The sequence below is a fragment of the Ranitomeya variabilis genome, chromosome 4, assembly GCF_051348905.1.
Source record: "Ranitomeya variabilis isolate aRanVar5 chromosome 4, aRanVar5.hap1, whole genome shotgun sequence".
NCBI lineage: Eukaryota > Metazoa > Chordata > Amphibia > Anura > Dendrobatidae > Ranitomeya > Ranitomeya variabilis.
This window is the reverse complement of record NC_135235.1, coordinates 480915888-481060066: the sequence shown is the minus strand read 5'-3', so window position 1 is coordinate 481060066 and position 144179 is coordinate 480915888. Positions and strand designations below refer to the sequence as shown.

The 144179-nt window shown below is 44.5% G+C and overlaps 1 protein-coding gene across 3 annotated transcripts; it reads right to left on the bottom strand.

Moving 5' to 3' along the window:
* Window positions 1–24699: 24699 nt before the first annotated feature.
* Window positions 24700–128161, bottom strand: MTCL2 (microtubule crosslinking factor 2). Of its 3 annotated transcripts, none has more exons than XM_077251865.1 (15): window positions 127497–128161; window positions 103677–103901; window positions 96610–96768; window positions 80995–81048; window positions 72667–73905; window positions 62882–63013; window positions 57962–58087; window positions 57223–57453; window positions 51457–51546; window positions 50990–51142; window positions 41173–41418; window positions 35305–35364; window positions 26807–26877; window positions 25173–26610; window positions 24700–24994 (listed from the first exon to the last, which is right to left on the bottom strand). In XM_077251865.1, exons 1-15 carry the CDS (start codon window positions 127968–127970, stop codon window positions 24848–24850), a joined length of 4845 nt encoding a protein of 1614 aa, XP_077107980.1. In that variant the 5' UTR covers window positions 127971–128161; the 3' UTR covers window positions 24700–24847. The 3 variants fall into 3 exon arrangements, with proteins under 3 accessions (XP_077107980.1, XP_077107978.1, XP_077107979.1); XM_077251863.1 differs by having other exon boundaries at window positions 62882–63010; window positions 127497–128118; XM_077251864.1 differs by having other exon boundaries at window positions 24728–24944; window positions 127497–128136.
* Between the last annotated feature and the right edge of the window lie 16018 nt (window positions 128162–144179).

The following is a 144179-nucleotide window of genomic DNA, read 5'->3' as shown; positions in this document are numbered from 1 at the left end:
TACAGCCCCCATAGAATATAATACAACCCCCATAGAATGTAATAGAGCCCACCATAGAATATAATACAGCCCCCATAGAATGTAATACAGCCCCCCATAGAATGTAATACAGCCCCCCATAGAATATAATACAACCCCCCATAGAATGTAACACAGCGACCCCCATAGAATGTAATACAGCCCCCATAGAATATAATACAGCCCCCCATAGAATATAATACAACCCCCCATAGAATGTAATACAGCCTCCCCATAGAATGTAATGTAGCGCCCCCCCCCCAATAGCCCCACAATCCAGTTATCACTCATTGATATATTAAAAAAAACCATATAATCCTCACCTCTCCTCGTGCCCCGCGCTGCTCCTGGCTCCAGTTTCAGCGGCCGCAGTCTACCCGGTACACAGCAGGTACGCGATGATATGACGCCATCGCGCAGCCGCAGTGTCAGAGGCAGAGCTCTCTCCTCCATTATTGCATTCAACTGTACCTGACGCCGGTATAGTTAAATGCGGCGGTGCTGGTGGGGGGGTGAGTCGGAGCTGGCGCCGCAGATAGCGGCACAGCGTGCACGGATCCAGCGGCCCACTACTGGCACCTGCTCTTCTGGCATTTGCCAGAAGTGCCTGATGGCCATTCCGGCCCTGGGCACAGACCACAATAGCCCATAGGCTTGATAGCAAAATGGGATCAAATCTGTTTCGCTACTGATTCTTGGGTCATAGTGAAAAATTGTACTTCTTCTTGGACCATCACACCAATTAATCAGATTATTTACATATTACCATTAAATCGTTTTTTTATGAGTTTATGTATTTTTGTAAAAATATTTGCAATTGAATATCATTAAAAAAAAATTTTCTATCACATCTCTGTTACAGTTGCTACTCTTGGCCTAATTTCATATGCTGGATCCTTCTCTCTCTCAACCTCATCCATTGGGGAACAGACTTGATGCCCCCATACAAATCAAATTGTTTACTGATTCAGTAGATGAGTTCACCCACAGTTAGTCTATTCATTGGGGCCGTAACACTGTCGAGCAGGGGTAGGAAACATCCAACCTTGATAACTTATTTTGGTCTTCATGCATATTCCCAGTGGTCTGCGTTGCTCAACTACATCTGCACAGTGGGCACACGCACACAGCAATCAGTTTTGACGGCCACCGCAGCACACAACACTGAATTAAGTCTGACATTGACCAGTGCCAGGATGTTCTTTTGGGGAGGATATAGTCTTCTGCTCCCCTGTCCCGCTCCTGCCATTGTAGCTCTGCTGCCACAGCTAATCTGAGCTGTATCAGCTCATGCAGGTGTTGGGCAGGCTGTAAATTGGGTGAATTAGTCAAATGGGGCCTATGTGATGTGTACAGCAAAGTATCAATGTATACTTTGTGATATTTACAGCAGTCTTAGTGCATCCTATGGGATATATAGAGCAGGGTCTCAGTGTATCCTATGCAGGGCCGCCATCAGCTCATTATTATTATTATTATTATTTATTTATATAGCACCATTGATTCCATGATGCTGTACATGAGAAGGAAGGGGTTACATACAAATTGCAGATATCACTTACAGTAAGCAAACTAACAATGACTGATACAGAGGGGAGAGGACCCTTACATTCTACAGGATGGTGGGGAAGGAAACAATAGGTTGAGGGTTGCAGCAGCTCCGGTGTTGGTGAGGCGGTAGCTCCAGTAGTGTTGAGGAGGCAGCGGGGTCAGTGCAGGCTGTAGGCTTTCCTGAAGAGGTGGGTTTTCAGGTTCCGTCTGAAGGATCCGAATGTGGTTGATAGTCGGACGTGTTGGGGCAAAGAATTCCAGAGGATGGAGGATATTTGGGAGAAGTCTTGGAGGCGGTTGGGTGAGGAGTGAATAAGTGTGGAGGAGAGAAGGTCTTGGGAGGACCGGAGATTACGTGAGGGAAGATATCGGGAGATTAGTTCAGAGATATATGGAGGAGACAGGTTATGGATGGCTTTGTAGGACAGTATTAGTAATTTGAACTGGATACGCTGGGGAATGGGAGCCAGTGAAGAGATTTGCAGAGGGGAGAAGCGGAGGAGTAGCGAGGAGAGAGATTAATTAGTCGGGCAGCAGAGTTAAGGATGGACTGGAGAGGTGCAAGGGTGTTAGCAGGGAGGCCACAAAAAAGGATGTTGCAGTAGTCGAGGCGTGAGATGATGAGGGCATGCACAAGCATTACTGCCCTTTTTGCTGTATGGGGCCCAGTGAACAGAAGTAAAGATCGGGTGCTTCTGCTCAACGGGTCCCAGGATATTCTGTGCCAGTTGGCCGCCACCGGCGGCATACATCTCGACGCAGGGATGCATGGAGCACGGCCGTAATGGCTTTGCAGCACCATGGGAGTCCCCCCACTTTCTCTGTGACGCACTGCCATGTAAGAGTGCCAGGATGGCAGTCCAGAAGTGGAGAGGATCATATGAGAGGTAAGTAAATAAAACTTAAAAAAAATAGAATATTAAATTGAATTAAATAGTTTGGAGGACAGCAAGCGATGAATTGGGAGTGAAGGGGGGAGCAAATTCTAAATTGGGAGTGGGGAGGCAGCAAATGAATAGGGAATGGGTGTGGGGAGAGGTATTGATGAATTTGGAGTGGGGAAAGCAAATGCTGAATTGGGAATGGGGGTGTGGGAAGAGCAAATGCTGAATTGGGAGTGCAGGGGTGGGGAGAGCAAATGCTGAATTGGGAGTGAGGGGGTGGGGAGAGCAAATGCTGAATTGGGAGGGGGATGGGGAGAGTAAATGCTGAATTGGAAAGGGGGAGAGCAAATGTTGAATTGGGAGGAGTGGTGGGAAAGCAAATGCTAAATTGGGAGTGGGTGTGGTGAGAGGTATTGGTGAAATGGAAGTGGGGAGAGTAAATTATGTATTGGGAGTGGGGGGTGGGGAGAGCAAATGATGTATTGGGAGTGGGGGGAGAGCAAATGCTAAATTGGGAGTGGGGTGAGCAAATCCTGAATTGGGAGGGGGGTGGGGAGAGCAGATGCCGAATTGGGAGTGGGTGTGGGGAGAGGTATTGATGAATTGGGAGTGGGGGGAGCAAATGATGTATTGGGAGGGGTGGTGGTGAGAACAAATGATTAATTTGGAGGGGGTCGGGAGATCAAATGCTGAATTGTGAGGGGGAGCAAATGATGAATTGGGAGTGGGGAGAGCAAGTGATGAATTATTAGAGCAAATGATGAATTGGGAGTGGGGGGAGAGCAAATGGCGAAATGGGAGGGGGAGGTGGGGAGAGCAAATGATGAATTGATTGTGGGGGATGGTGGAGAGCAAATGATGAATTGAGGGTGGGTACGGCAAATGATGAATTGAAGGTGGTGGGGGACAGCTAATGATAATGAGTTGAGGGTGGGGTGATAGTAAATGATGATAAATTGAGGGTTGGGAAGAAAATGATAAATTGAGGGTGGAGGATAAATGATGAATTGGGGTGGGTAGAGTAAATGATGATAAATAGAGGGTGGGAGAGAGAGGACATGACTTAAGTAATTGGGGCAGAGGGGTGCATGTAAATATAATGAATCGGGGGAGTGGTAGGTACAGAGTGGGGGCGTCGATGATGATGGAGTGTGACTGGTATTGAATTGGGGGAAAGTGTACAGGTGCTAGTTAATTTATATATTTATTGGTTAGGGAAAGTGGTTATATGTAGTTAGTGGGGGCACAGTGGTGGATTACAATTTATATTTGGAATGGTGGATTGTATAATAACTAATTATATATTAATGGTGGGTGCACGTCTGTATTCAGCTGTGAAGTGTAGAAGTTGGGGAATGTGCTCTGGATAACTGGTATTTTATGTAGAGATGAGTCCTGGCTGAAAGAAGATGAAGGACTTCAACTACAGATGTCACCGGTGAGTCAGTGTGTTATCTTTACACTGACACTATACACAGGGACGGTATTAAGGCAAAGTGGGGCCCTAGGCAAAAGTTTAAAATGGGGCCCCAAATGCTCACATATTGCACATCACACAGAAGCATTTCTGTTGCATTTCCTTGCGCTAAGTTCAGGCCGCTAAACGAGTGTGATCGACAATATTGAAGTCATTTGCTTGTTTCCCAGCCTCTTTATACCAACTGAGAAAGAATGATGGGAACAGAACAATCACTATTAGATCAATCTATCTCCATACAGTTTCATGTTATAAGCAACACATCTACAGTTTACACCGGCGATGTGCTGCTGAGAACAATAATTTTTGTTCCGACAAACAATCCAATCACTCGATGAATATGCAGCATTTTGCTTGTTTAGTATAATACACCCCATAGTCCACCACATAGTAAAATGTGCACCACAGTCCTCCATATTGTAAAATGCGCACCCATAGTCCTCCATATAATATAATGTGTCAACCCCATAGTCCTTCATACAGTATGATACACTCCCCATAGTCATCCATATAGTATAATATACTCCCTATAGTCCTGCATATATTAAAATACACTCCTCAGTGTATAGACTGTTAGAATTTGTATTATGGCAAGAAAAAAGCAGCTAAATAAAGAAAAACGAGTGGCCATCATTACTTTAAGAAATGAAGGTCAGTCAGTCCAAAAAATTGGGAAAACTTTGAAAATGTCCCCAAGTGCAGTGGCAAAAACCATCAAGCGCTACACAGATTGCCTTAAGTACTTTGTCTCCCAGCTATTGGCGGTGACATTTCCTTAAGTGCATGACCTACGCGCACTCCCGGCAGAACTGTGCACTTTGCACAGGTCCTGGAAGGAAGAAACTGCAGTGGTGACTGGTACGGCACGGCCTTAGTGGCGAGTACTTCTTCGTCGCTGTCGGGAGGAGGAAGGGGCATTGGTTAGGAATGCTGGTGCTGACCTTGCAATACATATACAGTACAGACGAAAAGTTTGGACACACCTTCTCATTTAAAGATTTTTCTGTATTTTCATGACTACGAAAATTGTACATTCACACTGAAGGCATTAAAACTATGAATTAACACATGTGGAATTATATACTTAACAAAAAAGTGTGAAACAACTGAAATTATGTCTTATATTCCAGGTTCTTCAAATCAAATAGACACAGAGATAACACCCAGGTACTGTGTAAAAAGAATACTCAATATTTAATTTCCAATTCTATATAATCCAGTCCTAGTAGCAATCCCGGAGTCACCACATGTGTCAAAAGGTATAGTGAAACCACTAATGAGAACAGAAGCAGCATGCACCAAGCATGAACCAAACCAGTGAAAAAATGACAGGGAATATTTTATATAAGTATATATATATATAAGTATATATATCTTTTATTCCATAGCAATAGAAAAAACATTAAAATACACATGAATAAAATCATATAGGTATGTATATGTATATCTTATATGTGCACATATCAAGAAAAAAAATATATATAGTGCAATATATAATTGCAACAGGCAGGTCAAATTCAATTACGTACTAGATACCCCAGTAGGCAAAGCAAATGTCAAATAGAAAAGTAAAGACCATATGTTGCATATAATATAAAATCCAAACCAAAAGGGATGTGTGTAAAATAATCTCATACAGAGTGACTAGATAATCAAAAATACAGTGGGGCAAAAAAGTATTTAGTCAGTCAGCAATAGTGCAAGTTCCACCACTTAAAAAGATGAGAGGCGTCTGTAATTTACATCATAGGTAGACCTCAACTATGGGAGACAAACTGAGACAAAAAAATCCAGAAAATCACATTGTCTGTTTTTTTATCATTTTATTTGCATATTATGGTGGAAAATAAGTATTTGGTCAGAAACAAACAATCAAGATTTCTGGCTCTCACAGACCTGTAACTTCTTCTTTAAGAGTCTCCTCTTTCCTCCACTCATTACCTGTAGTAATGGCACCTGTTTAAACTTGTTATCAGTATAAAAAGACATCTGTGCACACCCTCAAACAGTCTGACTCCAAACTCCACTATGGTGAAGACCAAAGAGCTGTCAAAGGACACCAGAAACAAAATTGTAGCCCTGCACCAGGCTGGGAAGACTGAATCTGCAATAGCCAACCAGCTTGGAGTGAAGAAATCAACAGTGGGAGCAATAATTAGAAAACGGAAGACATTCAAGACCACTGATAATCTCCCTCGATCTGGGGCTCCACGCAAAATCCCACCCCGTGGGGTCAGAATGATCACAAGAACGGTGAGCAAAAATCCCAGAACCACGCGGGGGGACCTAGTGAATGAACTGCAGAGAGCTGGGACCAATGTAACAAGGCCTACCATAAGTAACACTACGCCACCATGGACTCAGATCCTGCAGTGCCAGACGTGTCCCACTGCTTAAGCCAGTACATGTCCGGGCCCGTCTGAAGTTTGCTAGAGAGCATTTGGATGATCCAGAGGAGTTTTGGGAGAATGTCCTATGGTCTGATGAAACCAAACTGGAACTGTTTGGTAGAAACACAACTTGTCGTGTTTGGAGGAAAAAGAATACTGAGTTGCATCCATCAAACACCATACCTACTGTAAAGCATGGTGGTGGAAACATCATGCTTTGGGGCTGTTTCTCTGCAAAGGGGGCAGGACGACTGATCCGGGTACATGAAAGAATGAATGGGGCCATGTATTGTGAGATTTTGAGTGCAAACCTCCTTCCATCAGCAAGGGCATTGAAGATGAAACGTGGCTGGGTCTTTCAACATGACAATGATCCAAAGCACACTGCCAGGGCAACGAAGGAGTGGCTTCGTAAGAAGCATTTCAAGGTCCTGGAGTGGCCTAGCCAGTCTCCAGATCTCAACCCTATAGAAAACCTTTGGAGGGAGTTGAAAGTCCGTGTTGCCAAGCGAAAAGCCAAAAACATCACTGCTCTAGAGGAGATCTGCATGGAGGAATGTGCCAACATACCAACAACAGTGTGTGGCAACCTTGTGAAGACTTACAGAAAACGTTTGACCTCTGTCATTGCCAACAAAGGATATATTACAAAGTATTGAGATGAAATTTTGTTTCTGACCAAATACTTATTTTCCACCATAATATGCAAATAAAATGATAAAAAAACAGACAATGTGATTTTCTGGATTATTTTTTCTCAGTTTGTCTCCCATAGTTGAGGTCTACCTATGATGTAAATTACAGACGCCTCTCATCTTTTTAAGTGGTGGAACTTGCACTATTGCTGACTGACTAAATACTTTTTTGCCCCACTGTATATGGTAAGGATAAGCGTGCAAAAGTGCAAAAAAGTGCTATGTGCTGAATTTAACTGCCATTAAAAGTGCATACCGTGCATGTTGCACATAGACTAAACAAAGCAAAAACGTGCTATATGCACATATGATCCAGTGCCACTTACTTATGAAAATAGGGGGAGTATTCCAGGACCGCCAATTGTTTGATAATGTGCACATTTTTTCACTGGTTTGGTTCATGCTTGGTGCATGCTGCTTCAGGTTCTTCAAAGTAGCCACCTTTTGCTTTGATGACTGCTTTGCACACTCTTGGCATTCTCGATGAGCTTCAAGAGGTAGTCACCGGGAATGGTTCTCACTTCACAGATGTGCCCTGTCAGGTTTAATAAGTGGGATTTCTTGCCTTATAAATGGGGTTGGGACCATCAGTTGTGTTGTGCAGAAGTCTGATGGATACACAGCTGACAGTCCTACTGAATACGGTTAGAATTTGTATTATGGCAAAAAAAAGCAGCTAAGAAAAACGAGTGGCCATCATTACTTTAAGAAATGAAGGTCAGTCAGTCCGAAAAATTGGGCAAACTTTGAACGAGTCTCCAAGTGCAGTGGCAAAAAACATCAAGCGCTACAAAGAAACTGGCTCACATGAGGACCGCCCCAGGAAAGGAAGACCACCTCTGCTTCTGAGGATGTTTAACCGAGTCACCAGCCTCAGAAATCGCAGGTTAACAGCAGCTCAGATTAGAGACCAGGTCAATGCCACACAGAGTTCTAGCAGCAGACACATCTCTACAACAACTGCTAAGAGGGGACTTTGTGCAGCAGGCCTTCATGGTAAAATAGCTGCTAGGAAACCACTGCTAAGGACAGACAACAAGCAGAAGAGACTTGTTTGGGCTAAAGAACACAAGGAATGGACATTAGACCAGTGGAAATCTGTGCTTTGGCCTGATGAGTCCAAATTTGAGATCTTTGGTTCCAACCACTGTGTCTTTGTGCGACGCAGAAAAGGTGAACGGATGGACTCTACATGCCTGGTTCCCACCATGAAGCATGGAGGTGTGATGGTGTGGGGGTGCTTTGCTGGTGACACTGTTGGGGATTTATTCAAAATTTAAGGCATACTGAACCAGCATGGCTACAACAGCATCTTGCAGCGGCATGCTATTCCATCCAGTTTGCGTTTAGTTGGACCATCATTTATTTTTCAACAGGACAATGACCCCAAACACACCTCCAGGCTGTGTAAGGGCTATTTGACCAAGAAGGGGAGTGATGGGGTGCTACGCTAGATGACCTGGCCTCCACAGTCACCAGACCTGAACCCAATCAAGATGGTTTGGGGTGAGCTGGACCGCAGAGTGAAGGTAAAAGGGCCAACAAGTGCTAAGCATCTCTGGGAACTCCTTCAAGATTGTTGGAAGACCATTCCTGGTGACTACCTTTTGAAGCTCATCAAGAGAATGCCAAGAGTGTGCAAAGCAGTCATCAAAGCAAAAGGTGGCTACTTTGAAGAACCTAGAATATATTTTCAGTGGTTTCACACTTTTTTGTTAAGTATATAATTCCACATGTGTTAATTCATAGTTTTGATGCCTTCAGTGTGAATGTACAATTTTCATAGTCATGAAAATACAGAAAAATCTTTAAATGAGAAGGAACAAGAAAATCCGCACTTGCAGCTGGTAAAATCAGAGACATGGGGTATGGCTAGAACATACTGTGTAAAACAGCCAGTACTCAGGACACGGGTGCTCTTAGAAAACACTGTAGTCCACAATATTGTACGAAAAAAATAGAAAAGAGCACTCACCGTCCGAAGAATAATTCAGTCTTTATTGTGGCATAAAAGATTAGCTAGGTCTCACAGGAGAACGGAGGTGTCACCAGACGACGGCCGTTTCGCGCTTATGCGCTTCTTCTATTGTACTTTAAATGAGAAGGTGTGTCCAAACTTTTGGTCTGTACTGTATATACAAATATAATAGATTTTTTGCATACATGAGCTAGCGTGCAATATACATGCACGTCCTTGCAGGTCTTCCTCTTCTTGTAATCTAAAATTCGAGGATAGCATGCCTCCTAAATTCCAAGTCACCTTTACTTCCTCAACTATTTACTCCCAGTTGATAACAATTAGGTCCAAGATTGCAGATCCTCTTGTTCTCTCTTCTACCTTTTGAAAGATAAAATTGTCAGCGAGAGAAGATAAAAATTTTCTGGAGTCATTTCTTTTGCCTGAGTAAGATTCCCAACAAATATCTGGATACCGTATTTTCCAGCGTATAAGACGACTTTTTAACCCCTGAAAATCTTCTTAAAAGGCGGGGGTCGTCTTATACGCCGGGTGTCGTCGGGGGACGAGATCTGAATCTGAGCATGCGCCGCCCCCAGCGGCCATTTTCCCGGAGGCCCCCGCATCGCAGCAATGGAGCTGCCGGTGCCACCGGGCTTTGAGGAGATGCCGGAGGAGCCCCGACTCTGCACTAAGATACGCCGCCACCGCCCCACAGCAGAGGCCCGGCGCTGCACGAAGAGGAGCCGCCCCACAGCACAGCACCCACGTGGCACAAAGAGGAGCAGCTGCCGCTACGCCCCAGCACAGAGACCCCACGCTGCTACAATGAGGTAATAGGGGGATACTCCACTCACACTTTCCTGTGAGACGCCCCCTCTCTTCGTCATCGAGACCACTCCCCCCAAAAAGGCACATTATTCACCGGCCCTATAAGACGACACATGGCATATAAGAAGACCCCCGACTTTTAAGAAGATTTTATATTTTAACTGGAAAAGTTGGGGGGTCGTCTTATACGCCCAATCGTCTTATACGCTGGAAAATACGGTAATTAAAATCTCCCATGATCACTATGTTGTACTTTTTTTTTGAGAATAAAGACATCTGATTTAAAAAGAGTACATCCATATTTTTAGTCTGTCTAGGTGGCCTACAGTAAACACCTACAATAATGTCCTTTATGCAGGGTGAAAACTAAACATCAAGATGGAGACTAAAGGTCCAAAACTGCAGTGTGGGACAACCAGGTAGGCGGTGCAGTTCCAGAAGACAAAAACAGAAGTACTTCTTTAATTGCATGACCTTTGGCAACAATTGCACATTTTTTTTAGCCATCTGTCAGTTTCTCGCAGCTGTCTGACGGTAGTTTTTCCACTTCTTTTGGGCTCTTGAATGTTTGCTGGATTCCTTTTTCTGAAAGTAGGTTTTAACTATTTCCAAAGATTTTCAATTAAATTGCGATCAGAACTATTTCTGGCTAGTTTAAACCTAGTTCATTTTTTTCTCTTGCCCATTATTGCTTTGGGTCAATACCCTGTTTTCTTACATGTGGAAGCACATTACTCTCTAAAATGTTCAGATAATGTTCCGATTTTAATGTTGCTGTAACACAGCCAAGTCCCCAAGTTCTATGGAAGGCCGCAAAGCAGCCCCACAATATTATGGATCCTTCACCATGTTTCACTTTAGGCATGGGGCCCTTTTCGTTTCAGCCTTTATTTCGTTCTAAAGTAAAACATTGCCAAAAAGCTCTACTTTGGTTTTATTTGCTCACAGAACTGCTTCCCAGAAAGACTGTGGCTTTTCGGTGTAAAATTTGTTAAGTTTAGTTTGTGAGGTGTAATACAGGTTAAAACACTCAACACTCAATTTTCAACAGTTCAGACTTAAGCACATTAGATATTGTACCAGTTTTATTTTTTCACGCTCTCAATTTTTATACTTTGTTCTCTAATTTTTCCTCTTTCCACTACATCCTTGAAAATTTTTGACTGTTCTATGAGTAGCAAAATTCTTGACATTTCAAACTGTTGAGTGATATGACGTCTTTGGTGATAGTCTGGTACCATTTAGACTGATTGTGATTGGTAATAACAGCATTTCTAGTCTGTGCAAACAGCTTTCTTGTCTTTGCATTGTGAAAAAAGGTGCAAGGAATAAAAGTGCCATTTTTTTTACATTAATCTAACAATCTTAGGCTAATGGCACATGAGCACTGACATGATGGGGATGAGCAAGTCTAGTTTCCCAGGTTAATTTGATTTTGTCCTTTGTTTCGAGCTAAATAGAAGGCGCTAATAATCGTACCCAGGCATTATTTTCAATTATGTATCTTTTTTTGCTGCCAAGTTTTAATTTTATTTTTTTCTGTACCAAATATGAGTTTATATACTGTATATATTCAATTTCTCTAAACACTGTCAAGAGTGATTTTATGATGTACAAAAAGGGTTGTTCACTTCTAGATAACCCCTTAACAGTTCCAAAGTGCAGTTTAAAATAAAAAATAGTATACTTACCCCACTGACCGGCACAACTCCCCCAATCATAAAGCAGTGTTACCTGTTGTTTTGTTTGACTCTACCATTGATGTAAATCAGAGCACTGCAATCGGAGGAACGTTGCTGCTCTGGGAGGTATGTATACTGTTTATTTCTTGCTCTACAGTGGAACTGTTAATAAGAGATTATCCTTTAATATTTGATGGATCCGCGAATGTTGACCCTAAAATTCTAACTCACAATATTTGACTCACAACTTTATAACAAATTAATTGACATTGATCGCAGGAGTCCCTTGAAAGTAGCGGACATCTTCAATTATGGCAGTGTACGTTTTTAAGGCATATGGGTTGGGTTTATCCAAATATTGTATGTATATATGCTATATGGAAAAAAGTATTGGGACACTTACACATTACACCTATAGGAGCTGGTGTGCCGCTCCATTCTAAATCCAAAGGCATTAATATGGATTAGATCTCCTCTTTGCAGCTATAACAGCATCCAGACTTCTTGGAAGGTTTTCTACAACATTTTGAAGTACTTCTCGAAATTTTTAACCATTTATACAAAAGAGCATTTGTGAGGTCTGACACGGCTGTTGGACAAGACGGTCGGTCTGGTTAACAATCACCTTTCTAGATCATCCCAAAGGCGTTTAACGGAGTTGAGGTCAGGGCTATTTGGTGTGGAAAACTTGACTGGTCCACAACCATGCCTTGATGGACCTTAATTTGTGCCCTCAGCACAGTCACGCTGCAGTAGAAATTGGCTTTCCATAAACTGTTCCCATAAAGTTAGAATATAATTGTTCAAAATGTCTTGGTATGCTGAAGCTTTAAGATTTCCCTACACTGGATGTAAGGGGCATAGGCCAAGGGCCCAAAACAGCCCTGTAGCATTAGCCCCCCTCCATATAAAGAATATTACAAAGCAGGCAGGTAAGGTTAAGTGTCCACCAGACTAGCAGAGAAACGCATCACGTCACAGAACAATTTTCAACTACTCTGGAGTCCAATGGCAGAGTGCTATACACAACTCCACCAGATGCTTGGTGATGTAAGGCTTGCGTGCAGCTCCACAGCTATGCAAATCCACGACAAGATGTTCTCTGTGGAGTTTGTTTTACAAATATTAATGCCAAAAGCGATTTGAAACCTTGCCATTTAGAAAGCAGTGTCAACTTATATGTGCTATGAGCCTCAGCACTTGGCCACTCTGCTTTTTAACTTTACATGGCCTGTCACTTAGTGGATGTAGTTCCTAAAACGCTTTTTCAATATTACAGCTCACAATTGATCATGGAATATTTAGGACAGAAATTTCACAGACGGACTTGTACTATCATAGTTTGCCACCATTGCAACAATGCTCAAATTCATTGAGCTTTTCAGAATGGAATGAGCCAATGCAGACTGCATGGCTAGAAGCTGGACTTCATACTACTGTAGCAATGAGTGAATGTAGAACACATTCAATGAATAAAAATTGTGTCCCAATACTTTGGTGCAAATAGGGTCACTTTTTTTAAAATGGTAGGTCTCTCTGTTGAAAGCTAGCCACTGTGGATACAAGCGGCTCCCTGGTGGGAGACTATTTTCAAATCTTAATTCATCTTCTATCATTTGGATGTGCTAATGAACTCTAAAACAAGCGCCTTATTTATAGGCACACTGACTGCCTTTTGACATGCTGGTATATGTGCGTCACTGAACTGCAACCCAAATGTTCTTTCATTGTGGACCATCAATAAAGCCTGCTGATGAACCTTGAACATTGAATCACGTCAAGGACTGGATTGGCAGCAATATTGGGTTTACACATATGGTTTGTGAGTGATTCCCCTACTGGTGCTAGAGATAGGCTTCATTGTTGGTACTGCTGGGCATCTAAAGCAGTTACTTTAAATGTTTATCCTACATGGAGCATCTTACTCTGTTATACATTTCATGCGATTTAGGAATTTACTTTTTTTTAATGTGATTAATGCGTTTTGTGCCAGATATACAGTACAGACCAAAAGTTTGGACACACCTTCTCATTTAAAGATTTTTCTGTATTTTCATGACTATGAAAAATGTATATTCACACTGAAGGCATCAAAACTATGAATTAACACATGTGGAATTATATACTTAACAAAAAAGAGTGAAACAACTGAAATTATGTCTTATATTCTAAGTTCTTCAAAGTAGCCACCTTTTGCTTTGATGACAGCTTTGCACACTCTTGGCATTCTCGATGAGCTTAAAGAGGTAGTCACCGGGAATGGTTTTCACTTCACAGGTGTGCCGTCAGGTTTAATAAGTGGGATTTCTTGCCTAATAAATGGGGTTGGGACCATCAGTTGTGTTGTGCAAAAGTCTGGTGGATACACAGCCGATAGTCCTACTGAATAGACTGTTAGAATTTGTATTATGGCAAAAAAAAAGCAGCTAAGTTAAGTAAAACGAGTGGCCATCATTACTTTAAGAAATGAAGGTCAGTCAGTCCGAAAAATTGGGCAAACTTTGAATGTGTCTCCAAGTGCAGTGGCAAACACCATCAAGCGCTACAAAGACTGGCTCACATGAGGACCGCCCCAGGAAAGGAAAACCAAGAATCACCTCTGCTTCTGAGGATGTTTATCCGAGTCACCAGCTTCAGAAATCGCAGGTTAACAGCAGCTCAGATTAGAGACCAAGTCAATGCCACACAGAGTTCTAGCAGCAGACACATCTCTACAACAACTGTTTGGCTGGAGTCACACTACAGCAAGATACATGCGAGTCTTGCAGGTTAAATCCAAGCTCTGGCACCGGCACTCCAGAGTGGAGCATGCAGCTCCATGTATTGCTATGCAGCCACACGCTCCGCTCTGGAGTGCCGGTGCCAGAGCTTGGATTTAACGTGCGAGACTCGGCCGTATCTCGCTGTGTGTGATCCGGCCTTAAGAGGAGACTTTGTGCAGCAGGCCTTCAGGGTAAAATAGCTGCTAGGAAACCACTGCTAAGGACAGGCAACAAGCAGAAGAGACTTGTTTGGGCTAAAGAACACAAGGAATGGACATTAGACCAGTGGAAATCTGTGCTTTGGTCTGATGAGTCCAAATTTGAGATCTTTGGTTCCAACCACCGTGTCTTTGTGCGACGCAGAAAAGGTGAACGGATGGACTCTACATGCCTGGTTCCCACCGTGAAGCATGGAGGAGGAGGTGTGATGGTGTGGGAGTGCTTTGCTGGTGTCACTGTTGGGGATTTATTCAAAATTGAAGGCATACTGAACCAGCATGGCTACCACAGCATCTTGCAGCGGCATGCTATTCTATCCAGTTTGCGTTTAGTTGGACCATCATTTATTTTTCAACAGGACAATGACCCCAAACACACCTCCAGGCTGTGTAAGGGCTATTTGACCAAGGAGAGTGATGGGGTGATACGCCAGATGACCTGGCCTTCACTGACACCAGACCTAAACCCAATCGAGATGGTTTGGGGTGAGCTGGAACGCACAGTGAAGGCAAAAGGGCCATCAAGTGCTAAGCATCTCTGGGAACTCCTTCAAGATTGTTGGAAGACCATTTCCGGTGACTACCTCTTGAAGCTCATCAAGAGAATGCCAAGAGTGTGCAAAGCAGTCATCAAAGCAAAAGGTGGCTACTTTGAAGAACCTAGAATATAAGACATAATTTCAGTTGTTTCATACTTTTTTGTTAAGTATATAATTCCACATGTGTTAATTCATAGTTTTGATGCCTTCAGTGTGAATGTACAACTTTCATAGTCATGAAAATACAGAAAAATCTTTAAATGAGAAGGTGTGTCCAAACTCTTGGTCTGTACTGTATATATATTGCAAGGTCAGCACCAGCATTCCTAACCAATGCCCCTTCCTCCTCCCGACAGCAATGCAGAAGTACTCACCGCTAAGGCCGTGCTGTTCCAGTCCCCACTGCAGTTTCTTCCTTACAGGACCTGTGCAAAGTACACAGTTCTGCCGGGAGTGCGCGTAGGGCATGCACTTAAAATGTCACCAGCCAATAACTGGGAGACAAAGTACTTAAGGCAACCTGACCTGTGGGGAGGCACCTGAGCAACGTTAGGGTTTAGTGTGCACACTTCTTACTTAGTTATAAGGTCCCTGTATCTGTCCTGACCAAACCTGACCTTGAACCCGTTCTCCCTTTACCAAATCCTGTTCAGTCTTGTCCACATCTGTGCCTCGTTCCCTCCTGCACAGCCTTTACCCGAGTCTGTCCTGTGTTCCTGAACCTGCCCTGCCTGTTCCGGTATCAGTCTTGTCAAACGAGCCGTACAGCATCCACCCATTCTTTGAATCAGTTCCTGCCCGGTCTGACTTTCCAAGTTCATCCCTTCCCCTTTGGGGTCAGATGTTGTGGCTCCGGAGTCTGTCCTGGAATGGTACTTGGCTCTAGTGAAGAGTCAGGTGGTCGCTTAGTTATACCCCTCCAGGCTCTCGCAGGTCCATCCCACAGTGGTTCCACAACCATCAGCATTTACCCTTTACTCTCCAACTGCTTCTTGTTAGTCTAGTATTCCAACTTTCTAGCAATCTTCATTTGATTTGCCACTCCCAAGTATCTCGCTGACCAAACAAAAAGAAAAAAAAAACAAAAAAACACCCCACAAATTAGATTTCAATAGTTTAATTTATGGACATGTGATAGTTAGTCGACACCGTTACAAAGACACAATTGCAATGAAAAGGCATGAAATATAGTAAATTTAAAAAGGGTATGTCATGAGACAATTCTATTAAAACAAAAAAAAAAAAGTAAGCTAACAGTGGAGCATGGGGCGGACATTTAACTTTCATTACTGGCTTCATTTTTATCATATTGTTTATCTAAACAGGCAAACAATTTGTACGAAATTCCGTCTCTTTTATAACAAATATGAGTGGACAAAACCTTTGAAATCTTCGAATTTAAAAGGTTATAAGACTGATCTAAGTTGTACTAATTTTAACACAGAATTAGAAACATTTACAAAAACACTTTACATTAAAAATTCTGAAAAGTCATTGGTATAAAGTAGAGAAAAAAATGGTTTAAAAAGTTGACAATTTTTAAAAAATGTTGAAAATTGATGACAAATTTTCTAAGAAAGCCGTACAAATATTTACATCCTAAATGTTACCTGTCCAATCTATTGGTGTCTGATTTCATGCCTAAATAGTAGGTATGTGGGTACAAAATACATCCACATATACTCACTATTTAACTCACTTTCCTACCCCAAACATTGCACTTTATGCTATTTCAAGTTAAAAGTCTAATTAAAAATTATGTATCCTATAAAAAAAACTAAATAAAAAAACACAAAGAAATAAAATAAATAAATATTATATACATGGTGCATTTCAAAAATAGGTAAAAATAAAACAAATGGTTTATAAAATAGTGTACAAAAATGATGGAAACATTTAGTTACATGTTAAGTGCAAGTGAAGCTACAGAAATGTGACACTAGCCATTGCTCTGCAGAGCCATCTCCTATGACCGCCCATATGACCCCTTATAATTATGCTGGCTAAGACGATGTTGATCAATCTGTATTTCCAACATGCAAATAAAATACAATAAAAAAAATTCTAGAATTTTTTTTCTCATCGCTTCATTCATATTACCATTTTCAAATTAGAGATGTGGAAATACTCTATCTCTCCATTGAAGGGGTTGTCCCTTACACTGATCTCTTCAAGACGTTTCCAAGCTTATGATATTAATGACAAACTCATCAATATCAAATCCGTGAGGGTCTGAAACCTGGCACCCTCATAGATCAGCTGTTGCCTGCTGTGGTGGCACATGTAAACAATGAAGCTTTTTTTGCACTGTGTAGTGGCGGTTGCTGAAATGTCATAAGCCTGGACAGGCTCCCTAATTGAGGGATCCCACTTTATGACATCGATGTGACCCAATAGCTGTGTGTTAATTCAGGGTTTGCAAGGATTTTTAAAGTAAAACCGGCTTTTGATAATTTTAGGGAAAAAAAAAACTGGCAAAAAAATGCCAATTACTCAGGATATTTTAGATATTTAAATCAAATATAGTTGTGTGAAAAAGGTCTATAAAAAATAAAAATGGTGTTACAGAGGAAAAGAAAACATAACAAAAAACTAATATGCCAGCCTGTTCCTCTCCTTGACGAAACACAAGACTATCTACCCCTTTGGTCTGGTCATGTCTAACATGTCATTCTTAATGGGGTGCGTGCTAGAATCATTACAGGCTATTTGCAAGGATTAACAAAAGCAATGAATGGTATATTTTGGTTTTCTAGGTTTTAAAAAGACATATCCTATACAAAACATGTGCCATGTGATGTGAATCATGTAATATATAACCATTTCTATTCTAAGTGTGATGTGGCAGGATCAACAATCGAGAAATTCACGATCTACAGTGTAGAATATATCATTAATATATGGGTCTACAATATAAGGTGTACTTTGATACAAGTGTGAGTCCTGCGTGCTTCTATGTATGAAATGGACAAAAACACAGGTATAAAGTCAACAATATATATTATTTACATTCCCCAAAATGAGTCACTTGCAAGTCACTCAAAGCTGGCCAACACCTAATGAAATATTGGATTTTTGGATAGGGGCATGAATAAAGGACTAGAGCTAAACTTAAGACTGTTATTTTTAAAATGGGCATTACTATTTTAATTAGGTCTAAAATTCTGTGCGGTTTAATCTTTTAATGTCTCAATTGGTTTATAGATTCTCCATTAGGACGGTTTCACACATCCTTGAAACACAGAGAGCTCAGGTCAGGAAACCCATTTGTTGGGTCAAGTCTTAAAACCTGTGCACAGTCCATGTTTCACAGAAGTATGAGGCTAGACTTAGTCGTAGCTCTAAATCTCCTGTATAGCCAAACTCATGGCTACATGCAGCCACCACTAGTGGAAAAAGGCTAGGAGCTTAAAGGAGTTTTCTAGTATAGAATGACATGTCTGAAGTCACTCTGATTGTGTGATTGCAGACTTGGGATTTTTCCCAGCACATGCACGGTGAGGATTGGCCGGCATCTGCGTCAGGAACGTCTGTCAAGTATGCAATATGGGCAGAACCCGTCCAGTGGGAGCAGCTTCACTCAGGCCGTGCCCACTAGACGGCTTCTGGCCACAAGTATTGCATGCTTTGAACGCCATTTGTGGCATAGACATCGGCAAATCCTCGCAGCACATAGTGCGTGAGCTAGGAGGGTTCACATGTGTGCAGTCACACATAGTGACTGCAGATTTGCCATTCTGGACCAGACAATCTCTTTAATATTCATCATTTTATTATGGTGTCTATTAGACAACAGTAAGCATATACAATTCCATCTCATGGTGGCTCTAGGCAGACAGAAATCTAACTTTGTCTGAGGCGGAATCTGAAACCTACAGGAGATGAAAACAAAACTCCAACCACTATAGCAATATAAGAAAAAAAATAATTGGCCTAGAATTTTATATCGTAAAAGAACCTGGCGTTAAAAGGTAAACCCTCACTTTTGCGTAGAATATTACTGTATAAAAGGCAGATTTAGAGTAGTCATTCTGGAGCGGTGAAAAAAGTTTTACTGGGCACTGAAGACATTAGGGGTTGTCCTTCTATGTGTTTAAGAGTCCAAATTTCTTTACAAGGTATCCCAGTGGGCAACTGTAGAAAACTACCGTATTTTTCGGACTATAAGACGCACCGGACTATAAGGCGCACCCAGGTTTTAGAGGTGGAAAATAGGGAAAAAAATATTTGAAGCAAAAAAAATGTGGTAAAATATTTAATAACATAAATAACATACTATTATGTGGTGTTATTATATATAATAGTATGTTATTATGTTGGAAGCTGCGGGACCAGTGTGGTGTCTGTGAAGTACGATATGAAGACGCTGGAGGGTGAGTATAAGGGCTCATTTCCACATGCGAGGCACACGTCCGTATCTCGCATGTGGAAACCAAGCTCTGGCGCCGGCACTTTGGAGCGGAGCTGTGCAGCTCCATGTGTTCCTATGCGGCCGCACGCTCCGCTCTGGAGTGCCGGCTCCACAGCTTGGTTTCCACATGCGAGATACGGACGTGTGCCTCGCATGTGGAAATGAGCCCTAAGAATGGGTGCACAGGGCTTATAGTGAAAGCACCACTCCAGCACTGCAAAATAACACTGGAGTGCTGCTTTAAAATCCCATGGGAGAACTATAACTCCCAGCATGTCCTGCAGATCCTATGACATGCTGGGAGTTATAGTTCACCAAAGGAGTGGCAGAGTGCTTTATTGTGTTTTGTAAAGACTGACCTCTTAATTGTGGCAGTCAGCCACACTGTTGTGAGGTAAAAGCTGGAGCATCCCATGGCTGCACACACAGAGCCCTCTTTCTTGTTGCTGCCTTTCCACAGCGCAGGACATAAGAGGAAGCTGCAGATTCTAGGTGGGGAGTCTGAAGGACCTGTGATGATGTCAGAAGAGGGAGGGCTCTGAGCTGCCATGTGATGCTCCAGCCCGGCTACTTCTGACATCACACAGGTCCTCCCTGTGCACCAGACAGCTCAGCGTCCAGCACAGGCAGGTAGACAGCGATCTCATGGCCCCTGCTGCTGCTGCCTCCTCTTCCCCCGGACACACAGATTCTCCCCGGAATCAGTGCTGGGGAAACTGTGTGTCGCTGCTTAAGTGCAGTATTCATTTGCTGCTCCCGGCTCACCGCTCAGCTGATCGGTGGGCGGGGAGCAGCTAATAAATACTCACTGCACTTAATCAGCGGGGCCATGTGCTTTCCCCAGCAGCTGATTCCGGCAGCGGGGACATCCTGAAGTGAGATAACAGTGCGATCCCACTCGCTGCTGCCCCCCTCCCCACATGCTATATCCGTACTATAAGACGCACCCACACTTTCCTCCCATATTTGGAGGAAAAAAAGTGCGTCTTATAGTCCGAAAAATACGGTAATTCTAGGTGAATACAGGCTAGATTTACAAATGATTAAAGAGAAGTTAGAGTTTGCATTTTTTTTGTGAGGAGGGAGTAAATTGTTGTCAGAACCCAACCTAAAATCTTACTATTTTTGAGCACTCTATGGAAGAAAATCAAGTAGCTACTATTTTATAAAGTCATTCAGCACTCTCAGCATGTAACAATATGTTCACACAGAGATTTTTGGAGCGGATCCCCTCCAAAATCCTCCTTAAAAAACACTTAGAAAACTCATAAAAACAGCAAAGTGGATTTGCTATGGAAATGGATAGAACATTTTCCAAGTGATTTTTACTTCCTGAAGAAGTTTTGAAAAATGGCTGGTGGGAAAAACAAAGTGCAGAAGGCGATCTTAATGGCATCTGCTCTAACCTAGGCCCTGTCAAATGAAAAAGCTGAAAAGGAGGCTTTTTTGGCCTCCATGTCTGTACAGGTGAAGCACACTGAAGCCTCACGCCAATACTGTGGCAATTTACAGTAAACCTTGCATTCCTTCTGACTGTCCTGCCAGTTGGCAAACTATTTTCCCATAGCTACATTTTAAAAGCCCCCCTATATTGCATGAAACCACTTACTGATTTCAATTCAGGAAAATAATACATGAGACTATTTACATGGTCATGGATTATTAAGCACCAGGTGACAGGGAATGTAAGGGACTCTTTTCAGCCTCCGCTTAGAAAAATGAAAAATAATTTTTTATTATTGTACTGGGAAAATGTACATATTCCCGATCTAACAAATATTTTGCTTATTGCTGTTTTGCGTATTAAAGTGTCCTTATCGCTCATTAAGCTGTACAATTTACACATTTACAAAGAAAACCTACTGGCCACATTTATCATAATTATCAAAAAGAAAACCTCAGCAACCAATCACAGCACATTTTTTTTATTTTACCAGTGCGGTTACAAAAATAAAAGCTGAGCCCCGATTGGTTGATATGTGCAACAGTTTTCTTGCAAACAGTTTTGATAAATGAGGCCTGATGTCATGTAAATTAAAATTAAAGGAGGCCATGTATTAAAGGGTTTGTACGAGATTAAAAAAACAAACAAACAGGTCTGCATTATTGTCCATGCATGGTGTATGGTAATGTAGCTTAGTTCTATTCAAGTGAATCTCATACAAAGAGACGTTAACCTTACACCCAAAGTTGACCTTATTTTTCCCTAAATTGTGATTACCGGTACTATAGTCGTGAGATTTAAGGAAAGGGGGACATTGAACTACAAACCGCCAGATAAAAGGTTGTAGAGGATATGCGGCTTATCCTTGGACTCGGCTGTACAGATTCATTATAATTACATCAATAGGGTTCTTAAAGGAACACAACAGATAAGACAGATTCAGTGCGCTATGCCCAGTACAGGGCTTAAGTGGGTAGCGTTTGACAAAGGGAATTATAAAAACAAAACACCAGAGAATGAACCATTGTCAAGTGACAAATTGTCACAAAAGTGATGTCCTGAAATATATCAGATTGAGAGCATAGAATATAAGAAGGAGGCCAGATGACATACTGTAGGTTTAGTGGCAGTATGAAGAAGTGTGACGTACAGGCAGGAATGAATAGAATGGTACTGTTCACATGTGTACCTTGTGTAAACAGAAGTAATACTGGTCCTATCCTTGCGATAACTAAGCTCCGTCCTAAAACAATACAAAAAACATGTGACTGCTAAAATTCATCAGAATTATAGGATTTAGAGAGTGTGCAAGTGTAGTGGTCACTTCCAAAAAAAAGGACACAGTGATGAGCAGAGGTAAGGAGTAGTAGTGTGAACGGATTCCTGTTGTCTCATTAATGTGTAGTCACCAGGGGGTACACATTGGCAGTGTGAGCTGATGTTAGTGGGAGAACCATCTACTGTGGCATATTACACGTCAGTGTATGTGGCAGTAACTACCACAGACCAGGATTGTAAGCTGAATGGCAGTGTAATTCTATACTTGCAAGGAAAGTAGCTTAAAAGCTAACATTTCCCAAGGGTAGGGTTAGCAAACTGGCAGTTCTGCCAAATTTACCAAGAGGAATGTATAAAGTGGTGGAAGGGGACCACTAAACACATGATTGTACAAAAGGTCATTCTCCATACCTCTGCAGTCTGCATGTGGTCTGGTGCAACAGGATCTTCCTGGCATTTAGTACTGGGAAAGAGCATGCATTGGCCCAATCTGTTAGGAATCTTTGCTCGAATAGGTTTTATAAGAAAGGGTACAATTTTGGAGAACAGGTTATAAAGCTGCTGGGAAAGCATAAAAAAAATATGGCCTACACAAAAGTCATGTACAAAGTATCGCAAACTAAATCACAATGAAATTTACAAAGTGGTGACCACCCACATAGTACCTCATAGCTCGCAAAACATTTATGGAGAGCTCATAGCTTAATTTTGATTGGGCCAATAAACTGTCTGCACCTACTTTAAATGCACCCCTCAATTTTGAGAGTCCCAATTACTGCCCAAAGAAACGGAATGAGATTAGGTTAACATGATGAAAACCCCACTGTTCTAGATTAATAAAAATGACATTCAGAGGGCTTGTGTGGGTCATTTGGGTGTCCAATTTGAGTTTTCCTCTGGTTACTTACCGTTTGTCAATATGTCTGTGGACACCAGTAACAAATTACACAAACAAATTCTAAAGAGGAATTTACACTGCAAGATAACGTTGAACGATCGTTGTTAAGAACGCATGTTTCACTATTGCCTTGCAGCGTAATCAGGCTGCCGAACACCTGTTGAACAAGCAAACTGCATGAAATGATCTTTTGCGCAAAGTAAAAGATCATCATTCTTGGCAGTGCTTCGTCCTGTTTAAACAGGACTTGCACTGCCGAGAACTATGGCTGTCTATCTGCACTGACCGATCTAGCATGGTTTGCACAGTGTGCACCGTTTACTTTGCTTTGTCTGTGTAAACAAGCAGTCAAATGACTGTCAATAAGAAAACTGTTTACCTATCGGCTGTAATATCGTGCCACCGGTTGGTACATGTAAATTGACCTTTAGCCAACTGATCATATCAGCTCATTAGGTTTTTGTATAACTGGCTAATACCATGACCAAGCAAATTCGTGGATTATGTGCCGTTTGGCTAGGTATCAAGTTGGAATCCTTCGTTAGTCCATAAGTGGTCTGAGACGAGATATCTAACCAATTTCGGTGATAGTGAGGTATCTCCGTGTCATGATAGAAAACAATGCCCAAGTTGACCATGATTATTTACAGGCACTGTAACCTTAAGGTTCATACGCTCAAAGTGATTTGCAGATTAGAAAAACCATGGCTAGTCTCTCCATAACTCATGTGGCTCTTGTCCATACAATGTAGCTGGTATCTTAGCGCCAATTCAGTTGAAGGGGAATGAGCTGCAAAACCAGACACAGCCCCTGGGCAAAAACAATGCTGTTTTGGAAGAAATAAGCCATTTAAAAAAACAACAAAAAAAAAAACAGCAAAATAACCACATTATCTGTGAAGAAATACCAAATCAACATATATAAACAAGGAAAAAGAAAGTAATCACAGAGATAAAAAAAAACCAGTGCATTTCAGAATGACAATGGATGTGCTGCAATGACAGAGAATGGAGATTTATATATACACACATTATATACAAAGGGCAAATATTTTTACTAAACTATTAAATATTCCTATCTACAGAATATTTTTATTAACAGGGCACAATACTATGCAAGTATTTTGTTCTCGTGGTTTTTAATATCCCAATGAGTGCGTAATCTATAAAATCTACCTAATATAATTTTGAGGTTTCACTACCCATATGACCTGCGTGCGTTTCTTAGCACTAGGTCACTGGGGCATTTTGAAGTCTTATTATTATTTTGCCTTTAGACTGCCTTTTATTTTATTTTGCTAATTAATTAATATATCTTGTAAATTATTCTGATTGCTTAACAAAAGTTTGGTTTCCAAACAGTGTAAATAAAAAGCACAAATCTACTTTTGCAGCCAGATGATATAAGGACTAATTACTAAAATTGTGTAAGAAAAGGAATGATTAAGAGTTCGGCGTAAAAGATGGACATAAACTTATCCATCAAGTTTAAGAGCAAACACAGTGCATTATCGTGATGTGATGGGTCCTTATGGCAGTAAAGTAGCTCCTAGCAATCCTGGCATTCATATACAAACATACAGAATCCAGAGTATACATACATACCTACTTTAAGTATATGTTACCAAGGACTTCAAGGGTTAAGTGCTACACTAGCATTCAGTAGGCAGCAAAGTCAACGTCAATCTAACCTATGCACTTATGTACAAAACCGAAGGCAAGAACAGGATATTTTATGTGATGCATCTCGAAATGAAACATAATAACAGTGGATTGCGAGTAGTGGACTGACTCTTGGGGATATCTTCATCTTCATTTGCAGCCAGTTGCTGTATTTTCCTCAGATGGAACTGGTTCTTGGTGGAGCTGGCACCTGGCTTGACTCTGGCGCGAGTGGATTCGGGACGGTCTGGAGAAGCAGGATGTGACAGGATGTGAGTTGCAATTGCAGGAGTAATCCTACAGGAAAAGCAAGGTAATACGGATTTTAAGAAGAAAATGCTAAACAAGGTACATCCACAGAGAAGAAAGCCGGTGTACCATGAGTAATAGAATGACTAGATCTTTTCTGATTTCAGTACAAAATAATTTAGAAGAGTCACACATAGACAGCAAAACATCGAAGAGTAGCACTTACTTCCGTTGTGGAAATGACATCAGGGTCTTTGGAGCTGCCATCCTTAGCTCCTTGACTTGCAAGAGAAGACTTAAGCTCATCAGCAACATGTTGTCTTGGGGTCTTCTTGCTCAATAGTTTGGATACATTGTAGGATGGATGACACACAGCAGATGAGCAATGGTCATGGTTATCAGATTTCTTGGTATTTTCCTCTAGCTCTTTCTTTTCAGAACCTGTACTAGAGCTCTGACCACTTCGGCCACACACATTCCTGAAGAACTCCTGCACAATGCCATATTTAGGGGCTTCAGCTTTATTTCTTTCAGTTACTCCTGCCTTGTACAGAGACTCTGTGCTTCCAGCATGATCTACTACATTGAACAAGCTGGACGATCCATCATAAATGTTGCTGAGAACTGGGCTGTCTCGAGTAGTTGTAGATCTTGCCCAAGCTGATCCATTTTGTTTGCCCTGATGGAGATTCCAAAGGCTTCTGTCTTTAGAGACATCTAGTTTAGATGAAGACCTTCTCTGCAACTTAGGAGAGCCAAACTTGGGTGAACAGCAAGGCCGATCAATACGGGAATGGACTTTGTCTAAAGATGTGGAAATATGTTTGCTCCTTGCAGACAGCAGAGATGAGCTTCTTGGAGACCAGCTCTTTGCATGAAGACTTGTTCGGGGTAGATCAGTCTGGAGACCAACGCTTACCATCTGGACAGTCTGGACACCAACTGGAGAGGCACCAACTGTCTGGCTTGATGTACTTTTACTTTTCCTCTCTAGTGAACTTGAGCGGATTGCTTGCCTAACACAATTTGTTATCTCTTTCATGTCATCACTCATGTTTCCGGAGATCTCTAAATCACCCAATGACGTTGGAAAACCAGCAACGGAAGATGGTGTTTCTGTAACAGCATCCTTGTCCAAAAGGTCACGCTTCTTCTTCGAGAAATTGCAAAACCATCGACTGTAGGAATTACCAGACAAGCTTTCTGGCTTTACCATATCTTTAGGCTTTGCCATTGTGAACAGGAATCCTGGCTCAACCATAAGTTTTTCTTCTTTGTTTTGGACCAAAGGCGCTTCTAGTCTTCTCACAACTGGTGGACTGTAATAAATTCGAATGCCAGTTCTGTCTGGTGCAGTGTAACTTCTCTGTATCTGCTTGTGACCAGCTTCTCCATTTTTCCCAGAATTACTCAATGTGTAATCCCAAGAAGAGATACCCAAATTGTCCTTGGCCAAGTGGTCAGACAAAGTTTTGTCATTCATATACTGGCAGTGTTTCTGATTGATATCTGAATCTATTGAACCATTAGTGAGCAGCTGAGAAGCCAGAAAACTTTTCATTCCTTTTTTGTTTTCATTATTATCGAGGGGGGATTGTCCAGAAAGAAAAGGAGAACAATCCAATAAACTTTCAAATTCTGACATAGATGACACAGACTTTGTTCTGTAGAAAAAAAAAAATGCAGTTTTATAGAATTCAGAATAAGTCAAGCAGATGCCACCATTGATGAAAATGTCACATTTTGATACACTGTATATAATGATTTTAGAATAAAATTCTACTTATAATGAAATTACAAATACAGATTATTATCCACACACTGCACTTCACCAAGAAGAGAGAATCAAGTAATCGTTACCTTTTTAAATTGGTCCCGCTGGCATCTATGTCACAGTCAATATCTTTATCCTGCATCTTGTCATTGAGGGCCTAGAACAAAGCATGTATTACCCATTAATAAATATTCATATTACACAGTTTAGGAGATCAAAGGAGCCTGTCCACATTAGAAGACTGCTACATCTAGCTTTGTGCTGAAATCTACAGCGACACAAGGGGTGCAGAACACGACTTAATAAAACCCCATAGGTCTTCACTGGCTCAGTTTCAATTAGGGAGAATAGGAAGATAAATACATAAACTAGCAGTGGTAAGTTGAGTTCATGTCCAGCAGCTGAAGGAATGTATTGAGTTACTACATGGAACAGCTGTTTCATACTAATTGTAACCTATTCCCTTGACAATCCTATGGCTGCTCAGCACAAGTGAAGCATTTTTCCACAAGCTTTATGGTGAAGTGACAGCAGCGATAGCTTTCAAGGTCACAATCACTTTGTGAACCCAACGTGATTTTTGGGCATCGTACAACTGTTTATATATCAAGTTTATCTGCTAGTTCCCATTGATACTTGTTGCTTCAGAAATTTTTGCTTTTTTCTCCACATCCAGAGTGATGCAATGCTTTATACACTTTAGTAGATATGGTTTGGGATTTTGGATTCTTGGATTTAAAGGTTTGGTGGAATATATAACTTCTAAAAAAAAGTACTGCTCAACAATAAAGGGAAGAGATCATCAGAAAATTACCTTTTGGTTTCAATCAGGTTTTTGTGTAACATTAACCCCTTCACGACCTTTGACGCATACGCTGCGTCATGAAAGTCGGTGCCAATGTGACCTATGACGCAGCGTATGCGTCATGGAGGGATCGCGCTCCTGCAGATCGGGTGAAAGGGTTAACTCCAATTTCACCCGATCTCCAGGAACAGGGGGAGTGGTGCTTCAGCCCAGGGGGGGTGGCTTCACCCCCTCGTGGCTACGATCGCTCTGATTGGCTGTTGAAAGTGAAACTGCCAATCAGAGCGATTTGTAATATTTCACCCAAAAAAACGGTGAAATATTACAATCCAGCCATGGCCGATGCTGCAATATCATCGGCCATGGCTGGAAAACCTAATCTGCCTCCCCCCCACCCCACCGATCGCCCCCCCCAGTGCTCCGTTACGTGGCCGCCCCCCTAATTCGTCCTGTCCGCTCCTCTGTCCACCTGTCCGCTCCCCCCGTGCTCCGGTGCCCCCTCCCTGTGCTCCGGTCCCCCCCCCCGTGATCCGATCACCCCCCCTTCATACTTACCTGGCCTCCCGGTGTCCGTCCGGCTTCTCCATGGGCGCCGCCATCTTGCAAAATGGCGGGCGCATGCGCACTGCGCCCGCCGGCTGGCAGATTCGTTTCAGATGTATTTTGATCACTGCGATATAGCCTATCACAGTGATCAAAATAAAAAAATAAGTAAATGACCCCCCCTTTATCACCCCCATAGGGACAATAATAAAAATAAATAAAATATATATATTTTTTTTTCTGCTACGGTTAGGGTTAGAATTAGAATTAGGGTTAGAATTAGGGGTAGGGTTAGGGGTAGGGTTAGGGCATGTGCACACAGTGCGGATTTGGCTGCGAATCCGCAGCGGATTGCCGCGGATCCGCAGCGGATTGGCCGTGGATCCGCAGCGGATTGCCGCGGATCCGCAGCGGATTGGCCGCGGATCCGCAGCGGATTGGCAGCGGATTGGCCGCGGATCCGCAGCGGATTGGCCGCGGATCCGCAGCGGATTGGCCGCTGCGAATTCGTAGCAGTTTTCCATCAGGTTTACACTACCATGTACACCTATGGAAAACCAAATCCGCTGTGCCCATGGTGCGGAAAATACCGTGCGGAAACGCTGTGTTGTATTTTCCGCAGCATGTCAATTTTGTGCGGATTCCGCAGCGTTTTACACCTGTTCCACAATAGGAATCCGCAGGTGAAATCCGCACAAAAAAACACTGGAAATCCGCTGTAAATCCGTAGGTAAAACGCAGTGCCTTTTACCTGCGGATTTTTCAAAAATGGTGCGGAAAAATCTCACACGAATCCGCAAAGTGGGCACATACCCTTAGGGTTAGGGTTGGAATTAGAGTTAGGGTACCGTCTCACAGTGGCACTTTGATCGCTACGACGGTACGATCCGTGACGTTCCAGCGATATCCATACGATATCGCTGTGTCTGACACGCAGCAGCGATCAGGGACCCTGCTGAGAATCGTACGTCGTAGTAGATCGTTTGGAACTTTCTTTCGTCGCTGGATCTCCCGCTGTCATCGCTGGATCGTTGTGTGTGACAGCGATCCAGCGATGCGTTCGCTTGTAACCAGGGTAAACATCGGGTTACTAAGCGCATGGCCGCGCTTAGTAACCCGATGTTTACCGTGGTTACCAGCGTAAAAGTAAAAAAAAAAAAAACGTACATACTCACATTTCAGTGTCCTTCAGGTCCCTTGCCGTCTGCTTCCCGCTCTGACTGTCTGCCGGCCGGAAAGTGAGAGCACAGCACAGCAGTGACGTCACCGCTGCGCTCTGCTCTCACTGTACGGCGGCACTCAGTCAGAGCGGGAAGCAGACGGCAAGGGACCTGAAGGACACCGAAATGTGAGTATGTACGTTTTTGTTTTTTTTTACTTTTACGCTGGTAACCACGGTAAACATCGGGTTACTAAGCGCGGCCCTGCGCTTAGTAACCCGATGTTTACCCTGGTTACCCGGGACCTTGGCATCGTTGGTCGCTGGAGAGCGGTCTGTGTGACAGCTCCCCAGCGACCACACAACGACTTTCCAACGATCACGGCCAGGTCGTATCGCTGGTCGTGATCGTTGGTAAATCGTTATGTGAGACGGTACCCTTAGGGTTGGAATTAGGGCTAGGGTTGGAAATAGGGTTAAGATTAGGCTTGTGGTTAGGGTTAAGGATAGGGTTAGGGTTGTCTTGGGGTTACAGTTGTGGGTAGGGTTGGGATTAGGGTTAGGATTAGGGTTGGATTTAGGGTTACGGGTGTGTTGGGGTTAGGGTTGTGGTTAGGGGTGTGTTGGGGTTAGGGTTGTGATTAGGGTTATGGCTACAGTTGGGATTAGGGTTGGGGGTTAGTGTTGAAGTTAGAATTGAGGGGTTTCCACTGTTTAGGCACATCAGGGGTCTCCAAACGCAACATGGCGCCACCATTGATTCCAGCCAATCTTGCGTTCAAAAAGTCAAATGGTGCGCCCTCCCTTCCAAGCCCCGACGTGCGCCCAAACAGTGGTTTACCCCCACATATGGGATACCAGCGTACTCAGGACAAACTGTGCAACAACTATTGGGGTCCAATTTCTCCTGTTACCCTTGCAAAAATAAAAAATTACTTGCTAAAACATAATTTTGAGGAAAGAACAATTATTTTTTATTTTCACGGCTCTACGTTATAAACTTATGTGAAACACTTGGGGGTTGAAAGTGCTCACCACACATCTAGATAAGAAGATCCTTTTGGGGTCTAGTTTTCAAAATGGGGTCACTTGTGGGGTGTTTCTACTGTTTAGGCACATCAGGGGCTCTGCAAATGCAACGTGACGCCCGCAGACCATTCCATCAAAGTCTGCATTTCAAATGTCACTACTTCCCTTCCGAGCCCTGACGTGCGCCCAAACAGTGGTTTACCCCCACATATGAGGTATCAGCGTACTCACAACAAACTGGGCAACAAATATTGGGGTCCAATTTCTCCTGTTACCCTTGTGAAAATAAACAATTGCTTGCTAAAACATCTTTTTTGAGGAAAGAAAAATTATTTTTTATTTTCACGGCTCTGCGTTGTAAACTTCTGTGAAGCACTTGGGGGTTGAACGTGCTCACCACACATCTAGATAAGTTCCTTGGGGGGTCTAGTTTCCAAAATGGGGTCACTTGTGGGGGGTTTCTACTGTTTAGGCACATCAGGGGCTCTGCAAACGTAACATGATTCCCGCAGACCATTCCATCAAAGTCTGCATTCCAAATCGTCACTACTTCCCTTCCGAGCCCCGCCATGTGCCCAAACAGTGGTTTACCCCCACATATGGGGTATCAGCGTACTCAGGAGAAACTGGACAACAACTTTTGGGGTCAAATTTTTCCTGTTACCCTTGGGAAAATTAAAAAATTCTGGGCTAAAAAAATATTTTTGAGGAAAGAAAACACATTTTTTATTTTCACGGCTCTGCGTTATAAACTTCTGTGAAGCACTTGGGGGTTCAAAGTGCTCACCACACATCTAGATAAGTTCCCTTGGGGGTCTAGTTTCCCAAGTGGGGTCAATTGTGGGGAGTTCCTACTGTTTAGGCACATCAGGGGCTCTGCAAATGCAACGTGACGCCCGCAGAGCATTCCATTAAAGTCTGCATTTCAAAACGTCACTACTTCCCTTCCGCTCCCCGACGTGTGCCAAAACAGTGGTTTACCCCCACATATGGGGTATCAGCGTACTCAGGAGAAACTGCACAACAACTTTTGGGGTCCAATTTCTCCTGTTACCCTTGGGAAAATAAAAAATTGTGGGTTAAAAAATCATTTTTGAGGAAAGAAAAATAATTTTTTATTTTCATGGCTCTGCGTTATAAACTTCTGTGAAGCACTTGAGGGTTCAAAGTGCTCACCACACATCTAGATTAGTTCCTTGGGAGGTCTAGTTTCCAAAATGGGGTCACTTGTGTGGGAGCTCCAATGTTTAGGCACACAGGGGCTCTCCAAACGCGACATGGTGTCCGCTAATGATTGAAGCTAATTTTCCATTCAAAAAGCCAAATGGCGTGCCTTCCCTTCCGAGCCCTGCCGTGCGCCCAAACAGTGGTTTACCCCCACATATGGGGTATCATCGTACTCAGGACAAACTGGACAACAACATTTGGGGTCCAACTTCTCCTATTATCCTTGGGAAAATAAAAAACTCCGGGCTAAAAATCATTTTTGAGGAAAGAAAAATATTTTTTTTATTTTCATGGCTCTGCGTTATAAACTTCTGTGAAGCACCTGGGGGTTTTAAGTGCTCACTATACATCTAGATTAGTTACTTGGGGGGTCTAGTTTCCAAAATGGGGTCACTTGTAGGGGAGCTCCAATGTTTAGGCACACAGGGGCTCTCCGAACGCAACATGGTGTCCACTAACGATTGGAGCTAATTTTCCATTGAAAAAGTCAAATGGCGCGCCTTCCCTTCCAAGCCTTGCCGTGCACCCAAACAGTGGTTTACCCCCACATATGAGGTATCGGCGTACTCAGGAGAAATTGCCCAACAAATTTTAGGATCCATTTTATCCTGTTGCCCATGTGAAAATGAAAAAATTGAGGCTAAAAAAAATTTTGTGTGAAAAAAAAGTACTTTTTCATTTTTACGGATCAATTTGTGAAGCACCTGAGGGTTTAAAGTGCTCACTATGCATCTAGATAAGTTCCTTGGGGGGTCTAGTTTCCAAAATGGGGTCACTTGTGGGGGAGCTCCAATGTTTAGGCACATAGGGGCTCTCCAAACCTGACATGGTGTCCGCTAACGATGGAGATAATTTATCATTCAAAAAGTCAAATGGCGCTCCTTCCCTTCCGAGCCTTACCATGTGCCCAAACAGTTGTTTACCCCCACATATGAGGTATTGACGTACTCAGGAGAAATTGTCCAACAAATTTTAGGATCCATTTTATTCTGTTGCCCATGTGAAAATGAAAAAATTGAGGCTAAAAGAAAATGTGTGAAAAAAAAGTACTTTTTCATTTTTACGGATTAATTTGTGAAGCACCTGGGGGTTTAAAGTGCTCACTATGCTTCTAGATAAGTTCCTTGGGGGGTCTAGTTTCCAAAATGTGGTTACTTGTGGGGGAGCTCCAATGTTTAGGCACACGGGGGCTCTCCAAACGCGACATGGTGTCCGCTAAAGATTGGAGCCAATTTTTCATTCAAAAAGTCAAATGGCGCTCCTTCCCTTCCGAGCCCTGCCGTGTGCCCAAACAGTGGTTTACCCCCACATATGAGGCATCAGCGTACTCACAACAAATTGGACAACAACATTCGTGGTCCAGTTTCTCCTTTTACCCTTGGGAAAATAAAAAAATTGTTGCGAAAAGATCATTTTTGTGACTAAAAAGTTAAATGTTAATTTTTCCCCTATTTGTTGCTTCTGCTGCTGTGAAACACCTGAAGGGTAAACTTCTTGAATGTGGTTTTGAGCACCTTGAGGGGTGCAGTTTTTAGAATGGTGTCACTTTTGGGTATTTTCAGCCATATAGAACCCTCAAACTGACTTCAAATGTGAGGTGGTCCCTAAAAAAAATGGTTTTGTAAATTTTGTTGTAAAAATGAGAAATCACTGGTCAAATTTTAACCCTTATAACTTCCTAGCAAAAAAAAAATGTATTTCCAAAATTGTGCTGATGTAAAGTAGACATGTGGGAAATGTTATTTATTAACTATTTTGTGTCACATAACTCTCTGGTTTAACAGAATAAAAATTCAAAATGTGAAAATTGCAAAATTTTCAAAATTTTCGCCAAATTTCCGTTTTTTTCACAAATAAACTCAGAAATTATCGACCTAAATTTACCACTAACATGAAGCCCAATATGTCACGAAAAAACAATCTCAGAACCGCAAGGATCCGTTGAAGCGTTCCTGAGTTATTACCTCATAAAGGGACACTGGTCAGAATTGCAAAAAATGGCAAGGTCATTAAGGCCAAAATAGGCTGGGTCATGAAGGGGTTAAAAAAGCATTTTTTTATGAAATTTATTCAAAAATAAATCTAAAGTAAAAAAAAAAAAGGATAAAAAAAAATACGGTAAATGAGGAATCTTTCAATTTTTACACTGGACATTGAGGCTTTTTTTTTTAGAGTCTTACTTCCTTTATTTGCAAGAATATATCCATAGAGGCAGAATGACTGGTAACACCTTTATACACAGCTAATATCACAGGATCCACCAATCACAACAAACCACAAAAGAGTCGGGATCCAACTATTCTGGCTATGTACATGTGTTATTTCCTGAAGAAGCAGTTTCTGGGACTTTTTTTTATTATTATTATCACAAACACAAATCTATATTAAAAAAACAAAACAAAAAACACACAAATTGATGAAATGTTTAAAAAATACATTCAACACAAAGCCCTGATTTTAACAACAGGTAATTTTCTGATAAAATCCCTTTAACCCATTTTTGACCAGTCAAATTTTGCTTTTGCGCTTTAGTTTCTCCCAAGAGAAATACATTTTTTTTTTTAATTGACATATCCAAATAAGGGACACGACGTACTTCTGAATTAAACCATTAATTTAATGAACTGAAATATGGGGCAAAAAAATTACAAGTTCGTTGAAAATGTGAAAAAAACAAAGTCTGTACAGTTAAGGCAAACACCGAATGAAGATTTTTTTTGTATTTGAGTAGTTAAAACATTTCTGAAAATTAAAATTTTCTGTCTTGTTGTCATGCTTCTGAGACCTGAAACTTTAATTTTCCATGAATGAGGGCTTGTTTTACGTGTGCTGGGCAGACTGTTTTTTGTTTTTTTATGGATACCATTTTGGGTACATACAACAGCTTGAGAGCTTTCTATAGGGTGTTAGAGGGGTAGATGCAGTAAAACTGGATCTGTAGCATTTTGATTTTTGTGCTTCCTTTTATGGACACAACAATTTCAAACTATATTTACTTTTAATTTTACTATAGCCTTGCAGTATCTAAATACACTGACAGTCTCCTTGGCTTCATAAGGGCACCAACATTGCAGTAATCAGGGTCTTCAGCAAGCCCACAGCCACCATGGTATCGGCACACCACAATTGTGTCGCAAGTGGCCGATGGGAGCCAGTGCATCAGTAATTAGGTCAATGAAATGTTGTTGTCCATGATGGATAGTGGCAATTAAATGGTTAAAAAGTAGCGATTGTGTTACATAGGTGCCATCTATGTAACAAAAGCGGCATTTGCCCATTACGGAGCAGCCTCAGCTCCTGAGCCTGCTTCTCACACGCGCATCCAGACTGTGACATACAGCTATGTCAGGACGTGGGAAGTGGTTATAGAGGACTATGAAATTGATGGCCTCTACTTTAAATAGGTCATCAATATATAAAAGGTGGGATTTGATACTCCGCACCCTACTGTTCAGCTGGTAGTGGTCCCGGTGGTTGTCGTAAGTACACGGAGTACGGAGCCGGACACCACAAGTCACTGTAATGTGTAGGGCCGCTCTCAGGGACTGCAGCTCTGTACCCTGGAATGAATGGCACGTACAAGAAAACAGAAGATGCTCACTTGCAGCTGCCTCTTTCTAGTTAATTCTACCAAATTGTCTCATTTAAACCGTATACCAGAAAGTAATCAAGTTTGAGATTAAAGTAGAGCTATATAATATTAGCCCTGTATTGGCACAGGATGAAATGTCTGAACACAGGTAATTGTAGGGGTTTTCATATAAATCTTTACTATATATGATTACTGCAGGCGCTTTATGTAAGATGCATATAATCCGTACCTCCTTCCAGCATCCACTCTTCCTCTCTGGGCCTCTTCTCACCCAAGACTCCTCGTCTTTCTGAAAAATGACCACAAATGAACACGTTGATGACTGTAACCACCATGCACTGATATTTCATGGTTTTTTATAAGACCATGAACAAACTTGTCAGTCAGTAACAGATCATAAAAGGGGTTTATCTCAACTGCATACATTGTTAAGATTGCAAAGTGCTTGTATAAAACAAGCAATTTTGCAGTTTATAATGTATTAAAAATTCATTCAACTGAGGGTTTGTAAATTCTATAGTATGTAGCTCATCGTCTAGGTAACCAGCCAACTCTGTAGTGCAGAGGTAGCCAGACTCCTAGGCAAGGTGCACAGTGATTACAAGCGCTGCTCTGAAAATGGGCAGATCGCTGAATCCAGCTAGCTTTAAACATAACATAATAGTAACATATTAAAAAGCAATGATCATTGGGGAGAATCCCTATGTAATATACAATCCAATAGATTTCTGTTTTTTTTTTTTACTATTGGATTCATAAGTAATTTAACAAAAAATATCATATGTCAGAAGGTGTAACAGTTGTATGAATGAGCTTTTTTTGCTACAGAATATTTTTTATCTTCCTTTCTACTTCATAGTGATCTGCAGACCTCTGGGGGTGTGTAATATTTTATCGTGTTTAATGTAATTTTACACAAAGCTCTACAGCTGACATTTGGCTTTAGGAATCTGCTCCTTTTTATGAATCCTACAGAAGCTTTTAAATAGAGATGTGTAATGTGTCATTCCATGGATGGTGAGCTGCCATGCTTCCTATAAATCTATGGTGTGATATGTTACCGAAGAGTAGGCTCTGTTCCCCCACCCCTTAATTTATTCTCTCATTACTGAACACTCTACTAATTAGGTGTAAAATGTCTTATTGAGCCCGGCTGCCACTATTACCAGTGTGGATAAGTATACCCGCACAGTAATGGGCTATTGCTAACTCCACAATCCCAGACACAATTTATTCCATTCGACAGCCGTGGAGAATTTAACATCACGCCGCGCTGGGACTCTATTCCATTGCTGCCTCTGGCGATTGAGGGATTTAAATATAATTTTGGCAACTGTAGGTTTCACAAACCTAATCCAGACAAAATTAGGTTATTGCTGGGCAGAAAATGCCAACACATGGAAATGACAAGAGCCGTGGGGACCACTAAGTGGGGATTAGCCTCATTGGAGGGAAGACTGTCCATGTATAATACTGATAGATATAAATTATATGTGTTCTGACGAAAAACACAATAAATCAAATTGAAATTATGGAAATGCTTGTACACTAAGATAGGTTTAGCTTGTAGCCAACACCAAAAAATCTAAATTTGTAAAAAGTATGCTCATGTTTGCAACAATTTTTGCTTTTTTTTTTATTGTGTGAATGCATCTAAAATGCAAAATGAAGCACATTTCTATTGATGCACATAAGATGTATCAATGCATCCATCCTTACAGACTATAACTGAGCCCTGCAGTCCTACATTATATTATAAACAAAGGATGGATGGAAGGGGGTGCATCCGTAAGGTCAGACAATGCCACATTTCAGGGGGTCACAGAGGAGGACACAGCTTGGGAAAGCTACAGTATGTGAAGAGCCACTTAAAGGCAGATTTTGCTTTGGTGGTCCCGGTTGGTTCTTGCATTATAAGATAGGTCATTTACTTGAATTACCATAAAGTACTACTACACATTCCCTGCAGTGTTTTTTCAGGGCAGACACCCATTTAAAAGATAAAAGGACAGTTCTATCAGGAAGGCACCCATTTTTGGTTAGAGATTTACTCCTAATAGAGCTCAAAGACTTCAATTATTTTTTTTCCTTATTAAATTAAAAGGACTACACAACCTTGAGGCTGTATGGCTGGATTTATGGTTGGTCATGTATTATTCATAGCCGTATAGCCCTCGTGTACGGTATGGTTATATAGAACATCTGTGACATCTGCTCATCGCAGATACACATGGAACACGGCATCAAGAGATACATTAACCGTGTTAAGATCAGAGAACAAATAGCACACTTCAGACAGGTTTAGTGCAAATAAAACGGGTTGTCTTCTCTTCTGTCAAGCTGCTGAAAATACAACCAAAATCATGCTGGGTGGCATGGGTTTGACACTCTTCTAGACGGCTTTGGAGCTACCTGGCTTTCCTAGTTACAGTGCTTGGTTGTCACTGACATTTCAGTCTGGGAGAGCTTGGAAACTAACAGCTTGATTGCAATTACAGATCTTGCCAGATATGTCATCTACACTTCCCATAATCAGAGGGAATGTGGTACTAAAATATACATTAACATAAAAAGTCAAACAAGGAACATAAATCCGGATGTGAAAAATGTATATATCTGTAGGTTTTATTGGACATCACCCAATCGGGCAAAAATAATGCGCTTCATAGGTGTATGAGCAGCTACAAACTGACTATACACTTTACATAGCTATCAGCTTTTCCTCTCTAGACTCACCCATAAGCATGTACTCTTGCTAGTCAAGTAGCTGCGAGAAAATGTTTGGCAGATTCAATCACCCCCACCATCACTGTATGGTCAGCAAATCCCCATAGACAATATATGACACTTATATCAAATGTGCATAGACCCTTTAAGTATCAAGGCACAACCAACTATACAAAAAGTTAGAGTGTACCCTTCACCAGTCTGTGGCTGCCATCTATAATATAACGCTGGGAGCGTCACTCTGTCCGAAGCCTTTATAGACTGCGCAAGCGCAGCGCAGTCTGGACCCCACAGAGTGACGCTCCCAGGAGATCGCGGTATGCGTAAGCACTGAACGCAGACCGCGATCTCCAACGGAGAAGCAGGGACGTGCCAGGAGGGTGAGTATGCAATATTTACCTGTCCCGTTCCACCGATGCGCGCTGCTCCGTCCTCCACATCCTCTGCCTGTGACGTTCAGTTCAGAGGGCGCGATGATGCGCTTAATGTGCGCCGCCCTCTGACTGAACAGTCACAGCCAGAGGACCCGGAAGACGGAGCTGCACGCATCGGTGGAACGGGGGACAGGTGAATATAGCAAGTGCCGGGGGCCTGAGCTAGCGGCGAATCCGGCACCTGACCCAAACAGCGCGCCGGTGTCCCCGCCTGCTCAGGCCCCCGGCACCCGGCACAGCCGCCCGCACTCGGCACAGCCGCCCGCACTCGGCACAGCCGCCCGCACTCGGGCAGTAGAGCCGGAGAGAGAAAGATGGGAGCAACATATGGCAGAATGGAAACAGGAACAGGCAGAGTGGGTGCAGCACATTACAACAGAATTGGGGCACAGGATGAGAACAGCACATGACAGAATGATTGCACACGATGGGAGCAGTACATGACAGAATGGGGGTGCAGAATGGGGGCGCACACATGACAGGATGGGGGTGCAGGATGGGAGCACATGACAGGATGGGGGCGCAGGATGGGAGCACATGACAGGATGGGGCGCAGGATGGAGCAGCACATGACAGGATGGGGGCGCAGGATGGGAGCAGCACATGACAGAATGGGGGCACAGGATGGGAGCAGCACATGACAGAATGGGGGCGCACACATGACAGGATGGGGGTGCAGGATGGAGCAGCATATGACAGGATGGGGGCGCAGGATGGGAGCACATGACAGGATGGGGACGCAGGATGGAGCAGCACATGATAGGATGGGGCGCAGGATGGAACAGCACATGACAGGATGGGGATGCAGGATGGAGCAGCACATGACAGGATGGGGGCGCAGGATGGGATTACATGACAGGATGGGGATGCAGGATGGAGCAGCACATGACAGGATGGGGGCGCAGGATGGAGCAGCACATGACAGGATGGGAGAGCAAGATGGGAGCAGCACATACCAGGATGGAGACCATATACCAATATAAATGCTCGCCACCCGGGCGTAGAACGGGTTCAATAGCTAGTTTATATATAAGGAAACTGGGCAGTCACAAACCGATCATGTTACGAAATATGACATTTACAAAAATGCCCAGAATTACCCTAAGTGCCAGGCTGAAGGACCCTACATTCTAGCAAAAGCGGGGTCCAAATGGAAGGGTTGTGAGGCCAACACCTAGAGTGGTGTAGCATAGCTGGGAACGACAGGGTTAAATCTCAGCTCTGCAGTGTCTTGATTATGGATGCACCTCTAGTATTTTTGGTAAGAAGCAGGAAGTAGATTCAGTAGATGGCAGTCTACTGAACTGGATGCCGCAGAGGCAAATGTTTTAGCTGGTGAATGTCCTGAAAAAGAGTCAGTCTGCTGGGGAGCAGAGCAGACTGGAGGTGTCTGGGAGCTGGGAAAGCTGAAGAAAGAGAGATAAGCCAGAATGGCTCTTAGAAGAGAACTGCAAGTATCAGTAGCTGCTATAGACTATAGAGCTGGGGCTAGCTCAGCAGTGTATAAGTAGCCAGGTTCTGTTCCATTTAGTTAGTGCCAGGATAAGGCTAGGGATTTATGTTTATGATTTTGGTGCTGCGCAACCTGTGGCGAGCAATAAAAAAACTGCACGTTTAGACCAAAACTGCATTGCCCGTGTGGATGCTACTTAAGGCCTACCAGCGAGTGAATCCCTACAGTGGGATCCCATAACCACCATGGGACCTCTTACTGTAAAAATTGTGAGATCTCAAGATTTCAATTACTACAGAGCAACAGCATCATTTTATTAAGCAGTTACCGATTGGTAACATTATTAGAGCAGTTAATGATCAATAACGGCCTGGTAAATCATGTGGCAAAACTAGTTTAGCTATAAAATGTGAGATTTTGGGATATCACGTGAGATCTCGCTCTTTCGCAGGGATGTAGAATCCCCTTCTGCATGCCAGGATTCCATGACCCAGAAGTGCTGACACGACTTTTGAAAAGTTAGAGACTACTGGGCATATTTGTTAATTCATATTTAACAATATCATCGGTCTATGGCTTCCTGCTGTTCCGTAAAATAAAGGGCAGCCACAGACAGGTGATGGGTACTCAGTTTTATACCAGAATATCCCTTTATATAACTGAGATACTATGAATCTGCGTCTAGCAAAAGTTAAGGTGGTCTCCTCATCCTTTGCTAAACAGCCTTTGTGACACAGCAACTCTCTGCTACTACAACTATTTTCTAACACAGGAAATCAGGAACAACCTCAGAGTCACATAAAAGCATGACTGCCTATATACGAGTAAGTCCAATGATTATTTGTTCTACTTTTGTAGTCCTGCAAGTTCATTTTCCAAAACTTATTTGCTTCTACCCACAGATGCAGCCAAGTAAAAGGAACAGTGGGTTAAAGCCCAATTTACTGTACTCTTAAAGGGAATATGTTACTAGGTTTTTGATACCCCAGCTGACAGCAGCATAATGCATACGTTTCAACAACGTGTAATTTACTGCAGTTGTTTTATCTGCTACAGATCTGCCAGTTCTCTGAATGCTGAACCCTGTATAACCCGCTCACATCACTCATTGACAGCTGTGCACACTGTGCATAGGCAGACAGCTGCCAATCAGTGATGGGCACATGTTTATATAAAGCTCATGAATATGTAAGAGTACATGGAGAAATCACTGTTTTAGCTGTAGGAGATCACTAAACTACAGTAAACCGCTCCAGAAGGGACATCACTGGAATCAGGGTCTCTGCCCCTACATCATGTTGATCTCAGATTAGGTGAGAAAAATCTGTTGACACATTCCCTTTAAAGATGTACAGTAATACTTATGGAGGATGAAACCTGTTCATGAAAACTCCATGTGTAAATGGTAGTAATATCCTAAAGGTCTTCAAAAGGTGTATAGACATTGTGCTACTGACCCACCAAAAATCCCCCATATTCTCACCAGTTTTAGTTTATTCTGCAATTCTTTTAGTCGCTCCTCTGTTTGCTTACGCTCTTCCTGGAAACGAGTCAACATCTCCTCTTTTTCTTGAGCCCAGTTTTTCTCGTTGACCTGTAGTTGTTTTGTCAGGTCCATGACAGCGCTGTAGGATTCGGCCAGAAGATGCTGGTGATCCTCCCTTTCCCGCTTTAAGGCAGCTTTAATATCTGGTGAGGCTCTCTCTGACCCAAGTTTCCCAGATTCCAGCTACAACAAATAAAATTATCTTTATTAATTTATAACAAAACAAAAACAACCCTACGATGTGCCAATGATTATTTTCAGTATTTTCTAGGTCACCTAATCATAAGCCTCTCTTTCTTTCAAAAACATGGCTGTCTGAGAAGGTTTCCCGGAGGATAATTCATATATGTACACTACTGTTCAAAAGTTTAGGGTCACTTAGAAAAGTCCTTATTTTTGAAAGAAAAGCACAATTTTTTCCAATGAAGCTAACATTAAATTATTCAGAAATACACTCTATACATTGTTAATGTGGTAAATAACTATTCTAGCTGCAAACGTCTGGTTTGTAATGCAATATCATCATAGGTGTATAGAGGCCCATTTCCAACAACCATCACTCCAGTGTTCTTATGGTACTTTGTGTTTGCTAACTGTGTAAGAAGGCTAATGGGTGGTTAGAATCCCCTTGAAAACCCTTGTGCAAGTATGTTAGCACAGCTGAAAACAGTTTGGCTGATTAGAGAATCTATAAACCTGACCTTCCTTTGAGCTAGTTGAGAATCTGAAGCATTACATTTGTTGGTTCCATTAAACTCTCAAAATGGCAAGAAAAAAAGAACTTTCATGTGAAACGCGACAGTCTATTCTTGTTCTTAGAAATGAAGGCTATTCCAAGTTTGCCAAGAAACTGAAGATTTCCTACAACTGTGTGTACTACTCCCTTCAGAGGAGAGCACAAACAGGCTCTAACCAGAGTAGAAAGAGAAGTGGGAGGCCCCGCTGCACAACAAGACAAGTACACTAGAGTCTGTAGTTTGAGAAATCGACGCCTCACGTGTCCTCAACTGGCAGCTTCATTAAATAGTACACGCAAAACGCCAGTGTCAACGTCTACAGTGAAGAGGCAACTCCGGGATGCTGGCCTTCAGCGCAGAGAGGCAAAGAAAATGCCATATCTGAGACTGGCTAATAGAAGGAAAAGATTAATATGGGCAAAAGAACACAGACATTGGACAGAGGAAGATTGGAAAAAAGTGTTATGGACAGACGAATTCAAGTTTGAGGTGTTTGGATCACACTGAAGAACATTTGTGAGACTCAGAACAACTAAGAAGATGCTGGAAGAGTGCCTGACGCCATCCGTCAAGCATGGTGGAGGTAATGTGATGGTCTGGGGTTGCTTTGGTGCTAGAATGACAAAGGTCTGCAATGCTGGAATTGCTGCAAAGGGAGCATTCTTTGACGAAAGCAAAGTTTGAAGGAGAAAATTATTATTTCAAATAAAAATCTTTTTTTCGCACCTTGTCAATGTCTGGACTAGATTTTCAATTCATTTGGCAACTCATTTGATTAATAATAGTATGAGTTTTGATGGAAAACAAAAAATTGTCTGGGTGACTCTAAACTTTTGAACGGTATTATGTACACGGTATTTGAACACGTATTATGGTTTAGAGACGTGTGCAATCTTTGGAGAATGCGCATTGAACTGAATGAGCAACGATTATGCTAAGAGGTGAAAAAGCTCAGAAGATTAATTGCATTGCTCATACACTAAAGGCTTTTGCGACTCAGACTTCATACTCCATAAGAATTCCACCAGATTGACAGAAGCAGTGGTGATGTAGCTGTAGAAAATACAAAAAGATTGTACACATGAGCCCTTTCACATCGGCCAATAGTTGGCTGAACAATCGTTCCCCTTCACTGGCAATGATCAGACAAATGAACAAACTGCTTAATAGTTAGCAGATCACACCTTTTATGCAGTGTAATGGGATATACAGCTGACAATATACCAATGGCATGGGACTGAATAATTGACAGATATAAAATACTATTATTGAGGTAAAACAAATATTTTTATAAAATATATATATATATATATATATATATATATATATATATATATATATATATATATATATATATATATATATATACACACACACATATACATACTACTGTTCAAAAGATTATGGTCACCCAGACAATTTTGTGTTTTCCATGAAAACTCATACTTCTATTAATCATATGAGTTGTCAAATGAATAGAAAATCTAGTCCAGGCATTGACAAGGTTCGAAAAAGGGATTTTTACTTGAAATAATAATTTTCTCCTTCAAACTTTGCTTTCGTCAAAGAATTCTCCTGTTGCAGCAATTACAGCATTGCAGACCTTTGGCATTCTAGCAATTAATTTGCTGAGGTAATCTGGAGAAATTTCACCCCATGCTTCCAGAAGCCCCTCCCACAAGTTGGTTTGGCTTGATGAGCACTTTTTGCGTACCATACGGTCAAGCTGCTCCCATTACAGCTCAGTGGGGTTGAGATCTGGTGACTGCGCTGGCCACTCCATTACAGATAGAATACCAGCTGCCTGCGTCTTCGCTAAATAATTCTTGCATAATTTGTAGGTGTGCTTTAGGTCATTGTCTGGTTGTAGGATGAAATTGGCTCCAATCAAGTGCTGTCCACAGGGTATGGCATGGCGTTGCAAAATGGAGTGATAACCTTCCTTATTCAATATCCCTTGTACAAATCTCCCACTTTAACAGCACCAAAGCAACCCCAGACCATCACATTACCTCCACCATGCTTGACAGATGGCATCAGACACTCTTCCAGCATCTTTCCAGTTGTTCTGCATCTCACAAATGTTCTTTTGTGTGATCTAAACACCTCAAACTTGGATTCGTCATAACACTTTTTTGCAATCTTCCTCTGTCCAATGTCTGTGTTCTTCTGCCCATATTAATCTTTTCCTTTTATTAGCCAGTCTCAGATATGGCTTTTTCTTTGCCACTCTGCCCTGAAGGCCAGCATCCCGGAGTCGCCTCTTCAAGGTAGATGTTGACACTGGCGTTTTGCGTGTACTGTTTAATGAAGCTGCCAGTTGAGGACCTGTGAAGCGTTAATTTCTCAAACTACAGACTTTAACGTACTTGTCTTGCTGCTCAGTTGTGCAGAGGGGCCTCCCACTTCTCTTTCTACTCTGGTTAGAGACTGTTTGTGCTCTCTGAAGGGAGTAGTACACACCGTTGTAGGAAATCTTTAGTTTATTGGCAATTTCTCGCATGGAATAGACTTCATTTCTAAGAACAAGAATAGACTGTCTGAGTTTCACATAAATTTTTTTTTCTGGCCATTTTGAGAGCTTAATGGAACCAACTAATGTAATGCTTCAGATTCTCAACTAGCTGAAAGGAAGGTCAGGTTTACAGGTTTTCTAATCAGTAGTGATGAGCGAGTATACTCGTTGCTCGGGTATCCCGAGCACGCTCGGGTGGTCTCCGAATATTAGCGACTGCTCGGAGATTTAGTTTTCCTTGCCGCAGCTGCATGATTTGCGGCTACTAGACAGCTTGATTACATGTGGGGATTCCCTAGCAACCAGGCAACACCCACATGTACTCAGGCTGGCTAGCAGCTGTAAATCATGCAGCTGCGTCAACAAAAACGAAATCTCTGAGCAGTCACAAACACTCAGAGACCACCTGAGCGTGCTCGGGAAAACCAGAGCAACGAGTATACTCGCTCATCACTATTAATCAGCCAAACTGTTTTCAGCTGTGCTAAACATACTTGCACAAGGGTTTTCAAGGGTATTCGAACCATCCATTAGCCTTCTTACACAGTTAGCAAACACAAAGTATCATAAGAACACTGGAGTGATAGTTGTTGGAAATGGGCCTCTATACACGTATGAAGATATTGCATTACAAACCAGACGTTTGCAGTTAGAATAGTAATTTACCACATTAAGGCTGGGTTCACATTACGTTACTGGCGTCCGTTAGACGGACTACGTTACACCGCGGCATAATGCGGCGTAACGCAGTCCGTTAACGCCGCCATTGAGTCCAATGTCGGACGCATCGCTAGCGCACGCCCACAATGGGCGTGCGCTAGCGATGTGCAGTCATTGAGTGACGGACCCTGGGACGCGGGCTGCAGCGTTTCCGTGTCCGTCACTGCTAGCGCAGATAGAGCATCTGCTAGCTCTATCTGCGCTAGCGCAATGACACATCGGCCCTTGCGTTAACAACAGCCCGTTAACGCATGTGTTGAATGGGCTGCTGTTAAAGCAATGTGAACCTGGCCTTACAATGTATAGAGTGTATTTCTGAATCATTTAGGCTATGTGCACATGTTGTGTTTTTTTCAGTGAAACCACTTAAAAAATGCTTACTAAACACATCCCATTATTTTTAATGGAATTAAGCATTGTTGTGCCCATGCTGCATTTTTTTCCGCAAAAAAAACGCATCGCGGAAAAAAATGCAGCATTGTTCATTAATTTTGCGGAATTTCTGCGATTTTGCTGCTATATAATTGGATTGGGACGGTCCGGAAAAAAAGGCGAAAAAAACGCACAAAAACGAGAGTGGATTTCCTGCGAAAGGAGTCCGGTTTTGATCAGGAAAATTCTGCAAACATTCTGCAACGTGGGCACATAGCCTTAATGTTAGCTTCATTGGAAAAAACTAATTTTCTTTCAAAAATAAGGCAATTTCTAAGTGACCCTCAACTTTTGAACGGTAGTGTATGTATATACAGGTCCTTCTCAAAAAATTAGCATATAGTGTTAAATTTCATTATTTACCATAATGTAATGATTACAATTAAACTTTCATATATTATAGATTCATTATCCACCAACTGAAATTTGTCAGGTCTTTTATTGTTTTAATACTGATGATTTTGGCATACAACTCCTGATAACCCAAAAAACCTGTCTCAATAAATTAGCATATTTCACCCGACCAATCAAATAAAAGTGTTTTTCAATACCAAACAAAAAAACCATCAAATAATAATGTTCAGTTATGCACTCAATACTTGGTCGGGAATCCTTTGGCAGAAATGACTGCTTCAATGCGGCGTGGCATGGAGGCAATCAGCCTGTGACACTGCTGAGATGTTATGGAGGCCCAGGATGCTTCAATAGCGGCCTTAAGCTCATCCAGAGTGTTGGGTCTTGCGTCTCTCAACTTTCTCTTCACAATATCCCACAGATTCTCTATGGGGTTCAGGTCAGGACAGTTGGCAGGCCAATTGAGCACAGTAATACCATGGTCAGTAAACCATTTACCAGTGGTTTTGGCACTGTGAGCAGGTGCCAGGTCGTGCTGAAAAATGAAATCTTCATCTCCATAAAGCATTTCAGCCGATGGAAGCATGAAGTGCTCCAAAATCTCCTGATAGCTAGCTGCATTGACCCTGCCCTTGATGAAACACAGTGGACCAACACCAGCAGCTGACATGGCACCCCACACCATCACTGACTGTGGGTACTTGACACTGGACTTCAGGCATTTTGGCATTTCCTTCTCCCCAGTCTTCCTCCAGACTCTGGCACCTTGATTTCCGAATGACATGCAAAATTTGCTTTCATCAGAAAAAAGTACTTGGGACCACTTAGCAACAGTCCAGTGCTGCTTCTCTGTAGCCCAGGTCAGGCGCTTCTGCCGCTGTTTATGGTTCAAAAGTGGCTTTACCTGGGGAATGCGGCACCTGTAGCCCATTTCCTGCACACGCCTGTGCACGGTGGCTCTGGATGTTTCCACACCAGACTCAGTCCACTGCTTCCTCAGCAATCTTCCTCAGGGTCCGGTCACCTCTTCTCGTTGTACAGCGTTTTCTGCCACATTGTTTCCTTCCAACAGACTTACCATTGAGGTGCCTTGATACAGCACTCTGGGAAGAGCCTATTTGTTGAGAAATTTCTTTCTGGGTCTTACCCTCTTGCTTGAGGGTGTCAATGATGGCCTTCTTGACATCTGTCAGGTCGCTAGTCTTACCCATGATGGGGGTTTTGAGTAATGAACCAGGCAGGGAGTTTTTAAAAGCCTCAGGTATCTTTTGCATGTGTTTAGAGTTAATTAGTTGATTCAGAAGATTAGGGTAATAGGTCATTTAGAGAACCTTTTCTTGATATGCTAATTTATTGAGACAGGTTTTTTGGGTTATCAGGAGTTGTATGCCAAAATCATCAGTATTAAAACAATAAAATAATGACAAATTTCAGTTGGTGGATAATGAATCTATAATATATGAAAGTTTAATTGTAATCATTACATTATGGTAAATAATGAAATTTAACACTATATGCTAATTTTTTGAGAAGGACCTATATATATATATATATATATATATATATATATATATATATATATATATATATATATATATATATATATATATATATATATATATATATATATATATATAAAATAATCTTTATTATACACTTGTTATGGGCTTGTTATGGGCACCATACCACTTATTAGAATGTTATATAGCTCTGGCAAAAATTAAGGGCCCATTCTCCAGACCTCAGCCCCATTGAAAACCTCTGGAATGTAATCAAGAGGATGATGGATAGTCACAAGCCATCAAACAAGAACTGCTCACATTTTTGTGCCACAAGCAGTGTGAAAGACTGGTGGAAAGCATGCCAAGACGCATGAAAGCTGTGATTAAAAATCATGGTTATTCCACAAAATATTGATTTCTGAACTCTTCCTGAGTTAAAACATTAGTATTGTTGTTTATAAATAATTATTAACTTGTTTTCTTTGCATTATTTGAGGTCTGAGAGCACTGGGTTATTTTTTCATTTGGACCATTTCTCCTTTTCAGAAAAAAACAAAAAAATTATTGCTTGGAAATTCGGAGACATGTTGTCAGAAGTTTATAGAATAAAAGAACAATTTACATTTTACTCAAAAATATACCTATAAAGAGAAAAATCGGACGAACATTTTGCAGTGGTCTCTTAATTTTTGCCAGAGCTGTACATTATCCAATATAGAAGAAATTGGCTACTGATGGAAGTTTACACAGCTATGGTGGGCAGCTCAGTTCAGTCACCCCCATAAAATCCATCTTGCACAGAGTCTATCACACTTCATGAATAGCTATCATTTTCCTAATTACTTCTCCTGTAAGGCTGAGATCACATTTCCAGCCTCTCCTACTTCTGGAATGACTATCACATTTCCAAACTCTTTCACACAACCACGACAGATCTTTTATCCGTGGCTAACACTCACTAGGGTGCGCGCACTACACATACCAGAATAGTCCAGTACATAGGACAACTAACAAAGTAATGCCCTTCTACTCACTCGGTGTATCGGGCAGTTACTACATAGCTGGCATGTAAGCATAACAGCCAGTAACCATACATGTATTATTAATACAGGAACCTGCTGCTCACAAGCTGTTCTCCTAGTAAAACATTCACATACATATACATTGCTGGACATTGGCAATACATAAGGGTACTTGTGCTAAAAGCACCTTATATTTAAAAAAAAAAAAAAAAAAAAAGTAAAAAGCATGCCAGGGTGAGAAAATGTAAGTGTTAAAGATGTAAGTTTAGATGTTGTGTCTGTACAAGTGGGGGAGAGTTTATATCATTGTCAGCATATCAATATATTAGAGAAGGCATGTCACTTGCAATTGCTGCAAAATGCAAAAGGTGAAGGAAAAGTGGTCCATAAATGGCATCTTTAGGAGCTTTTAGTTTAGACGTTGATAGTGGAAAGAGAAAAGATAAGGAAACAATACTTTTATTTCTAAAAACAGCACTACTTGTCCACAGGTTGTGTCTGGTGTTGCAGCTCATTGTCATTTAAAGGAAATGTGTCACCAGGTTTTGCCAAATAGAGTGCAGAATTATATAGAGACAAAGACCCCGATTCCAGCGATGCATCACTTACTGGACTGCGTGGTGTAGTTTTTATAAATTCATTTTGCTTCACCAGGAGATTATCACTAAAGGACTAGTACATATGCTGCCAGGTAGTCCAACCATGACCCCACCACTGATTGGCAGCTATGAACACTGTTTATTGCAAAACGCTGCCAATCAGTCATGTGGGCGGGGCTATACAGAGCTCTGCATTTAGAGTACTGCTAGATCTGCAGCGGATGATTAAAAAATAATACACAGCACAGTAAGTGACATTGCTGAAATAAAGCAACAACCTTGTTACATATTCCCTTTAGGTGAATGGAGCAGAAATGCAACAATAGACAAATGGCAATAAGAAACGGACCATTCTTTCTATTCTGGGACAACCATTTCAAGATGGAGGATATGGTTTATGTACTATGATATCTGCAAAAGCATCAAGACTCAAGACAATCACACTACAAAAATATATATATATATCTATGTGTAGCGGCTTGAACCTAAAATGTTCGATTCACCAAGGATCATTGCTGTGACATGCACAGTATTAACTTGTATATTTGCTCTAGCTAAGGAGACAGGCAGTTGCTTCTTAAGGGGGACGCAGTAGATAAGTAAGGGTACTGTCACACAGTGGCACTTTTGATCGCTATGACGGTATGATTCGTGACGTTCCAGCGATATCCATACGATATCGCAGTGTCTGACACGCAGCAGCGATCAGGGACCCTGCTGAGAATCGTACGTCGTAGCAGATCGTTTGGAACTTTCTTTCGTCGCTGGATCTCCCGCTGTCATCGCTGGATCGTTGTGTGTGACAGCGATCCAGCGATGCGTTCGCTTGTAACCAGGGTAAACATCGGGTAACTAAGCGCAGGGCCGCGCTTAGTAACCCGATGTTTACCGTGGTTACAAGCGTAAAAGTAAAAAAAAAAACAAACAGTACATACTCACATTCCGGTGTCTGTCCCCCGGCGTTCTGCTTCTCTGCACTGTGAGCGCCGGCCAGCCGGAAAGCAAGCACAGCGGTGACGCGGTGACGTCACCGCTGTGCTTTCCGGCTGGCGCAGACACAGTGGAGAGAAGCAGAACGCCGGGGGACAGACACCGGAATGTAAGTATGTACTGTTTGGTTTTTTTTACTTTTACGCTGGTAACCACGGTAAACATCGGGTTACTAAGCGCGGCCCTGCGCTTAGTAACCCGATGTTTACCCTGGTTACCCGGGGACCTCGGCATCGTTGGTCGCTGGAGAGCTGACTGTGTGACAGCTCCCCAGCGACCACACAACGACTTACCAACGATCACGGCCAGGTCGTATCGCAGGTCGTGATCGTTGGTAAATCGTATAGTGTGACAGTACCCTAAGTCACCAAGCCTTCCCTACAAATCGCTGTCAGATGAAAACATCTGATAATAGGATACAACTATTCATTTTGCTTTCAGTTTTTAGAGGAAGCAGTTATTTTAGAATGAGAAGCTGTGGTTTGAAGCGAATGTCTGAGATTTTAGGATAGCTGGCAGAGGAACAATACATCGGTAATGCAGTCAGGAAGCTGTGGTAAAGAGTAACACCAAAGGGACACGAATGTGGCGATGGCAGGAGATTAACACAGACAGGAAAGGAAAAGTGTGATGTGAAAGCCAAAGGAACAGGTTAAGACAACAACAAGGAAATGCTCCTCAACATCCCACCATGTGGTGAGGAAGGATGACGAGCAGGAAAGCAGCAAGCCGTGCACACATATGTTGCCCATTGGTGATCATAAGAAGTGCACCGGGGTAAGTTGACCATACACCATCTATATACACACCTCAAATAAACACAAAAACTCAGGAAAACATAAAAATACAAACTATGCACACAGTAGCATCATCAGAAACCAACCTTCTGTTCAGTTCTCTCCATCTCCCAGGCTGCCTTTGCTCTAGCGAATTGCTGCTGAAGCTCATTCATTCCTCTTCTCTCTTCCTGCAATTCATTGCACAGGTCCTTCAGGATTTTCTTTACATCAGAAAGGGTTTTCATGGACTCCATGGTCTACAAAAGCAAAATCAGGTCCACTGGTCATAAAATAAGCATGTGCAAACTGGCAGTCCTGCACCGTTATGATGGACCGTGACCATCCAGGGTCCTCCTAGTTGTGGTTCTGGTTTTTTACATAAAGATGTAAAAACGTAATCCTAATAACATTAATTGAAATCTTCTCCCACTATTGTTCCAACATTTATAGCAGTTATTGGATTAGGGAAATCATGCACAATGTCTGGGAGGTCAAGTGAACATTAAAAAGAAAAAATTCAAACTCAATGGGTTATGTTTGTGGTAAAGTACAGAAAATGCGCCATATTTACCATATTCTGCGGCCATGTTTCTACATCGCAAGATGGGAGATTTAATTCTTCCTCCTCAATCAGCATGTACAATTCTTTTACACTATTTACCTGAAAGGTGAAAATGATTGAAATAATGAGTCTTAATCTACCCTGGCAAATATCAAATGCTCTACTCCCGTTTAAAAAAGCAAAGCACATGAAACACGCGTCAGGGGCCGCAAAGGTGGCTGAAGTGGTCAGGGCCTATGATGGGTAAGTAGCCGAATATGTATTAAGACTTGTGATGACACTGACAAATAGGCATATTTTGCCATAGTCGCTTATGGCTTCACTTGATAAATGTACTTCTGACACTCACTAATCCAACTTTCCCAGGTTATAATTTTGACCACAAAGCTATTCTTTGCCTACCTTCATGTCTCCTCCATTTTCATATGCTATGTCTATGCATATCATGTCTAATCTAATTTTTATGGTGATTTGTTTAATAAATATTACATGAATATTTATTTTGGGTGGCTTGTTGTTACTTCTTTCTCTTTGGTGTTGCAGAACACGTATCAAATACGGTAATAATGCCAGGGCAATGAGCTGTCTGGCATCTTTACCACACCATGTCAAAATGGCACCACAGTGCTGATGTGATGTAGATGTGACAGGCTACTGTCTTATAGGATACATCAGTGTTAATTACAAATCATTTCCCAGAATTAGTCCCAGTACCAGACTGACCCCATTCATTTAGGTGGTGAAGTTCTATCCAGCTTTGCAGCATCTTTCCGGACTTTTAACCACATGACAGCAGTAAATGAGTCTGACCACCATGACCAGCCCCATGGGACATGTGAGCAAAGGTTTCCAAGCTGTAAATGTCAAATCTGTGCCTTAGATTTGATGTGAGCAGAGCTGTGACGTGGGTAAGGTATATACACATTATTAGAATCACTTCTTGCATATGCTGGTGCACTCAGACTTCAATATACAAAATGTATGCCATGCAGCATATACAGCATAACCGTAGCAAAGCGACAACAAGTCAACTACACTTTTCAATACAATGGAACATCCCATAAAAATATATATATTTTTTAAAATAAGTATATTCAAATAGTTCCACTCATCTGTGTCATTTCAAATTGTACACATCAAGAGTATGCACTATAGCAAAAAGAAAACTCTTCTGGCTGCTGTGATTTAATAAATACTTTCACTGGAGCAACTTTTGGCCAAACTCTGAATTGTGCCATTCCTGTGATCGTGCAGTCATACCATTCCAAGAGGCCTGACAATTGTTTAAACGTACCCCTACTAACGGGGTGCGTCCCTGGACGGCAAAACTATCCAATCAGAAGACTCAAACGCACGTCCTTTTAACAAAGGAACGGTACCATTTGTGAATCTGTTTAGATCTCCAGGAGGAATACCTGGAGCAGGACATTGCAAAGTTCTACAGAAAAGATGGCCATACTTAAGGGGCGAGCCCTATTCAAATTAATTAAATGGATTTTAAACCTATTTAAAAGGGAGAAATATACATTTTAAAAGAGTCATCTCATTAAGTTATCATCCAAGGCATACTATCTGACAATAGGGACTAATGGAAATTTCAAGTAGTTCCACACATACAAACATCACACAGAAAAGGGATGTTAACCCCTGAACCCACCGAACAAACCCTCTATTATTAACAATTCATTGCATCCTAGCAAAGCTGACCTGACAATCACTTAAGTATGTGTCTTCGCCGTGGCAGATCTTCAGTAACACTGACCCTTTAACCCATGCACCATATCATTTGTCTCCTTGACTGTTTAACACAGCATCTGGTGCCTTCCCGTAATTCTGAGCATCAGATTATCAGATTGGTCCTGCACTGTCAATGTAATCCACATTAGCCTAAGAAATTCCTGGCTCTCCTGCCTGGTGGTGAAGTACGGCTAGAATATAGGTTTAGTCACATGCAGAGATTCATCCATAACAGCTGCTATCACAGCCAGGAAACAACGCCCCAGGCAGCAGTGCCATCCTGAGCTGCGGCTCCCCACCGAGAGCTGCAAAAGCCTCATGCGCCCAATGAAGTCAGGTTTATATATAGATCCCAGCGACTAGGCAGAAGAAAGACAGAGTTTTGTGATCTGTCATGTGACCAGCATCTACATCCCCCTCTGCTATGTTGAACAATACATGAAACAGCTTGGGTATTCTATTACATCTTAATTAAGAAGCATTCACCCTTGGCACCTTAGATTTGCACCTAACATTAGGTGAGCCTTTGTTTTTCTAACCCCTATCCACAGCTTTGTCAGTACCTTACACAAGATTATCCTCTGCACAGGCATCAACTGGTATTAGGGTGGCATGTTGTGATTACCCCGCTACTTAGCATGACAGTGCCAATTAGCTGTATAATTCTTGGAAGACTATAAAAAAGCCAATTAATTGGCTGAGGCTGAAGAACAATTAGAGACACCGACTTCTGTAATGAGAGATCAGTGCTGGTGATGGGGCAGCTCAGCCTCCGCTCAAATCAGATTTAATGAGAAATATATATATATAATTTTGTGTTTTCCATGAAAACACATACTTTTATCAGATGAGTTGTCAAGTAAATTGTCGGAACATTGACAAGGTTAGAAAAAAAACATTTATTATTTGAAATAATAATTAAAAAATAATTTTTCACCTTCAAACTTTGCTTTCGTCAAAGAATGCTCCCTTTGGCATTTTAGCAGTAAATTTGCTGAGATACAAGTTGGTTTGGCTTGATGGGCACTTTTTGCGCACCATACGGTCAAGCTGTTCCCACAACAGCTCAATGGGGTTGAGATCTGATGACTGCGCTGGCCACTCCATTACAGATAGAATACCAGCTGGCTGCTTCTTCCCTAAATAGTTCCTGCATAATTTGGAGGTGTGCTTTGGGTCATCGTCCTGTTGTAGGATGAAATTGGCTCCAATCAAGCACCGGGCCTCTCTGACCTTTCCCGATGCCTGCACACTGCAGTACTTTGCTCTGACCTCAACAGGACAAAGTACGCCTATGCAGGAGCTGCCGCAGGAAGACAAGAAGAGGACGTCATCGTAGGAAGATGGGAGGTGCTGGACCCAGACCGCCACGCTCATCAGACCGGGACCACCCCTGGGTGAGTATAATATAACTTGTTTTTCTTCTCTTTCAGGTTACATAGGGGGATTATTACAGAATGCTGTGGATAACCCCTGATGCCAGTGGAATTAGCTTATAGGCGAATTTTGGGGTGATAGATTCCCTTTAAAACTGCTACTGGTAGTAGCATGTGGATTAGTCCCACTGAATGGGGTCAGTCTTCTTTTCATCACATTGTTTTTTTATTGAGGGAATTTTTACAATAGGGGAAGGTAAAAAAAGGCATATATCAAACTAACAATATACCGTATATAGAAAGGGAAGAATGAGCAGAAAAGTTAGGTAAGTGGGGAAGAAGGGGGAACCAGTGAAAGGAAAAGGGTGAGCTATAGGTCACTAAGAATGCACTTTTATTAGAAATACCATAACTAACTTGTACAAGCTGTAACTGTTAAAAATGCTGAAAAAAACTATTAAAACGATACATATACGATATTCTGGTCCAGTTTGATCACTTATTTTGTGTGGCAGAGGCAGTGACCTTACAGAGATTTTTTTTATTCCACAAGTACCATCTGTGATTATAATGCTGAAGTGAATTATTTTTCTTAACGCAAAAGATAGTTCAAAGGTGTTGTAAGTTTAAAACTATCAATTACATCTTCAAAAGATGGTATATTAGTAGATTTCCAATTAGTAACAACATTTTTAATACTTCTAATATATGGATTATGATTAAAGTTAAGCGAATGTGTTCGGAATCGGTCGCCGAACCTGAATTTGCCATATTCGTGCCATATTGGTACCCAATTCGTGTCAAATTTGTGTTTGATGATCGGTTCTGAACATATTCGCTCATTTCTACTCCCATTGACTCGAAAGTTCGGCTGTGTTCGGCGAATATTGCAAAAACAATATGCACAGTCCATCATAATCGGAACAGAATTTTGAAAAATTCGCTCAGCTCTCATCTCACGAGATCTTGGTGCCGAGGTCTCCATCTGCACAAGTGCCACCCCCAGCAGCCATTTTCACGGAGTCCACCGCACAGGAAACCATGGACCTGCGGGGGCTCTGGCCTTTCACAAAATGACGGCAGAGCCCCAGCAGCACTGGAGACCCCCGCAGCCGTGCCAAACACCCCCGCAGCAGTGCCGGGCACCCGCCGCAGCACGCCGCACATCGGAACACCTCCTCATCCCAGCCTGAAGCATCACCCCAGTCCTGCCTCCTCCAGCAGCAACCCTGGGACCCAGCTTCATCGCAGCCACCACCGCCAGTAAGCAATAAGACACATGGATTATAAGAAGCACCACTTTTATAAAAAAAAAAATATATATATGTTTTCCTATTTTTCTCCTCAAAATTTGGGGTGCTTCTTATAATCTGAAAAATATGGTATATTATAATCCAATCTTAATGCTAGAAAGATGATTATTGAATTTGGTAATATCGAAAAAACGGTTATTCCCAATTTTTCCCCATTTACTGTATGGCAAATTAGGTAATTTATAATTTAGTATAGATATTGGCATTAACTTCACAGGTATCTATTTGAGGTGCCATAGATCTTTTAATTGTTTTCATGCTAGTACACACGTGGTCAAAATTGCTGGTACCCCTCGTTTAATGACAGAAAACCCCACAAATGACAGAATTGACCACGTGTGTAGTGTGTCCGTAATTAAGTGGTGAGTTGGAGTATGTAATTTAGGATTCAATATTGCCACTAAGATCAGAGAGGATTAGGAAGAATTTTTATTAAGGGCTAATCCTCTTTTAGACCAGTGTCCGTTTTAACTGCAGAGTAGCAACCTGACGCCATTGGGGATTATAGATAAACTAGATGGTGGCCCGATTCTAACGCATCGGGTATTCTAGAATATGTATATATTTACGTTGCGCTTAGCACAGCCACGTAGTATATAACACAGCCACGTAGTATATAACACAGCCACGTAGTATATAACACAGCCACGTAGTATATAGTACAGCCACATAGTATATAGCACAGCCACGTAGAATATAGCAGCCATAGTATATAACACAGCCCACGTAACACAGACAGCCACGTAGTATATAGCACAGCCACGTAGTATATAGCACAGCCACGTAGAATATAGCAGCCATAGTATATAACACAGCCCACGTAACACAGACAGCCATGTAGTATATAGCACAGCCACGTATTATATAGCACAGCCACGTAGTATATAGCACAGCCACGTAGTATATAGCACTGCCCACGCAGTATATAACACTGCCCACATAGTATATAGCACAGCCCACGTAACAGACAGCCACGTAGTATATAGCACAGCCAAGTAGTATATAGCAGCAACGTAGTATATAGCAGCCACGTAGTATATAGCAGCCACGTAGTATATAACACAGCCCACGTAATATATAGCACAGCTCAAGCAGTATATAACACAGGCCACGTAGTATTTAACACAGCCCAAGCACCAAAATTTGTCCCCAGGCAAATAATTTACAACAGAAATTCAATTACTTTGTACACTTTGCATAAGAAAATTATTCCTATACAAATGTATGATTTTCTCAACTGAATATGAAGGGCTTCTGAAAGCGTATTGAAATCTTCGATGGACTGAATGAGTGTTACACAAAGATCACCATACACTCCCATGTATTTCCAGTAGACCATTTATACTAACCTCCAGAAAATCTTCTCCATCATTCTGGAGAATCTTGCCTTTCTGCCAATGCTGAAGAAACCACTTGAGCTTCATGAAGGTCAGGTAGAAGCTCTGCTTAAACTGCTGCATCTCTTGCACCAGAACGTTCTTCTCCTGGCTCCAGAACTTCTGCTCCAACCTTCTCTGTAGGCCCAAACTCTGGAGCTCAAATTCCCGTCTCAAAAGCAACTTCTGGTGATCCTCCTTCAACTGCACAAAGGAGTGGCAAGAAGGAGATAAAATTACTACATATATAGGTAAGGTTTATTCAGGAATGTTTTAAAAAAAAAAACAGTTCAAGATATATAAAAACTACATATCCTCATATTACAAGGTGGAAATACTGTACAATATTATGGCTGTCTGAATGGCCACAAAACAGCAAAAAAAGCCATGTGAATTAGACCCAGAATGTCTGCACGCACACTAGATATCAGGCTGGTAGGACCTGACAAGAGAGACTTAACATGGGTAAAATTTGTAAAAACTTTGAAGTTGGGAGACAACGTATAAACTAGAGAGTTAACACATTAATGGTAAATTTTGATGATTTTTTAAAATCTATTCTATATAAAAATTATAAATTCCCGAAATTTACTATTAATGTGTTAACTCTCTACTGAAAGAACTGTGATCTTCGCTAAATGACCCATGTATGCGAAGGGCAATTTTATATTTTAACTTGATGAAATGATGACTGAGCTTAGTAGACAGTGACCTGAGCAATCTTCTGGTTGAAGACATCCTCATCTTCTTTCCGTAATTGCCTTTCCTGTGACAGCTGTTCCTGCAGCCCCTGTATGGTCTCGTTGGCATCAGATAGTACCAGTTGCAGGTCTTTAATCTACATGAAAGAGTCAAATATTAATGTATTGCAATTTGGGATTTTTACAATGAATGCTCCTTTATTATAGGTGATTGGCATATTTCTTTCGGGAGATAGATACTTCACTTTTGTAGAGATTCATATAAAGTATTTTTGCTTCAAATAAGTCATTTCATAATGATGTTGGGGCGAACAGTCAAAACTCAAGATGTAAATTATGTAAATTGTGATTGGTACACGTGGCTTGAACTATATAATACAGCATTACTTAAAAACCCAATTGTCTAAGCCTACAGCTCTTAGGTTGATCCTTATAATCAGAGTAACAGACTATAAAAAACTGTGGACCTGCCAAATATTAATCCATCTGCTGTCTAACCTACTAAATGTATGTTGGCAACCAGGAAGCAGAGGACAGATGGAAGGGAACATGGCTGCATGAGCAGACTACACATGGTTTGTTTGCAGTCTGTTACCATGAAGACACAAGTCCTTCTACACTACATGTGGACCCAAAACTTGTTTCAAAATAGGTCAGTTATAAAGTCCCTTCCTTTTATTTTAGATTTTGGGGACCTTCCCAGAAGAACAAATTTTCACACCTTGAGAAGATAGAGTTCAATAAGATTTTAGACCTAAATGTCCAAGGTCACGCAACAGACTTGACTTACAGGCTAGCTTCATCTGCCTTGATTTAAAGGGACCTGTCACCCCCAAAATGTAAGATGAGCTAAGCCCACCGGCATCAGGGGCTTATCTACAGCATTCTGGAATGCTGTAGATAAGCCCCCGATGTATCCTGAAAGATGAGAAAAAGAGGTTAGATTATACTCACCCAGGGGCGTTCCCGCTGCGGTCCTGGCCGATGGGCGTCACGGTCCGGTCCGGGGCCTCCCATCTTCTTACGATGACGTCCTCTTCTTGTCTTCACGCTGTGGCTCAGGCGTACTTTGTCTGCCCTGTTGAGGACAGAGCAAAGTACTGCAGTGCGCAGGAGCCGGGAAAGGTCAGAGAGACCCGACGCCTGCGCACGGCAGTACTTTGCTCTGCCCTCAACAGGGCAGACAAAGTACGCCTGAGCTGCAGCGTGAAGACAAGAAGAGGAAGTCATCCTATGAAGATGGGAGGCCCCGGTCCGCGACTCCCATCGGATCGGACCACCCCTGGGTGAGTATAATCTAACCTCTTTTTCTTATCTTTCAGGATACATCGGGGGCTTATCTACAGCATTCCAGAATGCTGTAGATAAGCCCTGATGCCGGTGGGCTTAACTCATCTTCCATTTTGGGGGTGACAGGTTCCCTTGAAAGCCAGTACCTGCATAGTCAAACAATATGTGCTGCCTTCTGTTTCATCTGACCAAGCTCCTGCACATGTGTTGGCACTTACAGTAAGATTGGAATTTACTAAGCAAGTGTCAATCACCACTAATGAGGCAGAGTTACTGACTTAGGGGGCAGTCAGACCGCCAAATAAATCAGGCAGCAAAGCTTGGAGAGGCCGTGACTCTCCAGACCTGAACTTTAGCATGGCACAGAAATATATGGAGAAGTCACGTTTGGGTTGGGAGAGACGCTGGCCAGTCCGTGCATTATGGTGCAGATTTATACAGCTATATGACTGTGCCTTAAGAGTATGACTATACCAGACGCTTCTTAGAGCTGGAACAACTAGCAGACTCCCAATTAATTTTTACAGATGGCATAAGAAATGTTTGTTAGTTATAAAAGGTATGGGACCTTTATTAATGTGAAACAAAAATCTTTCCTTCACTGTACATCGATTGTGCAGATTAGGAGCCAAGATGGATGGGACAGGTTTTTCCTAATGTAAGAGCGTATACCTATTTAGTGCATATATAGCAAGAACCCAAAGTTGCCTGGTGTACAAGAAATGTGTATACTAAAATTTTATGTATCCCAGGCGCTAGAAGGCAGAAGTAATAAGACACTGGGGCAGACCTTCCCTCTGTTAAGTTACAGTGACAGGGTATTTGGCAAATGATGTGTAATCCAGGAGACGCCTAAAGAAAAGGACTAGGTTTTAAATTGCAACAATATATACACATTACAGTAATTTTGCATCAAAAATTGCAGCTTAAAGTTATCCTTTTAGCCACAAACCTTCTGATCTTTTCAACATTAATATTTTATAGCCATGCATGTGGTTTAAAAAAAGATTGCTAGGAAATACGATACAACACTATTATTATGCCAAATTAAATCATTTTTAGACAGAAATAGTTAAAAGCAGCGGTTTCGCAGAGTAGTGCATTTTTTCCATAGTAACAGGGTTGCTTGGCAACCAGGGAAGGGTTGCTAGGCAGTGTAAGATGCAGCTAACACCCATAGGTTTGCACTATTAGTTACAGGCAGCGCTGTTGCTGTGCAGATAAGGGCGTGAATGTTGTGAAGGATGAACGCTTATTTACATCAGCAGCGAGAAAACTCTGCCAAAGAATCATCGCGAGGTCATCATGAGAGACGAAGGAAAGAGTCATAGGAATAATACATTGTGTAACACTGCACACCGTGCAGATCCTAAAGCCCTCGGCATAGAAGAGAAAACCTGCCCGCATGAGTCACACATTTGGGAACATTTGTGTCCTTTCTCAGAAGTGAAAATATGACAAAGCAAAGAAGGTGGGGGCAGGGATGGATTATAGACTTCCTGTTCCCAATTCATTCTCCCTTACCACTTAATCTGAAATAGTAATGTTTTAGCAAATAACATGGCAAACGTTTTTGGAAGGTCATATGCCCAAAGTGCCAATAAAACACTGGCCAAAGCAAGCAACATTTTTGCCTCAGTTGCAGATTTGGCTTTACTAGGACTTTGGCTACACTGTTAAGTAGCACAAGCACTACTGCATGTAAGCTGTGTTGATGGATTAGGAGAATTTAGAACATCCAGTCATTTAAGTGTTATTCCTGATTTTATAGATATTGTCATAATCAATTTTTAACATCTACTGCTTATTAAAATGTACCGTAGATTTTGAAATATTAACACTTTTTTTTTTATTACAATTTGTTGCCTAAGAAACCTACCGCCGCAATCATTTAGCTTGTAAGCACTGCTGGCTGGGATTAAGCAGTAAAAGCACATACCAGTCATCCTGGCCAGCTTAACCTCTTCACCCCCAAAGCTTTTTTCAGTTTTGCATTTTCGTTTTTCACTCCCCTTCTTTGCAGAGCCATAACTTTTTTATTTTTCCTTCAAGATGGCCATATGAGGGCTTATTTTTTGCAGGACAAGTTGTACTTTTGAACGACACCATTGGTTTTACCACGTCGTGTACTATAAAATGGGAAAAAAAATTCCAAGTGCCAAAGCCAAAGCCAAGCGACACTACTCTGTCCTCCTCCTCCGGGACCTGTCTTCTGCCTTTGACACAGTAGACCACTCCCTATTACTACAGACCCTCTCATCTCTTGGCATTACTGCCTTGGCCCTATCTTGGATCGCGTCATACCTAACAGACCGGACATTCAGTGTCTCCCACTCACACACCACCTCCTCACCTCGCCCCCTATCTGTCGGAGTCCCGCAAGGTTCAGTCCTAGGGCCCCTGATCTTCTCCTTTTACACCTTTGGCTTGGGACAGCTCATAGAATCTCACGGCTTTCACCATCACCTCTATGCTGATGACACACAGATCTACATCTCTGGACCAGATATCACCTCCCTACTAACCAAAATCCCAGAATGTCTGTCCACTATTTCATCCTTCTTCGCCGATAGATTTCTAAAACTTAACATGGACAAAACAGAATTCATCATCTTTCCTCATCTCACGCGACCCCCCCAACAGACCAATCCATTACAGTAAATGGCTGCTCACTCTCCCCAGTCTCACAAGATCGCTGCCTTGAGGTAATCCTCAACTCTGATCTCTCCTTCAAACCACATATCCAAGCCCTTTCCACTTACTGCCAATTCAAAAATATTTCCCGGATCCCTACATTTCTTAACCTAGAATCTGCAAAAACCCTAATCCATGCCTTCATCTCACGCTTGGACTACTGCAACCTCCTGCTCTGTGGCCTCACCTCTAACACTCTGGCGCCCCTCCAATCTATCTTAAACTCTGCTGCCCGACTAATCCACCTATCCCCCCGCTATTCCCCGGCCTCTCCTCTCTGTCAGTCCCTTCACTGGCTCCCCATTAGCCAGATATTCCAGTTTAAAACTCTACCCAATGGCATACAAAGCCATCCACAACCTGTCTCCTCCATACATCTGTGACCTTGTCTCCCAGTACTTACCTGCATGCAATCTCCGATCCTCACAAGATCTCCTTCTCTACTCCCCTCTTATCTCCTCTTCCCACAATCACATCCAAGCTTTCTCCTGCGCATCCCGCCTACTCTGGAACGCTCTACCACAACATATTAGACTCTCGCCTACCATGAAAACCTTCAAATGGAACCTGAAGACCTACCTCTTCCGACAAGCCTACAACCTGCAGTAACCACCAATCCATCATATAACTGATGACCAGTACTACCCTCACCTACTGTATCCTCACCCATCCCTTTTAGTCTGTGAGCCCTCGCGGGCAGGATCCTCTCTCCTCCTGTACCAGTCGTGACTTGTATTGCTTTAGATTATTGTACTTGTTTTTTTTTTATTATGGTATACCCCTTTTCACATGTAAAGTGCCATGGAATAAATGGCGCTATAATAATAATAAATAATAATAACAATAATAACTATACCAAGAGTGGAACAATTTTCTCCTGGTAGTATGTTTTTCATCTATGGGCACTTTTCCATAACAATTAAAGAGAACATAAACCGTAGACTTACCTCTGCGGCATAGGACTCATTGTCTTCAGGCTGATAGCTCTTATGTCCTTTGGTCTGGTCCATATTATGTTCATTTTCGGTCTTCTCCCAACATGTTGCCTCCTTCTCTCGACAGTTCCTACACTCAGGCTGCTGCATGCATGGGCAAGTTAATGAAGAACAGAACGAGAAAGGCCAAGGGAAGGAGTAAAGAAAAGGAACACAAAGACAATATGAAATAAAAGGGGATCAAACGAGAAACCAACAAAATCAATGGAAGAAGGGAAACAAAATTACATAATAAAATAAAGGAGGAACAGAAAGAAGAGTTTGGTGACGGAGGAGAAAGACAAGGTGGAGAGGAAAAGAAAACACGCAATGAGTAGACACGTGGGCTGGGGGTTTGTTAGGGAAAAAAGACAGGAAGAGAAAAAGAAGGGAAGAAGAAGATGTGCAAACACCGGTTATGGTGCCCATGCAGTGAACAAGGGGGCGCAGGAGGTAGAGGAAGATTAGCTCTGAAGTCTAGCATCATGCAGGAAAGTAGAACTCTGGGTAAATAGAGCATGCACCAAACAGTCTCAAAACCACTCGTCACCGAACGCCCTGCAACTGGTCCTAGATCTAGATCACATACACCACACACACTCTGAGCCACCAGGTACCATCAAAATTAACAGTACTACTTTGATGGCAATGTTCCAGATGGACAAGAATATAGCATTTTAGGTCCTAAATTTCCCTCACACATGAAAACCCCCTAAATAAAGTAAACATACACGATCATAAAAACTATAGTTATAAACCGTACAAAGTCGCCACAACCTGCATTTCTTTGCTTGTTTTCGAGATCTAGTGCAGCACTGGTTCACAGAAAAGAGCAGAACATGGAAGATGGTTTACAGCTAATCCACTGAGACCTTACCATCACTAGCCAAATAAGCAGAACTCTGAGGTATTGCTACGGTTGTTTATACCAATCTATTCTACTTTCCTGGTTGTGTTTTTTAACAAAAGGGACAAAGTCACTCTTCTCATTACTAAACAGTCTGAATGTATAGTTTGGAGAAGGATGTACAGTTGCCTGCAGCAGGAGCCTCCTCCCTCTGCAGATAGCTGGGACTAAGGGTAAGTTCACACAGGGCGTTTTTGCTGCTTCTTTTTCTGCAGCAAAACCTGATCTTCTTGGCAGGAAAGAAGCTGCGCCAAAAACGCAGGTTTGGGTGCATTTTTGGTGTGGTTTTTTTTGGTGCGCATTTGTTGTGTTTTTGGTGCTCTTTTTGGTGGGTTTTTTTGTGTCTCTTTGCCCATGCGAATGTCAATTGACTTTCTGCAGTAAAAATGCTGCAATTAATAGTACCTGCGTTTTTGCAGCTTTTTCAACACCCATTCAAGCCAATGGGTAAAAAACGCTGCAAAAACGCTGAAAGAAGTGATATGCTCTATGTCCAAAAAACACGGCAAAGCACAAAATCCTGATGACACAAAAAAACAATGTGTGTGCATGAGATTTCTGAAATCTCATAGGCTTTGCTGGTACTGTAAAAAGCAGCTGAAAATTAGCATAAAAAATGCAGCAAACAAAATGCCCTGTGTGAACTTATCCTAAGTGTGTCTTTTTACCGTAAGTTGTTTCTAAGCCATCCCACCATCAGTTCCTGCAAGGAAATGGTGAAAAATAACTCCTGATCTCTCTGGGTTTTTTTTGCAAACTGTTTTAGCATGAAGCAGAAAATCTTGCAGAATGACATACAATGTGGGCAAGTTTATCTTCAGCTTATATTTAACATTGAATTTTTAGGTTTAAGGTACCGTCACACTGAGCAACTTTCCAACGAGAACGACAGCGATCCGTGACGTTGCAGCGTCCTGGATAACGATCTCGTTGTGTTTGACACGCAGCAGCGATCAGGATCCTGCTGTGACATCGTTGGTCGGAGCTAAAAGGCCAGCACCTTATTTCGTCGCTGGATCACCTGCTGACATCGCTGGATCGGTGTGTGTGACGCCGATCCAGCGATGTGTTCGCTTGTAACCAGGGTAAACATCGGGTTACTAAGCGCAGGGCCGCGCTTAGTAACCCGATGTTTACCCTGGTTACCATTGTAAATGTAAAAAAAAAAAAAAACACTACATACTCACCTTCTGATGTCTGTCACGTCCCTCGCCATCAGCTTCCCGCACTGACTGTGAGCGCCGGCCGTAAAGTAAAAGCAGAGCACAGCGGTGACGTCACCGCTGTGCTGTGCTTTACGGCCGGCACTGACACAGTCAGTGCGGGAAGCTGACGGCGAGGGATGTGACAGACACCGGAATGTAAGTATGTAGTGTTTTTTTTTTTTTACATTTACAATGGTAACCAGGGTAAACATCGGGTTACTAAGCGCGGCCCTGCGCTTAGTAACCCGATGTTTACCCTGGTTACCCGGGGACTTCGGCATCGTTGGTCGCTGGAGAGCTGTCTGTGTGACAGCTCTCCAGCGACCACACAACGACTTACCAACGATCACGGCCAGGTCGTATCGCTGGTCGTGATCGTTGGTAAATCGTTTAGTGTAACGGTACCTTTAGTGTTGAGTTTGCGATAAATCTGTCACACGGTTTTTGCTGCTTAATCTGAGAGCAGCATAATGTAGACACAGATACGCAGATTCCAGTGATATATCACTTACTGCAGTTTCAATAAAATCAGTGTTTTATCAGTAGGAGATTATCACTAGGTATATTGTGCCATGTTGACCTCGTGCTTTGTGTAATCCTACACCCACAACCGATTGTATTTTGTACATGGGCAAAAAGCTGCCAATTATTGCTGTGGACGGGGTTATACAGAGCTCAGCATTCAGAGAACTGCTAGATTTGCAGCAGAGAAAACAGAGATTATCAAGAAGACAGCAAGCAGCTCAGTTAGTGTTTCATCACTGGAATTAGAGTCTCATCCCTAGATCATGCTGCTCGCAACTTACCGTGAGTTGCAAAAACCTGGTGACAGATTCCCGTTAAGTAAGGTCCGTTAAACCCTAGTCTGTTAGGACTACGGTAAGTAAGAAACACTGAATACTACTTGCATCTTTCAGAGGTCCATTTGGGAGCCTGATTTGCTGCCTACAGGATATTATGTGCATGGTGTGTATTTTGATGCTTGTTTTCTCACATGTACATTGGCTTCATTTCACACTTGTAGCAATGGCTGCGACGTTTCAGACCAGAATATATATATATGTGGCTTCCAATCTTATGAGAAATATTAGAATATAACCTCAATTAGCTTGGTCTGCTTTCACACAAGGGATCAGTGAAGGGCTGTGAAAGGAGCAGGCATCTGTCACTGCACATGGAGGAATATGCTCCTTGTGGCTTCCAATAAACCTAGTATGGCATGTGAAGTTTCCAATATGCCTTATTAAAATTACATGTACAAAACAACCAGACTAGTGCAGAACGACAAATGAGCCTGAGAGACTTTCACAATATGGTGTTGAAATATGGGCCAAGGTTTGTAGACAGTCTCTTGAGCAAAATTAAGCCATTGTGTAGCACAAATGAGGAGCAAAAGTGGCAGACATATTACTCCTCGTACAAAAAGAGCAAGTTAGTGAAAGCAATGGAACCTTTATGACAATCAGCCAGAATATGACCATGCTAAAACTGTTAGTCAACTGTAATTAAAGGGTATGTGAAAAAAAAGATGGTCCCCAGAGACTCTGAATATGGAATATTGGAGAAAATTCCAACACAGACTTGTCTTAAAAGCTGTCATTTTGCATTAAGTCAGCGACAGTGGGTATTTTAAACACCTAATAAAGCCAAGCACACATTTAATATGGAATATTGTATCTGTAGCCCTCATGTAATGAACATAGGAGATTCAGAAAATCACGGAAGGCTTTCCTACACGTAAAGTGTGACGAGAATGCCATCGACGTCCACGCTGCCACTTTATATTTTTCGGTAGAAGAGATAACACTTGATTGATGTCAACGCTACTGTCCCTATCATAGTGATAAACCTTGACTCTGAAGTATTGAGGATTGAGGCAGAAGGAATAAAATAAAAAAGGTCCAATAATAAAATATAAATAAATATAGTAAAAAGAGGAAAAATGTGAAAGGAGGAATTGTGCCAATTTTCCTGTGTTGATGTACCTTTTATGTAGGAAAGAAAAACAAAACAAGTACAGCTAAACAAGGCTAACCAGTTACAGGATAGTCTCAAATCCTGTTATTGCAATATATAAAATATGTATGGGGAGGGGCTTAAGAGGTTAATTCACAATATTGAGAGAAATGTTGGACGCACCCTCCAATATCGACGGGTTCATCCAACACTACGTTTGGGATGAGTGACTGATTGTCGGAGAGATGTTGATCGAGGTAGGGTTTCAGTGATAAACGAGACCAGGAAAAAGAAAAAAAAAAAAGAAAAGAAGTCTCCTGTAGAAGAGAATAGTGCGGGCGAGTTCTTGGCGCCGACTGTCACCTTAGAGCTAGTTCTGAAGGCCCACCATAGTTGTAAGGCACCTGTCAGCCCAAGAGCTCACCCCGCACTTTTCTCTTCTACAGGAGACTACTGTAGACTCAAAGTTTCCTAGAACCCTCGCTCTTTTTTTTTCCCCCTGGTCTCGTTTAAGAAGAAATGACCCTCAGCCAATTACTAGCTGAGGCATAGCAGCACTTTGGCCAGAATTTGGCTGAGCACATTATCTGTGTATCCAGAGGGACAAGGAAGTAGAGGCTAGTGGGGAACCCAGGAAATCTTGGGACATTGGTGAGGCAACCAATATTACTTTTCCCATGAAGTGTGCAGCCCCCTTACATTCTATTTTTATGGTCCCTTTGAAACAACAAGAAATTGAGATACAACCGTATATATGGCAGTCCACCACCATAACATGAATGTATACACCAACCTTTTCATGTATTACCACCATTATTACGTGCCATTATTGCAGCTTCTTCCCAGGAAGAATTTATAGGTACAGTGGCATGTAAAACTTTGGGTACCCCTGGTCAAAACTACCGTTATTGTGTAGAGTTATGCAAGATGAAGATAAAATTATCTCTAAAAGGCCTAAAGTTAAGGATGACACATTTTCTTTGTATTTTAGGAAAATACTATATTATATAGATATAATTTGTTTTCTCATCTGTTACATTTTAAAAAGTCCAGAAAGGAAAATGGGCTGAAGCGAAAAATTTGGGCACCCTGCATGGTTACTACCTAGTAGCACCCCTTTTTGGGAGTATCACAGCTTGTAAATGCTTTTTGTAGCCAGGCAAGTTTTTCATTTCTTGTTTGAGGGATTTTCATCCATTCTTCCTTGGAAATTTCTTCCAGTTCTGTGAGATTCCTGGGTCATCTTGCATACAAGGCTATTTTAAGGTCTAGCCACATATTTTCGATGATGTCCAGATCAGGGGACTGTGAGGGCCATTGTAAAACCTTCAGCTTTCGCCTTTTGAGGTAGTCCATTATGGATTTGGCATGTGTTTAGGATCATTATCCATTTGTAGAAGAAATCCTCTTTTTCAACTTCAGCTTTTTTACAGATGGTGTTATGTTTGCATCAAGAATTTGTTGAAATGTCATTGAATCCATTCTTCCCTCTACCTGTGAAATGTTCCCAGTACCATTGGCTGCAACATAACTCCAAAGCATGATTAATTCACCTCTATGCTTAATGGTTGGCGAGAAGTTCTTTTCCAGAAATTCTGTGCTCTTTCTTCTCCACACATGCCTTTGATCATTGTGGTCAAAGAGTTCTATTTTACCCTCACTGGTCCACAGGACTTATTTCCAAAATGCATGACGCTTGTTTGGATGTACTTTTGCATACTGTTCATGCTGAATTTTATGATGAGGACACATGAGAGGTTTACTTCTAATGACTCTTCCATGAAGGCCATATTTGTACAGGTGCCAGGACTCATTACCTTTTGGGCATTCCTGTCCTCTTTCAAGATGGCGTCTTTTGTCTCATGTGCCCCTTGTCTTCCTGCCTTATAACCCCACCCCAGCCTTTAGTCTGTGCTAGAGTATTCTGCCTGCGTCCAGCTCCTGACCCAGGAGGCTTCCTGGCTTTCTACCTGCTTCTGCGAACCCGTGTGGATATCCTGTTTCTTTGCTCTCAGAGGTTCTGCTGCATACACCGGTTTCCAGTAGTCCTCCTACTTCTGGCTGTTCCTGTTGCTTTCACCTGCATTTATTGTACACATAAGCTGCTGCTCTGCAAATACTTGAAACTTTCTACCCAGGCCTCCCTGAATGAGTTACTATATTATTTGAACTGGCTTATATATATATTTATCCGTGTATGGACTAGACAAGGACTTGCTTGTTTTCAAGCATCCTCAAGTGTAACTGTGCTTCACAGACTGCTCCGCTGATTACATTCTCCTCTGAGTTTAAAGGGACTCTGTCACCCCCTCCAGCCGTTAGAAACTAAAAGAGCCACCTTGTGCAGCAGTAATGCTGCATTCTGACAAGGTGGCTCTTTTAGTTATTGGTGCAGTCAAAGCAGAAATAAAGCGTTTTATAATTTCGCAAAAATACCTGTCTTTAGCCATGGATGCAGGTCTTGACCCCCCTGCTGCACACGCCACACTGCCGTCACTCAAGGCTTCTTCGGCGCTGGGCGCCGCCCCCTCCGCGCTGTTTTCAAATCAAATCCGGTGCCTGCGCTGTTTTGTTCTGCCTGGGGCTTGTGAATCCCAGCCCCGCACTGTGTTATGCATTATGCACAGTGCGGGGCGGGGATTCACAAGCTGGGTGGCCGCACAGGCGCAGTCTGCGAGACTGCATCTGAGGTCAGACAGGCAGCGATCACTGCGCCTGCCCCAGGCAGAACAAAACAGCGCAGGCGCCGGATTTGATTCGAAAACAGCACGGAGGGGGCGGCGCCCGGCGCCAAAGAAGCCTTGAGTGACGGCAGTGTGGCGTGTGCAGCAGGGGGGTTAAGACCTGCCTCCATGGCTAAAGACAGGTATTTTTGCGAAATTATAAAACGCTTTATTTCTGCTTTGACTGCACCAATAACTAAAAGAGCCACCTTGTCAGAATGCAGCATTACTGCTGCACAAGGCGGCTCTTTTAGTTTCTAACGGCTGGAGGGGGTGACAGAGTCCCTTTAACTACAGACTTAAGTTGTATCAAGTTGTATCCAATATCTACACTGTGTGTTTATAGACTTTGATGTTTTTCCCTGCACCTGCTTGAAACACAGTGTGTGTGATAATATAGACAAGTCAAGTGGAGGTTCTTATTTGCCTCTCTAGCAAATCCTACTAACAGCTTTCACTGAAATTTTACTTAGTCTTCCAGACTTTCTTTACCTTCACTGTTCCTGTTAACTACCATTTCTTAATTAATTACATTTTGAACTGAGGAAAGGGCAACTTGAAAACGCTTTGCCATCTTTTTATAGCCCTCTCCTGCTTTTAGAACCTCAACCATTTTGATTTTCAGAGTGCTAGGCAGCTGCTTAGAAGAACCCATGGCTATTCAGTTTTTTGGCACAAGGTTAGAGGTGGTGAGTTTTTATAAAGCTGGGAAATTTGCATCACCTGGCCTTTCCCAACGATGATAGGGAACAAACCATAACCCTAAACTTTGGTTAAAGTTATTTGAGCACACAAATATCCAAGGGTGCTCAAAATTTTGCTTAGGTCAATTTTCCCTCTGGTAATTATTAAAATGAAAAAAAAAAAAAAAAAAAAAAGGACTGTATATTTTTTGCCTAAAATACAAAGGAAATGTGTCATTTTTTACTTTAGGCCTTTTAGAAATCATTTCATCTTCAACTTGCTTAACTGTTCACAATAACAGAAATTTTGACCAGAGGTGCCCAATCTTACTTGCCACTATAGCACTAGCTGAATTAATACTATAATAACCTACTTTTCTAGCTAACAAATCCATACAAGCAACACATTTGTATAGTTAGCTAATCTTTCACGCTTTGAAGAACAAAGAGCTGCAGAGTATAATGCAATAATTAGTTACGACTTTAGCCCCAGGGCATAAAGGGTCTGAGTGAATATGGGCTGAGATGCCATTATTGCAGTACAAGGATTTTATTGCTGTAAACCAATTACACCTCAATCTCTGGATCATAAAAACGGTAGTACTGGCTCAGTACAATCACAAAAGGGACATTTACTAGATGTCTGCTCACTGGACAGTATCTCGCTTCATGTTCCTTGTAGTCTACTTTGCTCCTGTCTTTCAAGACATTCATAGAACATACTGTATTCTGCTTATTTACAAAAATTGATTTATAGCAATTAAAATCTGCCCTGCTTGAATATTCTCTTGTCTGGTTTTCCAAACTAAATATTACGCCTCACCTGACTGTAGAATTTTAAAAACAGGTCAGTAACCACATTCTAGCTGTCATCCCGGTTATTAGTAGTAAATGACTCACTATCATGGTAGCTTTGCAGTAATCCGTATGACAATTAACGGCTCTGCGGCTTCGCTGATGCAGTTTATGCTGCTGTGATCACCAAAAGCCCTCAATTTACAGCCGTGCCCCAATGTAATTTAGGCCAATCCTATACTGCAGGCAACAATATTGATATTCTGCCAAAAAGGAAAGGGCGGGCAAGGGAGTATAAAACAGCTTCTTATCGACTTATTTCTGGACTACGGTGTCGTTTTTTTAATTTGCTTCAGTCAGTTCCTTTATGTGGTCTAGGATTTGAGCACTCAATAAAAAAGCTAGTGAATGCACATCTGGTCCAGTGTCCCATTATGACAAAATGCTTTCCAAACTCGTACACTGCTGGCTAATCTCAAATTTATATACACGCAACAAAAAATAAATAAAGATCCACCAATGTGTCATTCAAAATTTTTTGTCATGCAGAAGAAGAATAAAGGGAGCTGCTTTCAGAGGTAAGACACAGGAACACTTCTTAATTAAATCACCTGCTGGTTTATTATGGGACCAGCATAAACCAAAGCAGGGTTTAACAATATAAACATGGCCATTCTGGCATAACGGCAAAACAAAAAATAAAGTCCCGCAAAGTCTTTATGTTTGCGGGTTTGGCCCACTCAGACCACCATATGTCTTCAGCTATTCCTGGAGCCACCATCTGGAGACTTTCATCTCCAAACACACAACACAGAAATTATATATAATATATACATATATATCTCCCATGAAAAAAAAAACTACTTTTTTTCTAGCCAACCGTCTGTGATAATCTGACTGCACTCAAAACGGCATCCATTTTTTTAATGGACCCATAGATTTGCATTACCGATTTTGATCCAACATTTGATCTAAATTGCACCAGCTGCAGAGATTTAGCATTTTTTGGAAAATCACAGACATGTGAATGACACTATTCTAGTTAAGAGTGCATTAAAAACACGAATAGCACTCGTAAGCCAAAAACAGACATTTGACTGAGTCATTACAGTGTTAAGAATGGACAGGAAACACATCTTAAATATTCATGGACCCAAAAACCTATATGTATGAACAGTTCTGTATATCACAATGGGTAAGTGTTTTGATCTGTGAAATATAAGGATAGAATACACTTGTAGCAAAAAAAAAAGAAAATCTGAATGAGGTCTAAAACACAAATGGAAAAATAAATATCCTACAGATTTCATGCATACTTGAATCGCAGCATCCACTCTTTAGCGTAATCACCATGCAGAAGGTTTACCATTAGTATCGGGTGTACAGGTAAAGGTTAGGTAGATTAATTAAAGCGGATAAGACATAGCGAGATGTTACTGCTATGGGGAAAAAGGGAAAGGTTCTGCATGGTAATGTATGTAGCACTCACCTGTAAACTAGGGCAGTTTTCTTTCCTTGAGGAGTCTTTTGAGGTACCTGGACAGGTAGCATCTGGCAATAATGACATAGAGTCTACCTGTCCTTTACAGGACTCTCCAAAGGCATCAACCTTCTTAGTAAAGCAGTTTAGCTCCTGTTGTAGCACCACTAGTCTAGAAAGGATTGCGTGAACCAGTTTGGATTCACTTGTTACTTCACTGTTATCAAAGGCCTCCGTTAACAAGATGTCGTTATCTGAACAGAGCTTAAAACCCGAAAGAAACCCATTTGCGTCAGATGTTAAGACCTCAATGGCTTTACTGATTATTTCAACTTGTGCTTTAATGCCAAATAGATTTTCTAAGTCTTTAATCCTTGGTATCCTGGATGGAGAATGATTACAAATATCTGGAGTTTTCAGGATACTCTTCCCAGCATGTTCTTTTGAGTCTGTAGAATCAGTTTCCCCTCCTATTGGTCCCTCGCGCCATAGAGACGTCGGAACACATTGGGCAGAGTCCCCTGCTTCGGCATCAGTTTCCATTAAAGGCTTTGTAGTCTGACAAGATGCCAGGTCGTAACGTTGAAGATTGGAGAGAAGCACCCTGTTTTCGTACTGAAGTTTTTTCACTTTTCCACTAAGTTCGCCGATTTGCATTTTGGCAGTGGTGAGTTCTTCTTGTGAAGGTTCACTAATGACGGAGCAGCTGTCCTCTGAAAAAGTAATGTCCAGGTCATGGTCAGACTTATATTTATTCAGTTCATTCATGAGTAGTTTATTTTGGTCCTCCAGCTCCATCATTGATCTTCTGAGCAGATCTGCTTCTTCTTCCACAAACTGGAGATGTCTTCTAAGCTCTACAAAGTTGTCCCCGGACTCTCCAGCTGGAAATGCAAATCTAGAGTCTTGACCATGATGTTCTCGTTCAGCATGAATTTTCATCTCATCCATCTCTGCTCTTAAACCCCGATTTTCAACTTCTAGCTCAACTATCCTGCGACTCAATATGTTGGCTTCTTCTTCAACTAGTTTAAGATGAGACTTCAACTCTGCTTCTCTGGAATGTGGGGAGTTTGCTAGCTCCTCAACAGATAATGAGCTGTCTAGGTCTCCGTACATAGATCTGTATTTTACCAGTTCATCTTTCATGGTGTCGTTATCTTTTGCCAATTTGGTTAGCTTTTTACACATTAAAGCAGATTCCTCTTTTGCAAAATGTAGCTGACATTTAAGATCTGCATTGTCCTCCTAAAAAATAAAAAAAAAATAATAATTTTAGATTCTGCTTCAAATATAGCAACGATATCCTAGCTACGATTTACTCTAAACAGACTCTTGCCATTGTAATTGCTATATATGTGGGACTTTTTACTTTATTATGAATGGAAGCATTGATGCAAAAGTCGTGACAAGTTTTCTGGATATCAATGAATCCTGCTCAAATAGCTCCATAAAGGTTTATTTTTTACATTTTATAGTAACTTTTACCATCAAAAGGCAACATAAACCTAAAGAAATGAAGTCTGCCAACAATATGGGACTAAGAGACACTTATGAAAATGTATTAATACTTCCATAAAAAGTTAGAAAATAAAATAAATATTCTACTTGGCAGGGAAAGTTGCCAAATATATTAGACGGACACATGCCAAATAATACAATTCGTACAAAGCTAAACACGTGACAGACATTTTCTTTAGGCCACCTCAAGTGTATTATACAGCAATATTTTGCAGCAGAGGAAAAAGGGACTAAAAACACAAATTTGGCTTGCACATTTTGCTTAGTAATAGTATGTGCACATGATGAGTATTTGCTGCAGACATTTCTGCATTAAAAACTGTCTCTTGGCAAGGAAAAAAAAGCAGCATTAAGTACGTTCGTTTTTTGCTGCTTCTTTATTTGCATTTTTTTTCCCCATGAGTTGGAATGGGTGAAAAAAAATGCTGCAAAAATGTGGAAATAATTGACATGTTGCATATTTGAAATTGTAAGTAAAAATAAGCAACATGTGAATAGGACTTCAGAAATCTCATGCACTTTCTGGTGCTAGGAAATGCTTCAGTTTTTGTGACAAAACTGCAGGAAAAAAAACAAACAAAAAAACAGCAAATACTTAATGTGTGCACATACCTCAAATCTACTGCAAAAGTCTCTACCATTTAGATTAGAAATGTGTTTTCCAATTACGGTAACTGTTTCCTTCCAAACAAAGTTCTAATCTGTAACAAAGATCTAAGCAATAGCCAAGAAAGCCAGTAGTTTAGGGGTTTTTAAAAAAACCTGTAAAAAAGGGTTTTTTAGCCTGAAATAAAGGTTTTTTTTTAAAATTTTGCATTGGGTTTCATTAAAGATTTTGTATCATGTGACTTTTACAGTTTGTTTCCTTGCACATTCTGTTTATATGTGGTCCGTGGCCATAAATCACCTTAGAGGAGCTCGGGGAGATATTACTGACCATCAGAACATTCTGTCAAGACCATCAAAACAAGCTCCACTGATGGATTCTCAGTTACCGTATTTTTCGGACTATAAGACGCACCGTACTATAAGACGCACCCCAAATTTGGGGTGAAAATTGCAGAAAAAAAGATTTTTTATAAGATGGGGGTCCGTCTTATTGTCCGAATTTAAGATCTCTTACCTGAGGGCAGGCAGTGGCAGAGCAGGGTCACAGGAGGCATGGTGGTGGCAGAGGTGAGGTGATGCTGAGGTGCGGTGGGCGGAACGGCGTGCACCTGAGCAGGGTCCTATCCTGCTTAGGTGGGCGACGCCATGGCCTGGTGTCCATGGGGAGGTTGCTGTGGCGGCGGCAGATGTGCGGTCACTTCCTCAGGTGGCGGCGGCCAGGGTCCCTTCCACATTTGAGGTGACGCCACAGCAGTAGTGAAGGAGAGCAGCAGAGCTGGGTGAGTCACGGTTTTCCTGGTGGTGGCAGGCTTACCGGCATTGTGGCGGCGACAGAGGTGCGGGGATGATGTGGCGCGGTGAGCTGTATGGCGTGAGCAGGGTCCCGTCCATATTTGAGGTGAATCCGCGGCCCGGTATTGATGGAGAGCAGCAGAGCTGGGTGAGTTAAGGATTTTTCCGGTGGCGGCGGCCATCTTGCTGAGGCCGCGGGTGTGCAGATTCACTACTCTGCATCCCAGGGCTTCAGGAAAATGGCCGCGGGAGGCCGCGCGTGCGCAGATGGAGATCGCGGCGGCCATTTTCCTGAAGCCGAGATCTCAATCTGCGAACTCGGCTTCAGGAAAATGGCCGCCGCGATCTTTATCTGCGCACGCGCGGCCTCCCGCGGCCATTTTCCTGAAGCCCTGGGACGCAGAGTAGTGAATCTGCGCACGCGCGGCCTCAGCAAGATGGCCGCCGCCACCGGAAAATACCGTAACTCACCCTGCTCTGCTGCTCTCCATCAATACCGGGCCGCGGATTCACCTCAAATGTGGACGGGACCCTGCTCACACCATACAGCTCACCGCGCCACATCATCCCTGCACCTCTGTCGCCGCCACAATGCCGGTAAGTCTGCATTCCAAATATAAGACGCACCCCCCATTTTCCTCACAATTTTTTTGGGGAAAAAGTGCGTCTTATAGTCGGAAAAATACGGTAATTCAAATCTACAGTCAGGCTATAGAAGACAGATGGTGTGTGTAAAAAAAAAATTTAAAGGCATTTTACAGTACAAAAGAAAAAAAAATACGGTATCTAAAGTCCATGTTATGCCATCCACATAAACATTCCTAAATCATGGAGATAAACTAAACCTGAAAATGGAAAACGATATTTAGGCTTTAAGAAAGCTAGCATTGCCCTTAATGTATGCTATTTAAAGTCCTGAAAACATGGGGCATGGTATGTCTGGGTGTGTCGCCTACTATGCATTTGCTCTATGTTTGTATTATGGCTTTCACCACAGTTTGGGATGGCTGCACAACAGGATATTCTGGAGAGAGATAAGTGCTTCTTGCAGAAAACAAAAATCAGCTTTTCTTAGACATCAAGATGTATAACCACAGGACTTCACATTTTGTGGGACATGGCTCCATGACTTCACTGCAGGATTGCTATAAAACATGCAGTTTGCAGCAAATGACCAGTTATCGCTTAAAAACAAAACAAAAAAACTAAAGTTGAAACCGCTTGCTTGACATTGGTCAACAGATGTGCCTAAACCTAAAACAACGTCCATCATTTAGGTTCTCCCTTCTGTCTTACTTGTTGCCTGCTGCTGGTCAGCAACTGTAGTCAGACTAGTAGCATAGTCGGGGACACAGAATACAGGGAGTGGAGCTGGGTCTTTGATAGAAGAGTAAAGTGGAGAGGCAAATGCCATACAAGCATAAACAGATGGGGCCTTTCAGTTAGAAGCAGGCATGCTATTGGACAATGCTGAGCAATGAATGCTGGGATGTGGAAGTTGCGGGCACCTAAAGTGCTGGCAGAATGCCAATTTAAAAAGAATTGAAAGTTTTGTTCAGAAAAACACCGAAATGAATAGAGTGAATACAAGTCTCCAAAGAAAAATCATGACCAATCAACCATATAATTCTTTTTTTCCAGTAAGTACAAAATGTATAGGTTTACGTTGCCTATATCCAAGGTAGGCTTCAAATGTGCATTCTGAGTATTGTGCCCGAATGCAGTGTGAATATAGACAAAGAAAGTCACTGTTCAGTTCACCATATTTTGCGACCACCCCCAGCCATAATTATGTGATACGTTAATGAGATCTGGATTTAGAATCCGCTAATAAGCTCCAGGTGGTTGTGAAATTCATGCGAGATGAAACCCAAGACAACACGGCATTGTGGAAATAGTGTGTGTTTGCCGCTAGAACTTGCTTTTAAAGAAAACACAGATGTAGTGGTCTTTGTACCAACTTGTACAAATATTATGACCATGGCGCGCTATTCCTGACTGCGGCTCTGTGTGCTGCACACAGCTTCCCCTCTGTCATTAATCTGCCATACTAGTACACAGAACAGAATGGCATTTGTCTGAGCTCACAGTCCCCCCGGAAAATTAAATCCTTCTCAGATGCCTTTACACTGTAATCAAGAGAACCGTTTGAAAGTCCCCCTTTATTTTTCTTAACGAAGGCAGAAGCCTTAATGAAAGCACCATTGAGATGTAGATTGTAATGCGGGAGCAGAATACTAATGATCTGGCATAAATGAATACATTCAAGCATGCAAAAAAAATGTAATGAGAAAAAGGAAGAAACTTTTTAATTAGCCCCAGAATAATCTAGTGATACGTTATCCCAAATCTACAGTAGAAACTATTCTTGTTTCCTTCTGTCACAGAAGGTCAGACATCACCTATCCTAGTATTGACAAAGTGAGCCGACTGTATGGATGCCCACTGCCGTGGCTGGCACGGCTCCAATATCGGGGAGCATGCAATCCATCATGTCATTCGGGTCTTTAACATGTACAGACTGGTGGCAGTGTATGAAGACATGGCACACAAAAAGCCTTAAGAAATGGGCAGTTTCAATGTCATTGCTGCCAATTTTAGATAGGGTTTTTTGTTTTTTTTAGGATTCATTATTAAAAAAAAAAAAAAAAAAAACACATCCGGGTGGATATAATATTCTCAGTGCAGTTTGGTCAAATTTTGAGTTAAAATTGTTGCATCTTGTCTAAGGGCTTGTGCACAAGACATTTAATTTGGATCAGAACTGTGGGGGTCCACTTTTTTGTCCCTATGACACTGCCTTTTTACAATTAGACAGCGTCATAGTGGGATGACCGTGCACACGCAAAGAGCTTAACAAAAGGAAATGGCAAGCAGAATGATAAAAAATAGAACAAAAATTTAAACACATTACACTAGGTGCCATTAGTTTATGTGCCCTGTATCTCCACAACAGAACGGAGTTAAACAAAAGCAAACACAAAAACAAACAAACAATAACAAAACACCTTTTTATGTACATTCCTGCTACTATGTGCAGGAATGTGCAGTTTTTAAAGGGAACCTGTCACCAGGTTTGGCCAATACAAGTTACGGCCACTGCCTTTCAGGGCTTATCTACAGCATTCTATAATTCTGTAGATAAGCCCCCGATCCGTCCTGCAAGATAAGAAAATGAACGTTTATTAGGGTATGTGCACACGTCCGGATTTCTTGCAGAAATTTCCTGAAGAAAACCGGAAATTTTCTGCAAGAAATCCGCATTTTTTTTTTGCGTTTTTTTTCCGGTTTTTTTCGCGGTTTTTTTAGCATTCTGCAAGCGTAATTAGCTTGCAGAATGCTAAAGTTTTCCAAGCGATCTGTAGCATCGCTTGGAAAACTGACTGACAGGTTGGTCACACTTGTCAAACATACTGTTTGACAAGTGTGACCAACTTTTTACTATAGATGCTGCTTATGCAGCATCTATAGTAAAAGATAGAATGTTTAAAAATAATAAAAAAAATAAAAAAAATGCTTATACTCACCTGCAGACCTCAGCGGCGTCCGTTCCGTATAGATGGTGTGTGCGCGCAGGACCTTCCATGACGTCGCGGTCACGTGAGCGGTCACATGACCGGTCTCGACCAATCACAGGACCGTGACGTCATCGCAGGTCCTTCACCGCACACCAGCTACAGGAACCGAAGCGGCAGCATGCACCTGAGAGGCGGGAAGACATCGAAGGTGAGTATATCACTATTTTTTATTTTAATTCTTTTTTTTTTTACCACTTATATGGTGCCCAGTCCGTGGAGGAGAGTCTCCTCTCCTCCACCCTGGGTACCAACCGCACATAATCTGCTTACTTCCCGCATGGTGTGCACAGCCCCGTGCGGGAAGTAAGCAGATCAATGGACTCCTAGGTGTGCGGAATCCCTGCAATTCCGCATTTTTAATGAACATGTTGCTTTTTTTTCCGCAATGCGATTTTTTCGCGGAAAAAATCGCAACATTTGCACAAAAAATGCAGAATACACTGTAAATAATAGGATGCATATGTTAGCGTTTTTTTTGCGTTTTTATAGCGAAAAAACGCAAAAAAACGCAAAAAATCCTGAACGTGTGCACATGGCTTTATACTCACCTGCAGTGCAGTCCGGTCTGAAGGGTGTCACTCTTCTTGGTCCGGCGCCTCCCATCTTCTTGCGATGCTGCCCTCCTGCTTGCTTCACAGGTTCCCTGGCATTGCGCTCCTGTGCAGGCGTACTTATCTGCCCAGAGCAAATTCCTGCAGTGCGCAGGCGCTGGGCCTCTCTTACCTTTCCCGGCGCCTGCGCACTGCCCTCAACAGGGTAAATAAGTACGTCTGCGCCGAAGCGCGATGCCGGGGAGCCCATGTGGATGACACAGGGACGCATTATCCACATGAAGTAAGCAGGAGGGCGGCATCGCAAGAAGATGGGAGGTACCGGACCAGGATCTATGACACCTATCGGACCGAACGGCTCCGCAGGTGAGTATAATAAAAGTTATTTTTCTTCTCTTGCAGGTCGGATCGGGAGCGGTCTACAGAATTGTAGAATGCTGTAGATAAGCCCTGAAAGGCGGTGGCTGTAACTCGTATCGGCCAAACCTGGTGACAGGTTCCCTTTAAGGCAAAAATTGGGGAAAGGTCCTCTTTCATACAATATGAATGAAAAGGAAACCAAGCACAGGTGATCAGGGCATCCTTGTGCATTTCAGTGCACATATCGCCACCCTCCTCTTTGATTGACAGCTCTGGCTTTACAAGAGCCTGAGAATGGCAGAGATCGATGCAAATTAAAAAAAAATATAGATGGTAAGGTTCACTGAGCTGTTTGACCACTAAAGGGTGCACACCACACGTCTGTGCTTGGCATTAACAGTTATTTTTTGTTGACAGACTCGCTTTTATATGGATCAGCCATTGAATTAGAATCAGTCTCAAAAAATAAAAAAAATAATTTGGCGCAGAAAGGAGGTAGACAATGACTATTTGTAACTGCAGTGCAGAAATCAATGGCACTACATAATTAATGTGGCAATGAAAAGTTTGTAGCACAAAGTAACGTTAGACTGCCACTTAGAAGCAACATAGGACCAATCTTTTGCCTATAGTATTCTACATACCCTCTTGTGGACATAGGAAGATATTGGCAGGCCCAGCTGTACACCCCATTGACAAGGTCACCCTACTAGACAACTGTGCCTGACCATCACACTTTATCATGGTGGCAGGAAGTGTCATGGGCCAATGGCGGCAGTTAATGTAATTTGTGCACAAACATCTCCTTACAATGATTAATGACCACAGCACAAGAACTGATATGACCAGACATGACACGCACACCATTATATATTTTAAATACACTCTACACTGATCCACCCACTGGCCACCTAACCAGGTCTCACCTGAGGGAATGGTTTCTTGTCCAATTTGCCAGATCTTCTCCTTTTTAAAGAATTCTGTAATTACAAATGAATTATGTCAGATATAAAAGTCACCATTCAGTAATGCACATTTTACAGCCACCTTCAGCCGTGATCATTATGCGATCCATTAATGAGAGCTAGATTCTGAATGGTCTGATGAGCTCCTGGTGGTCGGATGATAAAACCCAAAATATCATGGCATTGTGGTACTGTGTGTTTGCCATTGTTACTTGCTTTTACGGAAAACACAGATGTAGTGGCCTTTTGTAAGAACTCAACAATGCCAGATCTGGGCTAGAACCCAGGGCACCTGCCATCTGCTTCATTCTAATGGAAGCACATATCAACTCTAAAATCATGAGGCAAGTCTACGAATCCACATGAAATGAGATGTTCTACAAGATTGCAGAATGACAACCCTGTCCAATTCCATAATTTGCAGTTTTTGGTCTACATTGAATAGGAGTGTCCATTCCCCACCCCATTCTCCTGCCATCAATAACAGACTGGTCTGTACAGAAATTGCAGGCCCGGATGCATGCAGTAGCCTTTCTATACGGAGCAGGATTGTTTCTCTGGACTGGGCCCTTTTGACATACCACACTTCATTAAGATCTGTGCCAGTTGGATTACTCACTGGTTCCTTTACACATGCAAGCTGAAATGTGAGCCTTTCACACCAACTGACAAACACTTGAAGGTGTTTGAAGCAAAATTAATTCAGCTCCTCGTGTTAATTATCACGCTGCTTTTCTAGGCCAATATTAAGCAAAACAGCCAAAGGACAGTCTTCTGCAGGAACTTCAAGATTAATTATATATTAAAAGAGAAACTTTCATTGAATGCCATGAATGTATTATGAATACTTTGATATATTTTTTTTAATTGCTATTTAGCGTTTTGTTTTTTTCTTACTAGCGGCAGTTACCAGTATTCACCCCCTTTCTGAATACATTACGTCTGAATCTGTCAGATCTAGACAATATTTCTGTATAAACAAATCCTAAAAGACTAAACTGTAGAAACCCATATAACACTCTGATATAATTGCTGTCAAAATTTGGCCACCATTAACATTAGACTGAAATCAGCCTTTTGTCAGTTCTGCCGTAAACCCGCTCTAAGAGAGCCTACTTATAACCGCTCAGGGTCCTTTCTACTGTTGCCCTAGAGCCCCTATAAGCAGCAGAGGTGGCAGGCACATGTCAATCTATGGATCATGACATAAGGTCCTGATCACAAGTGTATTTCATTCTGGCGCGGCACAAACCCCTCACTGCAGTGAACTGATGCCAGGACGGATCCCACACTTTGCAATAAGAGCAGCTTTGGCATCCAGTGCCTCAGTTATGATGCAGTATTATACAGTGGTTTTCTGTCTGTATGTGGTTGTCACACTAGTGCTCAAATGTATCATCAGCTTCATCTGGTTCAAGCATGAAACTACAGGTTTAACATTTACCATGACAAGATACACAAAGAAACTAATGCAACCAAGCTGGCCATCTCACTGGTCATGTGAGGTGGAAGACAGGCATGAAAACACAGAGTGAACAATGCCTTACATATAATGCCAGATACCAGCCTCTTCGCCTCATGTAACAAAGATCATGTGTCACTAGTGACCAAGAACTGGTGTCTTACATCACACAGCCCCATGTATCGCCTGCTTGCCCTCCTACACAGGGCTATCGCACCCTCCACAGTCAGTGTGCCACCCAGCTGGAGGGGAGTGTTAGACTTGCACTTTGCTGTTGATATGAGGATTTTTAAAGACCCCCCTCTACCTCCCCCAAGAAAAAAAGGAGATTTTTGTGTACTCACCGTAAAATCTCTTTCTCCGAGTCAATCATTGGGGGACACAGGACGAATGGGTGTTATGCTGCTGCCACCAGGAGGACACTAAGTTAAACACACACAAAAGATTAACTCCTCCCCTGCAGTATACACCCACGGCTGGACAATCCGGAGCCAGTTCGGTAACAAAGCAGTAGGAGTAAACCAGTTAAAAACAGAAAACATGTTATAGTCAAAAACACAGACTGAAAAGAATAACCAAGCCAAACTAGGCTAACAGGGAGGGTGCTGTGTCCCCCAATGATTGACTCGGAGAAAGAGATTTTACGGTGAGTACACAAAAATCTCCTTTTCTCCTACGTATCATTGGGGGACACAGGACGAATGGGACGTCCCAAAGCAGTCCCTGGGTGGGCAACAAGAAGTTATAAATGCTGTGCGTGCCTACGAGCTACAGATGAGACACTGCCGCCTGTAGGATTCGCCTACCGACGGACGCGTCTGCCGAGGCCTGAGAGTGCACATGGTAGTGCTTCGTGAACGTATGTAGGCTGGACCATGTGGCAGCCTTACAGACCTGTGCAGCCGATGCCTGATGCCGGATGGCCCAGGACGCGCCGACTGACCGGGTAGAATGAGCCTTGATCCCCGGAGGTGCGGCGTGACCCTTGACACGGTAGGACTCTTGGATGGCGGAACGAATCCACTTGGCAATGGAGGCCTTGGAAGCGGGTAGACCCTTCCGTGGCCCTTCCGGAAGAACGAACAAGGCGTCTGACCTACGGAGAGACGCAGTTCTGGAGACATAACGTCTGAGACCCCTCACTAGGTCCAGAGTGTGGAGCGCCCTTTCCATGCGGTGAGAAGGAGCAGGGCACAGTGAGGGAAGAACAATCTCCTCATTAAGATGGAATGAGGAGACGACCTTCGGAAGAAAAGTCGGACATGTCCGTAGAACTACCTTGTCCTGGTGGAACACGAGGAAAGGAGGTTGGCAAGACAGGGCTGCTAGCTCAGAGACACGTCTAATAGACGTGACAGCCACGAGAAAGGCAATCTTCCACGATAAGAACCGCAAGGACACTTCTTGCAAGGGTTCAAAGGGTGGCTCTTGAAGAGCACAGAGGACCAGATTCAGATCCCATGGTTCCAAGGGCATCTTGTAAGGTGGAACCATATGAGAAACTCCCTGGATGAAAGTCTTGACTTGCAATTTGTTTGCAATCCTTCTCTGGAAAAGAACCGAGAGAGCAGAAATTTGGCCCTTAAGAGAGCTGAGAGCAAGGCCCAAGTCTACGCCTGATTGGAGGAATTCCAAAATGTGAGGAATAGAAAATTGGAGGGGAGACCGACCCCGATCTCTGCACCAGGCGAAGTAAGCCTTCCAGGCGCGGTGGTAGATGCGCATGGAGGAAGGCTTGCGTGCGCGGAGCATGGTAGATATAACCGTCTGGGGCAAACCCTTCTGCCTCAGTACCCAGGACTCAACGGCCACGCCGTTAAAGATAGGGCCTCTGAGTTCGGGTGGTAAATGGGCCCTTGAGACAGAAGGTCTGCGCGACTTGGCAGCCTCCAGGGTACGTCTGAGACCAGTTGCACCATCTCGGCGTACCACGTCCTGCGCGGCCAGTCCGGGGCGATGAGAATTACTGGAATCCGTTCTGCCCTGATCTTCCTGATTACCTTTGCCAGAAGAGGAATTGGGGGAAAAATGTATGGGAGTCTGAAACCCTGCCATGAGAGGACTAGAGCGTCGGCTCCGAAGGCTGAGGGGTCGTGAGACCTGGCCATGAAGACGGGAACCTGGCAATTGAGGCGAGATGCCATCAGGTCCACGTCCGGAGTCCCCCAACGAGAGCATATCTGGTGAAAGACTGCGGGATGGAGAGACCACTCTCCGGGATCGAGGCTGTGGCGACTTAGAAAGTCCGCTTCCCAGTTTTCCACGCCCGGGATGTAAACTGCTGATAGTATGGAGTGGTTGGTCTCGGCCCAGCGGAGAATGAGCGATACCTCGACCATGGCCGCCTTGCTGCGAGTGCCCCCTTGCCGGTTGATGTAGGCTACCGCAGTGGCGTTGTCGGACTGGACTCTGACCGCGCGGCCGGAAAGAAACGGCTGAAACTGGCGGAGTGCCAGTCGGATTGCCCGAATCTCTAGGATGTTGATGGGCAGCTGGGATTCCTGCGGGGACCAGCGACCCTGAGTCGAGTGGCATCGGAACACAGCGCCCCAGCCGAAGAGACTGGCGTCCGTTGTGACGACCAACCAGTGCACCGGAAGAAAGGACTTCCCCCGAGTCAGGGAGGACCTCTTGGTCCACCACCTGAGGGACTGCCTGATTGAGCGAGAGAGCAGGAGACGGCGGTCTAGCGAGGCAGGATTCCTGTCCCATACTGCTAGAAGGGCGTGCTGTAGGGGACGGAGGTGAAATACCGCAAAGGGCACTGCCTCCATTGCCGCCACCATCCTGCCGAGAACCCTCATGGAGAAACGTAGGGAGTGAGGGAGAGGTTGGGTAAGCTTTCGGACTTCTCTCTGCAGAGTGGATACCTTTTCCGGAGGTAGAAGTACTAGACCCCGAGAGGAATCTAGGATCATCCCCAGGTAGGATATGGTTTGAGCCGGGACTGGAGAAGATTTTTTGAAATTGATCTTCCAACCCAGGCGCAAAAAGGTATTTATCGTGACGTCTACTGCTTCTGAGCAGGACCGAAAAGAGGGACCCTTTATGAGAATGTCGTCCAAGTAGGGCAACACCACTATACCTCGAGCATGGAGAATGGCCACGGCAGCTGCCATGACCTTGGTGAATACCCGAGGGGCAGTGGCAAGCCCGAAGGGTAGGGCGACAAACTGAAAATGGTGTCCCTGGACCGCGAAGCGGAGGAACCGCTGATGAGACGGTAGGATGGGGATGTGCAGATAAGCGTCCTGCACATCTAGAGATGCAAGAAACTCGCCCTCTTCCAGAGAGGCAATCACCGAGCGGAGGGACTCCATACGGAAATGATGTACGCGTACGTACCTGTTGAGAAGTTTGAGGTCTAGTATTGGACGTACTGAGCCGTCCTTTTTTGGTACGATGAAAAGGTTGGAATAAAAACCTTGGTACCACTCGTTCTGAGGTACCGGGATGATGACCCCATCTTCCCATAGCGACCTTATAGCCTGGAAATACTGACCGACCCTTGCCCTGGGAGGGGGGGACTGGAAGAAACGAGGCGGGGGAAGAGAGACAAACTCTATCCTGTAACCGTAGGACACTAGGTCGCGGACCCATCGGTCGGAAACTACCGAGAGCCACGCGTCCCGAAAGAAAAGTAGGCGGCCGCCTACTTTGTCGGTGTCCTTCGGTGTTTGCCAAAAGTCATTGAGGTGGGGACCTGCCAGGTCTGGGCCCTCGGGATCCCTGTTGTCTGGGTCTGCCTCTCCAAGTGGGAGAAGGCTTGTAAGACGGCTGGGAGGCTCTGTCCTTGCGCTGACCTCTCCCGACGCCAGGTGGCGCGGAGGAGGGATTGGACCAATTGGAGCCGAAACGGAAATATCGGCCTCGGCCCTGTTGATTGCGAAAGGGGCGAAAAGTACGTTGCTGGGGAAGAAATTTGCTCTTTCCTCCTGTGGAGTCTGCGATTATTTTGTCTAGTTTATCCCCAAATAGACGTTCGCCCTGGTATGGAAGAGACGTGAGGGAAAGAGAGAAGCCGAGGAGGCTTCAAAAGCCGAGCGAGCCATCTGGTCAATTTGTCTATCAGTGGGATGCTTGATGGACGCACCCTCGGAGGAGGATAGAACCGCCTTGGTGGCTAGCCGCGACACTGGCGGGTCCACGGAGGGTGACTGAGACCACTCCTTAGTTAGGTCCTGAGCGAACGGATACTTTGATTGCATAGCCTTCTGACCTGAGAAACGTTTATCCGGACGGACTCTATGTTGATCTACAATATCCTTGAACTGAGGGTGCGTAGGAAAAAATTTATGAGCCTTTGTGGCTCGCCCAAATGACACGGGATGAGCCGCCTTGGACGGGATTTCATCCTCTAACTGAAGCGTCTGACTAACAGAATCTATAAGAGAATCTAGAGTCTCTTGATCGTGACGATACTCTGGAGAACCGGACGCGTCGGATGCGTCATCCAGGAGGGATTCCCTGCTATGAGTCGGGGAAGAGTGACGAGAGACATCGCTCTCTGAGTTTGAGGGCTGATCACGGACCGGAGACATTACTCTGGACCTTTTCTTGGATGAGTGAGGGCTTCTAGAAACAGTACGACCTCTAGACCGGGAAGGGTTCTTAGACCGCGTTACAACCTCCGTGGAAGTTCCCTGAGTAAGGGACGGGTCACGGAGGGACTGTATCGTCCTTTCCAAAGATGCCACAGAGCGAGCGAGGGAGGACGCCCATGCGGGGGTACTAGGCTCGGAACATTCCGGGTCAGAGGCCGGAGTATCCTGTGCCGCAGGCGTTTCGCAGGCGGAGCACAGCGGGGTAGTGTGACCTCGGGGCAGAGATATCTTGCAGGAGGTGCACACAGCAAAAATAACAGAGTGGGTCTTTCCAGTCTGTTTATGCCTAGACTGTGACATGTTTCTGATTAAATGAGCGTACTGGCAGGGGGGGAGACAATCCTATTGGGTGCGTCTCACCTAAGTTCTGCGGTGGCTGGCAGGGAGATCCTCCTGTGCGCTGCGGTGCTGCAGAGCCGTCAGCGCACTTCCTGATCCAAGATGGCCGCCGAGATGTGAGAAGGGCGCTTCTCGGGAGCGAGAAGCGCCCAGGGAGGGGGCGTGTCGTGGGCGGGCGGCGGCGTGCTTGTAGGCGGGCGCTAGTCCGGCCCGGGCCTGGGCGCCGCCGAGCCCCCACAGAGGAATAACGCTGCCCCGCGGCTGCAGAGCCGCACGCTGCCCCGCGGTTGCAGAGCCTCACGCTGTCCCGCGGCTGCAGAGCCGCACGCTGCCCCGCGGCTGCAGAGCCGCACGCTGCCCCGCGGCTGCAGAGCCGCACGCTGCCCCGCGGCTGCAGAGCCGCATTGGAAGAGAGTAAGGGGGCCCCCCCTGCTGCCAGCTCGTCGGTCCCCGCACTTACCTTGTGCGATGGGACCGATGCTCCATCCACCTTCACCTTGATAGGGAGAGGGTGGAGAGCTACTGCCGCCATGTGTCAACCGCTATATACAGTGGTGATGCAGTGGACGGCTGCACGGACGCCCTGTCAATCTGTCCGGCTGTGCCCTGGCTCCAGGAGACTTAGGTGGATGATTAGTCCCCATGGTCGCCTGAAAAGGAGGGAGGGAGATCGGAACGCTAGGGAACCGTCGCCACACTGAAAGGTGAGCCAGGGCTGGCATCCATCGTCGCGGGAAAGGATACAGGAGGAACGCTCCGTGTACTTGCCCGTTGTTGGTGCGGGAGAGATCAGGGCTGAAAATTTGCCTGTCGCTCCCTTCTCTCCGTTAAATCAAAAAGAAAAATTGGTGGGGTCCTGAGGACCCAAGTGCCTCCTGAGACACTAAGTAAGAACTGGCTCCGGATTGTCCAGCCGTGGGTGTATACTGCAGGGGAGGAGTTAATCTTTTGTGTGTGTTTAACTTAGTGTCCTCCTGGTGGCAGCAGCATAACACCCATTCGTCCTGTGTCCCCCAATGATACGTAGGAGAAAAGACAGTTTCATGAAGGGGTTTCTGCTTAAAACAACCTGAGTTTTTTTGAGGCATTCACAAACCACATGTGCACATAGCTGACCACAGCCCCATATAGAAGAATGCTGCTCCTAAGACAACAAATCTCGCAAAAAAACTAAATCCTTAAAGACCATGTTTAGGAAGAGCCAAAAAGCCACCTATACACAGGAGATGATCAGCTGGGACCCTTAAGAAACAGGTAACAGAAGAGAATTTTTTCAAGGCGTAATATCTACCCTTGGACAGTGCAGTTCAGCCTTTTTATCCTTCATGTCAGCCCCAAGTGTGTGTGGTTTTGTGTATATATGTACACACTGTATCTACACTTAACAGTTTCCCTGATAGCATCGTGTATGGTTATGTTCTTTCATGTTTTTGATAGGTACGAGGCACTCGGGCTGCGTGACGGACACTGGATAGCATGGCATATAAGCACTGGATCCTTCATACTGACATTGATGGTTATTGTTCAATGTATTCATGACGGCTCACATATACCCTTGCACATTTACCCTAGGCGGTGTGCCATCCGGTTAACCTCAACATGTTCTCACTTACAGAGTCACAACTGCTATCCACAGAAACCTGATTTACATCAATGCACCAAGGAAACCTTACGTGAATATAAAGAACCCTCATAGCTCAATATCCCAATGTAACAGACAAGGAGCAGCAATTATTTATCTTTGTAAATCTCACAAAGCAACCATCTGCTGTCAGCAGCTTACACCCGTGTGCATCTCTCAAGGCCACCAGACCACTGGCCTCCTGATCTGTGAGCCTCCTGCTGTGTTCAACACATTGACCCCAACACGTCTGGATAGTGAAAAGCCAGTGTCAAATGTGAGGCATAGAACAATGCAAGCCAAGGAAAATAGAGAGGTTTCCAGCTCCAGTTAAAAGCCGTTCATTTATTGAAGATTATTAAAATTACAAATCCATGAAGAGGGAAGGTAGAAAGACAGACAATGCAGGTGAGCTGGCATCTCCCTCTAACTATGCAAAGAACGAACAATGCAATGGCTGATATGTAGTCCTGGATATTGCTATCCCAGCAGAGGTGCAAAATGGATTACAGCCATCTGAATGGTGGGTGCATATCTGGATGTCAATTATCTTTTATGCTGGAGGCAAAAGGATGGGAAGACTAATCTGCCGACAATGCCAGGCCCCTAACCAAATACATAAAACAACCCTTTGTTGCACAATGGGCAAGGATGGAGCCATTTTGTCAAATACAAATCCGAACCAAGGTAACAAACATACACACGAATACATTTTATTTTTAGAGGTTTTGCGTTTTTCCCCAAAAAGCATTTCAAATAAAAAGAAAATGCACTTCTTAATATTGGAATTTCAATACCAAGACGAAAAGTGTGTGGAGTTATTAAAATCACCGGATCGATACACATGGTCAGTATTTGAACATTTTGTTTCCCTCAATTTGCATAACATCTCAATCTATTCAATATCGAGTTGGAGCACCCCGCGCAGAAATAAACAAACTTACTTGTATGCTACCAATGTGGCTATTAATGGTTGTCTCAGGAAAGTTCTACCACACTGAAAGCACTTGGGCATGCAAATCACCAACATCAACTGCTGCAGGCTCCCTTGGCGATTGCCGACAAAGACATCCCAGATAAGTACAATGGGAGACAAGTCTGGAGAGGCTGCGGCCTACTCAAAGTAGCAACAACAACATGCGGCCTGGCATTGTGTTGAAACACGGCTCCTAGGACATTTGGAGAAATTGCCGTTCCAAGACAAAATGTATGTAACTCCGAGCTGTTAGTTTACCTGAAATGAAGACTAGAGAGGTCTGCTACCAGTGCTGTGCAGCCAGGGTCATTGTTCATTTTAGTGGAATCAGAGTTGGTATAAATTGAACCGACTTCAACCATATAATAAATTGGGTACAGTAGTTCAATGCAGCATGTGATGAATATTTTTTCATAAGAATTTGGAAAAGCTCTGAAATGTCTTATAAACATATTCTATTGCTGATCTAAGGATCTCTGCTTTTAGTTAAACTGAATCTGTTATGCACTTTATGTACATGCTCAGCAGTGAAGCTCCTCCTCCAGTCGCAGTGCGGGAAGCTCCTCCCCAGTCGCAGTGCAGGAAGCTCCTCCCCAGTCACAGTGCGGGAAGCTCCTCCTCCAGTCGCAGTGCGGGAAATTAAGGAGTTGGAGGTTTGGCTTACTAATCCACAGCCCTGACGGCTATTTTACATTATACTACCCCACACTTTAATCCTAGGAGTAGGATGAATGGACATTTTCTTTGTGAAGGCCACTTCATGGTGCTGTCCACGTGGTCTCTAGATCAATCTCCAGCTATCGTTGCCTGCAACACAAAAAGCTGTAATCATCCCTGCAGTAGACAGGTCTCCATTCCAGTTTTGCTCTGCACAATAAAAGCCTTTGCGAGCCCTGACCTATAGTTGCCCAATGTCATGCAAACGTCTTCAGATGATTTGATAGACACCGATTGACTCCTAGGCTTGGTAAGTGAAATGTAATTTTACTTCCTGCAAAATGGAACCATGGAACCAGTGGTATGGCCAATTCTTCAAAGTGTCCCAGGAGCCATTTTTCAAAACGACAATGCCAGGCCACATGTTGCTTCTGCTACAGTGAACAGCCTGCATGGCCTAAATGTGCAACTATGGCCAGCAGTGCCTTGGGACTTTTCTCTGATCACATCTGGGACATCCAAGGTCAGCGATTGCAAAGGGAGTTGCCAGCAGCAGATCTTGATGATGTGTTTTTTTCTGCTCAACTGCATTCAATGTGGCAGAATATTCCTTAGATGACCCTTAATAACATTATTTATATGTATTTCTGTGAGTAATGACCAATGACAAACAAAAAAAAACAAACATCAAGACAGGCTAAACTCATAACGTAAACTTTAAAAAGAAGAGTAAGGCACACATGAAAAACCCAGCAAAAAACACTAACAAAAATGTAAATGCAATAATAAATCAGGTACTACAGGTATAATAACAGCCATAGTGATATTTCAAGTGTACTTTCTCACAGGAATTTTCTGCTGTGGAGCTACAAACAGAAAATCTGCAACGGCAAAATACTTTGCAATTACAACTTCACAGAGTAGGTGGTGTGCCTGATCGCTAGGGCCGCCACCGATCGTGTGAATTATCTGTGTTCCGCTCTATACACAATCTAAGGGACTAAAAATAGCCTAGCTCTGTACTCGGTCACTGTCCATAGGATGTATGGAGATAACCAAGTCAAATTTGAACTTTGATTTGGTCAGAAAACAGCTTAGAAGAAGATTCAGGATAAGAGATACAAGTGTTACAAATCCTGCTGCCAGAATGTGCTCACTGATGGATTGGATTGTAAACATGCTCTGCACTCTGTTATGCACTGGGTTACAGAAAGGCTGCAGAAGCCAAGTGTTCCATAACGTTTAATGAAACCCTATTGAAAAAATGCTTTGTAACAAAAATACAATTGTCTCCCAAAAGGAAACCACATCACTTAAGTAAGTTCCTATACAATTACATTCCTATTACAAACAGTTCCCTTCACAAGTCAAAAGTGTACCAATAAGCTGTAGATTGAGTTACAAGTTAGTACAAGATCATCAACTTAAAAATATAACAAGAAACACAGAAACTACACAGCACTTTAATCAGGGTCTTTTCACACTGAATTTTGCAGTGTTTTTAAAAATAAATTGTAAAAATTTTCCAAAGTATATCTCGGGAATTAAAAGAAAATTAAAAAAAATTACATAAAATATGAACAGGTCCAATAGAACACAAAAGCACAGTCCTTTGACCTCCGCTGGGTGAATAGAAACATATGAGTACCGTAGGATTGAGGAATACCTGGCATATGGCAGGATAACAGTGAAGAACAGTGTGAAAACACCCTAAGGTTTCATCCTCAAGATACCTTATGCCATAAGGTGCTGAATATAAAACAGGTTTTCAGACAGAATTGTCATTTACTACAGCAATGCCATTGGGAGAAATCAAAGTTTCCTGTTTATTTGAGTATAGTACAAACGGTTTGGTGATCTGCAGTGTTAGCTGTGGCTGTAAATACTGCACACAGGGAACTCTGCTCATGTTTTGTTCCTGATGCAATTTGTAGAACTACCGTACATCAATATGCTTTGACAGATACAAAAAAAGGTTGGAAATATCAATATTTTAGGACAAGTTATGGCTAAATGGGTTAGTAAGGGTACTTTCACACTAGTCCGTCGGTACGGGCCGTCGCAAACCATCGGCCCAACGGACAGTGTGTCAGTTAAGCACAACGGGGGCAGCGGATGCAGTTTTTCAACGCATCCGCTGCCCCATTGTAATGTCTGGGGAGGAGGGGGCGGAGTTCTGGCCGCGCATGCGCAGTCGGAAATGGCGGACACGACGCACAAAAAAAGTTTACATGTAACGTTTTTTGTGCCGACGGTCCGCCAAAACACGACGCATCCGTCGCACGACGGATACGACGTGTGACCATACATCGCAATGCGTCGCTAATGCAAGCCTATGGAGAAAAAACGCATCCTGCGGGCAACTTTGCAGGATGCGTTTTTTCTCCAAAACGACGCATTCCGACGTACAGCCAACAACGCTAGTGTGAAAGTAGCCTAAGTGTTATTTTTATTATTATAGTAGAGTGTAGAAGAGGATCCAACTTCACGGACTAAAAACTTTATTTATTGGTGAATGCAATCAATTACAAAAGTGAGGGTTAAAATATATGATGATCTAAGTGTTTCAGGGTTTATCCATCATGATAGCACTGCTGCCACTATGGTACGTTTAAATAGTCGGTCATTCCGGAAAGTACCATAGTGGCAGCAGCGCTATCATGATTAAGGGTGGATAACCCATGAAACACGTAGACTGCCAGATCATCCAATCATGGAATCTTCACCTACTTTTGGAATGGATTTCATTCACCAACAAAGAAAGTTTTCAGCCCATAAAGTTGGATCCTTCTCTTCATGCTATTATTTGACTACGTTAAAGGAAAAACACCTTTGTCCCCCAGAGTATGAGGAGTATTCGTTACGGTGAGCTGGACTTTTTCCATTGTTATTCTTACTATGCACCTCTCTGAGGGTACACCAAATCTTACTACTATAAAACATAGTTTATACTACCACCCTAGCTTCCTAAAATGGCAACAATATCAATTACTAAACGTGTCTTGAGCTCTCTGGCGGGCTCGCTACACTTGGCTTTCTTCCACGTTGAGAACATGGTGCATTTTTTGAAAGTGTTCTTTGTGTATTTCTAAACTTGGGGCTGTTCTGCATACTTAAACGAGAACCGCTGGAGAGAACTTCCAGCTGCTTATGATCTAATCCTTCACTCCCCCTGTTCCCCCCCAATATATCCAGCCAAAGAGCTAGGGATTGCTGTAAGCATGACTCCGAAATAAACGCCATGTGACTGTAGAAAGTGTAATATTTATACTGCAGAACAGAATCCTTCTGGGCATGTGATCTGATAGTGATCCTTTGTGTCTTCCCCATCTACCACCATTGCCAGCAGGCAGACGAGTAAGATCTCACTAAGGGCTCGCTCCCACTTGCGATTAAATCGGACGAATGCAATCCGATTAAAAATCCGATTGCATTTGTACCAAATTTAATCCCATGCTTGTGTTCCCAGTGGTGTCCTTTTTTTTTCCCTGCTCAGATCAGAGGAAAAAAAGGCAGCATGCTGCAATTGTGAGCAAAATTCGGATTGCACACACCCATATAAGTCTACGGGTGCGTGTGAAACATCGCACTGCACTCGGATATAACCCGAGCGCAGTGCGATTTCCGACCATTGCGGTAACGGAGAAGATGGAGAAATTAATTTCTCCGTCTCCTCCGCAGCTGTGCTCAGATTCTCTGACGTGAGAGAGTACACGGACACTCGAATCATGCTCGCCGCAGAAGCCGACAGTGTCAGTAACATATCACATCCCATGCTCTTGCATCAGATGTGATACGCTAATGTGACTCTAGACTTAGGGGCAGTTAGTAGAAAAGATAACTCCAAGTAATGCATTTGTTATTACAAAACTGCATTAAAAATAAATTAAAAAGAGACCGATACGCTCTTCCTAACATAACAGTGTTAGCAGATAATTGTATTACCCAAAACTAAAACAAGGAGTTCCTCCATTAATTTTCCTGGAACGTAAGAAAAAAAACCAACAGCTAGGAGTCAATTTCTCCTTCAGTCTTAAGGTACCGTCACATTAAGCGACGCTGCAGCGATATAGACAACGATGCCGATCGCTGCAGCGTAGTTGTGTGGTCGCTGGAGAGCTGTCACACAGACAGCTCTCCAGCGAAGAACGATGCCGAAGTCCCCGGGTAACCAGGGTAAACATCGGGTTACTAAGCGCAGGGCCGCGCTTTGTAACCCGATGTTTACCCTGGTTACCATTGTAAATGTAAAAAAACCCCCACATACTCACATTCCGGTGCCTGTCACGTCCCCCGGCGTCCGCTTCCCTGCACTCCTCCTGCATCCTGTGTAAGCACCGCCGGAAAGCAGAGCGGTGACGTCACCGCTGTGCCCAGCTTTACGGCCGGCCGGCGCTGACATAGGATGCAGGAGGAGCGCAGGGAAGCGGATGCCGGGGGACGTGACAGGCACCGGAATGTGAGTATGTAGTGTTTTTTTTTTTTTACATTTACAATGGTAACCAGGGTAAACATCGGGTTACTAAGCGCGGCCCTGCGCTTAGTAACCCGATATTTACCCTGGTTACCATTGTAAAACATTGCTGGCATCGTTGCTTTTGCTGTCAAACACAACGATACACGCCGATCTGACGACCAAATAAAGTTCTGGACTTCTAGCTCCGACCAGCGATATCACAGCAGGATCCTGATCGCTGCTGCGTGTCAAACACAACGATATCGCTAGCCAGGACGCTGCAACGTCACGGATCGCTATCGTTATCGTTCTAAAGTCGCTCAGTGTGAAGGTACCTTTACACTAGCAGCACTGATGAGACAATGTCAGAAGCTTTGGGCAAATGCCCAAGATTGTACTGACAAGTTGACAAAGTTTACATTAATTTCCACAGGGCATAACAAAGGAACAGCTCAACACAACGCATTCAATGGATGTTTTCAACTTGATCCAATTTTCAATTGTTCTTTTACAAAACAAATGCAGATGTAATAAGAAAAGAAAACCACATTAATTATGTTATTTTCCCCTGACGATCCTGAGCTAACCTTCCATTAGTGCTGCCAGTCTAAGTTTACAGGGGTCGGCACAATGTCACAGCGGTTGCGGGCTGTCATCATGGCTCCCGGCGCTGAGTGGTAATGTAGTATGGTAGGTTACTGCGGAAGCCACTAATTGCTAAAGACAGGGAGCAAGCACCAATGGAGGGTATGTGGTGGGTCAATTGGGTGGGAGGAGACAGGCAAGAAGCGTTTCTTTTCATTAAATCTAATGTCTTATACCAGTATATGTCATGAATGGAGATAAGAGCATGAAGAAATTTTAGAATAATTGAATTCTACTAAAGTTTTACAAAAATCCACATTCTCCAAAACACGGATTTTTCTGCAATTCGCTGAGGAGCGTATTCAGCATTATTTTCGCAGCTGGGCACCATTTTTCTGAATCATAAAGAGCCATCAACAATCCTTATACCCACGTTGCTGCTCACCTCTCCAGCTACTTACACTAGAATCCCTGGGCCTCTCGAGCTGAGCCAGGACTTCTGGCTTTCGCAAGGCACGGGAAGGTTCAGTGCATATGCGAGGAAGATCTCAGCAAACTTCATGACCTTCTGCCCATTTGTGCAGAACCCTTCCAGCACGAACGTCGGAAGATCAGAAGACTGGAGGGGTGACAGTGAGGGTCCGGAAATGTTTTGTTAGATATTTTTTTAACCTATATCATTTAGTTATGCTCTATGGTCTGGAGAGATCCCTGAGCATAATTAAACCCATTAAATTTCCACAGAATAACTTCTCCGTAAAGCGAACTTCCCAAAAGAAGCCGTGCATACAGGCGAATTCGAATTCTGGCAGAGCTGCTCAGTTCTCATCATGAAGCATTCCTTTTCTCCACTCTTATCTGGAATGAGATCGTTACCTCCTTAAATTTGTCCATCTCGCTCTGCAATACTTGTTTGGCTAGGTCTGTTTCGATCAGTCGTTGACGCAGCTCCTCATTCTCCTCCTCCAGCTTAATCCTCTTCTTCTCCACCGCTTCCAGCTCATTATGGAGACGAATAGAGACATCTTTAGCCACCTATTTAAAAGATTGAGATTCAGTTAACAAGGAAGGCAATACATGACACTGTATTAAAAGGAACACTGGAGAGGCATGTTTATACTCTAGTCACTGGTGTGTTATGTGTGGGGTTCATAGCAGCCAGATATCCCACCACCAAATTATGGATTAGAAGTCAATGCAAAAGGTAGAAAAACAACCAGTCACTTATATTTAGCCTACACCCTCTAACCAGAGTGAAATATTAAGTATTTTTTCTCCCATTTGTATACAATATGGGGTTGCATTAATAGTTATGGACCAATATCCTATCGCTCAATGTGCAAGCATCAGATGAGGAGACAGCGCTGTTCATATCATAGCCAAGCCAACAATGATATGCAAAACGCAGCTCATGTAATCACTTCCCACAGAGTTGCCGCTTGTCATTCTCCATGAGTCATCTCCTCATTTCCATCTTAAAAAGAGTGTATTCTTTGTTCACTGTTTTCTGGGGGTTAGGAAACAAAGAGGCATGCAAATACACAGACCTCATATCATAGGTAAATTAAAAGGATAACAAAAAATACAATAATGGGATTCATGTAATGCTTTTGTAACCTTCGGAATGCATGTTTAATATACGGTAAAAGGTCAGAACTAGCCTCGACGTCATATCATCAGCAGCCCACTCCTCAGGAATCCTACTGACACCAAGACACAGAGCAGAGTGTGCTGGGAGTACACTGTGGGCCTGGACAGTGCGCGGAATGCCATCACATAGCGGGAGGAGTATTGGGCTTTCCTGCTGGAGCGCAGCTCGCGGATGATGAAATAGACTGCAATCCCAGTTCTCCAGCTGTACAGTAATTGTGAAAAGATGTTGGTGCATACAGCTGGATTATAGGCCTACACGTGCTTCAATCCATTATTGCTCCCTTCTCTATTTTTAAGGAAGTTACCAGTTTCTGGAAAAGCTGGGCCACAACCAATATGGCAACTGCAGCGATTGTTCAACCTTCTCATACTTTTGAATAACAGACTACTTAGTTATGTAAGAAAACATCGCAGACAACCCAGACAACCCCTTTAATGTTTTGTGGGCCAGGCATGGGGATGTATCCTTACATAGTCAAGTAGTCTGCTATTCTAAAGTATGGGAAGGTTGGACAATCTCTGCAATTGCCATATTGGTTGTGACCCAGCTTTTCCAGAAACAGTTAACTTCTCTAAAAATAGAGAAGGGAGCAATCGTTATTGATCGTTATTAAAGTCAACTCTCTCTCTATATATATATATAAAAAAAAAAATTCTAAAAAAAAAGTCATTATGAATAAATACCTTTAAATTAGCACATCATTTTGTCTATGGAGGTAATCACTATAGTACATATAAATGGCAGCTGTCTTATGAAAGAAACCTGTCCTAACAATGATAAAAGGAAGAAGGAAGCTTCTGAGCATGTGCAGTAGGAAGCTCCACTGCTGTAAGCTGGAGATACTATATAACACATATTGTCAAGCTCTCTCCAGGTCACAGCAGCACAGCGTTCCACTGCACATGCTCAACAGCAGGTTTCGGTCAGTGTAAGGCTGGGGGCCACACGAGCAAATATTCTCTCTTGCAAGAAAATCGGACTTATTATACCACTGACATTCAGATCAAACTATATCACAGTTTCATCTGAGTGTCACATTAGTGTCATCAAATTCTCTTGCATGAGAGAATTGCAGCACAGGTGCGGAGATGATGGAGAACAAAATTTCTCCATCTTCTTTATTGACTAAGTGCAAGTACATCAGACTGCACTTGGATGACATCTGAATGCAGTTCAATTTTTCACTCGCACCCAAACACTTGAATGGGTGAGTGCGATCCGATCATCGCAGGCACTCGCAGCATGATGGCATTGTTTTCTCATGCCGCATTGGCATGACAAGAGAGAAAAAAATCGCAGCTTTGCTCTGCGTCACTGAATAACATTGATTGGAGTGCAATTGGAATTTTGATCGAATTGAACTTGCCTGATTTATTCGCTTGTGAGAGCGAGTCCCATCAGTGACTGAAGACAGTGGCCATTGTAATATACTACAGTTATTACTTGCCGAGACAAAACAAATTAAATTTACTAATTAAACAAATAATTTAGGAATTTATTCAAAGACTTTCCCTTACCCCCAATTCCCAGAGAATCACTGTAAAGGGAACCGGTCACCATGAAAAGAGTCCAATCTGCAGGCAACATAAAGTAGAGCAGGGGGAGCAGAGCAGATTGATATATAGTTTTTTTTAAGAAAAGTCTCAGTATAAGGCCGGTGTCCCACTTGAAACTGCAATGCGAGAAAAATCCGTGAGTCTCTCGCCTCAATACCTGGCACTGCCGCAGGCACTCGGGACCGGAGCGTGCGACTACATGTATTTCTATGCAGCTGAATGCTCCAGTCCAAACCGCCGGCAGCAGTCCCGGGTATTGAGGCGCGAGTTGCAAGTGTGACCCTGGCCTAACTTGTGTTTTAATGCTTTCATCCTCTGCTTTTTCTGGGATTTTGGGTCCAGTGGGCGGTCCTTTCGGTGACTGACAGCTGTCTCTGTAGCCACACTTATGCAAAGACAGCTGTCAATCATTAATACGACCGCCCAATGGACCCAAAATCCTAGAAACAGCAGAGGATTGAATCATTAAAACACAAGTTATACTGAATCTTTTCTCACAAAAGCATATATTAACCTACTCCACTTATTCTGCTCTAACATGGTGCCTGCAGATTGATCGGGGTATAATCATGGTGCCAGGTTCCTTCTCCTCCGTTCATATGTAGGAAGATGTGCTTCACTAGTGCAGCTTAGATATGTCTCAGCAAGATAATGGACATGCTGCAGTCTATAAAAACGCACCGCATGTCCGGATATGCAGGGCCGCCGGATGCGGCCGTGAGCACATAGTGCAGACAGGATTTCATAAAATTCCCTCCACTATGCTGGACTCTGCAGATTGGACGCTGCGGCTGATACTGAAGGTTTCCTGAACGTGGAACCATACCCTAAAATACACTTTTTTCTGCAAAAATAAGTTTTTGCATTGCTACATTTTGAGAGCTATAATTTGTCCATATTTCTGTGAGAGCTTGTTGACAGTTTTTGATCACCTTCTATTCTGATGTTTGGGAGTCCAAAAGAAGAAAATCCAGCAATTCAGGAATTGTTTTTTTTTTTTTCCCGTGTGTGGTAAAATTTATATGGCAGCTTTATTCTTCGGGACAGTATGATTACAGCGATATCACGTTTATATAATTTATGTTTTGGCGGCTTTTTACACAAACTACTTTATAGACAAAGTATACTCGAGTATAAGCCGAGATTTTCAGCCCAAATTTTTGGGCTGAAAGTGCCCCTCTCGGCTTATACTCGAGTCATGATCGGTGGTGGGGTCGGCGGGTGAGCACTGTCATATACTTACCTAGTCCCGGCGTTCCTGTCGATCCCCCTGCCTGTCACACTGTCTTCGGTGCCGCAGCCTCTTCCCCTGAGCGGTCACGTGGGACCGCTCATTAGAGAAATGAATAGGCGGCTCCACCTCCCATAGGGGCGGAGCCGCATAATTCATTTCTCTAATCTGATAGAGGAAGAGGCTGCGGCACCGAAGACAGGCAGGGGGAAGGAGCGGGACGCCGGGAGCAGGTAAGTATCGCATAGTCACCTGTCCTCGTTCCACTCGCCGGGCGCTGTCTCCATCTTCCCGGCGTCTCTCTCTCTCCGCTCTGACTGTTCAGGCAGAGGGCGCGATGACGCATATAGTGTGCGCGCCGCCCTCTGCCTGATCAGTCAGTGCGGAGAGACGCCGGGAAGATGGCGCCGAGGAGCTGCAAGCAAGACAGGTGAGTATGTTTTATTATTTTATTGCAGCAGCAGCACAGCTATGGGGCAATAACGGTGCAGAGCACTATATGGCACAGCTATGGGGCAATAACGGTGCAGAGCACTGTATGGCACAGCTATGGGGCAATAATGGTGCAGAGCACTATATGGCACAGCTATGGGGCAATAATGGTGCAGAGCACTATATGGCACAGCTATGGGGCAATAACGTTGCAGAGCACTATATGGCACAGCTATGGGGCAACGGTGCAGAGCACTATATGGCACAGCTATGGGGCAACGGTGCAGAGCACTATATGGCACAGCTATGGGGCAATGGTGCAGAGCACTATATGGCACAGCTATGGGACAATAACGGTGCAGAGCACTATATGGCACAGCTATGGGGCAATGGTGCAGAGCACTATATGGCACAGCTATGGGGCAATGGTGCAGAGCACTATATGGCACAGCTATGGGGCAACGGTGCAGAGCATTATATATATGGCACAGCTATGGGGCAACGGTGCAGAGCATTATATATATGGCACAGCTATGGGGCAACGGTGCAGAGCACTATATATAAGGCACAGCTTTATGTGGAGTATCTATGGGGAAATGGTGCAGAGCGTTGTATATATGGCACAGCTTTATGTGGAGCATCTATGGGGCCATAATGAACGGTGCAGAGCATTATATGTGGCACAGCTTTATGTGGAGCATCTATGGGGCCATAATGAACGGTATGGAGTATCTATTTTTAATTTTGAAATTCACCGGTACCTGCTGCATTTTCCACCCTAGGCTTATACTCGAGTCAATAAGTTTTCCCAGTTTTTTGTGGCAAAATTAGGGGGGTCGGCTTATACTCGGGTCGGCTTATACTCGAGTATATACGGTAATTATTTTTGCATTGCTGTTCTAAGAGTTATAGTTTTGTATTTTTCCTCTGATGGAGCTGTGTGGTGGCTTTTTTTTTTCAGCAATGTTCAGTAATGGAAAAGTGTCTTCACTGAACACAGATTTTACCTCAGAATTTTGAGAACTGAACAATTTTGGCAGAGAAAAAAGCAGTTGATTTCTCTGATAAGATATATTACAAAGTTGCTTATTTTCAGGTGTACTATTGATTTATGAAAAAAATTAAAACAATGGTTACTCGTTAAGCACGGTTGTACGACAGATCAATGTGATCTCCCTTATAAATGGCAGCCATGATGCACATGTGAACAAAGCTTGAACATACAAAAGTGAATTTTATAACTAGTAGACTCTAATATAACATGTATCTGGTGCTGGTTGTGTGTAAATAGTTTAATAATTATATGCTGGAAAAAATGTGGTGCGCCACACTCAAGCAAATCTGAGGGGATCAGCGATAACCTTTTATGGCGGCCATTTGCTTTCCTCAACTTTAGAATGAGAGACGGCATGGATAATTACCTATGATTGAAACTTAATGCCATCTTTACAATCAGTGTTTTGATTAAACTAGTAGAATTTCAAGGCATTTCAATGCAAAATTGACACACCAGAAATGCCCAAGTGTCACCAGAAAACACGCAATCAAGTGCAATCTTCACTCAATAGCATTGTCCTGCCCTTCACTTTGACAGTTCGCACAGCACCGGCCTCCCGAATACTTAGTGTCTTTGTTTGCAAGAAGCAGAAACTGGCAGTAGAAATGCAATAATGGAAAATGGAGCCATGTGAAATCGGAAGGTTGAAGTCAGCAATGTAAACACAGGCCGGAGCCTGCCCAGAGTTGCTAGGCAACCAGGGTAGAGCCCCAGCTTCCTGCAATACACTGGAGACCGATATACAGTAGCTCTTTACCAAGTGCAGAACAAGAGAACAGCACAACACTGAGGCCTCATGTATCAATGTGTCGGGAGGCAATCACATCGTATAGTCGCCATTGATACTGCCTGTTTGTGCTCATTTTCAGACTGAGACAGCAACATCAATCATGAGGAGAACTGGACATCGCGTGTAGCGTCTACATGTAACACTTATAACACACACCCAGCTTATTATCTCTATCCTCCTGATCTCCAAAACATTATTTTCTGCATGAAGAATATAAGACTGTTAGTCCACGTGTGCATGTAGAGTATTTGGTGAGTTTTTTACCTCCCCATTTGTAAGCCAAAACCAGGAGTGGAACAATCAGAGAATAGAAACGTGCACCAAGTCTGTATTTTTTTTCACCCACTCCTGGTTTTGGCAATTACGGAGGTAAAAAAAACCCTCACCAAATACTCACCGTGTGCACGTGGCCTTAGACAGCTAGATTTCTATGCACAGGAGCCTGTTGATGCTAACATGCAACCCCAGAGAAAGCACATAACTAACATCAGTGCAGAGGTTAGGAGACAGAACAGAGGTAGAAAATCTTGTGATTTTCAATCTAGAAAGAGCACAAACTATAAAAACTACAGTCTTGGTGTCAAAATCTTTACACTAGGAACTTTATAATGCTATGTTTCATTATAAAAATGCTACGTGAAGCATTCACAGGCCAGCCAATAAAGCCAAGGCCTAGTGGTTAAAGGCCTAGCGAGCAGTACAAATATTTATAAAGCACTATCTTTTCAGATGCTGCTGCTGGTAAATGTTACATTATATACCCCCATTTAAACTAATGGATATCCATGTGATGCACGGAAATGCTGGCTCCGTCTCCTATGGCGTGCATGTGCCCTAAAAGTGGTGGCACCTTCAGACAACACCACTGTCTACTAGTGTCTCTTCTCAATGCATTGCTGGCTAGGCACTAACCAGTCTCATTCTTCTTGCTGTACATTATATAAAACAAATTATTTCTAAAAATATATATAACATTTTTTTTCTGTGATCAAGATTCCAGATCGTCTCTCAGTCAAACAAGCATTGAGCAGGTTAACATCCCCTATCCTTTGTTACCCCAGAACAAAGCTGCCAAGTGTCTAGCAGCATTTCGTCGCTCTACATGCACTGTCAGCAGGTGAAGTCAGAAAAAATGAATACAAATAAAAGATCAATCCAAAAATTCAGAGAGGTTGGAGAAGAACCAAGCAACTATCTAACGAACAATTAAGTTTAATTATTACCTTGACATCTTGCTCGAGGGTACTGACGAGTTCACTATCCACCTGCCCTGTCTGTGCGACCCGTAGTCCTCTGCGCTCTGCTTTCTTCAGCCGGTACTGCAGGATTCGGCAGGTTTTGTGTACTTGCTCCAGCTGCTGCCGGAGTTCCTGAAGCTGATAGACATCTTCTTCCATGTAGACATCCCTCATTTCCAGCATCTCTGATCTCAGCTCCTCGATCTCATCCTGCATGAATAACAAAAGGTTACATATTAATATTTCAATTTAATTTAAACTATTATAACGGTGGTAGGTATCAAGGGACAGCTTGGTGTGGAGAAATCATTTTGATGAGCTAATAGAACCAGATGTTATTTTAAGTCTCATTTTCCTAGTGGCATGTCCAGTGACGATGGGAAAAAAACAAAACAAAACAAAAAAAAACACCCACACAAATAACAATGCTCATATTAATTAATATGACCAACAGGAACTGATCTAAAATACAAAGTATTGAAATTGCAAGCTATTTTAGAAAAATATGAATAGAACTCATATGTGGTATTACCGTGCATCCATATTCTAGTGATTGGGGCTGAGCTGCAATACAAAACACAGCCTGTAGACCAGGGATGAAAAACAGTTTCCAGTCTGTGGGCCACCCCGTCAGCTTGAACTAATCCCAAGGAGTGAAGTAAAACTACCATCAGAGCCATTTATGGCATATTCAGAGAATACGGCATAAATATATGATTGGATTGACTCCTAAAAAGTGGTACTGTCACCTATCAGGACAATCTTCTCTCCAGAAAGAAAGATCACACAAGCAGCTCCATCTATTGCAGTATATAGTTGCTGAAATAGCCAATTGTTTCACTATTCCCATAAAACTACTACATGAAGATAGACGCACCCCTCGTGGCCACCGATTTATCTCACCTACTCCTACTTGATGATGGTTGTGGTGCTTTTTCTAGGGAAGGGGGGGGGACAGAACCTTATAATAATAATAATCTTTATTTTTATATAGCGCTAACATATTCCGCAGCACTTTACAGTTTGCACACATTATCATCGCTGTCCCCAATGGGGCTCGCAATCTACATTCCCTATCAGGATGTCTTTGGAATGTGGGAGGAAACCGGAGAACCCGGAGGAAACCCACGCAAACATGGGGAGAACATACAAGCTTCTTGCAGATGTTGTCTAAGGTGGGATTAGAGCCCAGGACTCCAGCGCTGCAAGGCACTGAGCCACCGTGCTGCCTTATTCCTAATCTAGAACAAATTATTTAAGGGAACTGCCCCATGACCATTTGGCAACCTCAAGGGTTCCTGCTTGACTGACAGTTTGGACCAGCAGCATCATTGCGCCGCTGCCCAGAACTGTGCACTCACAATGCTGCTGTATATACACACCAGTTTGCCTCTGCTGCATCGGAGAAGCAACGAGGCACTAAAATTGGCCAGTATCGGAAGCCAACAATGGCAGCAGACTGATTCACTACAGAATTTACAAGTTCTACTGGAAAGAGCTTGTAAGCACTACACATGTTTGTTGCTAGACTGTAGTAGTAGTCGGCAAGGAGCCATAAAAGAATAAAAAGTATGAGCAAGTGAATTGCAAAGTTGCTAGTTTTTCCAAACACTTTGCAATATTACCCATCTAAGAAAATGGAAATAAACTTTAATGATGAGTTTTCAAATGTTAGTGAGAGCAAGTAATTCTTGACTACATTTATGAAAACTGGCACAGACAAAAACAAAGGTGTTGCAGAACCAAGTGATCGGACACCATTTACCATCTTTATGGTACAGGTCAAAAAGAGAATCAAACCACAAAAAGAACAGCACTGGTTATAAGCCCTAGCTATCACTCATATGCTCCCTGGTGCCCATGACAAAGCCACCCCCTGACAGGCCTGTGCCCACAACAAGTCCACTTCATTCAAGTGGATTATTTGGGGCAGCATATATTCAATCAATTTGATAAATGGATCATAAAATTAATTTAAAAAAATAGAAACAAACATGGGAGAAGAGCGATGCTTTTCAGGTATGAACAAACGGAGTACAAAAAACAAACAAACAATAAACTAGTTCAGAAAGTTTGTATATAAGACAACTCTGCATCAGTAATCACACAACTTGAACACATTGCGCCCGGCTTTACCATGTCTGTTGGCGAGCCATTTCCCAAGCACCTGAACTCTATACAGAACCATGATCAAACACAAAGAGATTCAAGTCTAGGGTCAGGAAGGGGCTCTTCATGCATGGCGGAGTAGGAGCAAGAAAAGGAGAAGTGACAGCTTGAGAGGAGGCCCAGGCAGCTGTCCTACGCAGGCCAACAGCCCCTCACCTCCCAGACAGGGACGCTCTTTTTATTGTGGATTTGGCACCACACTAAAATTGTTGAATACGCCATTAATAATTCAAAGGAAAGTAACATGTCCAATCTGCCTGACATGTCCACTGCCCATTTGCTCTGTAGTCATCAACTCTTCATGGCCTCATAGAACCCATTCATACAATAAAAACACAAAATGCTTTAATTGTGGATAAAAATGGCCGTGTAGTTTATTTAGGGTTACATAAATTAATTAATCACCAATAAATAAACTCCATAAATTATAAAACCAAAGTACCAAACTTTTCCAATAAACCAATCCACCCAGACATGGGTGATTTTCCCACAAGTAAACTACACGACAGTAAAATTACAAAAATTCAGGGGAGGGAGGGTGGGGTCTTCTTTATCTTCTTCCGCTGACAGAATGACCAGATACCACAAAACAGGTGTTTATATATTCAAAAAAAGAGCGGCAAAGCTGCTTACAGCCAATAGAAAACCGTTACAATAGGCACCAAACATACCAGAAAAAACTGGATAAAACCAGTTTCACACTTTCAGAGATGACTGACCTGACCTTTATTTGACCTTTCTTCTGACAGAAAGCCATATTAAATGACAGGGTCCATGAGGCCATGAGACCCCCGCTATATTTCTTTCAGGTTTACGCGGGGGGGCTAACATGGCCTCATAGAACCCATTCATACAATAAAAACACAAAATGCTTTAATTGTGGATAAAAATGGCCGTGTAGTTTATTTAGGGTTACATAAATTAATTAATCACCAATAAATAAACTCCATAAATTATAAAACCAAAGTACCAAACTTTTCCAATAAACCAATCCACCCAGACATGGGTGATTTTCCCACAAGGCCATGACTCAGCGAGACATGGCCCCCCCCAAACCACACAGCCATTTTTTTAATGATAGTTTGTAAGTCCAAATTAAAAATATCAAGGCCAATATCAGATAAATGATCCAAATCAGGCCTATAAAGGCCCGGTAAAAAACCCTCCAAATCCAAATGCCGGAATGAAAACCCTGAAATTAAAAGAAAAAATTTTTTTTCCATGGATTTATTGACCCTTCTCCGGATTTTATCTAAAAAAGAAAATTGATTGTCGTGCCACAAAAGTCTGGGAATAATCTTGAAAAAACGAAGTTTGAATCAGGCAGAATTTGCTTAAGATAAATAATATCGGATCGAATGGCCGATAATAAGTCAAGAGTCCTGATTTTCCCGAGATCATTCCCAGCTACATGAAATATAATTAAATCAGGGGAAGGAAATTTAATTAGCCATTTCTTCACTTCAGCAACCAGGCAATGCCATTTCAAGCCGCGAACTCCATGCCACCAGACCTGAATATCAGAAGGATTAAAGGATAAATTTTCAGTATAAGATCGTTGGCTGGCCCTCTTCCTGGCCCTGAAGATAAAAGAATGTCCGACTATCCAAATGACTAGCGGACCTGAAAGAAAACCAATAATTAATAGTCATACAGATCATGTCCTTTATTCCTGAATCGGAAAGCCCGGCCCTAGAGGCCTCCGTAGCTGCTCCGATTCTAAACGAATGAGATGTGATTTTAAGGTGTTTTTTACCCAAAAAGCTTAAACATTTCTTTAGGACAAAATTAAATTGGAAGACAGTCACCGGAGAAAAATCCCTATGAATGAATAATGAGCCCTGTCCCATAGGTCTGACCTTAATCCAATTTGCCATGTTATCAACAGGGCAAATGATAGAGACATGGATCGCGTTAATTTTCAACCTAGATCCCCTGCCTAATTAATCTGTCTTTATTTTTCTTATAAATAAAATAAAAAAATAAAAAAAACTACTCATGAATCTGGACATCTGAAATCATGAGTCCCGAAGGCTCCGATTTCTTAACAGAAACCACCTCACCAACGCGAAGTGCTCCAAAAAAGGACAGAGAAAAAATAGAGCTAAATAATAAGGCTTCCTCAAAATTTACACAAACGTGGATGAGACAGGAGCACAATTCTTTCAATAAAGACAGGGAAATAGGTCGTCTCGAGTCAGGTATAAAATTGGTTTTCCTAAAGCTTTTTAAAAACTGCTTTACTGGAAAAAGATTAGTTAAAGCAATACTGCCAGAAAGTTTAAGGAAAAATTAAACTCCTGCTAGGCATTTCGCTATTGCATAGTAAGACAAACCGTTTTGTACTATAGATTCAGCAAACTTTAGTGCTGCTACCGGATTAGAAACTGTTGGGTCAAAATAATGTAGGTTGCAAAAATTGTTCCAATTCAGCCATGCAGCGGAATAGTCAGCCCATGATCTATTAGATAACGATTTTTTTTTATAAAATACTGTATCAGAGTGCAATCATGTCCCAAATTGAAAGAGGGTCCTTTCGAACCCACGTTGGGAACCTGCAGGAAAAAATTCGACCACTGACGATTTTGTAAAGAGTCAGTTATGAAAAAAAATTTGCTCTTTCCCAACTTTGCTTTCAGGCATTGTAAAACCAATTGTCTCAAAATTCTGTCAGCAAAAGTATTTTTAGAAGATAACGTGTTGATAGAAAAGAAGAAAAAAAAAAAAAAAAAAAAAAAAAAAAAACTACTGCCTGGTTAGTGGAAAGGAGTAAAATCCTGGAATTCTGCATTAGTGATCCCCAAATTAATAAATTAATATTCCTGCAAAAATAGAAAAAAGTTCCAACATCATTACGTTTGAAGTTACTTTATTAGACACCCAACTTATTGGCCACAGGATGGACATCCAATGGGAGTCAAATAAAATACTTTAGCCACACTGGGTATCCGCTGCGAAAAGAAAGGTAAAAGAATCGCCAGAGACAAAAAATGACTGCCACAAAGATCTGCTGTTATGCTCTGACAAAAAGGAGAGCCAAATTCTAGCGTCTTCCTTTAGATCAGAACGGATACTAACATGCGAATGAGGTGAAGATACACCTTAAGTGGCATCCTATAAACTTCTGCAAAAAGCCCGACCTATAGGAATGACACAAACCGCAAAATGCAATAGACCTAACAATGATTGAATTTCCTTAAGAGTGACCTTGTTCTTGGCTAAAAAATTTGATAACGCAATGCGCAGTTTAAAAATTTCCTCATCAGGAAGTCAGATTCCATTTTTTGATAATCAAGAGTGATTCCCAGAAACTCGAGGGATCTAGAGGGACCAACTGTTTTTCTGTGAGCAATAGGAACACCGAAGTGCTCACACATTTGGATAAATTTATTGAGGGGATCTTCGCATATTGAGGAACCATAAGGACCGATAAACAAAAAATCGTCTAAGTAATGGAGGATACCTGCATCCTTACAATAAGTTTATAAAACCCAATGAAGAAAGGAAGGAAAAATTTAAAAATACGAACATGACAAAGAAAAGCCCATTGGCAGGCACTTATCAAAAAAAAAACAAAAAAAAAAAAAAAAAAAAAAACAGTCATCAAAATAAAAACCTAAAGAATTAAAACCGCACGGGTGAACAGGAAGGAGTCTAAAAGCAGACTTAATATCTGACTTGGACAATAAAGCATTAACCCCTTCACCCCCGGAGCTTTTTCCGTTTTTCCGTTTTCGTTTTTCGCTCCCCTCCTTCCCAGAGCCATAACTTTTTTATTTTTCCGTCAATTTGGCCATGTGAGGGCTTATTTTTTGCGGGACGAGTTGTACTTTTGAACGACATCATTGGTTTTAGCATGTCGTGTACTAGAAAACGGGAAAAAAATTCCAAGTGCAGTGAAATTGCAAAAAAAGTGCAATCCCACACTTGTTTTTTGCTTGCCTATTTTGCTAGGTTCACTAAATGCTAAAACTGACCTGCCATTATGATTCTCCAGGTCACTACGAGTTCATAGACACCTAACATGACTAGGTTATTTTTCACCTAAGTGGTGAAAAAAAATTCCAAACTTTGCAAAAAACAAAACAAAACAAAATTGCGCCATTTTCCGATACTCGTAGCGTCTCCATTTTTCGTGATCTGGGGTCAGGTGAGGGCTTATTTTTTGCGTGCCGAGCTGGCATTTTTAATGATAGCATTTTGGTGTAGATACGTTCTTTTGATCGCCCGTTATTGCATTTTAATGCAATGTCGTGGCGACCAAAAAAACGTAAATCTGGCGTTTCGAATTTTTTTCTCATTACGCCATTTAGCGATCAGGTTAATGCTTTTTTTTAATTGATAGATCGGGCGATTCTGAACGCGGCGATACCAAATATGTGTAGGTTTTTGGTTTTTTTTATTGATTTATTTTGATTGGGGCGAAAGGGGGGTGATTTAAACTTTTATGTTTTTTTTATTTTTTTCACATTTTTAAAAACTTTTTTTTTTTACTTTTGCCATGCTTCTATAGCCTCCATGGGAGGCTAGAAGCAGGCACAGCCCGATCGGCTCTGCTACATAACAGCGATCATCAGATCGCTGTTATGTAGCTAAAATGCAGGTGTGCTGTGAGCGCCGACCACAGGGGGGCGCTCACAGCCACCGGCAATCAGTAACCATAGAGGTCTCAAGGACCTCTATGGTTACAATGGAGGAGCATCGCCGACCCCCGATCATGTGACAGGGGTCGGCGATGCGCTCATATCCGGCCGCACGGCCGGATGCGGTAGTTAAATGCCGCTGTCTGCGCTTGACAGCGGCATTTAACTAGTTAATAGCGGCGGGTGATCGCGATTTCACCCGCCGCTATTGCGCGCACATGTCAGCTGTAAAAAACAGCTGACATGTCGCGACTTTGATGTGCGCTCACCGCCGGAGCGCACATCAAAGCGGGGGTCCCGACATGTGACGTACTATACCGTCACATGTCGGGAAGGGGTTAAAACCAAATTTCTTGAGGATTTCTAATGCAGAATCAAAAGATGAATAGGACATGGAGCATAAAGCCTTGTCCACTTCATCGTTCATGGATGAACCCAGAGGATATGATAAGTGGTGAATTAGCCGGAAAGAGCCCTCTTTTTTTTTTTTTTTTTGGCACAATACCCAATGGTGATATATGGAAATTAACAAACGGCGGGGTTAAAAAAGGGCCTGAAACTCTGCCTAATTGAATTTCATTAATAATTTTATCCCTAGCTGCCTCAGGGTGAGCCTTTAAAGAGGGTAAATTAGGAACAACAGAACAACCCGCCCCTTTAAATTGTGGGATAAAAAAATCATTCAGAAAAAACATTAAAAAGCAGCTCACTGGTCCCCTGGTCGGGATATTTGCTTAGGCATACTGACATGTTTGCCAGAATCACTGGGTCTGTGCTTTTTGAATTAGGCTCCTTACCTGAGGACTGTTGACCTGCTTGTTACTTAAAACATTTAGACATACGGTGTGAGTTACCACAGAACGAGCATTCATGGCGGAATCTACAGTTGTTGTTCCACTTACAAAAGGAATCGTTGAAAGCGAAACAAACACCGCGTTTACTTGAACTAGAAGGGGGCTGAAATAACTTGTTGCAGAGATGGGGAGATTTTTCACTCAAAACTGCAGCAAAAATAGAAAAAGCTTGCACCCAGTTATTGAAAGACTTAAAGTTGGTGCATTTAAATTCATCTGAATCAGCTTTCTCATCCTTCTTTTCGAATTTTGAAAGCTGGTCCTTTCTAGGCAGTAAAGAAAAAATATCAACATAATGATTATTCCAAATAAGCTCTTTAACAGAAGGGCTTAAATGGAATCCTAAGGGAGACAGTTCGCATGTCAGAGCTTCTTTAAAAGGGTTAACAGGGGCAGTGCTAGCTGATGAATTGTCAGAAATTGCAGCACTGTGTACAGCTGATGTGTACAGCTGATGTGTACAGCTGATGTGACAGCAAGGGGGGGGGGAATAGCTTCTTTTAACGTTTCAGCTAACACTTTCTTTATGATGTCTTTTAAATGTGAGTGTGGGACAGACAAAGGAACATTGAAAGTCTCACCCCTCGATGAATGCTGGTCGTTTCTCTGCTCCATACAGCAGCTGGAGCTCGAGCCCTCCATGTTGGGCAAGCTCATATGGGAAGCTGCTGTAAGCGGCGTTTCTTCATCCTCTTCTGAGTGTGACGACAGGGGGTCCTCCCGGTGGTCTGGACCGCAGCTGCAGAAGCCACCGCTGTTGTAGAATCCAATGACACCGCAGCGCTTTTACGGCTGCGGTGTGTTGAAGACATCCCGGCCACTTCAGATGAGGCGGTCGGCGCTCTGTCATGACGCTGGCGGTGGAAGTCTCGCACTGGGCTGCGAGACTTATGAGGAGGGCGGCGCCGTGACTTTCTTTTTCCTTCTTGGACACTGCGGCTGGAAGCAGACAGCGACTTCGGAGAGTATGGGGTCCTTTGCCTCCTGCGCCTCCCTGAAGTGGTGGGTGTCGGCAGGACCGGAGAGGCTTGACACGGCGACCGAAGGGTATCTTCTGGATGATGAGGGACAGCATCAGCAGGCGCTAAGATAGGTTTCATAGCCAGGCACTGCCTCAGCCAGTCCGCTCCATCCTCGCCGTCGGCTCTAGTCAGGAGCTGTTGCAGGAGATTCTCCATCCTGGGGTATGTGTCTTCTTTATCTTCTTCCGCTGACAGAATGACCAGATACCACAAAACAGGTGTTTATATATTCAAAAAAAGAGCGGCAAAGCTGCTTACAGCCAATAGAAAACCGTTACAATAGGCACCAAACATACCAGAAAAAACTGGATAAAACCAGTGTCACACTTTCAGAGATGACTGACCTGACCTTTATTTGACCTTTCTTCTGACAGAAAGCCATATTAAATGACAGGGTCCATGAGGCCATGAGACCCCCGCTATATTTCTTTCAGGTTTACGCGGGGGGGCTAACATTACATAAGTCACAGGGAGAACCCACTATGATGGGATCACTAAATGGATACTTATTTCCTAAAAGTCACTGGCAGTAAACATGGTTACACCCAATGATCAAAATGAAAAAGAAGAGTGAAAAATTGTTGCCGTCACTGCAAGCTCTATTTGGATAGTATATAGATGTTTTAATCTTTAGATTCTCTTATAACTGAATTGTGCTGTCCCTCTGTTAGGCTTCTTACAAATTCAGAAGTATTTTGACATTAGGCCATCATTATTTTTTTCCATATCTGTAGAGAGTGTACAGGGACAAAGTTGACAGTGATGGGAATGGGTAACACTCAGAATTCAATTTATTCACGTTTCCAGGAGGAACAACAAAAGAACACAGCTCTAAGAAAATATAAAGGGCATATCTGTAATTATGATCTGGACTAATGCAGAATCAGTGGTGGCACTATACAGAAGCTCCTGGATTTGGTCAGTTAGTCAATGGGATATTTTACTCCATGATAGAACAGATGAGAAGGTCTTTTCCTAAAGGTGATGTGGTACCAATATTTGGAGACCTCAACACCGGCATAATCCATACATACTAGAAATATTGAGGCTTTGTAAGGAATGTAGAGAATGTAGAGAAGACGTGACTATTCCTAAGGGTGGCCTTCGCTCCGTACTATCACGCTCCTCACCATCCTGCCTCCTGATGGCTGATGGCAGCACTAACATATACAGATACTATCCTGCATAGTTTCTCAACAAAACCGATTATGGAGGAAGCTTATCATATGAAAACAAGTCAAAACTTGTAGTGGAGAAATGTGAGGATATCTACTAGGGTCAATGGGCATGTGTTCAAAAGGCAGATGGTGCCATTTCCAAAGCAGACATATCCCCGACTCTCTCCTGGTTATTAAGACTAATTGCAGCAAAGAATTACTCACATTACTCCAGTTATTATTCGTAAGCTCTTCATACAGTACATTCATTTCCCTGTAATACTATAATTGTGACCGGACTGCACAGTCAGGATATGATTGATTATTCATGTCCCAAAAGCTCACATTATCTAATTCCATACCAACGCATGGCACAATTGTACCCGCTGGTGATCCTTTACCATCAGGCAGGAAAATTAAAAATATCTAACCGTAGACATTGAGACCTTTTATCCACAGCACTCCTATTGCTATACATGGCACGTTCGGCTCGCATTTTTGTAAGTAAAATTGCATAGTGATAGGAAATTTATAGGCTCCCTACTGTGAATATGCATTTCATACAACAATGAGTTAAACCACATAAGTGCTTGTTCACACACTGGATTTTTCTGTGATGGAAATCTTGTTGCACATTCTGCTTGGCATTTGAGTTATCAAAGCATATTTTTAAACCTGCAACATATCAATTATATCAGCATTTTGCACCCATTCAAATGCATGGGGATGGGGGGAAACACTCCACATGCGTATTTTACACAGCATTTTTCCTGCCAACAATCTGATTTTTGCTGCAGAAAAATCAGCAAATACTCAACTTGTGCACATATTTGTTCACAGAATGGAGATTCACTAGGCCATATACTTACCCTTCAGGAAAATGTAGCACTTATTATTGGCAGACCATTCCAATTAAAAGGTCAGTCCTAAAATCACAAGTTAACCCTAGCCAATGGATTCATGTCAACTTGCTGATCCGTTGAGGGTCAGGCTGCTGGGAACCCCAAAGATTCTGAAATTGAGGTTCTGCAGCCTTATGTTGGAAGTAGAAGAGCACATGAATGGTCTTGGTGGAATAGTCTTTGGGACTGCTGGAGAAAGCACAGCTCTATACTTAGCTGTTACTGGAAGTCCCATTGACAATAAATGGAGTAGGGACTGATAATGTACACCGCCGCTTCATTCAAAACATGGCTGCACAGCCCCATTCTCTGGGCTCAACAGCCACAATTTTGGGATTATGGGGGTCCCACAAGTCAGCCTCTCAGCAAGTTATCCTCTATCCCATGGATGGGGGATACTTAGCATTTTAGTTTTATTAATACGGTAATCTTTTAAAAGCTTAGCCCTAGACTCCATGTCATAGGCCTCTCAATAAACCAAATCAGATCTTATGCTTTGCACTGAGGAGGGGCAAATATCCAGAAACAAGCGACTGCAAATGGAGTTCCTGTTTAAGCTTCTTATCCCATGTCATGCGGCAAGGCTTGTTAACTATTACAGGATTACTACATCCAATAGGTGGCACTTTAGGTCCATTCCCCTTTTTCTCTAAAGTCCATTTGCATATTTAAATTCGAAGAGGAGGATTGTGTGGCCCAATTCTTCTTACGATAATGTGACGAGAAATGTTCCCCTTATACAACCTGTCTCCCCAATGTAAATCTGTTAATGGGTTTTATATCAACCATTAAGGAACATCTTAGAGATATAGGGGTGTATGGGGGGGGGGGGGGTGAAGGCGCTGATTGTGTGTTGCTGGACCACCAAGAAGAATCTGAAATGATGACATACACAACTCAGTTTGTATCCCATACAATGTACAGGAGATATAGTGTAATATACTACATCTCCATACAATAGCAAAATCACTGCATAGTCTAAGCTAATAATAGCTTTGATTTTCCAAAAAAGTTGATGGCAAAGAATGACCTCCTCCCCGAACATCACAAGAGCTAAAAACAAGACTTCATGCCTCAGATCTGGAGAATTAATAGAAAAGTTCAAAGACTGACGAGAAAAATGCTGAGCACCACAAACAGAGGAAAAATGCATCCCCCCATGTCTAACTAGCATGAGGAAAGAGGAGGGCATGATGGAAGCTTTCAAGTACATGAGATCATATACAAAGCTCAGGAAGGAAGTGCGATTGCTAGAAGGAGCCCCAGAACAAGGGGTCATGGGCAGAGAGCAGAAGGTGGGATATTCCACTATTTATTTACATTCAGCAATATATGGAGGAGGATGAAAAAGACGGACAGTGGCCCATAGGCAAGGTATACAAATCTATAGGGTCTAAGAGGAATCCTGCATCCCTACAGAAGGGACATGATTACCCTTTGCTGCAGGCTAATAAAGAATAACAAACCGCTCTACTAGAGATTTATTTACACTTGAATTCCCAATAAACTAACAATTTTGGATCATCTTATAAATCTGTGTTGTTCCTCAGTTATCCCTCCTGATAGCTGTGTGTCACCATTATCCACACAAAGTGACAATGTCAGCACTGCATAGACAACGTGAAGCTCCAACTTCCAAGTTGTCAGTTTCTTCATAAATAAAGAACAACAGAGGAACGGCACATTACAAAATTCAAAAACAGATCATTCACATTGTTATATTGTGGGGAACTTAAAGGGAACCTGTCACCTGAATTTGGCGGGACCAGTTTTGGGTCATATGGGCGGGGTTTTCGGGTGTTTGATTCACCCTTTCCTTACCCGCTGGCTGCATGCTGGCCGCAATATTGCCTTGCGCAGCCGTGTACTCCGGAGGACAGAGAATGAACTTCAATCCAATATTGCGGCCAGCGGGTAAGGAAAGGGTGAATCAAACACCAGAAAACCCCGCCCATATGACCCAAAACTGGCACCGCCAAATTCAGGTGACAGGTTCCCTTTAAGCATTTACTGAATGATTACCTATCATTTACTTTCTTATTAATATGATAGGCACTACCTATCAGGTCGCTCAGATTAGTGCGGGTTTGGGACCCCCTACAATTGTTGAAAAAAAAAAAAAAAAAAAAAAAGGAAACTTGTCAAGCAATGGCGCTCAACTCCTGCCCGGGAGAGCCTCCGCAGAGTGGAGCGCAGGGGGGCCTCACTAGAGTCTTCGCGGAGCCCTGGGATCACAGGTTTCCTATTGAGCCCCCTCACTGCTCTGTTTCATCACTTTTACTCATAAATATAGATAAAAGAGAATAAAGTCACCCAAAATATGATAAAAATTAGGGGTACAGTCTGATGCAAAAGACCTAAGAGACTGAATAACCCCAGATAGGATTCCAAACTCCGCATATAGCAACACCTGCGGAATATAGATGGCCCAGGGTACGATATACAAATCTGCTGCATAAAAAATTATTATATGTAACTAGCAGCATGAATGCACATACACCTGGTTGCACAAAAGATAATTGATCATCTTTAAACAATGGTGGCACCTCAAAAAGAAGCGTGCCAAATAATAAACAGATATATATTACTGGAAAAGGAACAATCTCACCAATTCCAACGGTGCGAGCACAGGAGCGCTGAATAGTCCCCAGTCAGGAGTACATCCAGAAATTTGATGGGAAATGACAATGCCCTGTCAATCCCTGTGGGGCTACTGATAAGCTATCCCCAAAGCTCCTGCCCTTACAAGGGCAGTCCACAACTACCCCTGCATACACATGCCCTGCACTCTCCCTGTGTCATTGTCCCATTTGGGACAATGACACAGGGAGAGTGCAGGGCATGTGTATGCAGGGGTAGTTGTGGACTGCCCTTGTAAGGGCAGGAGCTTTGGGGATAGCTTATCAGTAGCCCCACAGGGATTGACAGGGCATTGTCATTTCCCATCAAATTTCTGGATGTACTCCTGACTGGGGACTATTCAGCGCTCCTGTGCTCGCACCGTTGGAATTGGTGAGATTGTTCCTTTTCCAGTAATATATATCTGTTTATTATTTGGCACGCTTCTTTTTGAGGTGCCACCATTGTTTAAAGATGATCAATTATCTTTTGTGCAACCAGGTGTATGTGCATTCATGCTGCTAGTTACATATAATAATTTTTTATGCAGCAGATTTGTATATCGTACCCTGGACCATCTATATTCCGCAGGTGTTGCTATATGCGGAGTTTGGAATCCTATCTGGGGTTATTCAGTCTCTTAGGTCTTTTGCATCAGACTGTACCCCTAATTTTTATCATATTTTGGGTGACTTTATTCTCTTTTATCTATATTTATGAGTAAAAGTTAAGTTTTATTATTCCACTTGTGCTGTATTATTATCTATATTTCTAGTGGTACCATCTGTGTGTTTACAGAATTACAGATTTTGCTGTTTTTGATATCTGTTTCATCACTACCTAACTCCTCAGATATCACAAACTGTACAGGTGCCCAGAGAAACCAAATCCCAGTACACACTCTCTTACGCTCTTTTTTATACACCATCTTAAATCTTTCCAATGACAGCAAACACTAGGGAACATCGGTAATAGCATTATCTCCATCACAATGCTTTCCTGGGGCTTTATGACGTCCATGTCCCTAAATTGTCAATAGACTAATTAAGCAGGAAGAAGTGTGCCAGGCACAGTAAACCAGTGCCCATCTGCCCTGTGTATACACTGTACACACACACAGACAGGCAGGCACATGTTGCTAGTGTGCGCCTACAGAAACCTCTGGCAAGAAGATGCTTCTCCTTACAATACACCGCTATATAAAGCTATTTTCAACAAGTATCTTAGAGACCCCGTCACCAGAAATAACACTATTAACCAGCAGATATGGAGTTAATTTGCGGACTAACAGCGTTATTCCTGGTGACAGGTTCACTTTAAGGCTTGAGTCACACTAGTGTATAAAAATAAAAAATAGAAAGATTGGTCTTATGTTAATCCAGAAAAGTAGTATGAGTGTCATACGACTACAATGCGATTTCTCAACCTTAATCCATATGACATGCGTATGCAATGTGTTTTTGTCATCTTTTACATACTGTAATTACAGGTGCTTCTCACCAAATTAGAATATCATGAAAAAGTTAATTTATTTCAGTTCTTCAATACAAAAAGTGAAACTCCTATATTATATAGATTCATTACAGAGTGATCGATTTCAAGTCTTTATTTCTGTTAATGTTGATGATTATGGCTTTTACAGCCAATGAAAACCCAAAAGTCATTATCTCAGTAAATCAGAATAATTAACAAAAAAAAACACCTGAAAAGACTTCCTAAGAGTTTAAAAAGGTCCCTTCGTCTGTTTCAGTAGGCTCCACAATCATGGGGAAGACTGCTGACTTGACAGATGTCCAGAAGCCAGTCACTGACACACTCCACAAGGAGTGTAAGGCTACGTTCACATTTGCGTTGTGCGCCGCAGCGTCGGCACCGCAGCGCACAACGCAAACAAAAACGCGGCAAAACGCACGCTAAAACGCTGCGTTTTGCGCCGCATGCGTCGTTTTTGGCCGAAAGTTGGACGCAAAAAAAATGCAACTTGATGCGTTTCTTGCGTCCAACGCTTGCGGCCATGCGGCGCAAAACGCAGCACAACACATGTCCATGCGCCCCCATGTTAAATATAGGGGCGCATGACGCATGCGGCGCCGCTGCGGCGCCCGACGCTGCGGCGCTGACCGCAAATGTGAACGTAGCCTAAGCCACAAAAGATCATTGTTAAATAATCTTTATTTTTATATAGCGCTAACATATTCCGCAGCGCTTTACAGTTTGCACACATTGTCATCGCTGTCCCCGATGGGGCTCAATCTAGAATCCCTATCAGTATGTCTTTGGAATGTGGGAGGAAACACCCGGAGGAAGCCCACACAGACACGGGGACACCTTACACACTCCTTGCAGATGTTGTCCTTGGTGGGATTTGAACCCAGGACTCCAGCGCTGCAAGGCTGCAGTGCCATCCACTGAGCCACCGAGCTGCCCAGAAGCTGGCTGTTCATAGAGTGCACTCGCCTGACCTTAACCCCATAGAAAATCTATGGGGCATTGTCAAGAGGATGATGAGAGACACCAGGCCAAACAATGCAGAGGAGCTGAGAGCTGCTAACATTTGCAACCTGGGCTTCCATAACACCTCAGCAGTGCCACAGGCTGATCACCTCCATGCCACGCCGTATTGATGGAGTAATTGATGCAAAAGGAGCCCGATCAAGTAGTGAGTGCATTTACTGAACATACATTTCAGTAGGCCAACATTTCAGATTTTGAAATAATTTGTCAAGCTGGTGTTTGTTTTTTTCTCGCACCCACTGACTTGCATTTGCGAGTGCGATACAATTCTCGCAATTGTAGCATGCTGCGATTTTTTTCGCAGTCCAATTTGAGATTAGCACTGACTCATTTAACATTGATCAGAGTGCATTGCACTCCTCCGTATTATAAGCCAGTGTGACCGAGCCTTAACGCAACATGTCACGCTTAAGACAAATCCCCATCCACTATCACATAAAACGCAGGAACACATATTTATACATACACTTGGAATTAGTCGTTTCCGGGTTACTTCATGGAATTATGAAAAAGACACAGAGGGGCTGTGTGAGAGTTTCGGGTCACACACTGTCCCAAGCTCCAGAAGTCATCTGGAAGCAATTATGACAGAAAGCACCAAGTGGGGGGGAGAACATCCTGTGTGTGGTGTCTGTATATAGAAAGTGATCCAATCCCAGAGCACAGGGCAGATGAATGGACAGTTTTGAAAGTAAGCAGTGAAAAATGAACACAGAATTGAAAGAAAAAGGCCAGGTAATCCTGGAGTGGAAGCATCATCCAACACGTACAATGTAACCATAGACCTGCAAGCTACCAAGGCTCCTGCTATAGATGTCACAGCCAAGTCAGAAGCTGATTAGATGACACAATAATATCTCAATTGGGCCATCAACTGAGTCATTTCAGGACAATTTTTTTAAAGGGGTTGTCCACTCAATCTGAATGCTTGCCCTGTTAAAATAAAAATACTTATACCCCTACCGTGCCTATGCTGTTCCAGCACTCGCTCTTCGGCAGCTCAAGGGAGGTTGTTGTGTCACATGAGCCATGCACTGAGAGGGCGTCATTGTCCTCGCGTTCGGATGTATAAGTAATCAAGAGGAAGCGAGTGGCCAGCCGCAGCTCTCACTTCCTTGTGATCACTTCCACATCCGAAGGCGGGAACAGTGACAAGTGTTGATTGGGCGCGGCACTCAAGTGACGTAAAAACATGATGCAGGAGAGCGACTGTTGACACTGCTGGAACAGCGCGCCATGGCAACTGAATAGAAGTGGTTTTATTTTCATGGGGGCAAACATTCAGATTGTAAAGGGGTTGTCCTACTACTAGACAACCTCTCAAAAAGAAAAATATATTAATATGTATTTGAGGCTAAAAATATTTTTTTTACAATTGGGTTTCATTAAACATTCGGCACAGTTTTGCTTTTACAGACTTTGTCTCCCTGTACATTCATCTATGATTTGATGTCCTCTATAATTATAAAGCAGATGAGAGGAGCTCAGAGAAAGTTGACCGTATTCGATCTGAATAGGGGGCGGACGTGCAGTACTTGGCTGCAGCCACTAGACACGTGAGGGAACTGTGCTCTGCAGCGCTGCAACTGAGCCTATTCGGCCGCCACTAGGAACAGCTGATAGGCAGGGGGCCGGGTGTCGTACCGCAACCAATCAGATATAGATGGCCTATCATAAGGCCAAGGTCACACCAGCATATATATTCTCTCATCTGACAGGAATCAGGTCAATTCTGCAAATCACACTCTGACCCAATTCTCTCAAATAAGGAAAAGATGGAGGAAAATAAATGTCTCCATCTTCTCCATTGTGTCAGTCCATGGAAACTGGACTGCACTCAATGTCATGTGAGTGCAATCGAATGTTACACTGACTTGCATGGCCAGATGCAATCCAAATACCAGATCATACTCGGGCACGCTGCAATTTTTTCCTTGGGCCAGCTCTGTCGAAGAAAAAATAAATATCAGACATGTGCACGGCCCCACAGAATAACATTGGTCTTTTGTCGGATCACAATTTGACCGAAAATACAGTCATGTGCACAAGCCCTTGGGATAAGCCATCAATATAAAAGTCCCAGACAACCGCTTTAACTCAATCTACAGCCAGTGTAGCATGGGGGCTACAGAAAGCAAATGGGGCAATGTTTTCAGTGAAACCCTATTAACAACCCAAAATGCAAGCATAAAAAAAAAAGAGAAAAAGAACACAAAACGCCTCAAAATGTAGACAACCATTTATATTACATATGTTTTAGATCTTGTTTGTATGAATATTGTTGGCGGCCAATGAACAATGATTTTGGGAGTGAGTCCTCTATAATATGACATGCAACGGAACATTCCACAGCTATTTGCTTATTAATTTTTTATGTATCCTTTTCTACGTAAAGACATATGAAAGAAAAATACGTATGACAGCATAGATTTCTATGGGAACTACTGTATATTTAATTTAGATCCAAAACATGACTGTGTACATGACACCCTAAAAACTAATAGCGGTGAGATCAGCCAGTATACAGGGGAAATACAGCTCCAAAAAGGGAAGCATGGAAACAATTGGTAAGCGATGCTGCTGAAGGAAGACAATACGTCTGGGCTAAACCAGAGGATATTAGCTAGCGACAATAAAGTGCTCCAGTACAGTGCCGCCTGAGTAACTTCTATGCAATGTTTGTACACAGGACAGGGACTACACAAAGGGTCCGCAGTGCCATGTCACCCCAAACTATGGAGAGATCTAACCATTGAGGGGTACAGAGCAGGTCATGGATCAGCCAATATTTGCATCTCCTCACCTTGGCCACTACCGTCTGCAAAAAGAATGCAACACATACTGCAAAACCTGCTTTTAGCTGCAAACGGTTTAAAATTTGTGCCAAGTTGCAAATAGCATGGTGGCCGCAATGCGTGAACTCAGCCCAATGACTGCAGCAATTGTTAACAGCATCCACCATCCACAAAATGTGGCGCTCGATGCTAGTCAGGGCTTCGCCAGCCCGCTGTCAGGCACACGTCACCGCAAATCTGCTCTGCCAGCCACTCATCCTTGTCTTCTCTCTGTGCTAAGTGTCCGCCTATTTCCAACATTATAACATTTTTCACTAACTCCAAACATGGTATAAACGTTCACACTTGTCCTCAGAAAACACCAGTGGAGACACCTGGTGCATAGGCTCAGCAGACAGCTGACACAACACGCCTGAGGGACACACAACCTCCTGCAGGCATGTAGTCCAACCAGCAACCGACAACGTTCACTACACCAAGAGAAGCTCTGTCCATTACCCAGAGAGTGTAACACCATACTGTCACTGTGACTAGGGTGGGACGCATCCCCGACGCTCAGTAAAAGACACATAGAGAGTAACACCATACCGTCACTGTGGCTAGGGTGGGACGCATCCCCGACGCTCAGTACAAGACACATAGAGAGTGACACCATACCGTCACTGTGGCTAGGGTGGGACGCATCCCCGACGCTCAGTACAAGACACATAGAGAGTGTGACACCATACCGTCACTGTGGCTAGGGTGGGACGCATCCTTGACGCTCAGTACAAGACACATAGAGTAACACCATACCGTCACTGTGGCTAGGGTGGGACGCATCCCCGACGCTCTGTATAAGACACATAGAGAGTGTAATACCATACTGTCACTGTGGCTAGGGTGGGATGCATACCCGATGCTCTGTACAAGACACATAGAGAATGTAACACCATACCGTCACTGTGGCTAGGGTGGGACGCATCCCCGATGCTCTGTACAAGACACATAGAGAGTGTAACACCATACCATCACTGTGGCTAGGGTGGGACGCATCCCCGACGCTCAGTACAAGACACATAGAGAGTGTAACACCATACCGTCACTGTGGCTAGGGTGGGACGCATTTCTTACGCTCAGTACAAGACACATAGAGAGTGTAACACCATACCGTCACTGTGGCTAGGGTGGGACGCATCCCCGACGCTCAGTACAAGACACAGAGAGTGTAACACCATACCGTCACTGTGGCTAGGGTGGGACGCATCCCCGACGCTCAGTTCAAGACACAGAGAGTGTAACACCATACCGTCACTGTGGCTAGGGTGGGACGCATCCCCGACGCTCAGTACAAGACACATAGAGAGTGTAACACCATACCGTCACTGTGGCTAGGGTGGGACGCATCCCCGACGCTCAGTACAAGACACATAGAGAGTGTAACATCATATCGTCACTGTGGCTAGGGTGGGACGCATCTCTTACGCTCAGTACAAGACACATAGAGAGTGTAACACCATACCGTCACTGTGGCTAGGGTGGGACGCATCCCCGACGCTCAGTACAAGACACATAGAGAGTGTAACACCATACCGTTACTGTGGCTAGGGTGGGACGCATCTCTTACGCTCAGTACAAGACACATAGAGAGTGTAACACAATACCGTCACTGTGGCTAGGGTGGGACGCATCCCCGACGCTCAGTACAAGACACATAGAGAGTGTAACACCATACAGTCACTGTGGCTAGGGTGGGACGCATCCCTTACGCTCAGTACAAGACACATAGAGAGTGTAACACCATACCGTCACTGTGGCTAGGGTGGGACGCATCCCTTACGCTCAGTACAAGACACATAGAGAGTGTAACACCATACCGTCACTGTGGCTAGGGTGGGACGCATCCCTTACGCTCAGTACAAGACACATAGAGAGTGTAACATCATACCGTCACTGTGGCTAGGGTGGGACACATCCCCGACGCTCAGTACAAGACACAGAGAGTGTAACACCATACCGTCACTGTGGCTAGGGTGGGACGCATCTCTTACGCTCAGTACAAGACACATAGAGAGTGTAACACCATACTATCACTGTGGCTAGGGTGGGACGCATCCCTTACGCTTAGTACAAGACACATAGAGAGTGTAACACCATACCGTCACTGTGGCTAGGGTGGGACGCAACCCGACGCTCAGTACAAGACACATAGAGAGTGTAACACCATACCATCACTGTGGCTAGGGTGGGACGCATCCCTGACGCTCAGTACAAGACACATAGAGAGTGTAACACCATACCGTCACTGTGGCTAGGGTGGGACGCATCCCTTACGCTCAGTACAAGACACATAGAGAGTGTAACACCATACCGTCACTGTGGCTAGGGTGGGACGCATACCTTATGCTCAGTACAAGACACATAGAGAGTGTAACACCATACCATCACTGTGGCTAGGGTGGGACGCATCCCCGACGCTCAGTACAAGACACATGGAGAGTGTAACATCATACCGTCACTGTGGCTAGGGTGGGACACATCCCCGACGCTCAGTACAAGACACATAGAGAGTGTAACATCATACCGTCACTGTGGCTAGGGTGGGACACATCCCCGACGCTCAGTACAAGACACAGAGAGTGTAACATCATACCGTCACTGTGGCTAGGGTGGGACGCATCCCTTACGCTCAGTACAAGACACATAGAGAGTGTAACACCATACCGTCACTGTGGCTAGGGTGGGACGCACCCCCGACGCTCAGTACAAGACACATAGAGAGTGTAACACCATACCATCACTGTGGCTAGGGTGGGACGCATCCCTGACACTCTGTATAAGACACATAGAGAGTGTAATACCATACCGTCACTGTGGCTAGGGTGGGACGCATCCCTGACGCTCTGTATAAGACACATAGAGAGTGACACCATACCGTCACTGTGGCTAGAACTGGACACATCCCCGACGCACAGTACAAGACACAGAGAGAGTAACATCATACCGTCACTGTGGCTAGGGTGGGACGCATCCCCGACGCTCAGTACAAGACACAGAGAGTGGCACCATACTATCACTGTGGCTAGGGTGGGACGCATCCCTTATGCTCAGTACAAGACACATAGAGAGTGTAACACCATACTATCACTGTGGCTAGGGTGGGACACATCCCCGACGCTCAGTACAAGACACATAGAGAGTGTAACACCATACCATCACTGTGGCTAGGGTGGGACGCATCCCTTACGCTCAGTACAAGACACAGAGAGTGTAACATCATATCGTCACTGTGGCTAGGGTGGGACGCATCCCTTACACTCAGTACAAGACACATAGAGAGTGTAACACCATACCATCACTGTGGCTAGGGTGGGACGCATCCCTTACGCTCAGTACAAGACACATAGAGAGTAACACCATGCCGTCACTGTGGCTAGGGTGGGACGCATCCCCGACACTCTGTATAAGACACATAGAGAGTGTAATACCATACCGTCACTGTGGCTAGGGTGGGACGCATCCCCGACGCTCAGTACAAGACACATAGAGAGAGTAACACCATACCGTCACTGTGGCTAGGGTGGGACGCATCCCCGACGCTCAGTACAAGACACATAGAGAGTGTAACACCATACAGTCACTGTGGCTAGGGTGGGACGCATCCCTTACGCTCAGTACAAGACACATAGAGAGTGTAACACCATACCGTCACTGTGGCTAGGGTGGGACGCATCCCTTACGCTCAGTACAAGACACATAGAGAGTGTAACACCATACCGTCACTGTGGCTAGGGTGGGACGCACCCCCGACGCTCAGTACAAGACACATAGAGAGTGTAACATCATACCGTCACTGTGGCTAGGGTGGGACGCACCCCCGACGCTCAGTACAAGACACATAGAGAGTGTAATACCATACCGTCACTGTGGCTAGGGTGGGACGCATCCCTGACGCTCTGTATAAGACACATAGAGAGTGACACCATACCGTCACTGTGGCTAGAACTGGACACATCCCCGACGCACAGTACAAGACACAGAGAGAGTAACATCATACCGTCACTGTGGCTAGGGTGGGACCCATACCGTCACTGTGGCTAGGGTGGGACGCTTCCCCATACCGTCACTGTGGCTATGGTGGGACGCTTCCCCATACCGTCACTGTGGCTAGGGTGGGACGCTTCCCCATACCGTCACTGTAGCTAGGGTGGGATGCATCCCCGACGCACAGTACAAGACACATGGCCATTTCAGCCAGAGTCCGATGAACAAGCTTAATGTAGACCCCCAGCCTGACGCATAAGTGCCAGTGCACCACTTTTACATTCATACATCGGCAATGCCCCAGGCCTACGACATGCTCATGGTTTCCTCTGCTCTCACATGGCTGTGGCTTGGGATAGGGCAAAGTTACACAAACGTCAGCTTCCTATGGTGGTGTAAGGGTGAGGGCTCATACTCACCTGCGAGAACCTCGGACAGGTCTCGCACGCCAATGCCCGGCACCAAGGAGCAGAGCATGGGGCCACATAGGAATACATGAAGCTGAACGCTCCGCTCCCGAGTGCTGGGTGCAGAGCCGGGCATTGATGTGTGAGTTTCTCGCAGGTGAGTAAGAGCCCTCACCCACAGGCTGGGCACAGGCAGGACCACTAGGCCACACAATTGTGACACAACGTGGAGAGGTAGCCAGGAGCTCACTGATGAGCCAACCGCTTCTCAATCCCAAGGTTTCCCCCTTCTACAATTATAAAAAACAACACTCGGCTCCGACGCCGTCCCATCAGTGTTGGCATTGGCTCTCCGAGGGATCGCATGGCCATCTATGTCACACAATCCATGTGGTCAAGTCAGCGCTGGCTTCACTCTCCTCGCCTTCGGACGGATCACACACATCTGGAGGATGTGAGAGCTGCCCCTGGGATCACATGACAAAATGTCACCCAATCATGGGGAGAGCCAGTGACAACACTGCTTGAAAGGCACCGGAGGAAAGTGTTACAGAGAGACAGATGTCCAAGTAGTGGACGCCCCTAGAAGTAGCCTAGACCTTTATTTGTCCAGTCTTGTAGATACAGTCTGATGAAATGCATGTTTGAGCAGCGCTGACTCCGCCCTCCCCATACTAGCCCCGCCCATGCGGAGCCGTACCTTCAGGTAGTCGTTCTCTGAGCGCAGCTCGTCCATCTCCCGCAGTAGGCTCTCGGTGCCCCCGTCCAGAAGATCCTCGGTCAGGTCTGAGAAGGCCATGGAGGTGCTGGGGGGCAGCCGGCTGGAGGCCGCAGACACCCCGCCCTCCACGCTGCTCGCCCGGCTGCTGCTGTTCTCCTCCGAGGCACAGGACCCTTCAGAGCTGCTGTCCGTCACCCGCCTGGTCCCCGCCGGGACCTTACCCTTCCCTCCGCTCCGGGCAGCGGGGACAGCCTGCTTCTTGGTGCCAGGAGAAAGGAGCGGGCGGCGCGGTCCTGGTGGGAGAACGCTGAGCGACACGGGGGAAGATCTGCGAGGCTTAGACAGAGACCACCCGGTTAGGTCCTTAGGGCGGGCCGGGGAAGGGGCCCGGTTTAGCTTCTTTTTTTCGGGTACCGGGGGAGGAGCACCTCCTCCGGGCCCCGCCGGCTCCATCACTGCCCCGGTAAGCTCCGGGATTTCTGCGGCTCGGCTCTGAACAGATATTCCGCTAATAGCGCTGGGGTCACGGGCACACGATAGGAATTCTACGGCCGATGCGTCCACCCTCCCCGGGGCTGTCAATGGTACTGCCCGCTGTTTGCTCCAGTGTAACGGCCGCTGATGTGTCTGCTGTGCGCATCGGATTCAGCTACTGCTGGGAGGAGGAGGAGGCGCCGGAGGAGAGGACCGGCCCAACCAGGGAGGAGGAGGGGGCACATCCTGCAGCAGCTACAGGCTGGAGACTGCTTGTGACTGGGAGGCTCATAGGGGACGGAGTGCACATACTGGGGAGTGCTGTGTATGGGAGGCTCGGCTCATACATGGGGGGCACATACTGGGGGAGTGCTGTGTATGGGGGGCTCGGCTCATACATGGGGTGCACATACTGGGGAGTGCTGTGTATGGGAGGCTCGGCTCATACATGGGGGGCACATACTGGGGGAGTGCTGTGTATGGGGGGCTCGGCTCATACATGGGGTGCACATACTGGGGAGTGCTGTGTATGGGAGGCTCGGCTCATACATGGGGGGCACATACTGGGGGAGTGCTGTGTATGGGGGGCTCGGCTCATACATGGGGTGCACATACTGGGGAGTGCTGTGTATGGGAGGCTCGACTCATACATGGGGTGCACATACTGGGGAGTGCTGTGTATGGGAGGCTCATACATGGGTGCACATACTGGGGGAGTGCTGTGTATGGGAGGCTCGGCTCATACATGGGGGGCACATACTGGGGGAGTGCTGTGTATGGGAGGCTCGGCTCATACATGGGGTGCACATACTGGGGAGTGCTGTGTATGGGAGGCTCATACATGGGTGCACATACTGGGGGAGTGCTGTGTATGGGAGGCTCGGCTCATACATGGGGGGCACATACTGGGGGAGTGCTGTGTATGGGAGGCTCATACATGGGTGCACATACTGGGGGAGTGCTGTGTATGGGAGGCTCATACATGGGTGCACATACTGGGGGAGTGCTGTGTATGGGAGGCTCGGTTCATACATGGGGTGCTCATACATGGGGTGCACATACTGGGGAGTGCTGTGTATGGGAGGCTCGGCTCATACATGGGGTGCACATACTGGGGGAGTGCTGTGTATGGGAGGCTCGGCTCATACATGGGGTGCACATACTGGGAGAGTGCTGTGTATGGGAGGCTCATACATGGGTGCACATACTGGGGGATTGCTGTGTATGGGATGCTCAGCTCATACATGGGGCGCACATACTGGGGAATGCTGTGTATGGGAGGCTCGGCTCATATATGGGGTGCACATACTGGGGAGTGCTGTGTATGGGAGGCTCGGCTCATACATGGGGCGCACATACTGGGGAGTGCTGTGTATGGGAGGCTCATACATGGGGTGCACATACTGGGGGAGTGCTGTGTATGGGAGGCTCATACATGGGTGCACATACTGGGGGAGTGCTGTGTATGGGAGGCTCGGTTCATACATGGGGTGCTCATACATGGGGTGCACATACTGGGGGAGTGCTGTGTATGGGAGGCTCGGCTCATACATGGGGTGCACATACTGGGGAGTGCTGTGTATGGGAGACTCGGCTAATACATGGGGCTCACATACTGGGGAGTGCTGTATATGGGGGGCTCGGCTCATACATGGGGTGCACATACTGGGGGAGTGCTGTGTATGGGAGGCTCGGCTCATACATGGGGTGCACATACTGGGGGAGTGCTGTGTATGGGAGGCTCGGCTCATACATGGGGTGCACATACTGGGGGAGTGCTGTGTATGGGAGGCTCGGCTCATACATGGGGTGCACATACTGGGGGAGTGCTGTGTATGGGAGGCTCGGCTCATACATGGGGTGCACATACTGGGGGAGTGCTGTGTATGGGAGGCTCATACATGGGTGCACATACTGGGGAGTGCTGTGTATGGGGGGCTCGGCTCATACATGGGGGGCGCATACTGGGGGAGTGCTGTGTATGGGAAGCTCATACATGGGTGCACATACTGGGGAGTGCTGTGTATGGGGGGCTCGGCTCATACATGGGGTGCACATACTGGGGGAGTGCTGTGTATGGGAGGCTCATACATGGGTGCACATACTGGGGAGTGCTGTGTATGGGGGGCTCGGCTCATACATGGGGGGCGCATACTGGGGGACTGCTGTGTATGGGGGGCTCGGCTCATACATGGGGGGCGCATACTGTTGGAGTGCTGTGTATGGGAGGCTCGGCTCATACATGGGGTGCACATACTGGGGGAGTGCTGTGTATGGGAGGCTCATACATGGGTGCACATACTGGGGAGTGCTGTGTATGGGGGGCTCGGCTCATACATGGGGTGCACATACTGGGAAGTGCTGTGTATGGGAGGCTCGGCTCATACATGGGGTGCACATACTGGGGGAGTGCTGTGTATGGGAGGCTCGGCTCATACATGGGGTGCACATACTGGGGGAGTTCTGTGTATGGGAGGCTCGGCTCATACATGGGGTGCACATACTGGGGAGTGCTGTGTATGGGAGACTCATACATGGGGTGCACATACTGGGGGAGTGCTGTGTATGGGGGGCTCGGCTCATACATGGGGTGCACATACTGGGGAGTGCTGTGTATGGGAGGCTCGGCTCATACATGGGGGGCACATACTGGGGAGTGCTGTGTATGGGAGACTCATACATGGGGTGCACATACTGGGGGAGTGCTGTGTATGGGAGGCTCGGCTCATACATGGGGTGCACATACTGGGGAGTGCTGTGTATGGGAGACTCATACATGGGGTGCACATACTGGGGGATTGCTGTGTATGGGAGGCTCGGCTCATACATGGGGCGCACATACTGGGGAGTGCTGTGTATGGGAGGCTCGGCTCATACATGGGGCGCACATACTGGGGAGTGCTGTGTATGGGAGGCTCATACATGGGGTGCACATACTGGGGGAGTGCTGTGTATGGGAGGCTCATACATGGGTGCACATACTGGGGGAGTGCTGTGTATTGGAGGCTCGGTTCATACATGGGGTGCTCATACATGGGGTGCACATACTGGGGGAGTGCTGTGTATGAGAGGCTCGGCCCATACATGGGGTGCACATACTGGGGAGTGCTGTGTATGGGAGGCTCGGCTCATACATGGGGTGCACATACTGGGGGAGTGCTGTGTATGGGAGGCTCGGCTAATACATGGGGGGCACATACTGGGGAGTGCTGTGTATGGGAGGCTCGGCTCATACATGGGGTGCACATACTGGGAGAGTGCTGTGTATGGGAGGCTCATACATGGGTGCACATACTGGGGGATTGCTGTGTATGGGATGCTCAGCTCATACATGGGGCGCACATACTGGGGAATGCTGTGTATGGGAGGCTCGGCTCATACATGGGGTGCACATACTGGGGAGTGCTGTGTATGGGAGGCTCGGCTCATACATGGGGCGCACATACTGGGGAGTGCTGTGTATGGGAGGCTCATACATGGGGTGCACATACTGGGGGAGTGCTGTGTATGGGAGGCTCATACATGGGTGCACATACTGGGGGAGTGCTGTGTATGGGAGGCTCGGTTCATACATGGGGTGCTCATACATGGGGTGCACATACTGGGGGAGTGCTGTGTATGGGAGGCTCGGCTCATACATGGGGTGCACATACTGGGAGTGCTGTGTATGGGAGGCTCGGCTCATACATGGGGTGCACATACTGGGGAGTGCTGTGTATGGGAGACTCGGCTCATACATGGGGCGCACATACTGGGGAGTGCTGTATATGGGAGGCTCGGCTCATACATGGGGTGCACATACTCGGGGAGTGCTGTGTATGGGAGGCTCGGCTCATACATGGGGCGCACATACTGGGGAGTGCTGTGTATGGGAGGCTCATACATGGGTGCACATACTGGGGGAGTGCTGTGTATGGGAGGCTCGGTTCATACATGGGGCTCACATACTGGGGAGCTCGGCTCATACATGGGGTGCACATACTGGGGGAGTGCTGTGTATGGGAGGCTCGGCTCATACATGGGGGCACATACTGGGGAGTGCTTTGTATGGGAGGCTCGGCTCATACATGGGGTGCACATACTGGGGAGTGCTGTGTATGGGAGGCTCGGTTCATACATGGGGTGCTTATACATGGGGTGCACATACTGGGGGAGTGCTGTGTATGGGAGGCTCGGCTCATACATGGGGTGCACATACTGGGGAGTGCTGTGTATGGGAGGCTCGGTTCATACATGGGGTGCACATACTGGGGAGTGCTATGTCTGGGAGACTCATACATGGGGTACTCATACTGGGGGAGTGCTGTGTATGGGAGGCTCATACATGGGTGCACATACTGGGGGAGTGCTGTGTATGGGAGGCTCGGCTCATACATGGGGTGCATACTGGGGGAGTGCTGTGTATGGGAGGCTCGGCTCATACATGGGGGGCACATACTGGGGAGTGCTGTGTATGGGAGGCTCGGCTCATACATGGGGTGCACATACTGGGGGAGTGCTGTGTATGGGAGGCTCGGTTCATACATGGGGCGCACATACTGGGGAGTGCTGTGTATGGGAGCCTCGGCTCATACATGGGGGGCACATACTGGGGGGTGCTGTGTATGGGAGGCTCGGCTCATACATGGGGGGCCCATACTGGGGAGTGCTGTGTATGGGAGGCTCATACATGGGTGCACATACTGGGGGAGTGCTGTGTATGGGAGGCTCGGTTCATACATGGGGCGCACATACTGGGGGAGTGCTGTGTATGGGAGGCTCGGCTCATACATGGGGGGCACATACTGGGGGGTGCTGTGTATGGGAGGCTCGGCTCATACATGGGGGGCCCATACTGGGGAGTGCTGTGTATGGGAGGCTCATACATGGGGTGCACATACTGGGGGAGTGCTGTGTATGGGAGGCTCGGCTCATACATGGGGGGCACATACAGGGGAGTGCTGTGTATGGGAGGCTCGGCTCATACATGGGGTGCACATACTGGGGAGTGCTGTGTATGGGAGGCTCGGTTCATACATGGGGTGCTTATACATGGGGTGCACATACTGGGGGAGTGCTGTGTATGGGAGGCTCGGCTCATACATGGGGTGCACATACTGGGGAGTGCTGTGTATGGGAGGCTCAGCTCATAAATGGGGTGCACATACTGGGGAGTGCTGTGTATGGGAGGCTCATACATGGGTGCACATACTGGGGAGTGCTGTGTATGGGGGGCTCGGCTCATACATGGGGGGCGCATACTGGGGAGTGCTGTGTATGGGAGGCTCATACATGGGTGCACATACTGGGGAGTGCTGTGTATGGGGGGCTCGGCTCATACATGGGGTGCACATACTGGGGGAGTGCTGTGTATGGGGGGCTCGGCTCATACATGGGGTGCACATACTGGGGGAGTGCTGTGTATGGGAGGCTCATACATGGGTGCACATACTGGGGAGTGCTGTGTATGGGGGGCTCGGCTCATACATGGGGTGCACATACTGGGGGAGTGCTGTGTATGGGAGGCTCGGCTCATACATGGGGTGCACATACTGGGGGAGTGCTGTGTATGGGAGGCTCGGCTCATACATGGGGTGCACATACTGGGGAGTGCTGTGTATGGGAGGCTCGGCTCATACATGGGGTGCACATACTGGGGAGTGCTGTGTATGGGAGACTCATACATGGGGTGCACATACTGGGGGAGTGCTGTGTATGGGGGGCTCGGCTCATACATGGGGTGCACATACTGGGGAGTGCTGTGTATGGGAGGCTCGACTCATACATGGGGTGCACATACTGGGGAGTGCTGTGTATGGGAGGCTCATACATGGGTGCACATACTGGGGGAGTGCTGTGTATGGGAGGCTCGGCTCATACATGGGGGGCACATACTGGGGGAGTGCTGTGTATGGGAGGCTCGGCTCATACATGGGGGGCACATACTGGGGAGTGCTGTGTATGGGAGGCTCGGCTCATACATGGGGTGCACATACTGGGGGAGTGCTGTGTATGGGAGGCTCGGCTCATACATGGGGTGCACATACTGGGGAGTGCTGTGTATGGGAGGCTCGGCTCATACATGGGGTGCACATACTGGGGGAGTGCTGTGTATGGGAGGCTCGGCTCATACATGGGGTGCACATACTGGGGGAGTGCTGTGTATGGGGGGCTCGGCTCATACATGGGGTGCACATACTGGGGGAGTGCTGTGTATGGGAGGCTCGGCTCATACATGGGGTGCACATACTGGGGGAGTGCTGTGTATGGGAGGCTCGGCTCATACATGGGGTGCACATACTGGGGAGTGCTGTGTATGGGAGACTCATACATGGGGTGCACATACTGGGGGAGTGCTGTGTATGGGGGGCTCGGCTCATGCATGGGGTGCACATACTGGGGAGTGCTGTGTATGGGAGGCTCGGCTCATACATGGGGGGCACATACTGGGGAGTGCTGTGTATGGGAGACTCATACATGGTGTGCACATACTGGGGGAGTGCTGTGTATGGGAGGCTCGGCTCATACATGGGGTGCACATACTGGGGAGTGCTGTGTATGGGAGACTCATACATGGGGTGCACATACTGGGGGATTGCTGTGTATGGGAGGCTCGGCTCATACATGGGGCGCACATACTGGGGAGTGCTGTGTATGGGAGGCTCGGCTCATACATGGGGCGCACATACTGGGGAGTGCTGTGTATGGGAGGCTCATACATGGGGTGCACATACTGGGGGAGTGCTGTGTATGGGAGGCTCATACATGGGTGCACATACTGGGGGAGTGCTGTGTATGGGAGGCTCGGTTCATACATGGGGTGCTCATACATGGGGTGCACATACTGGGGGAGTGCTGTGTATGCGAGGCTCGGCCCATACATGGGGTGCACATACTGGGGAGTGCTGTGTATGGGAGGCTCGGCTCATACATGGGGTGCACATACTGGGGGAGTGCTGTGTATGGGAGGCTCGGCTCATACATGGGGGGGCACATACTGGGGAGTGCTGTGTATGGGAGGCTCGGCTCATACATGGGGTGCACTGTTATGACCCCAATGGCGAGGGTCTCAGAGGTACGTGGAAGTCTGCAGAATACAAAAATCCAGCTCATAGGGCAGTGGTAACTGGGTTGACCATATATCTACTCCTAACGCCAACACTAGAAGTAGCCGGGGATCATTCCTACGTTGATTCTAGATGACACGCTCCAGCCGGAGAATCTAGCTACCCCTAGTAGAGGAAAACAAAAGACCTTTCTTGCCTCCAGAGAAGGGGACCCCAAAGCTGGATAGAAGCCCCCCACAAATAATAACGGTGAGGTAAGAGGAAATGACAAACACAGAAATGAACCAGGTTTAGCACAGAGAGGCCCGCTTACTGATAGCAGAATAAAGAAAGGTAACTTATATGGTCAACAAAAACCCTATCAAAATCCACACTGGAAATTCAAGAACCCCCGAACCGTCTAACGGTCCGGGGGGAGAACACCAGCCCCCTAGAGCTTCCAGCAAAGGTCAGGATATATATTTGGAACAAGCTGGACAAAAATACAAAACCAAAACAAAATAGCAAAAAGCAAAAAGCGGACTTAGCTGATATAACTGGAACCAGGATCAGTAGACAAGAGCACAGCAGACTAGCTCTGATAACTACGTTGCCAGGCATTGAACTGAAGGTCCAGGGAGCTTAAATAGCAACACCCTTAACTAACGACCCAGGTGCGGATAAAAGGAATGACAGAAAAACCAGAGTCAAAAAACTAGTAACCACTAGAGGGAGCAAAAAGTAAATTCACAACAGTACCCCCCCCTTAGTGAGGGGTCACCGAACCCTCACCACGACCACCAGGGCGATCAGGATGAGCGGCATGAAAGGCACGAACTAAATCGGCCGCATGAACATCAGAGGCGACCACCCAGGAATTATCCTCCTGACCATAGCCCTTCCACTTGACCAGGTACTGAAGCCTCCGCCTGGAGAGGCGAGAATCCAAGATCTTCTCCACCACGTACTCCAACTCGCCCTCAACCAACACCGGAGCAGGAGGCTCAGCAGAAGGAACTATAGGCACAATGTACCGCCGCAACAAGGACCTATGAAATACATTGTGAATAGCAAACGACACAGGAAGATCCAGACGAAAAGATACAGGATTAAGGATTTCCAATATCTTGTAAGGCCCAATAAAACGAGGTTTAAATTTGGGAGAGGAGACCTTCATAGGAACAAAGCGGGAAGAAAGCCATACCAAATCCCCAACGCGTAGTCGGGGACCCACACCGCGGCGGCGGTTGGCAAAGCGCTGAGCCCTCTCCTGTGACAACTTCAAGTTGTCCACCACATGATTCCAGATCCGCTGCAACCTATCCACCACAGAATCCACCCCAGGACAGTCAGAAGGCTCCACATGACCCGAAGAAAAGCGAGGATGGAAACCAGAGTTGCAGAAAAAAGGCGAAACCAAGGTGGCGGAACTAGCCCGATTATTAAGGGCAAACTCAGCCAACGGCAAGAATGTCACCCAATCGTCCTGATCAGCAGAGACAAAACACCTCAAATAAGCCTCCAAAGTCTGATTGGTTCGCTCCGTCTGTCCATTAGTCTGAGGATGGAAAGCAGACGAAAACGACAAATCAATGCCCATCCTACTACAAAAGGATCGCCAGAATCTGGAAACGAACTGGGATCCTCTGTCTGACACAATATTCTCAGGGATGCCGTGCAAACGAACCACGTTCTGGAAAAACACAGGAACCAGATCGGAAGAGGAAGGCAGCTTAGGCAAAGGAACCAAATGGACCATCTTTGAGAAGCGATCACATATCACCCAGATAACGGACATGCCCTGGGATAGCGGAAGATCAGAAATGAAATCCATGGAGATATGTGTCCAAGGTCTCTTCGGGACAGGCAAGGGCAAGAGCAAACCGCTGGCACGAGAACAGCAAGGCTTAGCTCGAGCACAAGTCCCACAGGACTGCACAAATGACCGCACATCCCTTGACAAGGAAGGCCACCAAAAGGACCTGGCCACCAGATCTCTGGTGCCAAAAATTCCCGGGTGACCTGCCAACACCGAGGAATGAACCTCGGAAATGACTCTGCTGGTCCACTTATCCGGGACAAACAGTCTGTCAGGTGGACAAGACTCAGGCCTATCAGCCTGAAATCTCTGCAACACACGTCGCAGATCCGGAGAAATAGCTGACAAGATAACTCCATCTTTAAGAATACCAACAGGATCAGCGACTCCAGGAGCATCAGGCACAAAGCTCCTAGAAAGAGCATCGGCCTTCACATTCTTTGAACCTGGTAAATACGAGACAACAAAATCAAAGCGGGAGAAAAACAATGACCAGCGGGCCTGTCTCGGATTAAGGCGTTTAGCAGACTCGAGATACATCAGATTTTTGTGATCAGTCAAGACCACCACACGATGCTTAGCACCCTCGAGCCAATGACGCCACTCCTCAAATGCCCATTTCATGGCCAACAACTCCCGATTGCCCACATCATAATTTCGCTCGGCAGGCGAAAACTTCCTAGAGAAAAAGGCACAAGGTTTCATAACAGAGCAACCAGGGCCTCTCTGCGACAAAACGGCCCCTGCTCCAATCTCTGAAGCATCCACCTCAACCTGAAAGGGAAGTGAGACATCGGGCTGGCACAAAACAGGCGCCGAAGTAAACCGGCGTTTCAACTCCTGGAAAGCCTCCACGGCAGCAGGAGCCCAGTTAGCTACATCGGAGCCCTTCTTGGTCATATCCGTCAAAGGTTTCACAATGCTAGAAAAATTAGCGATAAAACGACGGTAGAAGTTAGCGAAACCCAAGAACTTCTGTAGACTCTTAACTGACGAGGGCTGAGTCCAATCAAGAATAGCTCGGACCTTGACTGGGTCCATCTCCACAGCAGAAGGGGAAAAAATGAACCCCAAAAAGGGAACCTTCTGTACACCAAAGAGACACTTTGAGCCCTTGACAAACAAAGAATTTTCACGCAAAATTTTAAAGACCAACCTGACCTGCTCCACATGCGAATCCCAATTATCAGAAAAAACCAAAATATCATCCAGATAAACAATCAAAAATTTATCCAGATACTTCCGGAAAATGTCATGCATAAAGGACTGAAAAACTGAAGGTGCATTGGAGAGCCCAAAAGGCATCACCAAGTACTCAAAATGACCTTCGGGCGTATTGAATGCGGTTTTCCATTCATCACCTTGCTTAATGCGCACAAGGTTGTACGCACCACGAAGATCTATCTTGGTGAACCACTTGGCACCTTTAATCCGGGCAAACAAGTCAGACAACAGCGGTAAAGGATACTGAAATTTGACAGTGATCTTATTTAAAAGCCGATAATCAATACAAGGTCTCAAAGATCCGTCCTTTTTTGCCACAAAAAAGAATCCCGCACCAAGAGGGGAAGAAGACGGACGAATATGTCCTTTCTCCAGAGACTCCTTGATATATGAACGCATAGCGGTATGTTCAGGTACCGACAGATTAAACAGTCTTCCCTTAGGAAATTTACTGCCTGGGATCAAATCTATAGCACAGTCACAGTCCCTATGAGGAGGCAGTGCACTGGACTCAGACTCACTGAAGACATCCTGATAATCAGACAAATACTCCGGAACTTCCGAAGGCGTAGAAGAAGCAATAGACACAGGCAGGGAATCCCCATGAATACCACGACAGCCCCAACTTGAGACTGACATAGCCTTCCAGTCCAGGACTGGATTATGGGTCTGTAACCATGGCAGCCCTAAAACGACCAAATCATGCATTTTATGTAAAACCAGGAAACGTATCACCTCGCGGTGTTCAGGAGTCATGCACATGGTAACCTGTGTCCAATACTGCGGTTTATTTGCTGCCAATGGCGTAGCATCAATACCCCTAAGAGGAATAGGATTTTCTAATGGTTCAAGAGTAAAACCACAGTGCTTAGCAAATGACAGATCCATAAGACTCAGGGCAGCACCTGAATCTACAAACGCCATGACAGGATAAGACGACAGTGAGCAAATCAAAGTTACAGACAGAATAAATTTAGGTTGCAAATTACCAACGGTGACAGGACTAACAACCTTAGCTATACGTTTAGAGCATGCTGAGATAATATGTGTAGAATCACCACAGTAGTAGCACAAGCCATTCCGGCGTCTATGAATTTTCCGCTCATTTCTAGTCAGGATTCTATCACATTGCATTAAATCAGGTGTCTGTTCAGACAACACCATGAGGGAATTTGCGATTTTTCTATCACATTGCACCGAATTAGGTGTCTGTTCAGACAACACCATGAGGGAATTTGCGGTTTTGCGCTCCCGCAACCGCCGGTCAATTTGAATAGCCAGTGCCATAGTATCATTCAGACCTGTGGGAATAGGAAAACCCACCATAACATTCTTAATGGCTTCAGAAAGGCCATTTCTAAAATTAGCGGCCAGTGCACACTCGTTCCAATGTGTCAGCACGGACCATTTCCGAAATTTTTGGCAGTACACTTCAGCCTCGTCCTGCCCCTGAGACATAGCCAGCAAGGCCTTTTCTGCCTGAATCTCAAGATTGGGTTCCTCATAAAGTAAACCGAGCGCCAGAAAAAACGCATTAATATCAGCCAATGCCGGATCTCCTGGCGCCAGCGAAAAAGCCCAATCCTGAGGGTCGCCCCGTAAGAACGAAATAACAATTTTTACTTGCTGAGCAGAGTCTCCAGATGAACAGGGTCTCAGGGACAAAAACAATTTACAATTATTCACAAAATTCCTAAACTTAAACCTGTCTCCGGAAAACAGTTCAGGAATCGGTATTTTAGGTTCTGACCTAGGATTACTGATAACATAGTCTTGTATGCCCTGCACACGAGTAGCCAGCTGGTCCACACTTGTAATCAAGGTCTGGACATTCATGTCTGCAGCAAGCATAGCCACTCTGAGGTAAAGGGGAAGAAGAAAAAAAAAAAAAACTCAGAATCTTCTTTCTTATACTCCCTCTTCTGCAATGCATTAAACATTTAATACTGGCCTGGCAAACTATTATGACCCCAATGGCGAGGGTCTCAGAGGTACGTGGAAGTCTGCAGAATACAAAAATCCAGCTCATAGGGCAGTGGTAACTGGGTTGACCATATATCTACTCCTAACGCCAACACTAGAAGTAGCCGGGGATCATTCCTACGTTGATTCTAGATGACACGCTCCAGCCGGAGAATCTAGCTACCCCTAGTAGAGGAAAACAAAAGACCTTTCTTGCCTCCAGAGAAGGGGACCCCAAAGCTGGATAAAAGCCCCCCACAAATAATAACGGTGAGGTAAGAGGAAATGACAAACACAGAAATGAACCAGGTTTAGCACAGAGAGGCCCGCTTACTGATAGCAGAATAAAGAAAGGTAACTTATATGGTCAACAAAAACCCTATCAAAATCCACACTGGAAATTCAAGAACCCCCGAACCGTCTAACGGTCCGGGGGGAGAACACCAGCCCCCTAGAGCTTCCAGCAAAGGTCAGGATATATATTTGGAACAAGCTGGACAAAAATACAAAACCAAAACAAAATAGCAAAAAGCAAAAAGCGGACTTAGCTGATATAACTGGAACCAGGATCAGTAGACAAGAGCACAGCAGACTAGCTCTGATAACTACGTTGCCAGGCATTGAACTGAAGGTCCAGGGAGCTTAAATAGCAACACCCTTAACTAACGACCCAGGTGCGGATAAAAGGAATGACAGAAAAACCAGAGTCAAAAAACTAGTAACCACTAGAGGGAGCAAAAAGTAAATTCACAACAGTGCACATACTGGGAGAGTGCTGTGTATGGGAGGCTCATACATGGGTGCACATACTGGGGGATTGCTGTGTATGGGATGCTCAGCTCATACATGGGGCGCACATACTGGGGAATGCTGTGTATGGGAGGCTCGGCTCATATATGGGGTGCACATACTGGGGAGTGCTGTGTATGGGAGGCTCGGCTCATACATGGGGCGCACATACTGGGGAGTGCTGTGTATGGGAGGCTCATACATGGGGTGCACATACTGGGGGAGTGCTGTGTATGGGAGGCTCATACATGGGTGCACATACTGGGGGAGTGCTGTGTATGGGAGGCTCGGTTCATACATGGGGTGCTCATACATGGGGTGCACATACTGGGGGAGTGCTGTGTATGGGAGGCTCGGCTCATACATGGGGTGCACATACTGGGAGTGCTGTGTATGGGAGGCTCGGCTCATACATGGGGTGCACATACTGGGGAGTGCTGTGTATGGGAGACTCGGCTCATACATGGGGCGCACATACTGGGGAGTGCTGTATATGGGAGGCTCGGCTCATACATGGGGTGCACATACTCGGGGAGTGCTGTGTATGGGAGGCTCGGCTCATACATGGGGCGCACATACTGGGGAGTGCTGTGTATGGGAGGCTCATACATGGGGTGCACATACTGGGGGTGTGCTGTGTATGGGAGGCTCATACATGGGTGCACATACTGGGGGAGTGCTGTGTATGGGAGGCTCGGTTCATACATGGGGTGCTCATACATGGGGTGCACATACTGGGGGAGTGCTGTGTATGGGAGGCTCGGCTCATACATGGGGTGCACATACTGGGGAGTGCTGTGTATGGGAGACTCGGCTAATACATGGGGCTCACATACTGGGGAGTGCTGTATATGGGGGGCTCGGCTCATACATGGGGTGCACATACTGGGGGAGTGCTGTGTATGGGAGGCTCGGCTCATACATGGGGTGCACATACTGGGGGAGTGCTGTGTATGGGAGGCTCGGCTCATACATGGGGTGCACATACTGGGGGAGTGCTGTGTATGGGAGGCTCGGCTCATACATGGGGTGCACATACTGGGGGAGTGCTGTGTATGGGAGGCTCGGCTCATACATGGGGTGCACATACTGGGGGAGTGCTGTGTATGGGAGGCTCATACATGGGTGCACATACTGGGGAGTGCTGTGTATGGGGGGCTCGGCTCATACATGGGGGGCGCATACTGGGGGAGTGCTGTGTATGGGAAGCTCATACATGGGTGCACATACTGGGGAGTGCTGTGTATGGGGGGCTCGGCTCATACATGGGGTGCACATACTGGGGGAGTGCTGTGTATGGGAGGCTCGGCTCATACATGGGTGCACATACTGGGGAGTGCTGTGTATGGGAGACTCATACATGGGGTGCACATACTGGGGGAGTGCTGTGTATGGGAGGCTCGGCTCATACATGGGGTGCACATACTGGGGAGTGCTGTGTATGGGAGACTCATACATGGGGTGCACATACTGGGGGATTGCTGTGTATGGGAGGCTCGGCTCATACATGGGGCGCACATACTGGGGAGTGCTGTGTATGGGAGGCTCGGCTCATACATGGGGCGCACATACTGGGGAGTGCTGTGTATGGGAGGCTCATACATGGGGTGCACATACTGGGGGAGTGCTGTGTATGGGAGGCTCATACATGGGTGCACATACTGGGGGAGTGCTGTGTATTGGAGGCTCGGTTCATACATGGGGTGCTCATACATGGGGTGCACATACTGGGGGAGTGCTGTGTATGAGAGGCTCGGCCCATACATGGGGTGCACATACTGGGGAGTGCTGTGTATGGGAGGCTCGGCTCATACATGGGGTGCACATACTGGGGGAGTGCTGTGTATGGGAGGCTCGGCTAATACATGGGGGGCACATACTGGGGAGTGCTGTGTATGGGAGGCTCGGCTCATACATGGGGTGCACATACTGGGAGAGTGCTGTGTATGGGAGGCTCATACATGGGTGCACATACTGGGGGATTGCTGTGTATGGGATGCTCAGCTCATACATGGGGCGCACATACTGGGGAATGCTGTGTATGGGAGGCTCGGCTCATACATGGGGTGCACATACTGGGGAGTGCTGTGTATGGGAGGCTCGGCTCATACATGGGGCGCACATACTGGGGAGTGCTGTGTATGGGAGGCTCATACATGGGGTGCACATACTGGGGGAGTGCTGTGTATGGGAGGCTCATACATGGGTGCACATACTGGGGGAGTGCTGTGTATGGGAGGCTCGGTTCATACATGGGGTGCTCATACATGGGGTGCACATACTGGGGGAGTGCTGTGTATGGGAGGCTCGGCTCATACATGGGGTGCACATACTGGGAGTGCTGTGTATGGGAGGCTCGGCTCATACATGGGGTGCACATACTGGGGAGTGCTGTGTATGGGAGACTCGGCTCATACATGGGGCGCACATACTGGGGAGTGCTGTATATGGGAGGCTCGGCTCATACATGGGGTGCACATACTCGGGGAGTGCTGTGTATGGGAGGCTCGGCTCATACATGGGGCGCACATACTGGGGAGTGCTGTGTATGGGAGGCTCATACATGGGTGCACATACTGGGGGAGTGCTGTGTATGGGAGGCTCGGTTCATACATGGGGTGCTCATACATGGGGTGCACATACTGGGGGAGTGCTGTGTATGGGAGGCTCGGCTCATACATGGGGTGCACATACTGGGGAGTGCTGTGTATGGGAGACTCGGCTCATACATGGGGCTCACATACTGGGGAGTGCTGTATATGGGGGGCTCGGCTCATACATGGGGTGCACATACTGGGGGAGTGCTGTGTATGGGAGGCTCGGCTCATACATGGGGGCACATACTGGGGAGTGCTTTGTATGGGAGGCTCGGCTCATACATGGGGTGCACATACTGGGGAGTGCTGTGTATGGGAGGCTCGGTTCATACATGGGGTGCTTATACATGGGGTGCACATACTGGGGGAGTGCTGTGTATGGGAGGCTCGGCTCATACATGGGGTGCACATACTGGGGAGTGCTGTGTATGGGAGGCTCGGTTCATACATGGGGTGCACATACTGGGGAGTGCTATGTCTGGGAGACTCATACATGGGGTACTCATACTGGGGGAGTGCTGTGTATGGGAGGCTCATACATGGGTGCACATACTGGGGGAGTGCTGTGTATGGGAGGCTCGGCTCATACATGGGGTGCATACTGGGGGAGTGCTGTGTATGGGAGGCTCGGCTCATACATGGGGGGCACATACTGGGGAGTGCTGTGTATGGGAGGCTCGGCTCATACATGGGGTGCACATACTGGGGGAGTGCTGTGTATGGGAGGCTCGGTTTATACATGGGGCGCACATACTGGGGAGTGCTGTGTATG

Excerpts from the sequence above, each read along its gene's own strand:
- MTCL2 (XM_077251865.1), bottom strand. The coding sequence starts at position 127,970 with ATGGAGCCGGCGGGGCCCGGAGGAGGTGCTCCTCCCCCGGTACCCGAA. Across the intron at positions 63,014-72,666 it reads AAAACTGCCCTAGTTTACAG|CAGCCTGAGTGTAGGAACTG; the intron begins GTGAGTGCTACA and ends CCATGCATGCAG. Across the intron at positions 26,611-26,806 it reads AGCGGGACCAATTTAAAAAG|AACAAAGTCTGTGTCATCTA; the intron begins GTAACGATTACT and ends TTTTTTCTACAG.